The 104,621-nt window shown below is 52.5% G+C and overlaps 3 protein-coding genes and 1 non-coding gene across 11 annotated transcripts; all 4 read right to left on the bottom strand.

Moving 5' to 3' along the window:
* Positions 1–294: 294 nt before the first annotated feature.
* On the bottom strand, positions 295–27,296 carry GLE1 (GLE1 RNA export mediator). Its single transcript, XM_047768569.1, has 16 exons — positions 27,092–27,296; positions 24,129–24,350; positions 20,850–20,960; positions 17,521–17,669; positions 16,935–16,995; positions 16,449–16,703; positions 14,854–15,085; positions 14,169–14,281; positions 13,933–14,002; positions 10,208–10,350; positions 9,913–10,103; positions 8,871–9,000; positions 7,508–7,612; positions 5,942–6,024; positions 2,789–2,852; positions 295–1,778 (listed from the first exon to the last, which is right to left on the bottom strand). Exons 1-16 carry the CDS (start codon positions 27,188–27,190, stop codon positions 1,710–1,712), a joined length of 2,097 nt encoding a protein of 698 aa, XP_047624525.1. The 5' UTR covers positions 27,191–27,296; the 3' UTR covers positions 295–1,709.
* Positions 27,297–29,620: 2,324 nt separating this feature from the next.
* On the bottom strand, positions 29,621–63,644 carry ODF2 (outer dense fiber of sperm tails 2). Of its 7 annotated transcripts, none has more exons than XM_047768561.1 (22): positions 63,466–63,569; positions 62,187–62,421; positions 60,748–60,838; positions 59,809–59,962; positions 59,402–59,527; positions 53,042–53,212; positions 51,676–51,836; positions 50,578–50,707; positions 49,934–50,065; positions 45,780–45,851; positions 44,393–44,464; positions 44,154–44,270; positions 43,109–43,294; positions 42,613–42,722; positions 40,511–40,646; positions 37,369–37,479; positions 37,103–37,207; positions 35,622–35,780; positions 34,172–34,272; positions 32,046–32,208; positions 31,494–31,619; positions 29,621–30,518 (listed from the first exon to the last, which is right to left on the bottom strand). In XM_047768561.1, the coding sequence occupies exons 4-22, from the start codon at positions 59,914–59,916 to the stop codon at positions 30,330–30,332; spliced, it is 2,475 nt and encodes an 824-aa protein (XP_047624517.1). In that variant the 5' UTR covers positions 59,917–59,962; positions 60,748–60,838; positions 62,187–62,421; positions 63,466–63,569; the 3' UTR covers positions 29,621–30,329. The 7 variants fall into 7 exon arrangements, with proteins under 7 accessions (XP_047624517.1, XP_047624519.1, XP_047624520.1 ...); XM_047768563.1 differs by having other exon boundaries at positions 53,063–53,212; XM_047768564.1 differs by having other exon boundaries at positions 59,459–59,527.
* Positions 63,645–73,321: 9,677 nt separating this feature from the next.
* On the bottom strand, positions 73,322–82,666 carry CERCAM (cerebral endothelial cell adhesion molecule). 2 transcript variants are annotated; one of them, XM_047768560.1, is made up of 12 exons: positions 82,462–82,666; positions 80,961–81,071; positions 80,696–80,813; positions 80,032–80,166; positions 79,662–79,866; positions 78,486–78,605; positions 78,114–78,190; positions 77,925–78,031; positions 76,236–76,368; positions 75,113–75,240; positions 74,722–74,925; positions 73,322–74,333 (listed from the first exon to the last, which is right to left on the bottom strand). In XM_047768560.1, exons 1-12 carry the CDS (start codon positions 82,656–82,658, stop codon positions 74,081–74,083), a joined length of 1,788 nt encoding a protein of 595 aa, XP_047624516.1. In that variant the 5' UTR covers positions 82,659–82,666; the 3' UTR covers positions 73,322–74,080. The 2 variants fall into 2 exon arrangements, with proteins under 2 accessions (XP_047624516.1, XP_047624515.1); XM_047768559.1 differs by having other exon boundaries at positions 73,629–74,333; positions 80,672–80,813.
* A 10,466-nt stretch (positions 82,667–93,132) lies between these two features.
* On the bottom strand, positions 93,133–93,358 carry LOC125121805 (small nucleolar RNA U3). The gene has a single exon (XR_007133658.1). It is a non-coding gene; the product is annotated as a small nucleolar RNA U3 (small nucleolar RNA).
* Between the last annotated feature and the right edge of the window lie 11,263 nt (positions 93,359–104,621).

The raw sequence follows: 104,621 nt of genomic DNA, 5'->3' as shown, positions 1-104,621 counted from the left end.
ATGTCACAAACCTCAAAGGGAATTGAGCCCAAGTCTACTGACTCCTTACCTGGTGTTCATTCCATTGTGTCCAAGAGACCAATACTTTCCCATCCGCCAGCTGAAACAGGGTCAGTTACTGGTGCATAATTCCAAAAAGAAATGACAGAAAAAAAGCACCTCCCCCAAGGTGAAGGTCACGAAGACAAAAATGGGAAAATCACACCGTTCTGTATCTAGATGTGTGCACTGCCAGGATTTACACGGATCCAGGTACAGGAACTCGATCATACTGAACCAACTAGATCACAGCAATGAGTTTTTAAAAACCAAACTTTATTACTTATTTTTTGGCACCATGGTCAACAATTCATAGAATGGTTAGCTTCAAACTGCTCAAGATAACCAGGGAATTGCTCCCGCCCCCAAACACATCCCCACATACAGCATTTAGTGTAGAGAAACAGGTTCCATGGCCACTGCCTCTGCAGAGTAAGAGAATGAGTCCTTCCATAAGGCAAACCTCAACTCTTATCTCGACAGCCAGACGCGATTTTTGCAGTGGCTTTAATCAGGCAAATCTGTCATCATTCGTTACTCAGAACAGGTACAGAATTGTAAGGCAGCTCTCAATTCTTCCCCAACACCTTTGTGAAGCCCCTGATTTATTGCTCATGGATGCTCAGCACGCGTATAACGCTGCAGGACCCATCACAGCCCATCTTAATTCAAAATGAAAAACAAAAAAGTTGGTGCATGCATCCTCAGCCACCCAGGAACCAAATTCCAAATTAAAAGGACAACTGGTTCAGTATAACTTGCGTTGACCATCCTGATCCAGACACTAAGCTCTCACCAATGCAATTTGGGACTTAGTCCATGTCTGCATCAGGCATTTCTTCTGAATTTGTTTTGTTTTGTTTAATTTTGTCTTTTGTCCTTTTTAGGGCCGCACCTGAGGCATATGGAGGTTCCCAGGCTAAGGGTCTAATCGGAGCTGTAGCTGCTGGCCTACGCCACAGCCACAGCAAAGCCAGATCCGAGCCGCAGCTATGACCTACACCGCAGCTCACGGCAACGCCGGATCCTTAACCCACTGCGCAAGGCCAGGGATCGAACCCGAAACCTCATGGTTCCTAGTGGGATTCGTTTCCGCTGCGCCGCGATGGTAACTCCTTCTGAATTTCTAATTTCTTCACAAGTGGACTAAGGCCAAACAACCATCAGCCAGTCTTGCATTTAAGGATCTGGGCCTCAACGTCCCAGTGATACTGTACAGGGACTGCATGAGTCTTTACTCTTTCCGGACATCCTTCTGAACAGAGCAGCATGCGGGAGGGGCTGGGGGTGGCGTGAAAGTGGCACGTCACTTCAGCTGAGGGTGAAATGTGAAATGGTCACAGTATCAACCTGCCTTCTAAAAGATGCTGGAGACAAAGGAAACAGGATGAGATCAAGTGCTAAAATCTTCTCATAATTTTCTTTTGTTCTGCAAGTTTTTTGTAAAAATGAGAAAGGCCAATTCCATTTACTCTGTTGCGTGCCCCCCCCCCTTAAGGGGTCATCAATCTACTAAGGGACCGTCTAGATTTGTGACCCACAAAAATCTCTTCCCAAGCCACGACGTACAAACACATAAAAATACAGAGTTACACGACTTCTCCCAAATACAGCTGTCTTCAGTGGCTTTATTATTGCCCCCTTGCAACATGGTGACAAACGGAGTGACATCAGGAACGCCAGAAGGTGGAAGTCAGAAAGCCCTTGGGGACAGGAATATCCTTGTGCTGCAAACATTTCTGGTCAGGGAAAGATAAAGAGAACAGAATGATTTTCTGATAATGCTGCTTCCAGCACTTGCCAGTGGGAGGACACTGAGGGACAGCAAGTGTGAGCTGGTCCAAAGAAATGGTGATCAAATAAACAAACGAAATAAAAGCTTGTGTGTAAGACCTCCCTTTCTGCATGTGCTGCGACAGAGGACACACGCCACTCGCTATGACTCTGTCCTGCTCTGACCTCCCCAGCCTGGCCTCCCCCTTCACTACTGCCACTCCCCCAACTGGGCTGGGGGAAACTGCAAGTCTGCGGGCTCTCTTGGCAGACGTACCACAGTTCTCGACTATTTGCCAAAATTCACCTCTTAAAGATTTTTGGCACTGGGAAGAAGGAGAGGAGTCTGGTTGAAAGTACAGTCTGGTCTCATGGAGAAAAGTGACATGTGCCAGCTCCCCAGACCTGAGACTGAGAAAAGAACCTTGGCCAACATGCAAAAAATGTACCAGTGAGGGAGTTCCCATCGTGGCGCAGTGGTTAACGAATCCGACTAGGAACCATGAGGTTGCAAGTTTGATCCCTACCCTTGCTCAGTGGGTTAAGGATCCCAAGTTACCGTGAGCTGTGGTCTAGGTCACAGACGAGGCTCCGATCCCACGTTGCTGTGGCTCTGGCGAAGGCGGGCGGCTACAGCTCTGATTAGAACCCTAGCCTGGGAACCTCCGTATGCCACGGGTGTGGTCCTAGAAAAGGCAAAAAGACAAAAAAAAAAGTACCGGTGAGATAAGGTTCATTCAACTATTTTATTCCTCTCTTAGGAGAGCTTCCCCACAGGCACCATGGATAATGACACACAGGAAGAAGATGAAATGGCAGCTCTTAAGGTGAAGAGAGAGCAATGGATGAAAAAGCAGGGTTTGGAAAAATCAAGAGGGAGAGACTGAAGTCAGAGTCCAGAGGTTCAGGCCTTGTCAGACAGAGGTGCACTGGAGGCCAGCACAGTTTGGGAGGTGCTGGTCTAAAAGCATCTTACCTCCAAGAACTGCTTGAGGCGTATGAAGGAACCCATCTGTCCTGAGCTTGTGATGGCTTCGATCCTACAGGGAGAGAAAGAAGACACGTGAGTCACAGCTATGTCGGACACCTACCTTGCAGAGAGGACGTAGGTCCCGGCTGATGTGGAGGAAAGGGCAGATCGAATGGCTCAGAGATGTCTCCTAGACCAAGGACCATGTCGCTTTACTAAGTGGTCTCAACAGTTTCTCCAAACAAGGGGATAAAGAAGTTCCCACCGTGACACAACAGGATAAAGATCCAGGGTTGTCTATGCAGTGGTGAGGGTTCAATCCCCGGCCTGGTGCAGTGGATTAAGGATTTGGCTTTGCTGCTGAGGTAGCATAGGTCCCAGCAACAGCTCACATTAGATCCCCTGGCGCTGGGAACTTCCATACGCTGTGGGTGTGGCAAAAAAAAAAAAAAGGAGTTCCTGTCATGGCTCGGTGGTTAACAAACTTAACTAGCAACCAGAGGACATGGGTTGTCCCTGGCCTTGCTCAGTGGGTTAGGGATCCAGTGTTGCCGTGAGCTGTGGTGTAGGTCGAAGATGTGGCTCGGATCCCGTGTTGCTATGACTGTGACGTAGGGCAGTGGCTACAGCCACAGTCTGACCCCTAGCCTGGGAACCTCTGTATGCTGCAGGTGTGGCCCTAAAAACAAAAGACAAGAAAAAATGAACATTAAAAAAAAAAGAAACAGGAGTTCCCGTCGTGGCGCAGTGGTTAACGGGTCCGACTGGGAACCATGAGGTTGCGGGTTCGATCCCTGCCCTTGCTCAGTGGGTTAACGATCCGGCGTTGCCGTGAGCTGTGGTGTAGGTTGCAGACTCGGCTCGGATCCCGCGTTGCTGTGGCCCTGGCGTAGGCCGGTGGCTACAGCTCCGATTCAACCCCTAGCCTGGGAACCTCCATATGCCGCGGGAGTGGCCCAAGAAATGGCAAAAAGACAAAAACAAAACAAAACAAAACAAAAACAAAAAACAAAACACAGACAAGGGGATAAAGGAGAAGGGAGCCCTCTTCCTTCCCAAAGCCTTTGTGATCAGGTGTGCTGGGTGTTGCCAATGCCTTTCCCCCAGTGAAATGCCAGTGAGTTGAGAGGGTAGGATGGGTACTTGAAGGTGAAGCCCACAATAGAGTCAAGCAAACCAGCTGACCAATCAGTTTCACCAATGGATTTACTGAGGGGGTTTGACTCCTTGGTTTCATTCAGGATTGTATGTCATCATTATCGCAGGATATCTGGGGAATTTGGAAGAGGTTAAAATGTCAGGTTTCTGAATCCAAGATCTTTCTATTTAGTTTTGTGTTATTTTGCCAACAACATTTAAAAGAGATTTGGAGTTCCCGTTGTGGCTCAGTGGTAACAAACTCGACTGACTAGTGTCCATGAGGACGCAGGTTCGATCCTTGGCCCCGCTCAGTGGGTTGGGGATCCTGAGTTCCCTTAGCCTGGGAAATTCCACATGCCGTGGGTGTGGCTCTAAAAAGACAAAAACAATTTCCAATTTGGATTCCTTTTATTTCTTTTACTTCTGATTGCTGTGGCTAGGACTTCCAAAACTATGTTGAAGAGTAGTGGCAAGAGCGGACATCCTTGTCTTGTTCCTGATCTCAGCGGGAATTCTTTCAGCTTTTCACCATTGAGAATTATGTTCGCTCTGGGTTTGTCACATATGGCCTTTATTATGTTGAGGTAGGTTCCCTCTATGCCCACTTTCTGAAGGGTTTTTATCAGAAATGGGTGTTGGATCTTGTCAAAGGCTTTTTCTACGTCTGTTTGAAGATCATACGGTTTTCATTCTTCCGTTTGTTAATGTGGTGTATCACACTGATGGATTTGCGGATACTGAAGAACCCTTGCATCCCTGGGATAAATCCCACTTGGTCATGATATACAATCCTTTTAATGTATTGTCAGATGCAGTTTGCTAGGATTTTGTTGAGCATTTTTGGATCTATGTTCATCAGTGAAATTGGCCTGTAATTCTCCAAAGAAGACATACAGATGGCCAAAAAACACATGAAAGGATGTTCAACATCACTCATCATTAGACAAATGCGAATCAAAACCACTCTGAGGTACCACCTTACACCAGCCAGAACGGCCATCATCAAAAAGTCTACAAACAAGAAGTGCTGGAGAGGGTGTGGAGAAAAAGGAACCCTATGACGCTGTTGGTGGAATTGCAAATTGGTGCAACCACTGTGGAAAACAGTATGGAGATTCCTCAGAAAACTAAACATAGAACTACCATTTGACCTAGCAATCCCACTCCTGGGCATCTATCCAGAGAAAACCATGACTCAAATAGACACATGGATTCCAGTGTTCATTGCAGCGCTATATACAATAGCCAAGACATGGAAACAACCTAAATGTCTATTGACAGAGGAGTGGATCAAGAAGATGTGGTACATATACACAGTGGAATATTACTCAGCAATTAAAAGGAATGAAATACTGGCATTTTTAGCAACATGGATGGACCTAGAAATTATCATGCTAAGTGAAGTCAGTCAGACAATGAGACACTAATATCAAATGCTTTCACTGACATGTGGAATCTGAAAAAAGGAGAGACTGAACTTCTTTGCAGAACAGATACTGACTCACAGACTTTGAAAAACTTATGGTTTCCAAAGGAGACAGTTCGGGGGGTGGGAGGATGCGCTGGGGTTGTGGGACGGAAATCCCATAAAATTGGATTGTGATGATCATTGTACAATTATAAATGTAATACATTCATTGAGTAATAAAAAAATTAAATTAAAAAAGACAAAAACAAAACAAAAAACAAAAGTTTGAGATTTAAGATTAGAGTTCAAAAGCGTTAATTCAAAAACAAAGAGGAACGCACCTTAACACAGGTACTTTTAACTGAGAGAAACAGAGTGTAACAGCAGCCAAATGTATCTGATGCCATGAGTTGGCTTTTTTTTTTTTTTTTTTTGGCTGTTCCTGTAGCATGTGGAAATTTCCGGGACAGGGATTGAACCCATGCCACAGCAGTGACCTGCCTGAGACCCTGAAGTGACAATGCAGTGACAATCCTTAACCCCCTGTGCCACAAGGGAACGCCATGAGCTTGTCACCTCCTAGGTCCCCTGGCGCCTACTCAGTCTAATACCTGGGGAAGTAGTCCTCTTTGATGAGAAGTATCATCTTCCAGAACTGGACCTGGTACTGCTTCATGAGGGCGTTCCCACACACCTAGAGGGAAAGGTAGGCATCGTCAGAGCAGAGAATGAATGTTCACACTGACAGGAGACCCGCAAAGCACAATCAGCCCTTTGACCTTCATTCCTATCAAGAATTTCAGGACGTTGCCTTGTGGCGCAGCAGGTTAAGGATCCAGTGTTGGCACAGCTGTGACCCAGGTTGCAACTGTGATGTGGGTTCAATCCCACACGACGAGAATGCAGCCAAAAAAAAAAGAAAAATTTCAGCTACAAGGCCACTTAGCTAGCTAAGCAAGGGAATTCATGTAAAACACAACTTTCTTCCGAAATGTTTCTCAATACCTCCATTTGACCAGACTGCCAGGTAGCCAGGTGTTTCAGAAAACATGAATCGCACTTAATTTACTACTATTTGATTCTAAAGGCCTGGCACACTCCCAACCTTAATAAGCAGATGACACAGAATACCACTTGCGGGAGTTCCCACCGAGGCACCCTGGGTTAAGATCCGGCCTCTGCAGAAGCTCGGGTTCAATCCCTAGCCCAGTGCAATGAGTTGAAGGATCTGGTGTAGATCCGCAGCTCTGGCTTGGATTCAGTCCCTGGCCCGGGAGCTTCCACATGCCATGGGTGGGGCCAGAAAGACAAATAAATAAATTGAAAACAAAAAACCAAAACACCGCTTGTGTTTTCAATGATTCAGGATCAATGTTCACGTACTCTGACCTCAGGAGCTTTAAGGTGACTAGAAACTGTTGGCATTATAGACCAAATGGTCCCAGGTTCATTATGGCACATGCCCCAAGCCTTTATTCCTTAAGAACTATCTCCTTTCCACAGAAACCTTCACCCTAACCTGACAGTGGGGGCCCCTCACAGGCAGACAGGACTGTACAGAGCCTTCTAGACTAGAAAGGTACCTGACCAAGCGGGGTAATCAGGTTTTCTCTCCTGGGAATTAGCAATCACAACTGTGAGACATCAGCCCCACCACACCGGGTGGCCACACTGAGGCACATGCAGCCTAGGAGGGCCACCTGCTCTGCTGTGCACAGAGAACTAGAGAGAGCTGGCCTACAGAGCACGGAGGCAGCCCGCGGGAAGAGCGAATGTGAAAGCACGCGGTCTCCCAGGGAGGCTGTCTTGGTACCTGGTACTATTCTAGGTCCTTGTGCCAGGCCCTGATGAGCTTCAGCTGTACCTCCTACCCTCTATCTGGGAGCGAGTGACCTCTGCATCCCTCCTGATTCAAGTTCCCCTCCTCACTTGTACTGGGAGGTACGGCTGCCTGCTCTTCACAATGAGAAGCCATCCACACAGAGAAGGAAAGTGCACTGGGAAGAAACGTCAAAAGCTAGGCTTGCCTTGGGGCTCGGGAGAAGACGTCTGACCCCGGCCCCTAAGGCTGCTCAGCACTGCGCTCTGTTCCTAGGGTCCTCCCCAGTCGGGTCCCACGCTGGCCCAAGGCTGCTTCAAGCACCGGCTCTCGGCCGTGCGGTAACTGTATTCCGTACCTCTAAGAAGTCAAAGAGGAGGGTAGCCGTCACATCCGACAGGGGCTCCATGTTCAAGATCTGTGCCAACCAGCGCCAGCCATGATTTAAGCCATGAGGGTGAGTCTGGGAGGAGAGAGGCTTGGTCACAATTTTATCTCATTTTATTCAGAACTACATCTGGTCACTTGAGATGGAACATAATGGAGGATAATGTGAGAAAAAGAATGTATATATACACGTATGACTGAGTCACTTTGCTGTACAGCAGAAATTAACAGAACACTGTAAATCAACTATAACAGAAAAAATAAACATCTTAAAAAAATTTTTTTTCGGAGTTCCCGCTGTGGTGGAGCAGAAGCGAATCCAACTAGTAACCAGAGGGTTATGGGTTCAATCCCTGGCTCACTCAGTGGGTTAAGGATCCGACGTTGCCACGAGCTATGGTGTAGGTCGCAGACGTGGCTTAGATCCTATGTTGCTGTAGCTGTGGTGTAGGCTGGTGGCTGTCGCTCCCATTCAACCCCTAGCCTGGGACCCTCCATGTGCCACGGGTGTGGCCCTAAAAAGCAACACAATAAAATAAAATAAAATTTTTTTCAAATACTCATTTTATTCAGAGGGCTAAATCCCTAATATTATCACGCCGCCATCACCAAAGGGGCATGAACTCCCAGATCATCCAACCTAAGCATGGGCCACAGGGCAGGGGCAACACAAGCCAACAAATTCTGTTCTTTAAATGTTCCAACACACGGGTAGCCCACATTCGTCACAGGATCCCTTCAACACACAGCTTTCAGTTTCAGGGATCCCATGGTTACTCTTACAGTTACCCTTCGAGATATTTTAATCACTGTTCTTGGTGCCTTTAGCACAGCACCTGGGACAGAGCAGGTACGCAATAAAAACTTCTTGGATCAATCAACTTCTATTCCTTTCTGTTTAGGTCTCCAAATCCACTGACTTTTCCAACTCTCTAATCTCCATTCTTTGAACTAAAGAACTGGGCTGGCAGGTCAAAGCCCTGGCCCGCAGCCACGGCCTGTCACTGACAAGGGTGCATGAGGCCTGTCACTGACAAGGGTGCATGAGGCGTGACTACCGCTTGCTGAGTCTCCATCTGTCTGTCTGTGCAGTGACGTATGCGACCTAGATGACCTCAAGGCGCCAACAAGTCACTGAGTAAATGAGTCTGAGGATCCAAAGCTCCCTAATTATCAACATCAACGTCTCTGAAGAACCTCGACACGGCAGCAATGACCTTGAACTTATTGTGTGACTAGACTGCCTCTCTGAAAGGTCACTATTTCCTGCAGGTAAGAGACACGACTATGGCCTCTGGGCCGACCTCTCAGTTCGGACGCAGCCTTTCTACTACCTCTTGTCGGTTTACATAGGGCCACCGGAGCTGGATGATGGCCGCGTAGAGACGGATCATCCCAGACATGCGTTTTAGAAAGTTGTCCTGCTGTTCTACTTTGGAATCCTTCACCTGGTAGCCAAGCATCCTACACGGGAAGAAAAAATTCAATGTGATAAGGCCAAAGTGAGAGTGACCACCAATTCCTTTACTCTTTTTTTTTTTATAACGGCTGCACCCGAGGCATATGGAAGTTCCTGGGCCAGGAAGTGAATGGAGCTACAGCTGCCACCTATGCTCCATCCTCATGGCAACTACGTTGGCTTCTTAACCTGCTGCGCCACAATGGGAACTCCACATTTAGCATTATTAATACATTATTACATCGGTAGACTATAGTTTGTTTACAAAGCACTCCCACCCATTATCAAATCTGTGCATCATGAAAACCCTTGAGAGGTAAATTCCTAGGAAGTAATGGGTATGACTACCTCCACTTACAAATGATAAAAAGAATGTTTAAAGAGGTTAAATGAGGAGTTCCCATCGTGGCTCAGCAGTAATGAACCCAACTAGTATCCATGAGGATGTGGGTCTTATTCCTGGCCTTGCTCAGTGGGTTAAGTATCTGGCGTTGCTGTCAGCTGTGGTGTAGGTCGCAGACGCAGCTCAGATCCTGCACGGCTGTGGCGTAGGCCGGCAGCTGCAGCTCCAACTCAACCCCTAGCCTGGGAACGGAGGTATGCCATGGGTGGGGCCCTAAAAGGCAAAAAGAGGTTAAGGGATTTCCCATTTTTGCAAATCTATTAAAAGAGGAAGCCGGGGTAAAATTCTAAGATCCCTGGATTCTAAATCCAGTATTCTCTCTACCATATTATATTGATTATTGATACCTAAATCCACAAATTCCAAAAGCCACTCTGTTTGCATGAAAGACACCGCATTCTCTGACAGAATGTTCAAGGTACTTAAGAGACGCTGCGAGGAGGGAAAAGGAATGCCAGTCCTGTTTCTATTTCATCCACTGCCCTAGGGATGGAGAGTAAGGCGACCACCTCACCTCTGATAATCTTCCAGAGCCATTCCCTCTTTGAAAGCTGGATAGAAAGGAACAGAGTAAGGACACTTCTTGTGCAGATGAGCGAGTATGAGGTCCCCCACTCTGGGGTGGAGCTCCCAGATCCCGGACGCCACGACCGCGATGGGGAACGCTGCTTCGTGGTGGGAGGCCACCTCCTCCTCCCCTTGTTTCTGGGGGCACAGAGAGGGGACACGTTTAAGGTAATGCTCAAGAAGGGCTTAAGTGGCACGCACCAGCCTCGTCTCCCCAAACCCTTGGCAACCACGTTTCTCACCACAAATTTCTCCGCCAGTTTGTACTGGACAAAGTCCAGACCCTGTGGGTTAAGTGTGACCGACACAGAGCGCCCACCGGATTGAACAGGTTTTCCAGAGAGTAAGCTGTGGATCTTGTCAAAGACCTCCTTCAGCTTTGAGCCTGGGGATGACAGAGAAAAAGTCAGTGAAAAGACACACCTGCAGTCAATTTACTTTTCATCATTGCAATAACAAAGCCTCTATGTAAACCCAGCTATACAGCCCTAGAGAAGGTCAGTACCTAAAGCCAAAATACAGATGCAGAAAAATATATGACAATCAAACACACGGTGTGAAGGATGCGGACGTACATAAGGCGTGATGCTATTTAGAAGGAATTCCTTACTTGCGGAATGAACTGACCCTGAAACCAGCACATCAGCGAGATGAATGGTACAGAAATGGGCATTGTGTTGATACAGAAGCCACGGGCGTGGCTGATGTCCCCAGAGCGGCCCTTTGCCTCTCTAGGGAAACCTTCTAAGGGGTCTTCTCCACTCACAATGCCCCCCTCTTCTCCCAGACCTGTCTTCCTCCATCCTCAGCAACACAGAAGCTGCATCTGCCTTACAGAAACCGAGTGCCCCATCTGCCGCACGGGCTAGTTAGATGAGTGGCTGGTCCTGTGACATACACACATGTAGGCGGTGGGGTTGGCCCTGCCATGTGGACCAAGAACGGCAGCCTACAAACGTAGAATGAGGTGTGCAGAGGGAAGCCAAGAGGGGAGAGAAAAGGGTCCAAAAACGTCTGGCTCCTGAGCTCCAGCCCCGACCCTGACACAGGCTCTGTGAATCCGCTTTACGTTTAGGACAAATCCCTGTCGCTGCTTTTTCTACTCTTTCCTTCCTTCTTTTTTTCTTTTTTGCTTAAGCAAACCCAAATTAGTTTCCTTTACTTAAAATCAAAGTTTGAATGAATATAGCCTCTCCAGTTTGAAAATACTGACAAGTTCCTAATCACTTTAAGAAATGCTTAAAAATCGCAGGAATATTCTCCCCAAACCACTGATTCTTCCATTTGAAAGGGGCTGGCGGGGGGTACCCTTCTTAGAAAGTAAAAGCAGGAAGAAACCAAGATTTAAATAATGAGACATCTGAGGAATCTCAAGGCTAATAATCCTAGGAAAAGAGAAACAGAGACTCTACCTTTACTGAGACATTAAAATGCATATATTTCCATAGAAATTTACTCAGCTCACCTTCCTGCTAAGGCGCCTCTCCAGTTAGCCAGGTCCGCTCCCAACCCGGCGGCTGGCGCGGCCCCCACATCCCGGAGGCCGGACCAGCACCACATCCTTAGTTAAATGCTGTCCAAATCTAACTACTCATGGACGTCCACCTTTAAAGAAGCCAGAATTAGGAGTTCCTGTTGTGGCGTAGTGGTTAACGAATCCAACTAGGAACCATGAGGTTGTGGGTTCAATCCCTGCCCTTGCTCAGTGGGTTAAGGATTTAGCGTTGCCGTGAGCTGTGGTGTAGGTCGCAGACGCGGCTCAGATCCTGCGTTGCTGTGGCTCTGGCGTAGGCTGGCAGCAGCTACAGCTCCGATTCGACCCCTAGCCTGGGGACCTCCATATGCTGCGGGAGCGGCCCAAGAAATGGCAAGACAAAAAAAAAAAAAAAGAAGCCAGAATTAGGTCACCTCCTTCGCAGTCGCTCCCCATTCCCTGAGCACTAACTCTGGAGAAGGTCTGGCTGGCTGGGCTGCGAGCTCTCAAAGAGCTTCGCGGTGACGGAGACGAAGGGCCACAGAGGTCAAAGAGGAAGATGAAGACCGGCACCGCCACAGCCTCACAAAGGCAGAGGATGGACTAGAGGGAGCAGCCAGGGGAGGACGCCCAGGCTTCAGCTAAGGTGACGGAGGAGCTGAGGAGCTATGGATTACTCACAGCAAAGAGGAGCAAAGGCGGGCGTGAGGAGGACGAGGGGCTCCCACCTGAACACACCAGACCCGAGGAACCCAAGAGACATCCAGGCGGAGCTGTGCCTCGGGGAGCCAGAGCCAGGGGACCTGAAGCTCAGAGGACAGGAATGATCCAGAGGCAGATTGGGGTGCGACAGAGGTGAAGCCTGAGGCCATGGGGGTCTGTGGAATGAGACCGGCGGGGTGAAAGCACATCCTGAGGGCACACCCATCACTGGGGCGGGGGGTGGCAGGAGACTGAGGAACCCACACAGGAGAAAGAGGGAGGAGGAGAAAGAACCTGGAAGTTAGCGTCGCCAGCGAGGCCAGAGGAGGGACGACAGAGGAGGGAATGACCATCGCAGCCGACGGGAAACATGAAGATTAGGAAATACTTAGAAGAGGAGGTGCCTTGCGGTGCAGTGGGTTAAGGCTCCAGGGCTGCCACTGCTGTGACGTGGGTTTGATCCCTGGCCCGGGAACTTTCACATGCTGTGGATGCAGCCACAAAAGAAAAAAAGAGAAAGAAAATACTGAAAAGACACAGAACCAAGAGAAATGTATTTTAGAATGTGAGTGATGAGCATGTTTCATGAGAAAGAAGCCTATAAAAAGGGAGTGATTGTGCAGAGGGCAGGAGAACTCTCTTGAGGATGGGAAGGGACGAGAACAAGGCTCCTGAGGTTTGTTCAAGGCCAAGGCAGAAGGGTACACCTTCCTTTGAACTAGGACCCTGAGAGGGAAATACAGCTGTGCACGGGTGGAAGGGCAGACTGATGATCTCACGCCTGATGCCTCAGTTTTCCAGACAGAGGAGGAGGCAAGGCTGTGGGGGGACAACTGAGGGGTAAAGACAGAGGACGAGCCCGAGGAGAGCAGTGAAGGTGTGAAACGGCCACCTGGCCAACCTCGCCCCCGGCTGCTGCTGCTACCAAAGGACCTGGCACTTTCAATTCCAGAGAGTGATACGTGCTGACCTATTCCAACCTAGCCCTGCTCCGGAAGGAATTCTAGGCAGCACAGTGATGTGTAAGTTCCGTCAAAGAGCCTCTCAGGGGCAGGAACCGCAATTTCTATGCTTTTTTGGGCAACGACTTAATCAAGGAAACCAGGACGCAGGCTGAGTTAGAGCAGCCTGCCAGCCGCACAGGCTCCCCTGCCACCTGGCGGCACAGACTGTACTCCAGAGGCTTCCACATCTAGCGCTCTGCGAAAATGAACCTCTAGTCCTAAAGAAGAGAAGGAAGACGGGTCTGGCCCCTGCCTGGTTCTTAATCTCTCCCTCTCGGTCTCTGCAGAGAAAAGGCAGGCATCCTCAAGTGTTCCCAGCAGGCTTCCAGTTTGGAAACGCTCGTGCCGGAGGACAAGAGTGAGGACAGGACGTCACATCCTGGCTGCTAAGGGAATCTTATGCAGCAACTTCCAACATCAGGTAAGAGCCGTCCTATTTTTTTGTGACCGCACCCGGGTCAGGGGGACTGAACCTACACCAGAGCAGCCACCCAAGCCCCTGCAGTGACAATGCCAGATCCTTAACCCGCTGCGCCACAAGAGGACTCCCAATACTTAGCTTAGACTTTTTAAAAAACGGAGTCAACAAACACATAATGATGACCTTCTACGTGTTGAGAGGAAACGAAGAGGAAAACAGGAGGCACGTACACGGCTTATGTACCTGATCCCGCTGTCAACATTTGTTCAAACAGATTCTGTTTATAGGAACCTTACAGAGAAGTGGACGTGGAGCCTCAAAAGCACTACGATGAGGTGAGGGCCACACAGAACTCCTCTGACCCACCTGCAATGGTGGAGATTTGGCTCACGGGGATGGTGGCAGCCTTCTGGAGGTCCATCTTTATCTTTTTGGCCTGCCAGAAGAGAATGGTGAGAAGGTGGCGAGTGTTTTCAAGAGCTGAGGAGATGTCAGCAGATTAGGGAATGTGGCATGCCAGCTACATTCCTTTGGGACCGGGCTGGGGGGCGGCGGGGGGGCCCCAGCAGGACCAGAGAGTCCCTAACTCAGAGCCCTCCTACCTGACTGTCTTTGCTGTTGGTCAGTCCTTCGAAGGCCAACACACACTGATTGGAGGCGTCCTGCAGCTGCTGGTACCACTGCATCGTGCTGTCCTGCACCTTCACCTGGAGGTCTAGGGAATGAAAGACTTTCACGATAGCAGAATTGATTGAACACTTAACATGAGCCGGGTACCGTTATCATCACCTTATATATGTATTAACTGCTCCCACTGCTGTAATAATCCTATGAGGCAGATTGCACTGTTATCTTCGTTTTATAGCTAAGGAGTCAGGCATGTAAAGGTTTAGCCATCTGCCAAAGTCACACTGCTAGGAAGTAGAAAAACTAGGTTCCCACTGATCTGGCTCCGAAGGCAGCATTCTCAACCGTCATGACCTATCGAGTCTCTCATGCAGTCGACAGACATACATTTTGTATATACTTATTTAAAATACTCAATAGCAGCAATACTTGCAATAATACGTCTACTAGGACAGGATATGCAGAATTTCAAGTCCTCATGGCAAGTGCTGGAATCTAAAGTCAGGCTGCACATCAATCAAAACTGATTGTCATTCACTGGAAGTACTGAATCTTACATGACGTAAATTCTGGTAAATTGCACGTCACCTAATATAATTTCCAAACATGTTCTGTTTCTTTCATCTTAAGTTAAAGGACCGTTTTCACACCGAGACCCACCTTCAATCTGTTTCCCTCCTGGGCCCTGGCTGGGAGCTGGGGACTCCTTGTGGGCCTCTGGCCCCTGCTGCATCTGCGACTCTTGCCGCTTTATCCGGGCCTCCTCTTCATCCTGCCTCCTCCTGTCCTCCTGGGCCCTGGTGATCTCCTGCTCTAAGTTCGCAAGGAGGTCCCGCATTTCCTGCAGCGCCCTCTCTGCCACAGCCTGGTCCTCTGCAGTGGGAAAGCCGTTCTGTCACAGTGAGAGGTAGAGCTTAGGGGTTATTTCCTAGGTACCTGTGGTGCTGCATCGTACCTCATGCAAGTCCATAAATTTCTAAGCTGGAGTTGTGCCAGTGGAGCACCCCGACTCAGCACGTTGATACTCACTGCTTTCCCGTTCTCTTAAAGGTAATGCCCACTGACCACCAAATCCACAGTATCAAAGTATAGATTTTTCAGAGCTCTCACCAACACTGGCTGGACGCCATTGTTGCTTTTTTTTTTGACTGCACCTGCGGCATATGAAAATTCTTGGGCCGGAGTTCCCATTGTAGCGCAGCGGTTAACGAATCCGACTAGGAACCATGAGGTTGAGGGTTCGATCCCTGCCCCTGCTCAGTGGGTTAAGGATCCGGTGTTGCCGTGAGCTGTGGTGTAGGTTGCAGATGCGGCTCGGATCCCGTGCTGCTGTGGCTCTGGCGTAGGCCGGCGGCTACAGCTCCGATTAGACCCCTAGCCTGGGAACCTCCATATGCCACGGGAGTGGCCCAAAAAAATAGCAAAAAAGACAAAAAAAAAAAAGAAAAGAAAATTCCTGGGCCAAGAATCACACCTGCATCAAACATGTACCACAGCCGTGACCTGAGCCATGGCAATGACAAAACTGGATCCCTAACCCACCGAACTACCAGGAATTCCTGGAATAACTTTTTAAAATCTTGTGGCAATGGTGTCACTGTGGCTGTGGATAGGCCTGCTTCAATTTGATTCCTGGGAGGGAACTTCCATATGCTGCAGGTGCAGCCATAAAAAAAATAAAAAATAAAAGCCTGGAGTTCTCACTGTGGCACAGTGGAAACGAATCCAACTAGGAACCATGAGGTCGCAGGTTCAATCCCTGGCTTTGCTCAGTGGGTTAAGGATCTTGCTTTGCTGTGTGCTGTGGTATAGGCCAGCAACTACAGATCCAATTCGACCCCTAGCCTGGGAACCTCCATATGCCGCAGGTGCGGCCCTAAAAAGACAAAAGACTAAATAAATAATTTAAAAAAAAAATTTTTAAAATGAAAGCCTGTGGCAATGGTCTAGATAAAAATGATACTGTGTTAAGGAGTTCCCATTGTGGCTCAGGGTTAAGAACCCTGATGACGCTGTCTCTGTGAGGATGTGGGTTTGATCCCTGGCCTCGATCAGTGGGTTAAGGATCCGGCGTTGCTGTAAGCTGTGGTGTAAGCTGCGGATGTAGCTCTGATATGGTGTTGCCATGGCTGTGGCATAGACCTCAGCTGCAGCTCCAATATGACCCCTAGCTGGGATATCCAGATGCTGCGAGTGCAGCCCTAAAAAGACCAAAAAAAAAAGACAGAAGACAGAATCTTCTGAAGCCCCCTCACCTCAGAAGTGGTGCGGATGATGCCTGAGATGAGGCCACACAGCTGGTTGCCTCGGGTCTGGAAGGCAGACGGGTCGACCTTCAGCAGGTCTCTGTGCTGGTCCGAGGAGTCGAGCTGCTGGTTGAGGTGCAGCATCTCCTCCTGCAGGGCATAGAGGCTCCGCAGGCGCACCTGGCCTTCCTCTCTCCGGAGCCGCTCCTGCTCCACTTGCTTCAGGCGCTGCTGCTCTGCCTCCCGCAGCTTCAGGTTAAGAATCTACAGAAAGGGCTGTCAAATTAAGGGGCTCCTGGGCCTTCTCCTCCTACATTCAAGTCCTATGTGGGTGACACATTGTCACAGATGGACCCAGAGCAAAAAAAAGGACTGCCCAAAGTCAGCCACCAGGAGCATGACATGAGCCAGGTGCTCTGACTCTGCTAGAACCTGACTCCTCAGGTGGTTACAGCCACACACCGGACACCCACACGGATTCTCCCGGGCTCTGACCTTTGCTCTGTGACGATGTTCTGCTTTTAGCTTCTCCTGCTGCCCCAGGGCTTCTCTGGAGCTGAACAAAAGATGGCAGGGATGAAGAGTCAGGGATGCTTCCTAAACTGTTCTCCCTCTCCTAGAAGCTTCCCTCTCTCTGTGCTGCCTGGTCTTTCCAAACTTGGTCATTTTTTGAAGTTCTAAGCTTCTCTGGCTATTTTATTTTGATATTTAAGGACTCAGAAGAAGTTTAGGAGCTCCCGTTGTGGCTCAGTGGTTAACGAACCCAACTAGCATCCATGAGAATTTGGGTTCGATCCCCAGCCTTGCTCAGTGAGTTAAGGATCCGGCATTGCCATGAGCTGCGGTGTAGGTCACAGACGCGGCTCGGATCCCATGTTGCTGTGGCCCTGGCATAGGCTGGAGGCTACAGCTCCAATTCAACCCCTAGCCTGGGAAGCTCCATATGCTGTGGGTGCTGCCTAAAAAGACAAAAAAAAAAAAAAAAAGAAAGAAATTCAACTCCTTCCCTTTGGGTTTTACATTAGGGAAGAGTTCCAGGTGACCACCCCGACATTCCCAGCCATAACTCAGGGCGACTCACCTCTTCTCCATCACCTCCCGTAAGTCCTGGAATTCCTTATGATGCTTCAGTTCCTTCCGCTCATCAAACCGCTTCAGCTGTTCCGATGCCATCTCAGACAGAGCCCGTACCTTCCTCTCCTGCTCCTCCTGCCACTGCCTCAAGACCTCCTGGAAAGATCAGCACCTGCTCTCTGGAGCGCCATAACCCCTGCTCATCTGCCCTGTGGGATGCCCTCCCCTCAGTCCTTTTTTTAAAAAAATTTACTGGAGTTCCCGTCGTGGCGCAGTGGTTAACGAATCCGACTAGGAACCATGAGGTTGCGGGTTCGGTCCCTGCCCTTGCTCAGTGGGTTAAAGATCCGGTGTTGCCATGAGCTGTGGTGTAGGTTGCAGACGCGGCTCGGATCCCGCATTGCTGTGGCTCTGGCGTAGGCCGGTGGCTACAGCTCCGATTCGACCCCTAGCCTGGGAACCTCCATATGCCGCGGGAGCGGCCCAAGAAATAGCAAAAAGACAAAAAAAAAAATTACTTATGTTAAGTATAGCTGACCTGCAATGCTGTGATAATCTCCGCTGTACAACAAAGTGCCCAGACAGACAGACAGACAGACACACACACACACACACACACACACACACGCGCGCGCGCGCACACACATTCTCTTTCAGATTCTTTTCTCATGCGGATTATCACAAAATACTGGGTAGAGCTCCTTGTGCCACACAGCAGGTCCCTGTGGGCCAGTCACTCCCTCAGCCTTTAATTCCATCAAAGGCACTGCAGGGCATAGAAACATCTGCCTACTTCTCAAAACCTTTGCTGGAGTCACCTCTCTCCACTCTGGGCTGATCTTTAAACTCAGCTGTTTTGGAAAGCTTTTCCAATTTTCTCCAAAAGGTTTATGTTACTCCAGCAAAGCTAAGAATGGATGGGTGTTACCAACAACATATCCACAGCTCAGCACTTTTACGCTTCCATCCTATGTATTCTCACGCGGGTTTCAGGGTCATCTAAAGAAAGTCTTACTCTAACTCCATAAAGATGCCGCACACACTCTTATCTCACTCTTCAAGTTATTACCTCTGCCTGGATTTTCTTCTCCTACTTTCATTTAGGAAAGTCCCTTTCCTTTGTACTTAAGGGTATCAGATATTCCATTTATTATTCAGGAGAGTATTCTCATTTGCTTTTAAGGGTAATTTGACATTTTAACTATCAAAATTTAAAGTGTGAGTGTGTATACATACATACATACATATACATCTCTCTCCTTTCACTAATTCCCTGTTAGATATCTGTCTTGAGAAAATACTTGCATATGTGTGCAAAGATAAATGGTAAGGATGTGCATTACAGCCCAGTTGATAATGGCCATAGATTTAAAACAATTTAAACTAACAGGGACATAATTAAATATATTATAGTAGGTCATACTAGAGCATACTCTGCAGCCTTTAAAGAGGATGACATGCTATATATATTGGCATGGAGATATGTCAAAATACGTTAAGATACTGGGCTACTCTATTTTAAAAGTTATTTTAAAGCTTCCAAAAAAAAAAAAAAAAAGGAGTTTCCCGTCATGGCTCAGTGGTTAGCAAATCCGACTAGGAACCGTGAGGTTGAGGGTTCGATCCCTGGCCTTCTCAGTGGGTCAAGGATCCGGCATTGCCATGAGCTGTGATGTAGGTTGCAGACGTGGCTCAGATCCTGTGCTGCTGTGGCTTTGGCATAGGCTGGCAGCTACAGCTCTGATTGGACCCCTAGCCTGGGAACCTCCATGTGTCGTGGGTGTGGCCCTGGAAAAGACAAAAAGACAAAAAAAAAAATCCAGTATAAAAAGGCAAACTGAATACAAGCATAAATATCCTCTCCTCTGAGACAGTTTAATTAAAAGTTGAGAAAAAAAAAAAAAAGAATCAACAACGGAGAGTGTACGAGGATCACTAGCAAGGAAAAACATTCGACCTACATCTGTACGATGGAAAGTCCATGGAGGACTGGTGATTGGTAGAGCAGAGCTGAGAAACCCAGAGAACATACACACGGACGGACGGACGGACAGACGGACACACACACACACACACACACACACACACACACACACACACACACACACACACACACACACGGACACTAACATTTCTCATCATCCTCATGGCTAACCCCCCGCCCCCGCAGTCTAAGCAAAAATCATCCTTTTTTAATCCAATGTCAAAGTGAATGCTTCACTGATACTGCTTTCTCTCACTCAGATTATGTCTTCTAATTATATTTTACTTATTTATCTTGTTTACTTCTGTCTTTCCCTCCAGCACATAAACTCTATGAAGACATGGACCACGTCGACTTTGTTGACTGTTTTATCTCGACCTAGAACATAAATGCTCAATAAATACTTGGTGACTCGATGAATAAATGAATGAGGGTAGATGCTAAAAGACTTTCACTTTTATAATTCATGTAATCTTCAAAAAACTTTACAAAAGCATGCTTCGTTTTTCAAATAAGCTAACTAAAGTAGTGCTATTCTCCCTCTCTCTCTCTTTTTGTCTTTTATCTTTTTAGGGCCGTACCCTCGGCATATGGAAGCTCCCAGGCGAAGGGTTCAATCGGAGCTGTAGCAGCCGGCCTACACCACAGCCACAGCAAACTCAAGATCCGAGCCGTGTCTGCGACCTACACCACAGCTCACAGCAACGCTGGATCCTTAACCTACTGCGAGGCCAGGGATCAAACCCGCAACCTCATGGTTCCTATTCAGACTTGTTTCCGCTGCGCCACGACGGGAACTCTTCTTTTTTTTAAGGCAGCACCTGTGGCATATGGAAGTTCCCAGGCCAGAGGTCAAATTGGAGCTAGATCTGCCAACCTATGCCTCAGCCACAGCAACATGGACTCTGAGCTGCATCTGAGACCTAAGCCACTGCTTGTGACAGTGCCATCTAAGTGAGGCCAGAGATCGAACCCATATCCTCACAGACACTGTCAGGTTCTTAATCTGCTTAGCCACAACGGGAACTCCGATGGTGCTATTCTTTCTTCAAGAGGTTGTCATGGTCCATCTTCTCTGTGCAACGTTATCTGACAACCCAGATCATCCGAAGATTTTGGAGAAGTAAACGGAAGCCAGGAACACCTAAGTAACTTTCGCAAGGTCACATGTAAAACAGAAGAGCTGGGAGCTGAAACCTGATTTGGCTTCAGAGAACTTACTCTTGATGACTTCATTATACTCTCTCCCCAGCTGGATGGGAGCTACGAGTAGGCGGGACATGGTAACAGGCTCATGGTGGACACTCATAGGCCCCGAGGAAGTGCATTTAGGGCTCCCTAAGGTCACTTACTGCTCCTTTCATTTTGTGCACCAGCTCATACATTCGGATGCAGCCTTCCACTTTGATCCCCCGGGAGGACTGAAGTACCAGAGGTTCTGTATGTGGAGACTCATGTTTGTCCTATACAGATAGAAGATGGAAAAATTAAGCTTTTACTCCACCTAAACAAAAGCTGCATCACTACTTATGAACAACAACAAAACAATTTAGGTTAGAATCAGTGTGCTTTTGGGGATACTGACCTTGTTCTCACTGTTTTCCTTAATAAATTAAGTGGATGTTTTTGCATTGGGCATTTTTTTTTTGGTGTCATTTTATTTCATTTTTTGCTTGTTTGTTTTGATTTGCCCAGCACATTTTCACCCTTTCTTCTAATAAGTGCCCATTTTTGCTGGGGTGGTTTGGATGGAGCAACCCCAAGCCACCTCCCCATTTCTTCCACATCCCCTAGCATCAGGAGTCACTCTGCATGTGAACAGCCTGGCAATCAAATTACTCTGTCTCCTTGTACCCAGTATCTACCTCAAGAATGAGGCTTATGACCCAAGCCAGGTTTCTGTTGTTTTAAACACCAAAACTTCCTATATGATACTTACCTAAACCTTAAGGACTATGAAGTTATTTATTTATGTGTTTATTATTGGCTACAACATGCAGAGGCTTGATGTGGGATCTCAATTCCCAGAGCAGGGTTTGAACCAAATCCTAACCACTAGACCACCAGGGAACTCCTAAGAATTTTGGAATTTTATACCTGAGAGGACCTCAGCAAAAGAAGTGCAGACAGGTACTGAAACTAATACATGTCTATGCGTGCTCAGGGCAGCACTAGTACCAACTGTCACAAGGAGAAGCAATCCAAGTGTCCAGGAATGGATGAATAAGTAAACAAAATGTGGTCCTTACATACAGCAGAACATTATTCAGCCTTAAAGGGAAGGAAATCCTAACACATGCTATAAGGTGGATGAACCCTGATGATGTCACACTAAGTGAAATAAGCCAGTCACAAAAGGACAAATATTACATGATTCCACTTATACGAAGTACCTAGAACAGTCGAATTCATACAGAGAGAAAACGAGAAGGGTGGTTACCAGGCACGAAAGGTATGGGAAATAAGGCGTTATTGATTAATGACTGTAACACTTTTAGTTCAGGATGATGAAAAGTTCTGGAGACGAACAGTGGTAATGGTTACACCACACTATGAACATACTTAATGTTATGGGATTGTACTCTTAAAAATGGTGATAAATTTATTTATTTTTCTATTTTTCTTTTTTGGCCAGCCTGCAGCATATGGAATGCCCAGGCCAAGGATCAGATCCAAGCCACCGTTGTAACCTGCACCACAGCTGCGGCAATGCCAGATCCTTAACCTATCTGCCAGGTCAGGGATCAAGAGTGTGTCCCAACGCTCCAGAGATGACACCAATCCCACTGCGCCACAACGAGAACTCCAAATGGTAAATTTTTATTTTTTTTTATTTTATTTTTTAGTCTTTTTGCCTTTTCTAGGGCCACTCCCATGGCATATGGAGGTTCCTGGGCTAAGGGTCTAACTGGAGTTGTAGCTGTCAGCCTACACCACAGTCACAGCAACACGTCTTCAACCTACACCACAGCTCACGGCACCACTGGATCCTTAACCCACTGAGCAAGGCCAGGGATCAAACCCACAACCTCATGGTTCCTAGTCAGATCTGTTAACCACTGAGCCACGATGGGAACTTCAAATGGTAAGTTTTATGTCATGAATATTTTACTACAATTAAAAAAAAAAAAAGATTTAGGAGTTCCCGTTGTGGCGCAGTGGTTAGTGAATCCGACTAGGAACCATGAGGTTGCGGGTTCGGTCCCTGCCCCTGCTCAGTGGGTTAACGATCCGGCGTTGCTGGGAGCTATGGTGTAGATCGCAGATGCGGCTCGGATCCTGCGTTGCTGTGGCTCTGGCGTAGGCCAGGGGCTACAGCTCCGATTCGACCCCTGGCCTGGGACCCTCCATATGCCACTGGAGCAGCCCAAGAAATGGCAAAAAGACAAAAAAAACCAACAAAACAAAACAAAAAACAGATGGAAACAAGATATCCAACAGTATAGACTATCAAATTTTTTTTTTACATTTTAGCTGTATTTTATAGATATTGTGATAGAACTGACACTGTTTACTGCATTTCATTTTTTTTTTTTTTGATCTTTTGTCCTTCTAGGGCCGTACCCGCATCACATAGAGGTTCCCAGGCTAGGGGTCTAATCAGAGCCATAGCAACACCAGATCCAAGCCGTGCTGCGACCTACACCATAGCTCATGGCAACGCCAGATCCTTAACCCACTAAACGAGGCCAGGGAGTGAACCCACAACCTCACGGTTCCTAGTTGGATTTGTTTCCACTGTGCCACAACGGGAACTCTGGCATCTCATTTTAATTTTATAAAATTTTAACATTTCATCTGAAGTTTTACCAATTCCTTTATCAGTTTCGTTCTTTCTTTCTTTCTTTTTTTTTTTTTATGGCCACAGCCAGGGTATATGAAAGCACCAATAGTAGGGGTCAAATTGGAGCTATAGCTGGTGGCCTACACCACAGCCACACCAATGCAGGATCTGAGCCTCCTCTGTGACTTACACCACAGCTTGGGGCAACGCCTGATTCTTAACCCTTATCGAGGCAAGAGATCGAATCCACCTCCTCACAGATATTAGTCGGATTCCTTACCACTGAGCCACGACAGGAACTCCTATCAGTTTTTAATATTACAATCATGTGGGGTTTTTCCTCAACTTTGTTTAAAAAGGAAAAAGAAGTACATGTGGTCCTGAATACTTGTATTTATACAAACTACCTCTGGAAATACAAAGAAACAGAAGAGCAGGGCACTAGTAACAATTTCACTGCTTTTAAATGAGAGAAACAAAGGCAGGAACAAAATAGAGCCCCCTCAAAAAGGTAAAAACTCATACAGAACCAAGGTACGTAAGTTAAGAACGAGTATAAAATTTACTCTAAGGCTTCCAGTAACCAACAACAAAAAGGGCGATCTTATGAGTTAAACAGATGCAATGCTCGTGAGAACAAACAATCCTATTAATTACTATTCTTGGTACCAAGAATAGGGAGGAATTCCTCTGTCTGGGTCTTCACAGAGAGATCACTGGGTGCTGTGGTAAACGTCGTCCCTACAAATAGCTACAAGGAGAAGCAGCCATTATTTTCGCCAAGAGTAAGGTCATCAGAGTAGGACAATGTTAAATGCTTCAACTTTGCAGCCACCGAAAGCCTTACCTCGGTTCCATTCGCCGTTGCTGAGGAGGCTGATGAGAAGGCACGGTCTCTTATGGGAGATGTGGGAACAAACGAAGGTTGGTCGAGGGCTGAAGTAGATCTAGGGGATGCTGAAGTCTCGGAAGGAGGAGGGTTCTCTTGCATGTGAGGTAGGACATGATCTACCACCCACCCAGAGTAAGAAGACAGCTTGGGAAGAGACATGCATTCTTCTAAAACATCCTAGAGGGAAGAAGAGAGTGAAGCTCAACTTTCATGTCACCTCATCTAAGCAATCAAAAAGAATTTTGGGGAGTTCCCGTTGTGGCGCAGTGGTTAACAAATCCCACTAGGAACCATGAGGTTGCCGGTTCGATCCCTGGCCTTGCTCAGTGGGTTAAGGACCCGGCGTTGCCATGAGCTGTGGTGTTGCAGATGCAGCTCGGATCCCGCGTTGCTGTGGCTCTGGTGTAGGCCTGTGGCTACAGCTCTGATTAGACCCCTAGCCTGGGAACCCCCATATGCCGCGGGAAGCGGCCCAAGAAATGGCAAAAAGACAAAAAAAAAAAAAAAGAATTTTGTCTTTATAACCCACTACATGTTTTGTTGAAAACCCAATACCTAAATAAATAAATACATGCAAACACACGAAGATAAAGACATACTGGAAATAACAGTGAGGCAACAACCCTTTACTTGTTTTTTTTTTTTTAACTGGCCACACCTGCAGCACATGGACGTTTGAGGCCCAGGGACTGAATCTGAGCCCCAGCTGTAGTACCGCTGGATCCTTTAACCGAGTGAGCAGGGTCAGGGATCACATCTATACCTCCTCAGTGACCCGAACCACTGCAGTCAGATTCTTAACTCACTGTGTCACAGTGGAAACTCCTCGTTACTCATTCTTTACACCAAAATAAATTTCAGGACCAGAGCTTCAAATGTAGAAAATAAAAACCATATATACAAAAAACGCCACTGGAGTTCCCGTTGTGGCTCAGTGGGTTAAGAACGCAACATAGTGTCCGTGAAGATTCAGGTTCGATCCCTGGATTGCTCAATAGGTTAAGGATCCAGCATTGCTGCAATCTGTGATGTAAGTTGCAAATGTGGCTCAGATCCTGGGTTGCTGTGGCTATGGCACAGGCCAGCAGCTACGGCTCCGATTCAACCCCTAGTCCAGGAACTTCCATATGCTGTAGGTACAGCCCTAAAAAGAAAAAAAAGAAAAAAAATTTGGGGGGGAAATACAAAACCCCAGTAAAAAAAGGAGCAAAATATATAAACTGGAAATTTGCAAGTAAAGATATAAAATTGGCGCTTGAATGTAGAAAAAATGTTCAATCTCAATCAACATAAAAACATACTGTAAAACCACACTGCACTCTCATTCTTACCTATGAGACAGGCAAAAAAAATAAAACGATACATTCTGCTGACAAGGCCGTGGGCAAACGGGCATGATCATGCACTGCTAACTGGAAGACAAACAATACACCCAGAGAGAACGTGGCAATAAATAATAAAACTACATCTATGCCTACCTTCTGACTCAGCATCTCACTTCTAGCATTTTATCCTGAAGATAATACTTCGCACAAGATGGAAATACAAGAGTTCCCGTCGTGGCTCAGTGGTTAACGAAGCTGACTAGCATCCATGAAGATGCAGGTTCAATCCCTGGCCTCGCTCAGAGGGTTAAGGATCTGGCATTGCCATGAGCTGTGGTGTAGGTTGAAGATACAGCTCACATCTGACGTGGCTGTGGCTGTGGTGTAGGCCGGCAGCTGTAGCTCCGATTGGACCCCTAGCCTGGGAACCTCCATATGCCATGAGTGCGGCCCTAAAAAGACCAAAAAAATAAAAATAAAAATAAAAGACGGAAATACACATACAAGGTTACAAGTAATGGATCATAACTCACTGAATAAAACAGGAACCCATGAGGACACAACTCACTGAATAAAACAGGAACCCGTGAGGATAGTGATATAAATAATTAAACGGGAGAAATGAAAGCATTTCCTTACAATATGTATAAGGAATGGTAGACATAAAGAAATACCATTTGGCTACATCACAGAAGAGACTAATTCATGCAGAAGTCGTCAATAAATGCTAAGGGTGGAGGTTTGATGAGAAAAAAAACATACTGGTCTAATCTTGGAATACCCCCCCCACAAAACAGTAATCAATTACAAAGGGAAAAATGATTTTCAAGTGGATTGGTATCTGGCAGATACCAGTGTGACCATGTGATCAAGGTCAGTGCCATCACCAGTGTTGGGCTGGAATGAAGCACCTGTGTGTTACTGATGTGACCTATTCATGTGACTTACTGAGAACACAGCATCATTTCTGTGGTATTCCTGCCAAGAACGCATAACCTGAGTCTACACCAAATAGACTCGTGCTGGGATTCATGCTATATAAAGTATGTATTCTTTAAAACTGTCAAAGACATAGACAAGGAAATGCTTTAGAACTGACACATTTAAGCCTGAAGAGACAAACGTCACGTCTGTACCTAGATTACCAGCAACTCGGGAAGAAGAGCTGAGCCTTTAACTCCCTACAGACTCCCCACCTGAGCGGTCCAGCACAGGGCTTTGCAAATCATAGGTGCACGGACCACGCCCCCATTACACTTTCCAGGTCTGCCCAATGTCATTTAAAAATCTGGTCTTTTCATTGGGAGCAATAGGTTAGGTCACATTAACCTTTCACCGCTAAATCTGGATCTCCTAACGGAAGAGACGCGCAGTAAATTCGCTGACCCTAAGAGGCAGCGGCGCCTAACTCCGGCCTGGAGGAAAGCACTGAAACCTCCAGAGAAGGGCACCTCTGAATAGGAGCTCCCCGAAAAGCCCAACCAGGCGGGAGAAGGCAGAAACGCCAAGGCAGGGTGAGGCGCACTCAGGAGTCAAAGGCTGGTTGTTACAAAGAAGCAGCGTCCCGTGACGCGCCTCTGGGCCATTGCTCACCTCGCCCCGCAGCAGCCAGTCGCGGTGGTAGCACAGGCGACCTTTGTCCGAACTGCGCAGCGCCTGCAGGGTCTCCCAGCAGCGACCCTCCGAAGGCATGGCCTGCCTCGAAGCAGCTCCTCACAGGTGCCGCCGGAGACAAAACAACTCCTCGAATCAGCCGCCCGGAAACGGGTGCTCGCTTCCGCTTCCGGGGCGCGCACGCAGCTGCGCACCGCAATCCCGCCCCTAACGGCCGCATGGCCCCGCCCCCCGCGCCGAGCCCGCCCACCGACGCGCTTGCGCACGGAGCTCGGCTCTGGACGGTCGCTGCGTTCCAGGGAGCTGGGTGGACCGAAGGCCTTCGAAGGCTGGACCTTTGAGCTTGCAGAAAACTGAATAGGTGTTGATGAGGAATGTAGAGGCATTGGAACCCTCAGACACTGCCGACGGGGGTCTAAGAGGGGGCAACTCCTGTGGAAAACAGTCTAGCACTTGGTCAGAAGGTTAAAGAGTTAACATTGACCCGGCAGTTCTGCTTCGTATATACCCAAAAGCTACGTGTCCACAAAGAACGTGTAGAATATTGGTAGCAGCATGATGTACAATTGCCGAAAGATGGAAGCTCAAGTGCCTATCAACTGATGAGTCAATAAGATATGGTGTATCCACACAATGGAGTATTGGGCCATAAAAATTAAGTACGAATACACGCCTACAACAGGAAACCTTGAAAACACTATAAGTGAAAGGAGACAGTCACCATATTGTGATTTATGTGAAATGTGCAAAGTGACAAAGCCAAAAAGACGTAGGGACTTTATTAGTGGTTGCCGGGGGCTGGGAGGACAGGAATGGGGAGTGGATGCTAACAGGTACGGGATTCACTTATGGGTGATGAAAATGTTCAAGAATTAGATAAAGGCGGTGGTTGCACAACTTCGAATATACGAAAAACCACTGGATCATGCATTTGAAAAGAATGCATTTTATGTTACGTGAATTCTACCTCAACAAATGATTCACCGTTGCTGGAGGCCAGCTTTAACTAGGGACACTTGAACTTTTGACTCTTTTCCCCATTTCATGGGATCTCAGTTGAGGCAGAAAGGAAAACGCTCTGGAGTCTGAAGCAATAGAAACATTTTTCATTTATCAAAAACACTCTGGGCTTTTTGTTATACAGTATTTTACAAAGAAAAATAGAACGTTGTTGGGAGAATTCCAGCAATGGCCCCCAAGGGGGGTATTTCCCACACCAGCATCACCCACAGCAGAGCTCTGTACTGAAAAGGTTTCCATTAGTTTGACAAAAATAAGAGTCATGAGTTATACAGAAATGAATGCACATGGGTGTGAGTTTGCCAACTGTCTTTTTTTTTTTGGCTGCACCCATGGCATATGGAAATTCCCAGGCCAGGGATGGAATCCAAGCCCCACCTATGTCACAGTTGAAGCAACGCCAGTTCCTTAACCCACTGCACCTTAATCCACAGCGACATGAGCTACTGTAGTCAGACTTGTTTAATTATTCATTTTTGGCTCTTTAGGGCTGCACCGCAGCACATGAAAGTTCCCAGGCTAGGGGTTGAAGCAAAGCTGCAGCTACTGGCCCACACCACAGCCACAGCAACTTGGGATCCGAACCTCATCTGTGACTTACACAACAATTCACAGTAATGCCGGATCCTTCACCCACTAAGGGAGGCCAGGGAGCGAACCTGCATCCTCATGGATCCTAGTCAGATTTCTTACCACTGAGCCACGACAGGAATTCTATGTGGTCATTTCTTAACCCACTGTGCTGCAGCAGGAAGCCACAATGGTCTCTTAAGAGCTTTCGTACACGATACGAAGTACAAGTCCATTGACATTAAGTGTGTGACCACAGGCCTGGTTTCGTGGCAATGGTAGCTGGTGGTGGTTATTTCAGGGACCTTCCTCGGTAAAATAAAAAGCTAGAAACTACAAACGTTTCCTAAATTGGGGTGGAGAGGGGTTCTGATGGTGACATCCAGAGGCCCGAGTGGGACCCACTGCTTTTAAGGACACGGGAATTGTCTGGAGTTCTGGACTTGGGTCAGAGTGGCCAAGAGGGGATCACCCAGAAGGCCAATGCCAGCTGGAATGGAAAGTTCAAGGTGCAGCACAGTACCAGATTTGTTCTCTTCTCCCTGAAGGATTTGTTGCTCTTTCTTATAAATACAGGAAAATGTGAAGAGAACAAAAATAGCCCCTCATCTTATCATTCCGAAAGCAATTGATGTTTAAAGAATAGCAATATGTACACATGTCCTCTTCCTCCTAACAGCTATGCCGTCTGCCCCCAAACCCTGAGCACTGCCTTCTGGTGTGTCCCTTTCAGTCCTTTCATGGGATTACAGATGACAGTGCACAAGGGAGAAAGAGCCAAAATGAAATGAAGAGTCTAATGCTCCACGCGCCAAATCCTTTAACGACATTTACTGGCTCTCCTGCGGCATTTTACTGAAACATTTTTTCGAAGAGGGATGGAGGTGGGTAAAGGAAATCATTCAATGGAGCCTTAAATATTGATTATAAAAGCTTTTTGTAAAACGACACACATTTCTTTCAAGAATAAATGCCTCCTATAGGAACAAACCTGGCAAAGAGGCTCAAAAGCCCATGAGATTGGTATTCTGCTTTTACAAAGCCAACGGGATATAAGCCCTCGCGTGACTGTTGGGAAGTATGTGAGGGCCAGTGGCCTCAAGGAAACTTGGCCATGAGAGGTTTCCACTGGGCCTGGGAGGGAGCCCCTTGGGGGAAACACCGTACCCAGGAAATAAGGAAAACAGCAAGCGATCTGTGAAGAGGGGTGAGGACCTCTGGCAAACAGCACCTGCTGGTTCAGGTCAGAGAAAACCCAAGAGAAGGAGCCCTAAAAAGAGGACCCCTGTAAGGGGACTGGAAAGTCCAGCCCAAACGCTCTCTTGGGAAAGGAACAATCAAAGTCCGGGTGGGTTACAACCTGACCCTAGGAGTAAAAGATGTTAAGGCCTGCCATGGAAATTAAAAACTTCCGTCGGGCGATGCTATCAGAGAGGAGAGAACCAAGGGGTCCTGCTGCATCTCCGGCTGCCTCAGGCACTTTTCGGGAGCTAGTAGCTAGGACAAGATCCCGAACGTACTTCACCACGAAATGAGAGAGGAAAACCAGCAGGCTTTCCAGGTATGGCTTAGCAAGGCCTCGGTTCCCACGGCATCCACCTGGGCTCCCCGCCCAAGGGTGGCGGCCCTAGGCAGGAGGAGATCGGGAGCGAATGGGAGAGCTGGTCAGGAAGGTGGTGTAGGGACCATCCCCAAATACGTTGGCATAGGACGACTTGAGGAACTGGACGTAGTTCTGCATGCTGCGGTTGGTGCTCTCTGACTGCTCCAGGCGATCTTTCAGGTCCTGCAGCCGGCTCTGGTAGCGGCGGTCAGCCTGGGAGGGGGAGCAGAGCAGGGTGGGGTGGGCAAGGGTGTGTGTCATCCAGGAGAGACGCGCCCTTAGCGACAGAGACTTTATTCGTGGGTGTCTAAACCTAGGTTGTGGTGATAATTACACAACTTGGAACCCACGAAAAACCACTTAATTGTACCATTTCTTTTTTTTTTAGTGCCGCACCCGAGGCATAGGGAGGTTCCCAGGCTAGGGGTCTAGTCGGAGCTACAGCTGCTGGCCTACACCACAGCTCGAGGCAACAAGGGATCCTTAACCCACTGAGCACAGCCAGGGATCAAACCCGAAACCTCATGGTTCCTAGTGGATTCATTTCCGCTGCACCGCAATGGGAACTCCCCTAATTGTACTTTTTTTTTTTTTTTAAGCCGCTTGCGTGGCGTATGGAAGTTCCCTGGTCAGGGATCAAATCCAAGCAGCAGCTGCGACCTACACCACAGCTGTTGCAATGCCGGATCCTTAACCCCAGTGCACGACAGCGGGAACTCTTGTACAATTTCAGTGAGGGAATTTTATAATCACTGTCTTAACAAAGATGTTAATAAAAAAAAGGGGGCTCAGGTAGATGCAAGCTATTACTGTGAGAATGGATAAGCAATAAGATCCTACGGTACACGCCAGGGAACGCTATCCAAATCTCTTGGACTAGACTATGATGGAAGGCAGCATGAGAAAAAGAATGTATATCTAGGTATGACTGGGTCACTCTGCTGTACTGCAGAAATTGGCGTAACATTATAAATCAACTATACTTAAAAACAGAACAGAACAAAACAGGGCCACAAGAAAAGGGGGAAGGGGGGGCTCAGCCTGGGATATCCTGAAGGGATGGGAAGACCTTGGGAGAAAATGAAAACCATGTCATATTCATAAAAACACAAAAAACTCCTTGCCCTGCAGGCCCCAGGAAGCTCAAGTCTCAACGTACCCCCTCTCGTCTGCCCCGCCCCCACTCACATCATCCCGGCTCCGCCGCAGCTGGCTGAGTTCCGTTTTGGTCCTGCTCAGCTGGGTCTCAAGGTCCAGGATTTTGTTCTGCGCAGCCCGCTCCTTGGAGATTGCGTGCTCCTTGGTTTGTTCCACCTGCTCAAAAGGCACAGAGGTGGGGCTGGCTTATGTAACCTGGGGAACACCTGGTGAAGAGACGGCTGGGCCGATCCCACTAACCGGTCTCGTTGTGGAGCGTTCTCAGCAGCCTCAGGGTGAGAGCTAACTATGGGCACAACTTCTGCCTTCAGCTTTACCTGCCCACTGCCAACTCTCCCATGAGTCATCACCTAAGATGTGGTTCCCCTGTCTGCGGCCCACGTGGGCAGCCACTAAAGGAGCAGCTGTGAATCAAGTGCCAAGTCCTTTACAGTTAATGGCTCATTTGATCCCTACGATGAATTCATGAGGCAGGTACTACTACTACTATACGCCCATGTCTCAGATGGGGAGATAGGCTCAGAGAGGTCAGGCAATTTGCCCAAAGACACACAGCTAGTTAGTAACAGAATTGAGACTGACCTGCCTCCTAGCATCTTCAATGGCGCTCTCCAACTGCCTCGCCAGGGACCCACATTCTCGTGTCTTCTCCTCCAGCCGCAGCTGGGACTGGTGGATCGCCTCCTCCCTCTTGGCGATCACCTGTAGGAACTCGATATTCTGGGCACTGGTCGCCTCCAGTTTCCTAGGTGGAAGCACTCAATCAGATTTTGGCACCCTCCTACCTGTCCTGTTCCACATGGTCAGGGGGCCACCAGCCGCCCCGGACCGGGGTTCTCATCACACCAAGAACCTCCAAGAAACAGCAGGAATAAACCAGAGATCTGCTGATGAGCAAGGCGGCAAGGAGCTGTGTGAAGAGGGGGAGAAGCGAGCATAGCCTGACCGACTGACCGTGGGCTGTGCTAAGTGTACTTGACGTCACGTGTAATACGGCAACTTGCAGTTCAGGGACTTGGGTTCCATCATTATCCCCACTTTAGAGAGGAAGACACCGAGCCACAGAGAGGTGAAGTCCTTGGCTCGAGGTCAGCACAGCTGGCAGGACTGTCGCCAAAACCCATACCCTCAACTTTTTCTGTTCGCTGCTGCCTTCCTTGGCAATGGGACTTCAGCTGGACCGCTCAACACCACACATGACCAGCCATGGGTCAGCCGTGGCCATCCCGTGTACACAGACGGTCCCTGCCGCACTTCCAGAGACCTTCCAATTTAAGGAGCTCTGCAAGTTCTGCTGAATCCAGATGCACCTCTGAAGCCAATAGGTAGAGGTGGAGCCCAGGGGAGACCCCCTGTGTCAAGTCCCTGCTCGCAGGCTGCGTGAGCCACCTAGGCCAGTTGCAGACTCCTAGAACCTCAGGCCCATTGGCTCTAAGGCTCCAGGCCTCATTTTACGACGCTAAAAGCTTTGGAGGAAGATAAGTCTACCTCGCAGCTTGGCCAAGGACCCGCTATGGGACCTTGGGCAAGTCACTAAACCTCTCCCAGGATTCCGTTTCCTCATATCTAAAGTGGAGGAAGTACCAGCTCGTATATACTAACCTATATGGTGCATTTTTTGGATGCCAGGTAACTTGCTAATAAGCCCCACGAGGATTTATCTCACTGAAGACTCACCATAGCCCCATGAGCTTGACCCCTTTCTCTAGATGAGTAAAGAGGTTCAAAAGGGTGACCTGATTGGCTCAAGGTCACAAGGTAGGTTAAGTGGCCAGTCGGGACCACTTGGGCTCCTGATTCCAAAAGGTGTACTCTCCACCTGCCTCCCTCCAACATCCACAAGTAACAGAGAAGAAGAGAGCACAAAGGCCCTGGGAAGGCTGGTGAGGAACAAAGAGCCAAAGTGCAGAGTGAGGGGGCTGCCCACTGCGGCATCCTGGCCCTGCTGGTTTGTGTAGATGAAGCATGCTTTTTTTTTTTTTTTCTTTTTGGGGCCTCATCTGCAGCATATGGAAGTCCCCAGGCTAGGGGTCCGATCAGAGCTTCAGCTGCTGGCCTACACCACAGCCACAGCAACGTGGGATCTGAGCCACGTCTGTGACCTTCGCTGTAGCTCGTGGTAACACTGGATCCTTAACCCACTGAGCGAGGCCACGGAGCGAACCCACAGCCTCATGGACACTATGTCGGGTTCTTAACCTGCTGAGCCACAATGAGACCTACAAAGCATGCCTTTCTGAGAGGTGGTGCCTATGGGTGGCCTGATCTTGTTTCCCTTTTATTTCTTTTTTGGCCTCCCCAAGGCACACAGAATTCCTGGGCCAGGGTCAGATCTGAGCTATAGTTGTGACCTGCGCCGCAGCTGTGGCAAAGTCTGATCCTTTAACCCACTGGGCTGGGCCAGGGATCGAACCTGCTTCCTGGAGCCACCGAGACATGTCAGTTCCACTGCACCACAGCGGGAATTCGTGGATGGTCTGATCTCGATCGCACTGCTACGGAGCATGGCTCCCGGCCGGAGACCACTTTCCTCTCTCCCACAATGCTTACCACTGCAATGGAAGCAGCTCTTCCTCTGAGGTCTGCCTAGTACCTTCCAGGGCCTCGAGTCCCTTCCAACACTTCCGCGCACTAAGCCCAAAGCAGCTAAGTGGCTGAAAGTCTCAGGTCCTAGGAAGAGGACAGAGATGGGACCAAGTGCCTCTAACCTCTCCAGTTCATCCACCTTCAGACTCAGCTGTTTATTTTCCTTCTGGGAAGCCTGATGTTTCTCTCTCGCCATCTCCAGCTTGTCCCCCTGATGCTCGATCTAAAATGACAGGAACACAGACTGGTTTACGGAAGAACTACCCAGTACAGGCCCCCCTTCTCCCTGGGACCCATCATCCACACCCAGAAGAGAAACATGCCGCCCTCAGCAGGCATCCGATTCTCAGCACACAGCCTGGAGGAGAGAGGGGAGCAGGGACAGGTTAGGGTCCCACGCCTGCCCCCCATCCCCTGAGACTGAAGGCATTCCCACGCCGAGAGAAGCCAGCTTCGATCCAGAAGAGCCACGACGACACTTTCTTGATCAGGAGAGGCCAGTCAGTGGGATCCGGGCAGATATGAGAAGGCTGAAGCAGGTGCACACCACAGAGCTTTACCAAGGATGCTGCTGAGAACCGCTGATTTCATTCTCTTTAACTGGGGACAAGGGTGCAGGCCGGGCCACAGGAAAGCTATTGAGTCCTTCAGGCTGGCAAGTTTGAGAAGTTATCCAGCAGCCTGCTTTCTGCAGAAGCCTCAGAGATCCTGGCTTGCAGGCCCTGAGAAGACTCAGGTTCAGGAGAAGGCAGGTGGTTTAAGAGTCCTGAGAACGTGGACTTAGGAACCAGACAGAGCCGGCTGGGTTCCAATCCCTGTGGACAAGTCTGGGCTCTGTGACCTCAGGAAACTACCTCTCCCCTCCAGGCCCTGGGCTGCTTTCTGTCAAATGGGGGAACAAGATCCCACACAAGGTTCCTGGGAGGATTAAATGAGAGAACGCTCGAGCACAGAGCACGGTGCTCAAAACCCGGTGGCCACGTCTACTGTCACTACAAGGTAGCAGTCAGGAGGGGGAAAAGTCTTGCCCAGGGTCACGGTGCAAAGGGGAGGCATGTCATTTCCTGGACACTGCAGGTTTGGTTCCCGTGACCCAGAGGCAGATGGCTTCTGGGAGAAAGGAAGCCCTCTATGAGGACAGAGGCTCAGGCAGTGGTTCTGTTAAGAGTAGGGAAAGGCAGCTGAAGCAAGAGAAAGATGGAAAAACGGAAAAGAAAACCTGCGGCTTGGTGTCTGCTGGTGGCGGCACGGCTGAGGACGGCAGCAGAGCGTGGAGGGCAGCAGAGGCCGCGGCCGGCGGAGGCAGGAGCCGGGGGCGGGGGTGAGAGCGGGAGGCCCCAGCCGCTCCGGTCGAGCGGCAGCTCCTATGACTACAATCACTCTGTGCAAACACAAGGCATTTGGCACACCAGACTTTTATTTCACAGCACTGATGACAGCTCACTCCTTTCAGAAAGCGGCAGCCAAGAAAAAGGAAGTGGTCCTCCCTTGGGGGGGGGCGCATGCGGCTCATCTTGGTAAGCGGGCCCCTGCTCGGGCCAGTTCGTGGGACCCTTTCTGCCAGTCCCTTACCCGGCTGCGCAGGTCTGATATGATGGCCGTGAGGTCGATGTTCTTCCTCTCGTAGCCCTGCAGCTGGTCCTGGCACTCTGCCAGCTTAGCCTCCGTGATCTTGAGGATGTCGGGCAGCTGCTGCAGGTCAGCCAGCTGGGACTGGAACTGCCTCCGTGCCTGGAGCGGGAGAGAAGAGCCCACTGTTGGGAAGGGCCTGGCTGCTCAAGGGGCCGGACGAGAGCCCTTTTGCGCTTAGGGTAGGGCTGCCCTCGGTCCCCGCAGGCGGATCCCACAAGATCCCCAGCCCCGGAGGGTGTCCAGCTGTTCTCTGGGGGGACGCACGTGGCCCTGACTTGCCACTTGAGCCTGCCCTTCCTTTAGTCACTGAATAACAATGCAGCGAACACCGGGACCCACGCGTGGTGCTAGGGGTCTCTGAATTACTCACTGAATTCTTACAGCAACCTACAAAGTAGGTGCTATTGTCCCCATATCAGGACACCAAGGATCAAAGGAGCATGTGCCCCAGGTCACTCAGCCAGAAACGGGTAGAGCCAGGATTCAAGTCCAGTCTAACTCCAAAGCCCCTAGGAAGGCCATCACAGTGCTCTAGGACAGAGGGAAAGCTATGGACGACCTGGCCTTGGTCCATCCTTGTATTAATGAGGAGACAGTGACTTGCCCAAGGTTGTGCAACAAGTTAATGGCTGAGCCTGGGCTCAGTCTGTCTCCAAGCTTCCTAGGAAGATGATCCCTTTGCTTCTAGAAGGCCAAGCCATCTCTAAGAAGAATAATGGTCTTTGGAGAAGGGGACAAGAGGCACATTTTTTTGGTTGGTACAAAATAAAGGCACTACGCAGAGTGAAACAGGCACACCTAAGACCTGGCAGATCTGTGGATCTGAACCCACTTGGATGTTCTAAGAAGGGGAGTTTTTTGGTTTTTGTTTTTTTAAGGAAAATGGAGAGAAGAGAAAACCAGGAGGAGAAAGAGAGATGAAGAAGCACAATATTAAAAGGAATGAAACAACAGCAATTGCAGCAACATGGATGGACCCAGAAGTTACCAGGCTACGTGAGACACAAACATCACATGCTATTGCTTACATGTGGAATCTAAAAAAAGGACAGTGAACTTCTTTGCAGAACAGATGCTGACTCACAGACTTTGAAAAACATATGGTTTCCAAACGAGACAGGTTGGGGAGTGGGGGATGGGCTGGGGGTTTGGGATGGAAATGCTACCAAACTGGGTTGTGATGACTGTTGTACAACCATGAATGTAATAAAATTCATTGAGTAATTGAAAAAAGAAGAAGAAACACAAGGGAGAAGAGATGTGGGGGTGGGGTATGCCCTCTCTAGAGCCTCCCGCCCAGCGGTGGGAAGATTCCTGAATCCCTGCTGTCCACATCACAGAGGCTCAAGGACGAAACATCAGGCACAGATCAAAGGACAGGGCACTGGGCGGGGGAAGCAGGCGAGGAAGCCGGGCAGTACCGCTTCAATCTCTTTGTTCATCTCGTCTTTAAGGATCTTGTTCTCTTTGTCACAGCGTTCCAGCTGGGCAGCCACCTCATCAGCCTCCAGTCTGGTCTTCATCACCTAGGGACCAACACAGCATCGGGCCATCCCAGGCAGGGCCAAGTTCTGGTGAAAAGCACCTTCCGAACCCAACCCTTCCCGGGAGGGGCCTTGTGGTTAATCTCCCTCCCGGCCGCTGGGGGGCGCTGCCCTGGCAGAGCCAGGGCACCCGAGAGGCCCACCTGACTCTTATAGTTGTCAATCATTCCCTCGTAGTTCTTCACCGATGCCTTCAGCTGCTGAACCTCGATGTGCGCCTGATTGAGTTTGTCCTCCATCGGGGCGAAGCTAGCCTAGAAGGGGCGGCTTGTGGGTAACCAGCAGGAAGGTTCCAGAGCAGGTGGCCATCCTGACCCCAGCGCCTACTCCAAGGGGCTGGCAAAGGGAAGCCCCTCTATTCAAACCCAAGCCAGGCTCAGGGCACGTCTCCTGACATGACCACCTCAAGTGAACATAGACGCAAGAGACTTCTATGGGTATTTCAGTTCTTACTACAAAGAGCAATATATATTCATTAAAGCAAATGGAGATAAAACCAAGAAAAACGAATCATGATGCATGATGCCTTAGTATATGGCTCTATCTATCTACCTCTTTATTTATTTTTGTCTTTTTGCCTTTTCTGGTGCCACACCCATGGCATATGGAGGTTCCCAGGCTAGGGGTCTAATCAGAGCTGCAGCTGCCGGCCTACACCACAGCCACAGCAATGCAGATCCGAGCCGTGTCTGCAACCTACACCACAGCTCCCGGCAACGCCGGATCCTTAACCCACTGAGCAAGGCCAGGGATCGAACCCGCAAGCTCATGGTTCCTAGTCGGATTCGTTAACCACTGAGCCACGACGGGAACTCCTATTTTTTTAATTTTTATTTTTTCTATTATAGTTGATTTAAAATGTTCTGTCAGGAGTTCCCGTCGTGGTGCAGTGGTTAACGAGTCCGACTAGGAACCATGAGCTTGCGGGTTCGATCCCTGGCCTTGCTCAGTGGGTTAAGGATCCGGCGTTGCTGTGGCTCTGGTGTAGGCTGGCGGCTACAGCTCCGATTGGACCCCTAGCCTGGGAACCTCCATATGCCGCGGGAGCGGCCCAAGAAATGGCAAAAAGACAAAAAAAAATGTTCTGTCAATTTCTGCTGTACGGCAAAGTGATTCAGTCACACACACACACACACACACACACACACACACACACCCCTTGAGAACTGTGTACATATTTTATTTTTTTCCAACAAGAATGGGATTATACTGTACTTACCATTTTGCCATGTACTTCTTCTCTCTTTTTTTGCCTTTTCAATTAACAAGTGTGTTGGGAATTACTTCTCTAATCGATACTAATCAATAAATGCTTTCCTACAACCCAAATGCTCACCTTAGCAGATGGGGCAAAATAAAGCATATCTCAAGAAAATAATTAAGCAGTCATTTAAAAGAGATCAAGCAGAAAAAAATAGATCTGAAAAGATATCCATGAACTGTGTTTGAATGAGAAAAGCAAGCTGCCGAATAGTGGATGGATGACTGGATGTGCATGTGTTTGAATACAGACCTTAATATCAGGGGGAAAAACTGGAAAAATACACATCTACAGTTGACAGAGACCTTCACTTCCGTATCACGTTTCTGTAATGGTGTCGACTTTCATTATGAGCCTATGTTACTTTTGTAATGATAACATCCAGAAAGATACACTTCCGCAAACATCACTTGGACAGCCGCCCTGTATGTCACCGCTCAGCTCTGTTATAACTGCAAGCAATCCCCCAGCTAACTGTTAGACACGGGGGGTGTCTTTCATTTACCCAACAGCTGCACTGCCACAAACGAGATACACTCCACTCCCGCATGAGTGGCTAAAGTGAGAAAGACACACAACACCAAGGGTTGGTGAGGAGACGCGGAGCAGGTCACTTCCCACCCCTTACGGGCGTGGCCATTTGCCGGACAACTTTAATGTCTGGTGACATCTACTGAAGCTGAGTTTATGTATACCACCCGATGACCTGGCATTTCTACTTCAAGGTCTAGAAACTGTAAAAATACACCAAATATGTGCACCCAAAGCTGTTCCACAATGCCAGTGTCCACGGACAGCAGAATGGATAAACACACCGTGGTGTAGTCATACAACTGCTCACTGTACAGCACTGAGAATGAATAAACCGCCATTCACACACACACACACACACACAGACTCACACACACAGAGGGATGACTTTCACAAACAGAACGCTGAGTCAAAGCCATAAAAGCCAGGCACAAAGTTCAAAGCCAGACCAACTATAATCTGTGGTGACAGAACCAGGATAACGGTCCCCTTGGCAGGGGGTGTTTGTAACTAGGGAAGGTCACCAGGGTGCCACGTTTAAGATTCAGTCAGGGTGACTGATGGCCAAAGTATGTTCATTTTGTGCACCTTTCTATATTACACGTCCTTAAAATCAATCTTACTTAACAAAATCAGTTAAAAAGCAATCAATCAGGAGTTCCCGTTGTGGCGCAGTGGTTAACGAATCCGACTAGGAACCATGAGGTTGCGGGTTCGGTCCCTGCCCTTGCTCAGTGGGTTAATGATCCGGCGTTGCCGTGGGCTGTGGTGTAGGTTGCAGACGCGGCTCGGATCCCATGTTGCTGTGGCTCTGGTGTAGGCCTGTGGCTACAGCTCCGATTCTACTCCTAGCCTGGGAACCTCCATATGCCGCGGGAGCGGCCCAAGAAATAGCAAAAAGACAAAAAAAAAAAAGCAATCAATCAATCTAGATGTTACTGCCCAGATCAATTAAAAGCCACGATCAAACCTGCAGTGCTCTGCAAAGTCAATCCCTGCGCAGGTGGCCCTCGGCCCGGGTGTGCTGGGAGGGTGCAGAGCGAGTGGTGAAAAGCTAACGATTAGAGGCCCAGAGTCAGACTCAAGGTCAAATCCCAACACCCATGCTTCCAAGGGCAAAACCTTGGCAAGAAACCTGACCTCTTCTTTAAGCCTCAGTCTCTTTACTCCATGGAGATAAGAATCACACTACGGGGAGGATAAAGTGAGGATTGATGCTCACGAAGGGCCCAGCGGTGGCCCAGGAGAGGCGGTATTAGCCACACAGTCAGGCCCACCACGTATGTGGCATGCATTTCCACCCCCCAACAGCAACAAAGGAAGGACATCCGGTTCAGGTCCTGCAGCTCTAGGAGGCAGAGTCAAGACTTGAATCCAGGTCGTTCCGACTCCAGAGCAAGCCCTCTTACCAGGCCGCTGCCTCCCCGCCCTCTGAGGACCCCTATGGGGCTGCCCCTCCACCCCACCGGCCGGGCCCGGCTCCCAGCACAGACCTTCAGCCTCTCGTTCTCTAGCTTGAATGCGGAATACTCGGCGGTCTGCCGGTGTAGTCTCTCCACCAGGCTGTCCCGGTCTTCCCGCATCTTCTCCTCCAAGGTTTGTTGTTGGTTTACGAGATCTGTCACCCGGCTGGAAGGTCACAAAGCCAAAGCAGGTGGAACCCATTACACAGGTCGCAAGCAGCCGGGGTCTTCGCGTAGAGCGGGGCCAAGGGTTCCCACCCGGGTCATGCCCCTTCTCGTGGCACCCTGCCTGCTCCCCAGTGTCCACCCCGAGAAGCGGCTGCATTCGGGTCCATCCCTCTTTGCAGCCTTTAAGATTTGTCTCGGAGTTCCCGTCATAGCTCCACGGAAATGAAGCTGACTAGTATCCATGATGACACAGGCTCGATCCCTGGCCTCGCTCAGTGGGTTAAGGATCCAGCGGAGCCATGAGCCGTGGTGTAGCTCGCAGATGTGGTTCCAATCCGGAGCTGCTGTGGCTGTGGTGTAGGCTGGCAGCTGCAGCTCCAATTGGACCCCTAGCCTGGGAACCTCCATATGCCGCAGGTACGGCCCTGAAAAGACCAAAAAAAACCAAGTCTCCCATGCCACCCCCTCCAAGAAACCTTCTCTGCTCTGATCCCCCCGTGAGGCTGAGGCACTCCCTGGCGACCAGGACCAGAGACACAGTCCCTTCCCAGCTCCCCCCGGTACCCTCTGGATCTCTGAGCCCTCCGGAACTGAAGTCAGGACCGAACTCCCAGGCATCTGTCTCCCTCTCCCCAGGCGCCACCCCTGCTGCCCAAGCCCTGTTCCCCACCCTCAGGCTCTCCACAGGGCTATGATCCAAGGACAGAGGCTGCGGCCTCAGAAAGCACGGCGGCTCATGACTGCAGACCCACCACAGAATCTTTGCAGGGCAGGTGCTCTCAGGACTGATAAGTTTCAGGTCACCATTCAGCAGGTATTTTTAGTGAGTACTGACGAGGCCCAAGCAAGCATATCAAAGTGTTTAATCTGCAAGCTGCAATTTTTCTTTCTTTTTTTCTTTTTTTGGCTGCTCCGAGGCAAATGGAGTTCCTGGGCCTGGGCTCAGATCTGAGTTGTGGCTTCAACCTACACCACAGCTGTGATCCTTTAACTCACTGTGCCAGGCTGGGGATGGAACCTGCGTCCTGGCACTCCAGAAACACCACTGATGTCACTGCACCACAGTGGATCCCTCTCATCCCTACCATCCATCCATCTGCCTTAATTACCCGTTTTCTCCCAGGAGACGGAGAAGGCCCTGAGGGTATGCCTGGCACAGGGCCTGGCATATGGTAGGTTCCTAGGCTCTGTTAGCCTAGTTGAGTTGACGACAGCCAAAGACATTCCTCAGGCAAGACTTTCCTGACCTGGAGACCACGCTGGCTCCCCATGACCTCTTAGCCAGAGGAGTCTGGGTCTCCTAGCCGGGTCTCCTCTCCCAGAGCGCACGGTTAACTGCAGGGGCAGGGAATGCAGCTGTCTTTTCAGTGCTGTAACCCTAAAGGCCAACGCATGGCTGGTCTAGAGTAGAGGCTTAATAAATATCTTTAAACAAACCAAACGCATGACTCAGGAACGACTTAAATGGTCACTGTTGACAGCCTGCAAGTGGCAAGAGAAGTGTGAGTTGAGTCACCTACAACTGAGGCCGCTTTTGCCCCCTAGCCCCATGCCAGACCTTCTGACCCTGGGCGGGGGGCGGGGGGGAACAACCGAGAGAAGACACAGGGATTACTAGCTGCCCTGTGGGAATACCAGCGCGCCTGTGCCCACACGCCATGCAGATCAGGGCCCAGCTCAGGCCCAGATGCCAGAGTCAGGCGCGGTGTGAGCAGAGAAGGCCCATCCTCAGGGCCTGCCAGGGGGCCAGGACCCTGGGTGGGGGCTGGAGCCACAACTCCGGGTCCGACCAAAAAGCCCACATCAAGGGAGGCCCACATCTCGGTCCAGTGCAGCCCTGACCAGAGGAGACCCAAGGGCAGCCGTGTGAGGGATGTGGGCTGCTCGGGTGGCCAGGTACCTTCTTCCTGCACCCCGACCCCGCCTGCCGTCAGCCCCCACGCCCTCTCCCAACACAGACGCACTCGTTCAGGACGATAATTTCCAGCTCGAGGTCTCCCTTGTCTTTCACAACTTGGTTGTAGCGGCTCCTCCATGATTCCAGAGTGGATAGAGCTTCAGCGACATAAAGATCCTGGGAACACGGGATAACAGGGCCCGCCAGCCTGGTGTCAGCGCTGTGGCCCAGGGAGCCTCCCCTCGCCCTGATGACTTAAACCCCCTCCTCCTGCAATGGCTTTCTAGAAGCACTGACAGTGAAGCGGGCGCCCGGCCGTTGTTTTGATGTTCAGCTATCACACGCACCCTGACTGCAAATCCTCCCTCAGCCATCGCCCCACCCACAGTACTGCCGCGGTGAAACGGCCCCACAAGCCTCCACTTGTCCCCAGCCGCCGGCCCACCCCCGTCATCATCCTTCTACCCATCCAATCCCCCTCCTGCCTCCCCTCCCCTCCACCCACCCAAGCCACCCATCCGCTCCCCGCCGCCAAGCAGCCCTCTCCTCGGGGAGGCCGCTACCTTGTCAGCAAGTTGCACGTGCAGCTGCTCAGCGTACTCCTCGCTCTTCTCGGCGCGCTCCTTCTGGGCCCGGATGGCCTTCTTCAGGGACTCCTTGTCCCGATCTCCCTTCTGCTTCAGCTCCTTCAGCTGCTCCATGATGGCCTCCACTTCCGCCTTGTGCTGGTTTCCGCTGCGCTCCAGGTTCTGGGAGAGGAAGGCCCGGGAGCGGGTCAGGGAGAGGGACGAGGGGGAGGCAGAGAGAGAGGAGAGAGACGAGGCAGGCCGGGGGTAAGGCAAGGCAGAGAGGAGAGTGGGGAGAGAGGGGAGTGGCCGAGGAAGCAATGAGGAGCGAGGAATCAGGGCAGCGTGTGCAAGCCTCTCGCAGACCAGAGACGAGGGCTCGTCCCAGGTCCCCCCAGCACCTCGCCCATTACTGAGCCCACTGGGTCTTAGTTAAAACCAAACTTTTCTTGGAGTTCCCGTCGTGGCTCCGTGGTTAACGAATCCGACTAGGAACCATGAGGTTGTGGGTTCGATCCCTGGCCTTGCTCAGTGGGTTAAGGATCCGGCGTTGCCGTGAGCTGTGGTGTAGGCTGGCGGCTACGGCTCCAGTTAGACCCCTAGCCTGGGAACCTCCGTATGCCTCGGGATCGGCCCTAGAAAAGGCAAAAAGACAAAAAAAAAAAAAAAAAGATCAAACTTTTCTGGACTCCCTCCTGAACTCCCAGCAGAGTGGGCAGAGATAGTCCTCGGCCACGCAGCAGAGCAGTGACCTCAGAGGGTCCCTGGCTCATAGACACGAGCTGCGTGGGAGCCCATCCCTCCCCCTGGGGAGTTAGGAAAACTGAAGGCCTAAGGGATTAAGGGATTGGCTCAGGGATACAGCACTCAACCGGTCCCCACTGGGAAGGGCACCCAAGACCCCCAGGGGCCAGGGCTCTCCGAGGCACCAGTGCTTTGACGGCAGCAGCCCCATCAACCTTCAGGGCAAAGCTTTCCTGAGTGTGGAAGCCCTTGACAGCCAGGCCCGCCCCAGCCAGGCCACTGTGGCGCTGGCAGGTACCTTGATCTGCATGCACAGGCGACTGTTCTCTGCCTCTTTGCACCGAAGCTGTGCCTGCAAATGCCCACGCATGGACTCCATGGACTTCGAAAGCTCAGAGGCTGTCTTTGCTTGAGCCTTTGGAGAGATGGAGAACGTGACAGAGCCGGGATCGGAGTCCAGCTCTCCAATTCCAGCGCGCACGCTGCCCGCCAAGCTCTACTCGGCCCAAGAGGAGGAGCAACTGTCGGGGAAGGTACCTTCTCACATTGTATTTCCTGGAGGAGCTCTTCCACCTCCTTGTCCTTGTCTTGCAGCAGTAACAGCAGGCGCTGAAGAGAATACACACTGTCGTGAGTTTCTCAGGAAGGGCAAGGAGGCCTGGACCAGGGCGGACAAACACTCCCACTTGGGCTCAAGTCCCAAATATATCAGCCCATGTCACAGAGGCCCTGGCAGGAAGAGCCTAGCATCCATATCAAAATTTTTTTAGGAGTTCCCGTCGTGGCGCAGTGGTTAACGAATCCGACTAGGAACCATGAGGTTGCGGGTTCCGTCCCTGCCCTTGCTCAGTGGGTTAAGGATCCAGCGTTGCCGTGAGCTGTGGTGTAGGTCGCAGACGCGGCTCGGATCCCGCGTTGCTGTGGCTCTGGTGTAGGCCGGTGGCTACAGCTCCGATTTGACCCCTAGCCTGGGAACCTCCATATGCTGCGGGAGCGGCCCAAAGAAATAGCAAAAAGACCAAAAAAAAAAAAAAATGTTAATTGTGGAAAACACTGAAAAACACACAAAAAGCTAAGGAATCTCCATAATCCCCCACCCAGAGACCCAGAGATAATCACTGTTAATACACACAAAAAAGTCCTATTTTGTTCGATAACTGACAATCTCACCCTTGCTATAGGGTGGTTAGGTCTCCTGCATCTTTGGAGACAGCACCTTAATGTTTCAATTCACTGACGGATTATAATTTGACAAGACTCGCAAGCTGGGAAAGCAGGTCTTGTCATTACGGCCACGACTGCTGAGTCCCCCACAGCGATGTCCGGCCAGGCACCGAGCGTCCAGGGCCAAACCTTGGGAACCGTGGCCTCTATCGTCTTCCTCGCTCTTGCAGACGCAAATGGCATTAATGCCGCAAAGCCTCCAAAAGGTCTCGTACGTAAGCAGCGGGCAGGACTCTTCATTCCGGCTAGGCAGTGCTTTCCCAAACTTATGTGGCCATGGACCAATCTCCCCTTGTTTCTTGCCCCCACTAACACCTGCAGGGACTTGGAGTTCCAAAGAACAGACTCTGGAACATGCTGCCTTGGGGGAGATTTCTTGGTAGAACCGGAATTGTTGAGTCAACAAGTCTGCACCCCAATACCAACAGGGAAGTTCAGGTAACAGACTCTAATGATTTATAAATCCATCGTCACTGTCACCATCCCTCATGCTGGTGTCCAGCTTGTGCTCTCAAGTGATCAACTTAGACAAGCCCGGTGGAGCCGGAGGGACAGGGGTTCTCTGTCTAAAGATTTTACAGATCCTGTATCTAAGACCCAAAGAAAAGTCAGAGCAGGGCTCCAGCTCCGCTGCCTCCACAAAGCGCCCCTGCGCTGTCGCCTATACCCCCTGGAGCAGGCAGGGGGCGCTGTGGGTTACCGCTTTCTCCGAGTCCGCCTCCGCCAGCCGTTTCAGTAGGGCTCCTTGTTGCTCCATCAGCCTTTCGGAATCCTTCAAGGGAAGGCAGGAAAAGCCAACTCTAAGCAATAAATTGAGATGTCTACATCCTACTGATCCTGTTCCTTTTCTAAAAATTGTATTTCTAACTATAGAATAAAGTATATTCTCACTAAAAATATGAACTGAACATTGATAAAGCTCAAGTTCTCCTCATGTCCACTCCCAAAGCCCACCCCACTGTTATGAGCTTGGGGACTGTCCTGCCTACCCTTTCTCTACGCATTTACACACAGCTACACCTAGAGAATGATCTCCTGCAGTGATAATGCGTGATTTTACCAAAATGATATCATATCCTATGTTTGTGCTACGACTGGAAATTTTTTTGGCTGCATCTACAGAATAGCAAAGTTCCCAGGCCAGGGACTGAACCCAAGGAGGAGTGACAGTGCCAGACCTTTAACCTGCTGTGCCACAGGGGAACTCCTGCCGTCGCATTTTTAACCTCTCCTCCTAACTTCTGGGCAATAAGGTGGTTCTAAGGCTTTGCAACTGCCCATACTGCAACAATGGATGTCGCTGGGAATGAACTCAACGTCCCTCTAGGATTGTTACAGGAGCAAGAATGGCTGGGCCAGAAAGTTTGTGATGTGTGGCAGCTGAAGCGCCCTGCCAAATGCCTGCATGGACTCCCGTCGCCATAAGCAGGATGTGAGAACGCCAAGCTCTGCTTGCGGCCAGTCTTGCCCGCATGACCCCTGCCGTTTCACTTCGCATTTCTCTAATTGCTCATGTTTATTTGCCATCTGAGTTTCCTCTTCCCTGGACTGCCTGCTCACAACCTTGCTCCCTTTCACACTGGGCTGTGTCTCTCTAAGCCGCCTCTCTTCTTCTTCCCAAGTACCTAACACAGCTCCCTAGAAAGCGGCTCCGTCCCCTTCCCGAGCCAAGAAAAAAGTTTCCTGGGGACCAAGGGACTGAAAGAAGACAGCGTTGTGGTTTCTCCGGCAACAAGAGGAGGCAAACAACACAGGATGAAAGCCCAGGCCAGCGACCCAGAGCCTGAGAGGCCATGCCTCTGAGCCTCCGGGAGACTCTCCACAAATGAACACACCGTCTCATCAACGCCCCGCTCCAAGGAGCCAGGCACAGAAATGGCAGAGCTGGGCCTTAGGCCAATGGATTCCAGAGCCAGAGCAGCAAGCCCCACCACAGTGAGCGCTCCCCACTAGGCACTGGTGGGGAGGCAAGGCCCCGAAGGCCGCTTGGGCAGGAGGAGGTGAGAGCCTGGGCAGAAGACAGAACACCTGCTGTGGGGGGGGGGGGGTTTAAATTAGCTGACCCGGGACAACTAAGTGTTTCTCTAGGACTGACTATGGAAAACAGTGTGGACAACAGTATGGAGGCACCTCAGAAAAATCTAGAACTACCATATGACCCAGCAATCCCACTCTTGGACCTGTATTCATACAAAACGTTCATTGAAAAAGATCCATGCACCCGTTTAACCACTGCAGCACTATTGACAATAGCCAAGACATGGAAACAACCTAAATGTCCATTGACAGATGAATGGATTAAGATGTGGTACAGGAGTTCCCATCATGGCTCAGTGGAAACAAATCCAACTAGGAACCATGAGGTTGCGGGTGCAATCCCTGGCCTTGGTCAGTAGGTTAAGGATCTGGCATTACCGTGAGCTGTAGCGTAGGTCGCAGACACGGCCCAGATCCCATGTTGCTGTGGCTGTGTCTGTGGCTAGCAGCTGTAGCTCCCATTAGACCCCCTAGCCTGAGAACTTCCATATGCCATGAGTGTGGCCCTAAAATGCAAAAAAAAAAAAAAAAGTGGTACAAATACACAATGGAATACTACTCACCCGTGAAAAAGAAAAACCTAATGCCATTTGCAGCAACATGAATGGAACTAGAGATTCTCATACTAAGTGAAGTAAGCCAGACAGAGAAAGACAAACACCATATGATATCACATATCTTGAATCTAATATATGGCACAAATGAACCTATTTACAGAAAAGAAACAAACTCATGGACTTGGAGAACAGACCTGTGATTGTCAAGGGGGAGGAGAAGGGAGTGGGATGGACTGGGAGTTTGGGGTTAATAGATGCAAACTTCGCATTTGGAGAGGAAAAGCAGTGAGATCCTGTGTGTAGCACAGGGAACTGTATCTCGTCACTGTGATAGAACATGATGGAGGATAATGTGAGAAAAAGAATGCATATATATATGTGTGTGTATGACTGGATCACTGCTGTACTGCAGAAATTGACAGAACAATGTCAGTCAACCATAGCAGAAAAAATAAAAACCTTAAGACGAATACATAGATAAATTAGCTGACCCTTCACCCCCAACTGGAGATCCTGGGATTCCAGGATGGTAGAGGCGAAAAAGGCAAAAAGGGAAAAAAACTGATAGGAAGAGGCTTACTGAAGCCCCTCCCCCAGTCCCAGGACCAACAGCAGCACCACACCCATCACGTGTCAGGCCGTATGCACAGCCCTCATCCACGCATCACCTCTTATTCTCTCACAATCCCATGTGAAAAACACCACTTCCATTTTAAAGGTGGGAAAACCGAGGCCCACAGAGATAAAAGTCACCAGCCCGAGACCACTGAGCTAGAAAGGACACAGATACAACTCTTTTAAGAGAATAACTTAGCTATACCTAATAAAATTCACGGAAATCTACTCTAGAAGCTCTTAAGCGCCTCAGAATAGTGCACATGAATGCGCAACATAACACTGTTTTAAGAGCAAACAACTGAAAATTATCTCCATTAACAGACGAATGGGTGACTAAGTTGTGGTGTTGTCATCAAGCAGAATAAAGCAGTCAGAGTGAACTACTTTAGGCCTCCAGGATAAAAATGGATGGCTCTCACGAAAGCACTGAGTGAAAAAGCCAACTCAGAAGAAAAAAACGCGTATATGTACCTGGGCCTGTATCACTTATGTCAAGTCTGAAAACCCACTACGCACAGTGCCGTCAATTGCTCAGAGATGCTTAGGTAAGTGAAGAATGATCGGTTTCCAGATGAAGTTCTCTTCTGACGGGAGGGACATGAGGTTATTGCCAAAGGGGTCATAAGAGGGGTTTAACTGTGCAGACAAGGTTTTGTTTGCAAAACTGGGGGGTACATATACTAGTATTTTATTTTATTTTATTTTTTATTTGTTGGACTTTTTGTCTTTTACAGCCACACCTGCGGCATATGGAGGTTCCCAGGCTAGGGGCTCAATTAGAACTGTAGCCACCAGCCTATGCCACAGCCACAGCAACAGGGGGTTTGAGCTGTGTCTGTGACCTATGCCCAGCTCATGGCAAGACCAGATCCTTAACCCACTGAGCGAGGCCAGGGATCGAACCCATGTCCTCATAGATGCGAGTTGGGTTTGCAGACCACTGAGCCACAACGGAACTCCTGTACACTATGTATTTTAAATACTAAGTAAAAAACGAGGAAGTCCCTGATGGCCTAGCGGTCAAGGATCCAGTGTTGTCACTGCTGTGGCTTGGATTCGATCCCTAGCCTGGGAACTTCCCCAATGCCGCAGGCACGGCCCAAAAAAACAAATTAAAAAAATAAAATTTTTATTAAAAACAAAAACACGAGAAGTTGACACTGCTGCTTTTTTTAAAAAAAAAGATACTAAACTAGAAAAAACATCATCATTTCATTATTATTTTGAGACTTTTGGTAACCCCATGGTTGGAACCAAACGGGAGGGGAATTATTTATCCTGCCAGTCTTTTCAGAATCCTTTGCTAACCTAAGAGACGTTTCAGAGACCATCTGTTAAGGAAACAGAGTGATACCACACCACGTGTCATCAGCGCCCCCTACGTCCCCACAGGGATGTCTCGTCCTTTCCTCGCTGTGCCGCCTGACCCCTGGCATGGGTTAAGCCCACCCTTCCTCCCCCCTGCTTCCCTCCTCCTGACTGCCAAGGTCCTTGCTGGGCCACCAGGTCCAACTTCAACTACGAAGCCCGCCCCCACCCACCAGCATTTTACGTGAATGACTCTGGCAGATCTTTCCACGGCCCCTCAGGTCAGGCAGCAAGAGGAGCCTGGGCGCAGAGAGGACGGGGGCCCGCCGCGCACCTCTTTGCAGTGCTGTTCCCGCAGCAGGTCTCGGAGGGTGCGGTTGGTCTCCTCAAACGTGCTCAGCTTCTGCAGGAGAAGTTCCTTCTGCCTCGTCAGGGTGTTGATATCCGTGCAGGTCATCTGTTTCTCCTGGAAGACAGCAGGCAGCCTTGCCGGGCACAGGGGCAGGAGGGAAGAGCTGGTGCAGGGAGTTCCCATGGGGGAGCTTAAGAGGGAAGAAGGCAGGAAGAGGTGGGCAGAGGGAGGCTTCCCGGAGGAGGCAGACTGGAAGGCTGGGCAGGAGCCGCGCCTGCTGGGTGCGCCCCGAGGAGAAAAGGGCCGGAGGGCTCGGCGTGGCTGAGGGCAACAAGGGCGGGCTTCCTGGAGGAGGCGCGCTTCCTGGCCGACGACCCTTGGTGGCTGATGCTTGCAGGAGTCAGTCGCATGCCGCGACTCACTGTGATCCCAGGGGACCCATGATGACGGCTCCTCAGAGGCCCTCGCTACCAGAGGTCATCCTCCAGGGTCAGGCCCCAGAAGTGAGAGTAGGGAGCGGGGGCCGAGGAGTTAAGTGGGCCCTGCCCTGGCCTGAAGATGTCACAAAGCGAGCATGATGACTGCGTCAAGACCCTCGCGGGGCCCAGCCGGGCCCAGCCACCTACCGTCTTGAGCTTCCCGATAGTGTCCTTCAGGGCCATGACTTGTTTGGCAGCGGCAGCCCCATCCATTTCCGCCTCCACCAGCTTGGACATGAGGCACTCCTTCTCCTGCTGGAGGTGTTTCTTCTGAAGCCTGGGGCCAGAGAGAATAGGATGGTGTGGGGCCCTCCCAGGCCCCTGCCTGCCCGGAGCTCCGAGGCTCGCCTCACAATGCCCTGCGAGGCTCACCTCCTGGCCGGGGGACAGTGGGGGAGGGGGCAAGGATGACCCTTTTGGCCCCCGGCGGCCCATGGAAGGACGCTTAGGCACCAGAGCAGGGCTCCACATCAGGCGACACCATGCCACCAACTTGCCTCTCAGACAGAAACTACTGTCGCCTCTGCCCCCCCAGCCACTGCCATGGCCCCCAAATCACCACCCTCTCTCCCCACCAGAGCCAAGTCTGGTCACATGACTTCCTGCTTTGAAAACCCTTCCGTGGCTCCCAAGCGTCCTCCTCAATGGGGCCACTAAGGAGTTCCTGTCGTGGCTCAGCAGAAAGGAGTCTGACTAGTATCCCTGAGGACACACGTTCAATCCCTGGCCTTGCTCAGTGGGTTAAGGATTCAGTGTTGCCGTGAGCTGTGGTGTAGGTCACAGACGCAGCTCGGATCTGGCGGTGCTGTGGCTGCGGTGTAGGCTGGCCTATTTGACCCCCAGCCTGGGAACCTCCATATGCTGCTGGTACGGCCCTAAAACAAAAACAAAACAAAAAACCAGACAAAAAAAGTGGCCGCTAAGAGCCCCCTTCTGTCCCCTGCCGCCCCCTCGCCCGCAGCCCACCCTCTCTCCCGGCTCTGGCCTGCTTGCCATTTCTCAGTGGCACACTCCTCCCAGCTTGGGGCCTTGGCAGCAGAGGGTCCCACTGCCTGGCAGGTTCTCATCCCTCACATCCACGTGCCCAGCCCCAAAGCCTCCTGCAGGACTCCCTTTCCTCCAGAAAGGCTCTCTCCCACGGCACCCCGCGAGGGCAGAGGACCCCGCGGGGAATCACCAGTGCGTCAGCGACTTTGCTGAGCAGCATGCGCACCAACCCCAGGGCCCGGGCAGCCTCCATCTTACACGGTGAAGTCCTTCTCCTCCTTGATGCGCTCGATGTTGTGTCTCAGCACCGTGTTCTCGTGCTCGGTCTCGGCCAGCTCGTGGGCCACCTCCTCCAGCTCCTCCTTGCGCTCCTCCAGGAACCTCTTGGCCATCTGGCGCTCTCCCTTCTGCATCTTGACCTGTGCGGGGGGCACGCGGGCAGGGGCCGCTGAGGGGAGGCGGCTTCTCTCCACCACATCCCAAGGCCCGTGGCTTTGGACCAAGCGCGGGGCACCTGTGACTGAGCCCTCCGTGGTCCTGACTGAGGCCGTTGGGGGCACAATCTCAGGCAATCGTCACAGAGACCCCGAGCAGACACGAGGCCTCTCATTTCTGCATCACCGAGGAAATGGCGTGCAGGGAGCCTACGTGACTTTCTTTCTTTCTTTTTTTTTTTTGTCTTTTCTAGGGCCGCACCCATGGCATATGGAAGTTTCCAGGCTAGGGGTCTAATAGGCGCTGCAGCCACCAGCCTACGCCAGAGCCATAGCAACACCAGATCCAAGCTGCGTCTGCAACCTACACCGCAGCTCACGGCAATGCCAGATCCTTAACCCACTGAGCGAGGCCAGGGATCAAACCCACACCTCATGGTTCCTAGTCGGATTCGTTAACCACGGAGCCACGACGGGAACTCCCTGAGTAACTTTCTGGTTGGGGACAGGGCCGGGGTAGAAACCATGGTTCAGCTGGCACCCCACGGGAGGAGAGATGTCACAAAATGGCCCCTGCCCCACGGGCTATAGCGAAAGGGGGCCTGTTGCCAGGCAGCCAGTCCCAGGTTCTCCAGGAGGTCTGTGGACCCCGGGAACGGGACAGGATTAATGACACAGACCATGACCTGAATTTCACGGCAGCTCCACCAAACTCCTAGCTGGGGACCTTGGACTTGGGACTTCTAGGTGATTTCCAATGCCACCGCCACCACCCACCCAAAGACACAGCCCAGCAGCTGAGGACGAACTTCTGTCACCTCGCTGGGGCCTTTGCTTTGTTTCCTTTTTAAAAACTTTCACATGAAATGGGAAATAGCGGCCCCAGGGTCCCAATCACTTCATCTCCAAAAGAGGGACAATAATACCAACAGTTTCATCTCCTCTTACAAAAATCAAGCCAGGCCATCCATCCAGAGCACAAGTCAAGGTCAGGGCCGGGCCCGGGCTGAGTGCCAGATGGGGAGGGATCCCAGGTTGCCCCTCCCCAGCCCCCCCCCCCCACCGACCACCTCCCCAGGGGGCGTCCGAAGCACAGAGGCAGCTGGAACGAGTGGCCACCAGCAAGCCACCTGGGCAGTCCCACCCACCCCTGGGACGCTAGCTGCCCCAGCCCCCCCCACCTCCCTCACCTCAGACTTGAGACAACCAACCGCGTTCATTAGACTGTCAATCTTCTTATCATAACGGTTCATTTTACAGTGACCCGAGTCCTCATCTTCTGTGGAGAGGTCACTTAACCGCATCACGGAGACCAGCTTCTCTGAAGACGGTGGCGTGATCTCCAGGCAGTGAGGTGGATTCTGCCGTAGAGGAGGGAGAGACACAGGAACTCAGACGGCAGGACTGCACCACACCTGGCTGTCCACTGGAGGGAGCAAGAGCTCCAACCACAAAGGGGCAATGGCAGGGACCCCAGGAGAGGAACACACTGACCTTCCGGATGGAACAGGCCCTCATGACCTACCCTTGCTTAAATGACGTTTTTGAAGATCTGCTAACACGGAAATAAAAAGCCTGTGTTACAATGTCAAGTTCAAAATGAAGGCTATAACCAACTGGCAAAAACTCTAACTCCCAACGTTGGCAACACCTGGGGGCAGGAGATATTTTCAGATTCCCAGGGTAGACATGAAGAAGGTCAAAAGTCCTTTCAATGAATACGAACATAGGATAAGGGATAGTTGCAAAGGTACACAAATCTTCCATAGAAGCTATTTTAAGGACAAGTGGGCAAGTCTGAATACCCACCAGATATCATATGATATTAAGAAATGAAGTTTATGGAGTTCCCATCGTGCCTCAGGGCTTAACGAACCCAACTAGCATCCACGAGGATGAGGGTTCAATCCCTGGCCTTGCTCAGTGGGTTAAGGATCGGTGTTGCTGTGAGCTGTGGTGTAGGTCATAGACACGGCTTGGATCTTAGCGTGGCTGTGGCTGTGGCTGTCATGTAGGCCGGCAGCTATAGCTCTAATTCAACCCCTAGCCTGGGAACCTCCATGTGCCAAGAGTGAGGCCCTAAAAAAAGACAAAAAACAAAAAACAAAAGAAAAAAAACAAAAAAAAAGAAATGATGTTTTCAGGAATAACTTATTTTGGTTATGGAAAAAAATGTTATTAGAAATGTATACAGGAGTTCCCATCATGGCACAGCAGAGACAAATCCGACCAGGAACATGAGGTTGCAGGTTTGATCCCTGGCCATGATCGGTGGATTAAGGATCTGGCATTGCCAAGAGCTGCGGTATAGGTGGCAGACAGGGCTCGGATCCTGGAAATCTCCATATGCCGAGGGTGTGGCCCTAAAAAAAAAAAAATGTATAGCGTTCTCACTCTGGTGCAGTGGGTTGGGAATCTGACTGCAGAGGCTCAGGTTGCTGCAAAGGCATGGTTTTGACCCTTAGCCCAGGAACTTCCATAAGCCATGGGTACAGTCATAAAAAATTTAAACTAAGAAATGCATACTAAATAATTTAGGGTTAGAATAATATGTCTAGAAAATATTTACTGAAATGCATCAGCATAAAAAATATTTTTAAGATGCAGGTGCCCCTCAGAAGTTTATGTGAAGCTGTATAATACTTTACGTGTAAGACTTCAAAAAGAGATTCTAGGGGCAGTGTTCCCATGGGTTTTGATGTATTAAACTTGACTCTCTCATTCTATAAGCATATTTCGGTGCATTAAGTAACAGCTATTTCTCATTATTTACACCGTGCTTTGCCCCTTTTAAGCCGAGGTGCCAATTTCCAGGGAGAGACGATGATTATCAGAAACAAAAAGGAAGGGTTCAAGAAAGGGGTGACAGTTATGTCACATAAATAGGGGGTTTTTTTGTTTTTTTTTTTGGCTTTTGTCCTTTTAGGGCCGCACCTGCGGCATATGGAGGTTCCCAGGCTAGGAGTCACATCAGAGCTACAGCTGCCAGCCTACGCCACAGCCACAGCAACTCGGGATTGGAGCTGCATCTGCGAGCCACACCACAGCTCACGGCAACGCCGGATCCTTAACCCACTGAGCGAGGCCAGGGATCGAACCCGCAACCTCACGGTTCCTAGTCAGATTCGTTAACCACTGGGCCACGATGGGAACTCTCGACCAAGAAAAACTAAGAATGTGAAAAAAAAAAGAATAAGGATATGAATCTATATTTAAATTCAAGGCTAGGATATAGATAAACGTACACAAAATGGGATGCTTTGAAAAATAATGTGCAGGAGTTCCCACTGTGATTCAGCAGTTCATGAACCCAACTAGTATCCATGAGGATGCAGGTTCAATCCCTGGCCTCACTCAGTGGGTTAAGGATCTGGCGTTGATATGGCTGTGGTGTAGGTCGAGGATGTGGCTCAGATCTGGTGTTGCTGTGGCTGTGGCTGTGGCTGTGGCTGTGGCCGGCAGCTACAGCTGTGATTCGACTCCTAGCCTGGGAACCTCCATGTGCCTCGAGTGTGGTCCTGAAACAAACAAAAAAGAACCTCTGCATATAAAAAGTGATAATATACCAAAAATTAGTTTCAGGAGAGTAGTTATCCTCAGGGGTGGTAGGAACAGAACAGGACCAGAGAAGGGCTTCTGGGGAAGCTGGTGATGCTGTTTCTTGAGCTGGGTAATAACACGGGTATATTCAGTTTGTAAAAAGAACACACTTTTTTTTTTTTTTTTTTTTGCTGCACCCTCGGCGTATGGAGTTTCCTGGGCCAGGGATCGAATCTGCGCCACAGCAGCAACCTGAGCCACTGCAGTGACCACGCCAGCTCCTTAACCTGCTGTGCCACAAGTAGCACACTTCTGATTTGTGTGCTATCCTGCACTGTCCAACAAAAAGGTTTGAAAACTCAATAGCAGCCAGATTAGCATGGTAGAATTACTCTTTTTCTGTATTTTCAACTCTCTGTCATCAAAAGAGATGACTTATTTAACAATAGGGTAGAGGAAAAACCCAAACCTGCTTTCTCCCAAAGATAACTTATGTATCGAAGGGGTTTGAGAAATCAAACAAGAATGCCTGCAAGCACATAGCAGCTTCTGGGGTCTGTTTCCAGCTTCCTCCTCCTATGACGCTTTCTCTCTCGTCTCTAACAAAAAAGGTCAGGCTGGGACCTCCTGGGAACATGAAGGACCGCTGAAAAGTGAACAGGGGCTGGCCCAGGCGGACAGCCCGAAAGACAGCTACTGCCTGGGAGATGGCAAGTCACATCCCTGGGACCGGAAGGGGCACTGAACTTTCCAGAAGGGACCACAGGCCCTAGCACAGCGGCATGACTTCGATGTACACTTCGAAAACTATTAAGTCCTTTCATTAAAAAAAAAAAAAAAAACTCATTTTCAATTATAAAATACAGTATATTTGCTATGGAGAAATTCAGGCAGACCATGGAAAGATAAAGCATTAAAGCCTCCCACACCCAGAGGTAATCACTGCTTACCATGTCTTGTATTTCCACCCAGAAAATGCTTGCACATACAAACATACCCACATGCACATGGGCACCCAAATGCCCTTTTTTTGGGGGGGGGAGGCCGCACCCTCAGCATATGGAGGTTCCCAGGCTAGGGGTCTAACCGGAGCTGTAGCTGCTGGCCTACGCCACAGCCACAGCAACGCCAGATCCGAGCCGTGTCTGCAACCTACACCACAGCTCACAGCAACGCCAGATCCTTAACCCGCTGAGCGAGGCCAGGGATTGAACCCGAAACCTCCTGGTTCCTAGTTGGATTCGTTTCCGCTGCACCACAACGGGAACTCCCCAAATGCCCTTTTCTGCACGAATAGGGCCAAACTCTCCATGCTGGGCCACGCCATGCTTCATTATCATGGAGAAAGAGCTACCAGAACCTTGTAGGGGTTGCACAGGATTCCATTGCATCAGTGCATCATAATTTAACCCACGCTCTCCTGACAGACTTTTTCGGTGCTTCTTGTTTTTCGCTATTGCAAATGGTGCTTTCTTTAGCAAACATCCTTTTGCACAGATGCCTATACTCTTCTGTGAGTTTTTAGGATCAATTCCCAAGTGTAAAACTATAGACTCCATGTTTAGAGACACATGCTGCCAAACTGCCTCCAGAATGGTTGAACTGGCTTCACGATCCACTCGAAACTGTCTAAAAAGAGAGTTCCCTTCGTGGCTCAGTGGAACAAACCTAAGAGCCATGAGGAGACAGGTTCGATCCCTGACCTCACTCAGTGGGTCAGCAATCCAGTGTTGCCGTGAGCTATGGCGTACGTTGCAGACGTGGCTTGGATTCTGCTTTGTTGTGGCTGGGGTGTAGGCTGGCAGCTGTAGCTCTGATTAGACTCCTAGCCTCGGAAACTCCATATGCCGCAGGTGCGGCCCTAAAACGGCAAAAATAAAAAATAAAACTGTCTAAAAAGATTCATTGATAACCCCCCCCACATGCTTGTCAACACAAGGTATTTGTAATCCTTTCAGCTTTTTTCCATTCAATAAAAATAATAGCTTGTTGTTTTTTCTAAAATACAGTTGTTTCTAATTTACATTTTACTGGTTATTAGTGAGGAACACAGAGCAAAAAAACTGAGAAGCACCTTTTTTCTATTTTTTTTTTTCTTTGTAGTATGTGGAAGTTCCCAGGCCAGGGATCAAACCCACACCAACAGCTGGAACCAGAGCCACAGCAGTGACAACGCCATACCCTTCACTCACTGAGCTCTCAGGAAACTTTTTTTTTTTTTAAAGAAACCATTTTTGTTTGTTTGTTTAGGGTTTTTTTGTTTTGCTTTTTAGAGCTGTACCCTCGGCATATGGAAGTTCCCAGGCTAGGGGTCTAATGGGCGCTGTAGCCGCCGGCCTACACCACAACCACAGCAACGCCAAATATGAGCTGTGTCTGCGACCTACACCACAGCTCATGGCAACGCCGGATCCTTAACCCACTGGGCAAGGCCAGGGATCGAACTCGAAACCTCATGGTTCCTAGTCGGATTTGTTCCTGCTGCACCAAGAGGGGAACTCCAAGAGAGCATTTTAATTCCAATCTTCCCTATACTTTATATGGAGAGATATGTCAAAACCCTTCTCCTTTGTCCCCTAGAACATGTATATACTCCTGTTTCTCTCGGGGGGTCAAGAGCATGAAGAGTAATTACTTCAGAGGAATTCCTATTATTTCCAATTTTTAAAGCAATAAGTTATCAGAGAAAGATGAATCTTTTCAGCCAGATTAAGCATCGTCATCTGAAGGTACAGTTGTCCCTCAGTATCCAGGACCCTCAAAGACACCAAATCCAAGGATGCTAAAGTCCCTTGTATAGAATGGTACAGTATTTGTATAACCTACACACAGCCTCTCCTATACTTAAAATCATCTCTAGATTACTTGTAATACCTAATATGATGTAAATGGGTTTAGCAAGGCGCTCATTGCCTGCATGCAGTAAATGCAAGTTTTGCTCTTTGGAACTTTCTGGAAATTTGGGGGGGGGGGTTCAATCTGGTTGAATCCACAGATGCAGAGCCTGAGGATGTGGGGGCCAACTGTAGTCTCAAGCCCTTTACTTGCCACGATAATGAGATAAGGCCTTCTCTCTTTTTTTAATTACTATTTTTTTTTCTTTTTTTTTTTCGGTCTTTTTAGGGCCACACTGGTGGCCTATGGAAGTTCCCAGGTTGGGGATTGAGTCCGAGCTGCAGCTGCTGGCCTACACCACAGCCACAGCAACGCCAGATCCTTAACCCACTGAGGGAGGCCAGGGATCAAACCTACATCCTCATGGATCCCAGTCGGGTTCGTTTCCGCTGAACCACAATGGGAACTCCCAAGATAAGGCCTTGTCTTATCATTGAGTTTTTCATGGCAAGCGGCTAAAATGGAGGCACAAAGGGGGCACGGCAGCCAGTCTGCAGCTATAACCCCAGGGCACAGCAGTATCTCAAGAAATGTGTGAATTACTGCGTGATGGACGGATGGGCAAGCAAAAAGTGCTGAGATACAGTTTAATCAAAAGACAACAGTTCTCTCAACACCTTGACAACTAACACTAGAGGCAGCCATTCCAGAGGTTTTAAGGTACATCGTCTCTTATGGGGGCAACTGCAAAAGAGGCGATGCCTTCCCGGATGTATCCGTTCTGGTGTGTATTTTACAGTTAGGCTTCGGACACTATCACAGGCTCACGGGAGAAGATGTGTAGCTCCTCGCACATAAATCAGAGAGGCTACGAGCACAGCTTCTAGAAGGAGACGCTCCCGAGTCCTAACTCTAGCTCTGCTCCTTTCTCTGTGAGACTCCACCTCTCTGAGCCTTGGCTTCCCTCTCTGCCCACTGGAGAGCGGGAGCTGCTGCATCGTGGTGCCCTAAGGACTCGAGAAGACTCTTGCCCCTTCAGGGTTTAGCAAGGCGCTCAGTCTGCGGGACCTACTGGGATGCCTGAGAGCTACAGCCGACCCTGAACCACACTGAGTGCAAGGCCTGCTAGAGCCTGACCAGTCCGAGAAGAAAAGCCTGAACAAGAATGAGCCTACCTCCCACTTGCATCCCACATGCCGGGCGGATGATTTTCCAGGGGGCATCCAAGGTACCTTGGTTTTCACCCGGACACTCCGCCGCACATTCACGGTGTCCCCTTTCATTCCGCGCTTATGAGATTTCTGTGGAAAGGGACAAACCCAGGGTCACGTCCCCACACAGCTGCCCGTGGTGTCCCTCTGGTGGCATCCGCTTGCAGCTCCGCAGGGGAGCCTCTTCTGACTAAGACTACTGCGCCCGTTTCGGGGTGCCAGTCCTGCCTACCTTCCAACCAGGCCACTGCCCTCTGAAAGCCAGTGCGTTTGTCTGTCGAGTCTCTGGAGTGAGAGGCGCGAGGCGGCGGGGCTGGGAGGGGGTCACCCTGCTCCAGAGCCTTCGCCTGGCCCCGCGGGCGTGCTCCTACCTGGCTGCTGGTCGCGGATGCTTTCGGGAGTTTTTTTATGTGGACGTGGACAGGGGTGTTCTCATCCACGTGAACATGTAAGGGGGGTGTTGAAGAGCGGTCCTTCATGGTTCGCTTCTGGCAGGCGGGGGAGGACAACTCAAAAAAGGTTGATCTGTGGACGAGTAAACTGGGCATAAAAAACAGAGCTCACGGCCTCTCGGGGCCACGGAAAGCCTAGCCACCAAGCGAGCGGGACAGCGACCAGTACAAGCGGCATGCAGGCAGGAAGCAAGGCGGGAGTGCCCTTCAGCGAGCTCCTGCAGAGATGCCAGCCAAAGACCACCGGGGAGATGCCGAGCTGCTCAAGAGAAGGGTCTGCAAGACCCGCAGGTTCTACAGAAGAGCCCAGACGCTGGCCCCGGGTCCTTGGAGATGAATCTCTTGGCAAACCTGCTGGCACGCACACCCCCTCCTGCGACTCAGCACAGCGCAGCTGCAGGGCCGGGGGCCCTTTACGCCCACATCTGAACTGGGCATGCACGCGAGCACGGGACACACACCAATCGGTTAGGGTGCAAAGCCAGCAGGCAGCAGGCAGGTTAAAAGACAAGGAGGACAGAAAGCCGGAGGAAAGGCCGAGATGAGAAGGTTGTGCGGATTCTGAAGACAATATATCAGCAGGGCAGAACACGCGCCCCACCCCCCCAGCCCTATCAATCCCCATTCTTTCCTTGACTTTTTTTTTTTTTGAAAATCTGTTTTAAGATGTTTTGAAATCTGTCTGGAAGAATTAGGTTCAGACAACCTCCTTACACCCGGCAGCCTTACCACAGGCAAAACCCAAACCCAGTTCATCAGCAGGATATGCGTGGAGGCATGGAGCCCAGCGTCCAGCCCCTGTGGGGCCGGCAGAAGAGGTTGCTGGCAGAGCCGCGGGCGGGAGGGTGCTGCACCTACCGTCACGGTCACACTGGGTGCGCCACAAGGTGTCCTCAAGACCTTTTTCTGCGTGAGACTCGTTACTCCGTTCTTACCACACGATGGAAACCTGTACCCAGGCACAAGAACCAGATTATAAGCAGAAAACTAGGGCTCTTCTATGTCTTAGATCTCCTGAAGTTATATATCACATATGGTGGCTAAACGAGTTCACGGCTAGGAGAACCAGTCTGCAATCACCTGGCTCCCTTTACGCGAGCACCAAACGCTCATGGTGTGCCCGGCAGGGGGATGGAAAATGGGGGTGGGAGGCATTTGCAGGGCTAGCCTTTTAACCTGCCCTCGCATCACACGTATTGTGACCTTTAGCTGAAAAGCCCAGCTGTCATCCTGTCTCTCAGGACACAAAAAAGCAGGCAGCACGTGGCTGAGAGTCAACACATGAGCCTGGCCAAGGGTGAGAGTGCCCAGGACAAGTGCCTGGAGCAATGCTCTGTGAATCACTGACATGTAAAGGCAGAACCATAGGCTCAGGAACAAAGTCTCTGTGACTCAGAATTCATAAAACGAAGTCAAATATTCAACAAAGACGATGAAAAATGGCTATTTCCCAAAGTATTCTACTAGCTACCCTTTAAGCACCTAAGAAGCAGGGTTATTTCTGGTCTTTCTGGAATTTTGTAATACCACGTGTAATTCATCTTGCTTACATGTAAACAGCCCCATCACCAAATTTGCAAATAGAGCAAAAGTCTAATCTCCAAAATTTGGCAGCAGTGTACCCAGGAATTCCAGAATGGGAAGGGACCTGGAAAGCAGATTTGATCCATCCCACTCACTGCCTGATGACAGCCCCAAAATATGACTTTACCCTCACTCTCTGTTATTTTGGAACAAATAATGCAACGTAAGAATTCTTAAGAACTTCAGCATACATTGGGCTATACGTATATAGCACCTTGATTAAAAAATTTTTTTTGAGCCCTACTAATCATTTAGCCAAGGAATACCAAATCTGAGCAGACAGGGGTTTTTTTCCCCTCCTGGTTTAGAATGTTCACTTCAAGCCAACAGATTTGGGCAAGCTCTCACTCTCAGCAGGCTTTCCATCAACCTACATGGATCCCATCAACTATTGGCTAACTGCTGCATCCAACTCCTACATCACTGTTACTTATTCACACTGAGCCTAGTATTCCAAAGACAACCATGGCAATCCTATTTGCTACCAGGAACTGGGGCACGTGGGGAGGGAGGGCCAGGGGAGGCAGAGCTGGGATTATGTGCCTGCGTTTTCCTCCTTCCTCTTACAAATTATTTTTAAATGTTTTGATCCAGGCTTTCAGTACACAGAACAGGGAAGCTGAAAAGAAAAGCCTCCAGTGAGCCCAGCCTCGGCGCCCCTGTCCACTTTTCCCTGCCCTATGGCAGACGCGCCCCCCCTCCACTGGCAGTACCTGGGGGAGCCGCCTGAGGATGAGGCAGACATGGCTAGGCATCAAAGCCGCAAAGGTGGGCAATTGGGTCAGCAGGCTCTGCTCAGGGGGACCCAGAGGGGCTTGTCAATGAGAATCTCAGGGGCCCAGCATCAAACGTCCTCTCTGAGGGGAGAAGGGTGGAAGCTTTGGGGGTGGCAGGTGGATGAAAACTTGGGAGGCGCTCCTCTACTGTCCAAGTCGCACAGCAACTGTCCTGCCAAAGTGGGGGAGATAGGAGAGGCTGAGCGACCTGTGGGGTGGCGGGTGTGCGGGGCGGTCGGAGGTCCCCTCCCCAGGGAGTGAGGGGGGGACGGAACTTGGAGAGAAAGGACCACACCAAGGTCCCAGACGGGAGGAAAGGTGAGTGGCCACCAGGAGGAAAACCTGAAATGCTGGCTGGCGTGAGAGGTGGACAGGAGAGAACCACTAGGCCCCAAGTGGTTCCCAAAGGGCCAGAACCCGCACGGAGAGCCGGAGGGATATTCGGGGTGGGGCCTGGGCAACAGTTTCCTAGGAGAAGGGGCGTTCCCAGCAAAATAGATACCCCAGAGGACCAATACTATTTAAAGGAGGGAAGAGGAGAGGCTGCTTGGGGACTGGGAGGCTAGGCAGCGAGTGGGTAACCCGTCGGCGGAGGGAAAATCCTCCCGGCCGCAGCAGTGGCCGCTGGGCTTAGATCCAAGTTAGAGCAGGTTAGACGCTCGATCGTGCAAAGACCCGGAGTGAGACCCCCGCTTCCCCAGGAGGCCCGCCGGACCGGTGAACCCACCCAGCCGGGTCGGGCGGCCCAGAGGCGGTCCCGGGGGACAGAGCTGCCTACAAGGAGCTGGCATATAACCGCCCGGCCGAGGCCCTCGGGGGGGGGGGGGGGCGAAGCGGACGGGGCGACGCCCACTGCCGGGCAGGAGGGCGCGGGGCCAGTCTCCGTCGGCGGAGAGAAGGGACGATCACCCACCAGCGGGCAGAAGGGGACCAGTTTCTGCCCATAGAGAGAGGGGCGAAGCACTGCCGCAGGGCAGCAGAGGAGGGAGCAGAGCTCTGCCAGTGGCCAGGTGAGGAGAGAGGCGGCCGGCCCGCCCGTTAGCGGGAGGAGGAGAAGGCCCGCGCCGGTGGGCGGGGCAGGGAGGCCAGATTCTGACGGGAGCGGGACGAGCGCGCCGGTGGGTGCAGGCGGGGGCGACCCGGGGGAAGCAGCGGGACCCGGCGACCTCGGCGGGGGCTATCCCTCCCTGGCTCCCGCCTGCCGGCGACCTCTCACCAGGAGCGACACGGCTGCGCCCAGAAACGCCTCCTTATGAAGTCGTTGAAGTCGGAGGCCAGGGTCGTGCCATGGAGACGCCGCGGCGGATGCAGACCAGCTCCCGCGGCGACTCCTCCCCGCTTCCGCCTCCTTTTCCGACACCCGGTCGGCAGCTCGCCCATTGGCCAGTTCAAACCCCCCCGGGAGCCTCTCGGGTTTCGCCATTTAGGCCCAACCCCCGGCGTCACAGAGATACCCCGCCCCGCCAGAAACTCCGCCCACTTCCGGGCCACGCGTGGCGTCGCCTTGGAGACGCGCGACGCCGCCGACGGGCCTGGCCCGGGCTTGCCCCGCCGTTCAAAGCCTGGCTTCCCTGCTCCGCCATCTTTACCCTGCGTTAGGCCCTCCTCGGTTCCCTTAACTCAAGGGAGCGCCCAAACTCTAGTCCGCTCCCTCCGATTCGTTAGGCCCTGGGCCCAGAGACCGGTCACAGGACAAGCTATTGTCCGGAGCTTGCTCACTGCTTCTGGAAATGCAACCCTGTCTCTCCTCCCCTGTTGTTGCTGAGGGGAGCCGGCTTCCGCACACCACCCAGAGTATCCCCATCCCACATCGCCTGTCTTTGTGCAGGCGGGAGGAAGGGGCCTCATTCCCCTTGCTCCTCACTGCCCTCCTGCACACTGTATGCCACTGTGTGTACAGACCTACTCGGATGAGGTTCTCGCTGAGTCGCCATCTTCTCAACTATGCTTCACTGTCAGCCAATCGTGGGAGGGCTGTCACGTGGCTCACGGAGCCGCCCTGGATTCTGGGAGACTTTAGCATCCTCAGGGCCCACCTGGCCTAGTTCCTTGACTTTCTCATCTCTGCAAGCTTCCCGCACCTTCCCCATGCATCCCCAGGGTCACATACCTGGTCCACCACCTGGAATCTTAAGTACCAGCTCTTTCCAACAGAACTCACTCTTCTGCCTTCCCATTCACCATCTAATGCTTACGGTTTTCATTCCCCGGTGCTAGGGAGCCCTCTACTCTGGTGACCCCGTTCATTTTCTCCCTTGAATAAACCATGGGTCCCCAGTCCCTACTGTAACCCAACCACCTGAGTCTCTGCAAAGATAAAACCCACAAATCATTTCCTCTGCCCACAGCTGAGCCCTCACCACTGCCCAGCAATTATTTAATTTATCCCTGGACCCCTCCATCTCCCTACAGTGGCTTTTCCAAATCTTTGCCTCTTCCCCACCCCATACACCTTTTTCATAGAGAAAATGAAAGCCATCTAGTGGTATTCCCTATGCCTTCTCCCCCGCTCCCTTACCTTTGACTGCCCGCATCCTATGTCCCCCTCTTCAAAGGATAGGATGTTATTTTTTGCTGCCCAAGATAACCTTCTCCTTTTTTTTTTTTTTTTTTTGTCAGGCATTACCTGCAGCATATGGAAGTTCCTGGGCTTGAGGATGAATTGGAACTGCAGCTGCTGGCCTTTGGCACAGCAATGCTGGATCTGAGCTGCATCTGTGACTTATGCTGCAGCTTGTGGCAATGCTAGATCCTTAACCCAGTGAGCAAGGCCCTGGATCAAACCCGCATCCTCATGGACACTATATAGGGTTCTTAACCTACGAGCCATAACAGGAACTCCAAAATAACCTTCTTGTTTCTGGGCCTATGATATACGTCTTTGTAAAACGTCTCTTGCCACCCCAGCACAGAAGAGTCGATCATTTCCCAATTTCAGTGAACCAACATTTACTACGTCTCTACTATGTGCTAAGCCCAGTGCCAAGGACACCAGACCAACACATCCCATTCAGTTTCCAAGGATCCCATAACCAAACACTCATAGTGTGACCAGATGAAGTGATTAAATCTTTCCCCTGTTTTGCCCCCTACCTACCACCTCGGGAGGGTCTTCTCTACCAGTGCAGGTCTTTGGGTTTCCATGATGGAGAATTTGAGAGTGGGCAGGTTTGAGAGGCCATCCCCCTCAACACACACACACACACACACACACACACCACACACACACACACACACACTAGAGGCTAAAGGTCAGTTATAAGAAAGAGGAGGAGGAAAACCATCTCAGAAAAAGGGGAAGAGGGAGTTCTCTTCGTGGCTCAGCGGTTAAAGAACCTGACTAGGATCCATGAGGTTGCGGGTTCGATCCCTGGCCTCACTCAGCAGGTTAAGGATTCGGCATTGCCTGAGCTGTGGTGTTGGTCACAGACATGGCTTGGATCTGGTGTGGCTGTGGCTGTGGCGTAGGCCGGCAGCTGTAGCTCTGATTCAGCCCCTAGCCTGGGAACTTCCATATGCCTTGGGTGTGCCCCTAAAAAGACAAAAGACAAAAAATAAATAAATAAGAATAAAATAAAAGAATAAACAGAATAAGCAAGGAGGTAGGGAAAGAGAGAGACCTTAAAGAGAAATCCTCTTTCACGCCCTTGTTTTCGTCAGCATGATTTTCCTTGGACTGACGTTTCTTTACCTGCCCAAGGGGTGAAAGGCTCAGGGAAAAGGGAGAAAGGAGTCCCCTCAAGCTTGCCTTTGAGCCAGGCAAAAAGGGGGCTCCATGTGGTCCAGACTTTGGGAAAAGGAACTTTTGTAGGATTTGAAGCAAAGCCTGATAGTAATAGATGTGTATTCACACAGTGCACACCTGTGCCTATTACTTCTCCCTGAAATCTGGTGCAAGGATGAGTGGTCAGTGCAGTTAAGAACAGAGGGTAGGGGAGTTTCCGTTGTGGCTCAGTGGATTAAGAACCTGACTCGTGGTGGTCCCGTTGTGGCTCAGCGGTAACGAACCTGACCAGTATCCATGAGGATGCACGTTTGTTATTGCATGAGGATCCCTGGCCTCAAACAGTGGGTTAAGGATCTGGCCCTACTGCAAGCTGTGGTGTAGGTTGCAGATGCAGCTCAGATCCCATGTTGTCATGGTTGTGGTGTAGGCTGGGAGCTGCAGCTCCGATTTGACCCCTAGCCTGGGAACTTCCATATGCTGTGAGTTTGATCCCAGAAAGAGGAAAGAAAGAGAGAGAGAAAGAGAGAAAGAAAGAGAGAGAGAGAGAAAAGAGAATAGAAGAGCAGAGGACGTAGGCATAAGAAAGAAAAAAGCCGCGCCCGACCCCCAACGGAGACAGAGAAGTCGCAGCGCATCGCCCGCGTCTCTCGACCGCCTGCCGCGTCCGTCCGACCGCTCCTCCGCACTCCGCGCTCCCGCGCCCGCCGCCCGAGCGACCAGGAGGGATGCAGGGGGAGGAACGGACGTGAATAAAGCGACAAAGAATAGACGGACAGATAGGTGAAGGAGTAGTCATCTCCCAGGCTGGGCCCCTGCCCTCTCTGCAGCTCACAGCAGGGGCTGGAGCCCTTAGCTCTGGAGCAGCCTCTCCAGTTGCCCAAGTGCCTGGTTGCCAGCTGTTTCCATCCTGGAGCATTGCCTCCAGGGCTCTGATGCAACACCACAGCCGTGCCCTGGGGAGAAGGAATCGGCGCTTCACACAGGGCCGGGCTCTTTTTTTCAGGTAACTGTAGAGATTTCAAGTCCTGGATGGCGCAAGGAGAGAAAAGTCTCCCAGGCCCTATTGAGGCTTGTCTTCTCTTGGCCCCTTGACCCGCCCCTCACTGGCCCTGGCCTTCAAGGTTGGGTATACGCTGGGCTCAGCGCGGCATATGGAGGTTCCCAGGCTAGGGGTGGAATCGGAGCTATTGCTGCCGGCCTACACCACAGCCACAGCAACGCCAGATCTGTGACCTACCCTACAGCTCACGGCAATGCTGGATCCTTAATTCACTGAGCAAGGGCAAGGATCAAACCCTCATCCTCATGGATACTAGTGGGGTTCATTAACCACTGAGCCATGATGGGAACTCCAAAATGCACATTCTTCAGGGCCCACCCTAGACTTACCTGAACCAGAAGCTGGGGTGGGTGGATGGGACAGCAGTGTTTTAATAAGTTCTCCAGGGTTCTCTTGTGGCCCAGCAGGTTAAGGATGCGGTGCTGTCACTGCAGTGGATGGGTTCTTGCTGCGGTGCGGGTTCAGTCCTTGGCCTGGGAACCTCCACAAGCCGTGGCGTGAGCAAAAAACCCCAAACAAGTTCTCTGAGTGATTCAGGTGCATTCTGAAGTTTGGGAACCACTTCCCAGAGGATCAGGGAGGGTCATGGAGGGCAGATCCTGTCCTGTCCCTTCATTTTAGTGAGAGGGAAACAGAGGCATTTTACAGAGAGCAGGACCTGGCTCAGGTGGCACAGATAATCAAGCGGCAGAAGGGACACTGGAAGTTAGACTACCTGTTTCCAGAGACACCCCCTCTTGCCTCGCCCCGCTCTTTCCTCTGACTCAGGCAGATCACCCAAGTCCCTCCCGATTCACTGTCATTGTCTGGAGGGTCACCGTGATGCCCGGACCATCAGGGCCGCCCACTCCCTGTGCCAGGCACCATGCTCACCCGCATTGGCTTGATGAACCCTCACGACATCCAGGCGGGCTGGCTCAAGTATAACCCCATTTTGCGGAGCAGAAACCTGAGCCTAGAGAAAGGTCAGGACACTTGGTCACAGAGCAAGAAAGGGCTGAGACGACTCACACCAGTTTCTCTGCCCCCAGAGCCTAGGCTGTAGCCAGCAGGACCACACCCAGGCTTGCAGGAAGGGCTCTTCTCTAGCATCTTCTGCTGAGACACCTGAAGGGACAAAAAGCTCCTTAAGCAGGTAAAACAGCTGGCAAACAGCCAAGGCCTCGAAACTCCTGCGTTTACTCAGAGCAGAGCGCCTGTCGCTTGGTGTGGCCACAATTGTGCCGACCTTGGAGGGCAGGAGCGGGGTGGATTAGAAGCAGTCCACCAGGGAATTCCTGTCATGGCTCAGCGGAAATGCATCCGACTAGAATCATGAAGTTGCGGGTTCGATCCCTGACCTTGTTCAGTGGGTTAAGGATCTGGCGTTGCCGTGAGCTGTGGTGTAGATTGCAGACGCGGCTCGGATCTCGCGTTGCTGTGGCTGTGGCGTAGGCCAGCAGCTACAGCTCTGATTAGACCCCCTAGTCTGGGAACCTCCATTTGCCTCAAGTGCAGCCCTAAAAATAAAAAAGAAAAATTATACAAGCGTCTTAGCAGTCTGGCATATTTTGGAGGACATTTGCAAGTCTCAATTAAAATTTCATAACTCAATCTTCATAATGTATATTACGATTAGAAACTATAGTATAAAATATTAAGAAAGATTTCAGTCTTTTTGTCTTTTTTTTGGCGGGGGGGCTGCACCCACAGCACATGGAGGTTCCCAGGCTAGGGGTCAAATTGGAGCTGTAGCTGCCGGCCTACACCACAGCCACAGCAACGGGGGATCCAAGCTGCGTCTGTGACCTACACCACAGCTCACGGCAATGCTGGATCCTTAATTCACTGAGCAAGGCCAGGGATCAAACCCTTGTCCTCATGGATACTAGTCGGGCTCGCTAACCACTGAGCCATGACGGGAACTCCCTTAAGGAAGATTTTAAAACTCAATTTTTTTTTTTCTGTACCCAGTTGCATTCGGAAGTTCCCAGGCCAGAGATTGAACCCAACCCACAGCAGTATCAATGCTGGATCCTTAACTGCTAGGCCACCAAGGAACTCCTGAAACTCAGTTTTGTATCAAACTTCCAAATAAGTCATTATGCTGGATAAAAGACAGACACAAGAGTTCCCTAGTAGCTCAGTGGGTTAAGGATCTGGCATTGTCACTGCTGTGGAACAAGTTCGATCTCTGGCCCTGGAACTTCCTCATGCCATGTGTGCAGCCAAAAAAAATTCCACAAAAAAAATAACAAATAAATAAAAAATATATATAGTCACAAAAGGTCACATGCTCTCTGACACAAAGTGTGCAAATCTTTTCTTAGGTCAGTATCCTGAGGCAATAGGAATAAAAACAAAAATAAACAAATGGGACCTAATCAAACTTACAAGTTTTAGCACAGCAAAGAAAACCATTAAAAAAAAAGAAAAAGAAAAAGAAAAGACAATCTACGGAATGGGAGAAATTAGGGGTTTTTTTGTTTTTGTTTTATTAGGAGAAATTAGGATTTTTTTTTGTTGCTCTTTTTTTGGTCTTTTCTAGGGCTGCACCCACGGCGTATGGAGGTTCCCAGGCTAGGGGTCGAATCGGAGCTGTAGCTGCCGGTCTACACCACAGCCGCAGCAACACCAGATCCGAGCCGCGACTGTGACCTACACCACAGCTCACAGCAACACCGGATCCTTAACCCGCTGAGCAAGGCCAGGGATTGAACCCGCAACCTCATGGTTCCTAGTCAGATTTGTTAACCACTGAGCTACGACGGGAACTCCAGGAGAAATTAGTTTTAAACAATGCAACAGTCAAGGGCTTAATGTCCAAAATATACAACCAACTCATACAACTCAACAACAAAAAAACAAACAATCCAGTCGAAAAATGGGCAGAGGACTTCAATAGACATTTCTCCAAAAAAGACATATGGATGGCCAGCAGGCACATGAAAAAATGTTCAACATCACTAATCATTAGAGAAATGCAAATCAAAATTACCAAGAGGTGCCAGCTCACATTAGTCAGAATGGCCATCACTAATATGTCTACAAATAGGATTTCCCATTGGGATGCAGTGAAACAAATCCATAGTAACCATGAGGTTGTGGGTTCGATCCCTAGCCTCACTCAGCGGGTTAAGGATCCGGCCTTGCCGTGAGCTGTGGTATAGGTCGCAGATGCGGCTCGGATCCTGCATTGCTGTGGCTGGCAGCAGTGTAGCTCCAGTTCAGCCCTTGGCCTGGAAACCCCCACATACTGCAGGTGCAGCCCTAAAAGGAAAAAAAAAAGGGGAAAAAAAAGTCTACAAATAACAAATGCTGTAGAGGTTGTGGAGAAAAGGAACCCTCCTATCGTATTAGTGGGAATGTAAATTGGTACAACCTCTATGGAAAACAGTATGGATGTTCCTCAGAAAACTAAACATAGAACTACCATATGCGGAATTCCCGTCGTGGCGCAGTGGTTAGCGAATCCGACTGGGAACCAAGAGGCTGCGGGTTCGATCCCTGGCCTTACTCAGCGGGTTAAGGATCCAGCGTTGCCGTGGGCTGTGGTGTAGGTCGCAGATGCAGCTTGGACCCCGTGTTGCTGTGGTGTAGGCTGTGGCTCTGATTCGACCCCTAGCCTGGGAACCTCCATATGCCGCTGGAAGCGGCCCTAGAAAAGATAAAAAGACAAACAAAACAAAACAAAACAAAACACCCCAAGAATTACCGTATGCTCCAGCAATCCCATTCCTAGTCATATAACTGGACAAAACTACAATTCAAGATACATGAACCTGTACGTTCATAGCAGCACTATTCACAGTAGCCAAGACATGGAAACAACCTAAATGTCCATCAACAGAGGACTGGATTAAGAAGATGCGGAGGAGTTCCCATTGTGGCTCAGTGGTAACGAACCCACCTGGCATCAACAGGTTCCATCCTGGCCTTAACCCTCAGGGGGTTAAGGATCCGTCATTGCCATGAGCTGCGATGTAGGTCGCAGATGAGGCTTGGATCCCATGTTGCTGTGGCTGTGGTGCAGGACAGCAGCTACAGCTCTGATTCGACCCCTAGCCTGGGAACTTCTACATGCCGCAGGTATGGCCCCAAAAAGCAAAAACAGAAACAAAAACAAGATGTGGTACATATACACAATGGAATACTACTCACCCATAAAAAGAATGAAATAATGCCACTTGGAGTAACATGGATGGAACTAGAGACTCTTATACTAAGTGAATCTAAAATATGGCACAAATGAACATTTCTATAGAACAGGAACAGACTCACGGACCTGGGGAACAGACTTGTGGTTGCCAAAGGGGAAGGGGGCAGGGAGTGGGATGGACTGGGAGTCTGGGGTTGGTAGATACACAGTATTACATTTAGAATGGATAAGCAAGGAGGTCCTGCTCCACAGCACAGGGAACTATATCCAGTCTCTTGGGACAGAATAAGACAGGGAATGATATGAGAAAAAGAATGTAGGAGTTCCCATTATGGCTTAGGGGGTTATGAACTCAACTAGTATCTATGAGGATATGATAAGGATCCGGCATTGCTGTGGCTGTGGCGCAGGCCAGCAGCTGTGGCTCCAATTCCACCCTAGCCTGGGAACTTCCGTGTGCTATAGGTGCTGCCCTAAAAAGCAAAAAAAAAAAAAAAAAAAAAAATAAACAAACAAAAAAACCCAAAATGATCTCCAGGGAGTTCTCTGGTGGTCTAGTGGTTAGGATTCATAGCTTTTACCACTGCAGCCTGGGTTCAATCCCCAGGCTGGGAGCTAAGATCCCACATCAAGTCACTGCTCATTGCGGCCACTAAATATACAAAAGAATAAACAATAAAACGATCTCTAGACCTGTCCCCAAACCAGACCCCCTACCTCATAGTTTTCTCCATTTCAGTTACTGGAAGTTTGATTCTTCCAGTAATTTGGGCCCAGACTTTTTTTTTTTTTTTTTTATGGTCATACCTGAGGCATATGGAGGTTCCCAGGCTAGGGGTCAAATAGGAACTACGCCACAACTGCAGCAATGTCAGATCCAAGCCACATCTTCGACCTACACCACAGCTCACGGCACCACCAGATACTTAACCCACAGGGATCGAACCTGCGTCCTCATGGTTCCTAGTTGGATTCATTTCTGCTGTGCCACAGCGGGAACTCCTACTTCTTGTTTTGTCTGTCTCCCTCAGTAGAATATCAGCTCCATGAGGGCTGGGATTTTTTTGGACAATTTTACTCACCACTGTAGCCCCTGTGCCTAAACGTGGCCCATAGTGCTCAATAAGAGTTCATTTTAATGAATGAAAGGAAAGCCCGAAGCCTGGAAAGGAGAAGTGATTTAGTCAAGGTCATCTCTCTCCAGAATCAATGACTTTCGTTCTTGGAACAAAGCACCAATCCCACAGCTCTGGTCCAAAGTCCTTCTCAGAGCCGTGCCTGGCTCTGGAACCAAAGCCGGGCCAGCCGGACCTCATCCCCAGGATGGATGGAGGGAAAGCCTAGTCTGGGGGCGCCTGACCGACTCTGCCAGGACCCAAGTACTTACACGCCCCAGTCAAGGGGCTGCACGGAGGAGGGGCTCCTCTGAAGAGGGAAGGGTGGAGACGGCTGTGCTGTACCGGAGGCCGCGGAAGCCACGGTCAAGGCAAGGGAGCCACCTCCCGACCCCCTTCCAGCTGCCTGAGTGCAGGCACTGGAGACAGTTGCTGGACCCAGAAACCTGACCCTACAGGGGTGGAGAGGGAGGAGGGCCAGCAGTTCACCCACAGAAGAGCAGAAGGTGGAGCCGCCGCAGGTAACCCGGAGCACAGGGGGCCCTGGCGCCCTGCCCGTTGTCAGCCCCACACCAGCAGAGGGCGCTCTGGCCCACGAGGTCGGGGTCGGCCCGCTTGCCCTCTCTGGGGGCCACACTGGTTAGGGTGCGAGAGGAGAGGAGCCCGGGATCTCCGCAACCGCTTCCAGGGGAGGCTTCCACCTGCCCGGGCGAGGATCCAAAGGCAAGGAGCCCTCAGGAGTTCTGGGTCTGGCCTAGGCCCACCGGGGAAGCAAGGTGAGGCCGGTGATGACCGTGACAGCCCCGGTGGGTGAGCACCCAGTGTGGGCTGGGCTCCAGGCCCGGCCACTTTATACCCACCGGTCCCCGAGATCCTTCTCTTCCCGCCTCCACTTTACCAATGAGGAGCCTGAGCCCGGTGGCCCCGCCCCTCCTCCGGGCTGCCCGCCCCCCGCCGTGTCTCCACCTGCTCACCCGCAGCCTGGGCTCTCCCTCCCGGATGTTAGGACACACAAAGAGGCTCAGCCAGGAGTTACAAAGTATAAAGTGCAATACCAGCCAGCTTTTATTGAGGGCCTACTGTGTGCTGAGTCCTCCTCCCCCCTCCCTGCCCCACCCACTGGCCGGGCGTGGAGCTGGGTCGGGAGCTGAGGCGGAGGTAGAAGGGGCCCAGAGGGCAGAGGTGCCCCCTCCCCACCGCTGTTGGGGCCTGAGTGGGGGGCAGGGCTCGTGTCTGCCCAGAGTGAAGATGAAGGCTGGGGAGCCTCCCTTCCTCCCTCCACTCCTGGCCCTGAATCAGGCCAGGCAAAGTAAAAGGGCTTGTGAGCCCTGCCCTTGTGCTATATGACCTTTGACCTTTGGGGAAGGGGACCCATCTCTGAGTGGCTTCTCCTGCTGGAAGACAGGCCCAGAGGGCAGAGTGGCCCTGCCCAAGGTGGCAGCCAGGTCTCTACTGGGTCTGTGGTTCCTGATGGCAGTTTCTGCTCTGCTCCCTGGACAGCTATGACCTGGGCGCTCCTCTGGGGCGACAGGAGAGGGGAGATGTGAGACGAAGAACTAGAGCTGGACAGTGAGAGACAGGGAGAGAAGCAGACACAGAGATAGAGACACAGAGCAATGGAGAAGGGGCTCAGAGAGAGAGATGGGGAGCTAGGAATGGACAGAGAAAGGCAGACACAGCCGAAGATACAGAGACAGAGTCAGAGAGGGAGAGAGAGGAGGCCGCTGAGAAGGGGAGACAGAGATCCAGACACAGAGAGAAGGCGCTGAAGGGGAGAGAAGACAGGCCCCCCTAGAGCTCGTCCCGGGGGCGGGGATGGAGGCTGTGCCCACTGCTGCCGGCCAGGTCCAGGCGGGGGTCACGCAGGGTCTTGTAAGAGCCGCTCCAGCTGATGAGGCGGCCGCTGTCGTCGTCCCAGGGCGAGGACGTCTCTGTGTCGCTGAGCCACTCGGCGTCCCCGGCGTAGTGGGTGGGAGCAGCGAGCAGGGGCCGGGCTGAGAAGGCCCGCAGATCCCGAGGCCAGAAGTGTGCCTTGTACTGCTCACTGGGAGGTGGGAGGCTGGCTCAGGGGGGCTGGGGCGGGCCGCTCCCCCCAGACCCATGCCAGCACGGAGCCAAACCCCTCACTACCCTCCCCATCTAGTCCTCCCAACAAACATGAGGCGGGATTTCTCTTATCCCCATTTTCCAGATGGAGAAACTGAGGCTCAGAACGGGAAAATCGCTGGACAGAAAACCACAGGGCATCACAGAATTCACACACAGACTGGTCTGCCTCCAAGGTTAAGCTGGGCTCTTCCTTGGTGACCTGAAAGACGTGACTCAGCCCTGCCAGCTGCAGCCTCCCCACCCACCCAGTGAGGGGACCTCCTCCTTGCTGAGGTGGGCTCTCGGGATGGGGGCACCCTGCCCTGCCCCCCTCCGAGGCTCACTTGGGGTGCTGGTCAAACATGATGGGCAGGAACTCGTCCACGGGCAGCATTCGGCGCAGGGGCTGGGAGGCCAGCAGCTTGCGGGCTCCGGCCAGGCTCAGGACATAGGCCAGCGTCCAGTAGGAGTACCCGGCCACCACAAGCTGTGGCAGCCCCTCCACGGCTGCCTCCTCCTCGGGGTTCACCTGCTTCCGGCCGAGGTAGCTGCAGCGACACCCGGGGTCCCAGGAGTCACTGTGGATGTCACAGGGCTCCTCCCACAACCCCATCTAGAGGGCCAGGCTCAGGGGAAGGGAGGGTGGTCAGGGCTCCAGGCAGGAACCCCCTGACCCCAGGGACCTGCCCCTCTCCCTTGCCCCCGGGGGGGGGCGGGACACAGGCTTCTTCTTACATTAGATCCCAAGGAAGCTTCTCCGCCTCCACCTCCTCCATCAGCCGCTCCAGCCGCCCCCTGAAGTTGCTCTCAAAGCGCACGTCATCCTCAAACACCACGACCTGGGCCAGGCCCTGGGCAACCACCTGTGGCACATGGGGGGTAGGTGGCTCTGTAGACTCAGGCTGTCCCCTTCCACCTGGCTGATACAGACACTCTTGGAACGCCTGGCTCTGGCATTCCAGGCCCTCCGAGCCCCAGTCCAGCTCTCAGAACAGATTCACAATGGCCATCAGAACGTTTGCTGCAGTCCCTGAGCGCTACTCTATGCCAGGGCCCGCGGTGCTCATCTCCAGGGACCCTCAGGAGGCACGATGTCCCTGAACGGCAGGAAGGAGATGGAGACACAGCGAGGTCAACCCCCTTGGCCGAGGACACACAGCCAGGAAGTGGCGGAACTGGGATCCGAACCTCCCTCTGCTGGACTCCAGGGCCCGGCTCCTCGCTTCCGCCTCCTGAGCTCTCCTAAAGGAAGCAGGGCTGGGTGGGAGTGGGGAGACCCTTGCCCCCAACAGCCAGGAAAAAAAAAATACTTTGTGTAGCCTTTGGAAATGTGAAAAGAACATGAAATCAGCTCAGTAAATGGTGAAATGTACATCAATCCGCAATCTGTTCAGAGGCCGCAGAAAAACAGAAACACAAGCCCACAGCCCATATCTTGGCTACCGTAGAAAATAAGAACAAGGAGTTCCCATTGTGGCTCAGCAGTAATAAACCTGACTAGTATCCATGAGGATGCGGGTTCCAACCCTGGCCCTGCTCAGTGGGTTAAGGATCCGGCGTTGCCATGCACTGTGTTGTGGGTCGCAGATGGGGCTCGGATCCTGCGTTGCTGTGGCTGTGGTCTAGGCCGGCAGCTGCAGCTCCGATTCGACGCCTAGCCTGGGAACTTCCATATGCCCAGAGTACGGCCCTAAAAAGACAAAAAAATAAATAAAGATTTCTGATGAATGAGGTATCGGGTTGGACACAAGGGAGACTTAAAGCTGCTGGCGGGTCTTTGTCAGTCTGTTTAGTCACCCACTGGTCACACAAGTACTGGCACGAGCAGTAGACGGGGCAGTGGGGGGAGAGGTCTCACCTCCTCCCAGATGGAGTAGTGGCTGAGGAAGCAGCCCACCTCGCCCTTGGTCAGCGTGCGGCCCGAGTAGGGGTCCTGGTAGCCGGGGAGCAGGTCCACGCCGAGCCTCCTCATGACACTGCTGTTGAGCGTCCTGAGGGAGTTGGTGTCATGGGGTTAGTGGTGCCCCCCCAACCCCCAGGATCCATCCAGGGGCACCTGGCCTCTGCAAGGTGGGGCCAGTCATACTGGAGTTTGGTTTGCAGGAGGCTTCAGCCTTTGTTCCTGCTTCATGTGGCCCGGAGCCATCAGTGACTGGACCTTGGATGTCGTAGCTGCTGAGAGAGAGAGAGAGGCCCCCAGGGGAGGGGGTGGCAGTCTGAGCAGGAGACACCCTAGAAAGAATGCGGGCAACGTGGCAGATACTTAGGCAGAGGCCTGAGCAAATGATGGCCATCTCGCAGTTAAAAGGGCTGGGACAGGAGTTCCCTGGTGGCCTAGTGGTTAAGGATGAGGCATTGTCACTGCTGTGGTGTGGGTTCCATCTCTGGCCCAGGAACTTCTTTTTTTTTTTTCTCTTTTTAGGACCACACCTGCAGCATATGGAAGTTCCCAGGCTAGGGGTCGAATCAAAGCTGCCAGCTGCCGGCCTACGCCACAGGCACAGCAACGCAGGATCCGAGCCACGTCTGCAACCCACACCACAGTGCACGGCAACGCCAGATCCTTAACCCATTAAGCAAGGCCAGGGATCAAACCTGCGTCCTCATGGTTACTAGGTGGGTTCTTTACCACCAAGCCACAATGAGAACTCCCTGGCCCAGGAACTGCATGCCATGGGCATAGCCGAAAACATTAAAAAGTAATAACAATAATATAGAGAGGAGTTCCCGTCGTGGCGCAGTGGTTAACGAATCCGACTAGGAACCATGAGGTTGCGGGTTCGGTCCCTGCCCTTGCTCAGTGGGTTAAGGATCCGGCGTTGCCGTGAGCTGTGGTGTAGGTCGCAGACGCGGCTCGGATCCCGCGTTGCTGTGGCTCTGGTGTAGGCCGGTGGCTACAGCTCTGATTCGACCCCTAGCCTGGGAACCTCCATATGCCGCGGGAGCGGCCCAAGAAATAGCAACAACAACAACAAAAAGACAAAAAAAATAATAATAATATAGAGAGTGGGATATATGCAGCAAATAGCAGTGTCCCTATGGGGCTGGGTGACCTCTGGCCTGCTCCCACCCCCACCCATCAGGGATCTAAGTTCAGAATGGAAAAGAATAACCCTGACGATAATGATGAAGGTATTATTAACCTCTGGAATACTTCCTATGTGTCAGGCCTTCGCTGGACCCTTACAAACCCTTAAGAGAAAAGCACAGCTTCTTGCCCTCATGCAGCAGGTGGAGGGACAGGACGACATGCTGGAGGCGGCACAGCTGGTAAGCAACAGAGCTGGAACCCCAGCCCAGGAGCTCCAGACCCTGGGCCTGAAGCACTGTCCCCTCTCCCTCGGGTGGGCTGAGGGAGGGCATCCTGTCCCATCTGGTCTCCCCTGGACCCTGAGACAGAGGTACCCAGGCCCTGTTTGAATACCTCCTGGAACAGGAAACTCACTCAACGCATCGTCCGCTTTTCCCACCCCCAGGGAGCTCTGAGGGACCACGCTGGCCCCCCAGCTGCCCAGGGCCCTGTCCCCACCCAGGAAGCCTCACCCACCGGCCGTCCACGGCGTCCACCACCCGCCCGGCAATCTCCATCTCCCAGAGTGAGCTCAGCATGCGCTCTCGGCGGTCGGGCCGGCGGGCCAGGCTGATGACAAACACCTGGAGGAGGCAGGGTCGTGGGTGCGAGGGGGGAGGGGAGAGGCGGGAGCCCCCCCACCTCCTGGCCCCAATCCCGACGTACCTCATCAAACCCCATCTTGCTGGGCCTCTTCGGGGGCCGGGACACATGAGCCGAGGCCCACATGGGGGGCCCATCCACTGCAGAGGAAAGCATTCCCCACTCCTGAGTCTGCACCCTGGAGTTCTAGGCACCCCCTCCAACCCTAGCCTCATTCCTGCCCCCTCGGCAGAATGCCCAGCAGATCACAGAATCCACCTGCCTCCATGATATGGATGGGCAGGCTGAGGCCCAGCGGGAAAAAAGGACTCGCCTAGAGTCAGGAAATGAGTTGGGGGGAGGCTGAGCCCCCAGCCCCCTGCCCAGCCAGGTCCAGGCCTAGGACAAGGGGCAGGTAGGGGAGGGCAGGGGGCAGCAGCAGCAGGCAGCCCTTACCCAGTGCTTCCAAGATCAGGTGGATGAAGTTGACTCTCTCATCCTCCAGCCCCTGGTGGGATTTCACAGGCACGTTCATGTACCCATAACGGTGCTCGTTGCACACGTGCACTGAGACCCCTGTGGAGAGAGGCCGAGTGGGGCTCTCAGGACCCAGCTGAGAGGTCTCAGGCCCAGTCCTGCCCAGGACCCAACACGTGAGTCCTCTCTGGAACTCGCAACCTCACCTGTGGGGCTGGAGGGAGAAAGGGCTTAGATCAAATAATATCTAAGGACCTTTCTGCTGAGATGTTTATTCATTCGACAGGCGTCTAGAGTACCAGCTGGTCAGGTCCACATAAGCTGGCCCCTGCCTACCTTTCCTGCCTCAGCCTGCACCAGGCCCTTCTCGCTTACTATGCTCCAGCCACACCTGCCTTTTGTGTGCCCTGCCACCACAGGACCTTTGCACCTGCTGTTGTTTGAAACGCTCTGTCCTGCTCTCTTTGCCTTCTTAATGCCCACCCATACCTTATTTTTTATTTTTTATTTATCAGATCCCAGCTGCAGCTGCCACCTATGCTGCAGCTCTGGCAATGCCTGATCCTTTAACCCACTGAACCAGGCCAGGGATTGAACCAGCATCCTTGGCGCTGCATAGATGCCACCAACGCCATTGCACCACAGCAGGAACGCCTGCCTGCACATGCTTTAGATCTCAGTCCTGAAGTTAACATCCTATGCTTCAAGAAAACTTTTAAAAAGTGAAAAATGGAGTTCCCTTCGTGGCGCAGTGGTTAACAAATCCGACTAGGAACCGTGAGGTTGCGGGTTCGATCCCTGCCCTTGCTCAGTGAGTGAACGATCCTGCGTTGCTGTGGCTCTGGTGTAGGCTGGCAGCCACAGCTCCGCTTAGACCACTAGCCTGGAAACCTCCATGTGCCGTGGGAGCGGCCCAAGAAATGGCAAAAAGACAAACATTAAAAAAATAAATAAGTAAAAAATTAAAAAATGAAAAAGAAAAGAGAAAAATTTTCGAAAGGAAGAAAGAAAGGAAGGAAGGAAGGGAGGCTATAGACCTGAAGGACAAACAGAAGTTACAAGACGAGCTGCGGAGTGGGGAAGGCCATGCAAAGCAGCAGGAACAGCATGTGCAAAGGCCCAGAGGCCTGGAAGGAAGGCTCGAGCTGTCCTCACCGGCAGCCTGACAGGCGTAGGCGAAGACGATGATGTCGTCGAAGGGCCAGGTATAGTTGGGGTGAGGAGGGTAGAAGGAGAGCTGGCCTGTCCCCTGAGCCCGCAGGGATATCAGGAAGGTGGAGTGGACCATGGGGACGCGGAAGCAGCCCCGGCGCTGGCGGTTCTTGGTGGGGAAGTACTCAGCCGTGCGGCGGTAGTAGCCCTGGGGAAGGGGGTGCTCCCGGGTGTGAGAGGGCACCCCTCTGTCCCAGCACACAGCTCCCCTGCCGGGGCCCACAGACCCCACCCCAAGGCCTTCAGGCTCTCTGCCCTCCGCGTTCCTCCTTCCCGACCTCAAACCGCCTGACACCTCCGTCTCTGGCCTTACCTGGGGGGTGATCCCACACCAGAAATTGGAGTAGTAGGTCTGGGAGTCCAGCATCGGGGCCACCACAGGCAGCTGCTGCTCTATCAGAAGCCGCAGTGTCTGGTTGTTGGTCAGAATATTGTCTGTGTCTGCAAACTTTGGGGAGGGGGGTTGTCACAGGCCCCAGCCTTGTCTGGGCTGCAGCCGCCCCAAGGATTCACTGAGTGGGATCCCTCTGGATTTCCAGAGACCCAGAATGTCTCCCAGGATCCAATGGGGTTCCCTCAGAGAGGTCTACCCTGCAAACCAGTAGCTATGTTTCTGGACCAAGGATCTAGTCTGGCTCAAGAGATTGGATCCAGAGGACACACCTGAGTTGCTGATCTAAAAACCTTATCTGAAGTGTTAGGAAATAAATTCAAAGACCGACTCTGAACTCTAGTCTAGGGAACTGGGCTCAGTTTATACCCTGGGCATTAGCCCAGGGATCAAGGCTCAGCATATACCCTGGGCTCTGTTTCAGGTATCTAGTCTGAGCTCAAGCATAGGGATCCAAGCTCCATATCTGATCTGGGTTCTGACCTGGGTTGCTGGCTGAAGGATCCAGCTTCCAGGTGGTTAAGTCATGCCAAGATTTCTGACAAGGACAGGTGACACCCACCTGTGGGAAGCCAGGCTTTCTTACCAGGATGTAGTCAGCCCCCCAGTCCCTAGCAAAGGTCAGGGCTTCTTGCTTCAGCTCCATCAGAAACTGGTGCCTTTCTTTGGTCCAGTGCTTAGGTCCCTCTTCATCTGGGTAGGACCTGAGGGGGTGAGGAAATGAGATGGTGCCGTGGGGCAGGTGCACGTGGTCTCCCTCTCTGCGGGGCAGGGCTCAGGGCTGTCCCTTTCCCTCTCTGGGGTGCAGCTGTGGCCCACCTTCCCCAGAACCCTCCCCCTCGGGCCACCACCTGGGCTCCCCCTCAGGCCTCCAGACCACAGCTGCATAGTCCTTGCCCACAGCAGCCAGCCACTCCTGCAGCATCTCTGTGGTGCTGTCCTCATTGTGGTCCGTGGCACACCTGGGGACAAGGAGGAAGAAGGCTGAGGGACAGACCTACAGAAGGACCAAACCCTGAGGCAGCTTGGACCCCTGGAGCACCAGCGCTTGCACTCCAGGGAGCAGTAGAGGCAGGTGTGCTGCAGGGGAAGGTAGGCAGCCAGGTTCCAATCGATAGATCTGTGACCCACTGTGTGACCTCTGGCAAGTCCTGACCCTCTCTGGGCTTCACTTTCTCCCTCCGTAACTATAAGCTGTCCTGGCCCACTCAGGGGTGGAGATGACAGAACTTGGAAGCATTTTGAAAGATGAAAAGGAACTCAGCTTTAAGGAACACACCTGCCTCATTCCTGGGTCACCTTCCTTCCCTGCTGTGTGACCACAGGTCAGCCACCTCCCCTCTCTGAGTCAGGACTGGACAGAAGAGCTGCTGCTTGCCGCCGCCCCAAAGCGGTCAAGGGACCAAACTACACTCTGAGTGGCCCTGAGAAATATTGCTGGAACCAAGTTCCGTTGCCACCATGCATAGCCTCTCCAAAGGGGCTCTCGTGACAGAGGTGGGTGCGGATGGCTTAGCCAAGAGTCCGGGTTTTAGGTGAGGCTGCCCCTTTAAGCCAATTCCCCAGAAGTGAGGACTAACTACGTGTCAAGTCTTACAGGGGTGGGAACTAACTAACTCCCAAACTGGTAATTGTGGGCGGCCATCCCAGGCCACGGCTCCACCCCCCCCCAGCCTGACTTTGGTGAGTTGCGGAGGGTAGTTTTGTCATTTCTCTCAGCTTATCCCCAACCTCAGCCTGGGCCTCCTCCCTGTTCTGGCTTCTGTAAACTGTGGCTTCTAATTCAAGCACCCTGTGGGGACACCTATTCCCTAGGGGACTGCAGAAGGGGGCTTTGCCCTTGGCTGGCAGGACCCAGACCTCTCCTGAGGGAGCATGGAACCAGCCCAGCGGAAAGGAGAGCAGCACGGAGCCCCAGGCTGAGGCCACCTCCACGGGCCCCCAGGAACCCCCAGGAACCCCCAGACCTGCTGATCTCTGCCACATCAGACCCCAGGGGACGCCAGCTGCTCCAGTCTGCTCCACTCTGAGTCAGTCCGCGCATCCGCGGGTCTAAGAGCTGAGTTTCAGCTCTGAGGTCAGAGCGCGAGGGCCTGGGCCCAACTCACACCCAGAGGAGGTCCCAAGAGGAGAAGGGATGGGCGCCCCTATGTCAACCTAAGGTCGCAGAGGTGCGTCTGCCTGCCGCGCCAGGGAGATAAGGGGTCCTGCCAGAGGAGGGCCTGTCTGCGAGGGGAGGGGCCTGTCTGGGTGGTGTCTGGGCAGGGAGCAGATGGGGCCATCTGGAGCCCCGACTGTCGGTGGAGTTGGGGCTAGATGCCCAGTGGGTGCCAGTGCCCGGGTCTCTCTCACCAGAGGGCCAGCCTGGCCCGGGGATAGTCCAGCCGCTCCAGCGCGCCCAGGTAATGGGGCAGTGAGTGCTCGGCATTGCGGGCCAGGATGACAAGGACCACGGTGGGCAGCGGCGGTTCTGCGACGCCCGCAGCCTGGAGCCGCGGCCCCAGCAGAAGCAGCAGCTGGAGCAGCGGGGCAGCGGGGGCAGCGCGCATGGCGGGCGCTCGGGGCGGCGGCGGCGGCGGCCCCCGGGGCTCCCGGCCGGGCCGAGGGGAGTGGGCGGTGCAGCAGGGCTGGGGCGGAGCCTGGGGCCTGGGCGGGGCCGGGGCGGGCCCGGAGCGGGGTCCGGGGAGCGTACCCCAAAGTGAGCGCCCAATCCCACCCCTATCCGTGGATTCTCCAGTGTCCTCTCCTCGGCTAGGGGTACCCCAGGACCAGAGGCTGGATACCCGCCCCAGACGCGAGCCAGGAGCAGCCCCCTCCCGGCTAGAGGGGCGCCGGGAACGGCATCCGAGCCACCCTGGCGTCTGAGAATGCTCGACTACGAATCCCTGGACGTGCAACTCCCAGGATCCGGCTTCACTGAGCGCCTGATGCCCCTGAATCCGTATTCCCTGACCATGCTTCCGACCCTTGGACTTGAGCCGCAGACCCTGCGGGGGGGCACCCACTGGGCCGCGGCCTTTCCCGGGTTTCCCGGTTCCCGCCCCCTCCTCCGCCCCGGGCGCCCTCTGGTGGGCCCAGACGGAACTTCGCAGCCCGGCGAGCCGCCGCGTGGGCGGAGAGCAAGCCCTGCCTGGGGGGCAGGGAAGGGGTCGCCCTGACCTGCGCTCGCCATCCCGCCGCCGTCCGAGTCTAGCGTCCTCTGCGCGTCATCGTCCTCACCTCCGTCGCCAACACCGGCACTGCTCCGGCCCTTTAGGAGAGCAAAGCCGACTCAGACTAATTGTAGGACGAGGGGGCACCACACAGCCCCCCACGGTGACCCAGCCCCCTTCCAAAGCAGGGTGACTCCGTGTCTGGTCAGAGTCGGGGTCCTGAGGCCACTGCTGAGATGGAAAAGGATCCTCATTCAGCCTCTCTCCTCATTCAGCAGGGGAGGGGCCTGGAGGCCCCAGTGGTGGGTTCCAGCTCTTATCTGCCAGCGACCCCTCAAGCAGGCCACTTTCCCTGAGCCTCAGGGCCTCCTGGGTAAAATCGGGCTGATACAGCCCCCATCTACAGGGTTTGCAAGCTTCCTCGAGAGCGAGAGCGTGAAGTCACTTGAATCTCTGAGTGGAGCCTGGCAGGCAGGAAGGGCTCCTGGGGCTGGAAGACAGAACTGGAGAAGTCAGACTCTCTCTCTCTCTCTTTTTTTTTTTTCTGTCTTTTTGCCTTTTCTTGAGCCACTCCCTCGGCATATGGAGATTCCCAGGCTAGGGGCCTAACCAGAGCTATAGCCACCGGCCTACGCCAGAGCCACAGCAACTTGGGATCCGAGCTGCATCTGCGACCCACACCACAGCTCATGGCAACGCCACAGCTCATGGCAATGCCAGATCCTTAACCCGCTGAGCAAGGCCAGGGATCGAACCCGCAACCTCATGGCTCCTAGTCGGATTCGTTAACCACTGTGCCACGATGGGAACTCCGCAGGCTCTCTGTCCATTCAGCCCATCACCCACGGGAATCTACTTTCCTGTGTCCCCTTCGGGTCGCCCTACAATCTCTTCCCAGGGTCAGGGAGGGGGGCTAAGCCAGTGCACACTATTTCCTCTGGGAGGAGGGGGGTGGGGGACCAGCAAGGAACAGACTTGCCTAGCAATGGGGCAGCTTGTAGGGGCTTCCTACCCCTGGAGTCCTGGTCCCCAGCCCAGCTCCAAAGCCTCCACCAGGTGGAGCTGCTTTGCAGCCAGTGGTCCTGCAATGGAAGACCTGAGGCCCCCCTGAAGCATCCTGCGGAAATACAGGCATCCCTTCCTTTGCATGGTCAGCCTCTGCTGGAAGTCACTCCCAGCCCCAGCAAAGCAGTGTCCCCCACCCCGCCCATCCTAGAGTCTCTGCCCATCCTGTTAGTCCTTCAGGCTTCCAGATTCTTCCCTCACCTCAAGTCCTCCTCCTCCTCCCAATGCACTGACCCCTCCCATCCTCACCTCTCTCCCTCCCCAGTCCATCCAGCAATCCAGCCTGCCACTGACTCCCTGACCGCCCCAGGGTTCTCCCATCAGTCCCGCCTGTAAAAACCCTGTAACTATCTTGCGTTGGGGCAGCTTAGGGCTACTGCCAAATCCTGATCTCCACTCTCAAGTGGACTTTCACTGAGCCCAGCAATCCAGTGTCCCTGAGCTCCTTAGCGGCATTTCAGATGCCCGGTCTTCTGTCGCCCTCACTCCACTCCCCCTCCCCCAGTGAAAGTCTCTCTGCCCTTTTTGGAGAAAAGAGAAGTCATCACCCGAAAATTCTCATTTCCAGCTTCCAACACGCCCCCCTGCTGCCCAGAAGGCATCCCCAGCTCTCACCACCATGGAAGAGGCACCCCTTCGTCATAACAGAACTGCCCTTGGGCTCCGAAAGCCACCCCTTGCCTTTCCTGAATCACCAGCCTCAACCCTCCCTCTCTTCCGGATCCTTCCTTCAGCATTCCAAAGGACTTAAATCTCCCCCAACTTAATGCTTTTTTTTGGCCGCACTGACAGCATATGGAAGTTCCTGAGCCGGGGGGTCGAACCCGCGCCACAGCAAGCGCTGCAGTAACATCGCCAGATCCTTAACCCGCTGCGCCATAAGCGAAATCCTTCCCCAACTTAAAACAGGAAAACAGCCAGTTGCCTCCCTCCCTCCAAACCGCTGGAAAGGCTGATCTGATGTGTGCTTTGCTCCTCGTCTCACTTCCTCACCTTCATTCGCTGCTTGACACACACCAAGGCTGCTCCATCCAAAGTGCTCCTGCCAAAACAGGCACCCTCCTGGCCACTCCCCCAAGGGCCATCCCTCTGCATCCAAGCAGGCTGCCTGCAGCAGCTGACCTGGTGGGCCACTCCTTCTTCCCACAAAACTGACACGTGTCTCAGCTTGCCACCGGAGCCACAGTCCATCTGTCCGAAACAGAAACCCAATTTTTTTCCCCCAAAAACTGGTGGCCTCTCGCAGGCTGGGGACCTGATTTTTGCTGATAACAAGTGCCTCTTTCTCAGCCCAGTCTGTCATCCTGACCAGACCCCCTCAGCAACTCTGGCACATGGGCACCTCTCCCCTTCTGCTCAGGGCATCAGCATGGCTCACCTGGAGTTCCCGTTGTGGCGCAGTGGTTAACGAATCCGACTAGGAACCATGAGGTTGCAGGTTCGGTCCCTGCCCTTGCTCAGTGGGTTAACGATCCGGAGTTGCCGTGAGCTGTGGTGTAGGTTGCAGACGCGGCTCGGATCCCGCGTTGCTGTGGCTCTGGCGTAGGCCAGTGGCTACAGCTCCGATTCAACCCCTAGCCTGGGAACCTCCATATGCCTCGGGAGCGGCCCAAGAAATAGCAACAACAACAACAACAACAAAAAAAAGCATGGCTCACCTGAGCCACTGCACCTCCAGTACCCCCCACCCCCTCAGGCTTTCTCCCCGGAAACCTCTGCACTCAGAGGTGATGTTACACCCTTCAGGGGCTGCCATGGCCATCAGCATAGGGCTCAAACCCCTTAAGGGACAACAAAGCCCCTCATGGCCGGCCTGTGGCTTCTCTAACTCCTCTGACCTCCCCTCCCCCATATCCTGCTCCAGTCAAATTGGATTATGTACAGTTTCCAGAACACTCCATACTTTAGGACTTTCCCACATCCTTTCTTTGTTGCTGATGTTTCTCGCTTGAACTGGTCTTTCTCTTCCTGGCCAGCTCCTACAAGCCCTCTGGAAAGCCTTCCTCAGTGTCACGTCTGGGGGACATACTCCTCCGTGACACACCATATAATCCCATTTGTTCACCAGATGTATTGAGCTCATGCCGTGTGCAAAAAAATTGGGGTGCTGAGAATACAGAGGTGCACACGACAGACAGTCTCTGCTCCTAAGGTACTCACATTCTGGCGAGGAAAGAGACAGGGAACAAGCCAACTGATAAACTAATAGATAATTTCAAGGAACGGGAAACGCTATGAACAAAATAAAACAAGGCAATGAGAACAGAGAGTGACTGGGGATGGGAGGCAGCATGGGACACAGGGGTCGGGAAAGACATTTCAGAGCATGAGGGGAGCCAGCCAAGGGCAGATGCGGTTGAAGAGGGTTCCAGATGGGGGTAACAGGTGGGGCCAAGGCCCTGCAGGGGAACGGGCAAGGAGGCCAGGGCAGTTGGCAAAAAGTGAGCAAGGGAGGGGCTGTGGTAGGAGGTGAGGACCACTCAGGGCCTTAAAGCTATGGCAGGATTTCTTTTTTTTTTTTTTTTGTCTTTTTGCCTTTGCTAGGGCCGCTCCCGTGGCATATGGAGGTTCCCAGGCTAGGGGTCGAATCAGAGCTGTAGCCACCAGCCTACACCAGAGCCACAGCAACTCGGGATCCAAGCCACGTCTGCGACCTACACCACAGCTCACGGCAACGCCGGATCCTTAACCCACTGATCAAGGCCAGGGATCAAACCCGCAACCTCATGGTTCCTAGTCAGATTCATTAACCACTGAGCCACGATGGGAACTCCAGGATTTCTTTTTTTTCAAGGCTGCCCCTGAGGCATATGGAAGTTCCCCAGCTAGGGGTTGACTCAGAGCTGCAGCTGCCAGCCTCCACTACAGCCACAGCAATACTGGATCCGAGCTGCATCTGTGACCTATGCCACAGCTTGCAGCAACACCAGATCCTTAACCCACTGAGCAAGGCCAGGGATCGAACCCACATCCTCATGGAGACCCTGTTGGGCTCTTAACCCGCTGAGCCGGAGTGGGAACTCTGATCCTTTTTGTAAGTGCAATAGGAAGACATTGGAAGGAAGAAGCAGAAGTGTGGCGTGATTTGTCTATAAAAGATTGCTCTTCTTCCAGCTCAGAGGGTGGACCACGGAGGCAAGGATGGAAGCCGGGAGAGCCTTGGAGAGGGAGAGATGATGGTGGGCAGAGGAGGGCTGTATAATGGAGGCAGAGCCCACAGCCTTATGGGATTAGAGGTGAGAGGTGGAGGGAGGAATCAGGATGGCTCATAAGGTGGGCTGGACACACCTGAGGAGGAGCAGGTAGAAAGTGAAGTCAGCTTCTGGGTTGGACTTTATTTGGGGCTGCCATTTAGACCTGCAAATGGAAAGATCACATGCCAGACCTGCCTGGCCGTGAGTTCTGGGGCAGGGACCTGTCTACCTCCTTCACCATTTTATTCCCAGCCCTAGCTCAAGGCCAGCTGGGCATAGGGTGGGCTCTCAATAGAAATATGATGAGGTCCCAACCTCTATGGAAAACACTATGGAGGGACCTCAGAAAACTAAATCTAGAACTACCAAATGATCCAGCAGTCCCGCTCTTGGGCATATATCTGGACAAAACTTTCTTTGAAAAAGAGCCATGCGAATTCCCGCCGTGGCGCAGTGGAAACAAGTATAACTAGGAACCATGAGGTTGTGGGTGCCATCCCCGGCCCCACTCAGTGGGTTAAGGATCCAGTGTTGCCGTGAGCTGTGGTGTAGATCAAAGGTGTGGCTCGGATCCTGTGTTGCTATGGCTGTGGTTTAGGCCAGCAAATGTAGCTCCAATTGGACCCCTAGTCTGGGAACCTCCATGTGCCTCAGGTGTGGCCCTAAAACAAAAAAAGAAAGAAAGAAAAAGAGCCATACACCCCTATGTTCATTGCCGCACTGTTCACAAGTAGCCAAGACATGGAAACAATCTAAATGTCCATTGACAGATGAATGGATTAAGAAGATGTGGTATATATACAATGGACTCCCTCCTCCTACTCAGCCGTAAAAGAGAACAAAATTCCGCCACTCGCAACAACTTGGACGGAACTAGAGATTCTCAGACTAAGTGAAGTAAGTCAGACAGAGAAAGGCAAAAACCATATGATATCACGTATATCTTGAATCTAATATATGGCGCAAAGGAAACTATCTACACAAAATAAGCCAAACCAATTCGTGGCCTCGGAGAACAGACTTACACTCGCCGAGGGGAGGGGGAGGGGAGGGAGTGGGATGGACTGGGAGTTTGGGGTTAGTAGATGCAAAGTCTTGCGTTTGTAGAGAATCAGCAGTGAGATCCTGCTGTGTAGCACAGGGAACTATATCTAGTCACTTGTGACGGAACATGACGAAGGATAATGTGAGAAAGAGAATTTGTATGTATGTACGACTAGGTCACTTTGCTGTGTAGCATAAATTGATGGAACATTGTAAATCACCTATAATAAAAATTTTAAACATAAAAAATAATAATAATAAAAAAGAAAGCAATATGGTGAGGTCACTGACTGGGGTGGGTTGATCAAGCACCTATAATCTTGCTTATACTTGATGTTTGGCCCCAAAATATAACAGGAAGACATAGTCTGCAAAGGTAATTTTGGACCAAATTCACAGAAACTCTGAAGTGGTGGATCTCAAAGCATGTTCCCTGGACTAGCCAGTATCAGCCACACCTGGAAATTGTTAAAAATGCAAGTTCTGGAGTTTCCTGGTGGCCTAGCAGTTAAGGACCTGGTGTTTTCAGTGCTGTGGCTGGGGCCACAGCTGTGGCCCTGGTATGATCCTTGGCCTAGGAAGCAGGTGCAGCCAAAGAATAAAATAAAAGCAAATTCCTAGGCCCTTCCTCATACCTACTGAATCAGAAACTCTGGGAGTGCTGGGATGGGAGTGGAAGTTAGATCCACAAGACATTTTTTGAGGGGAGGGGTCTTTTTAGGGCCATACCCAAGGCATTTGGAAGTTCCCAGGCTAGAGGTGGAATCAGAGCTGTAGCTGCTGGCCTACATCACAGCCACAGAAATGCCAGATCCAAGCCTCGTCTGCAACCTACACCACAGCTCATGGAAATGTTGTATCCTTAACCCACTGAGTGAGGCCAGGGATCGAACCTATGTCCTTATGGATACTATTTGGGTTCATTACCACTGAGCCAGGACGGGAACTCCCTTGCAGGTGATTTTGATGCCAACTAAAGTTTGAAGTTGCCATTCTATGAGGACTAAGGCCTCATTCTCAGGGCCATGTAGCACACATGCCTAGGGAAAAAAGGATTGTTTGAGTCCATCTGGCTGAAAAAGACCCAGACCACCCTGGACCAACACCTAATTAGTTGGGCTCTTGAGTTTCCCCCTACGCAGCAGTTTCCTCCCATCCTTCAGCCATTGTAGTTCTGGCCAGAGCCAGGTGGTGGCGCCAGTGCCCCAGGCTCCGCTCTATCTTCCGGAAATAGAGACCCCAGGAAAACTGTCCCCCTCCCCAGCAACTTCTTCCCTCTGGAAGCCTTATCTGCGAGCTCTGCCCACTGGCAAAGGCTCTGCTGAGCGGTCTTCATCAGGGAGAGAGGCACTAAGCTTGGCCCACCCAAGGTGTGGGCAACCCCCTCTTCCCGGAGGTTGGGAAGGTAGGCCAGAGGAGCCCTCTAGGTCAGAGAGAAGTCCGGGGTGTCTAGCCTGTGGGACTTGCGGTTAGGAGCCCAGGTAGGTGGCTGTGGTCCAGTGGACTCTGGCCACTCTTGCATTAACCCTCTGCCTTCCCTGCCCAGCCTGATGTGGGGGCTCAGGTGCCACTTCCCTGCCAATGGGGGGAGGGAGCAGCTTAGAGGTATCCCAGGGCCCAGGCAGAGCCCCAGGGTTGGGGGTCCTCACAGCCTGGCAGCCAAGCAGGATAGGAACAAGGAACCCACAGCGGAGAGGATGCATGGAAGGAGCTCTTACCAGCTGCTAGCTTCACGTCTCCCGGGTTGGGGGCTCTCTGGGCCCCTGTCCTGCTTTGTGGCCGAGGGGACCCTGATCCTGGCCAGAGGTGGAGCACACACCCTGGTCCTGGTCCTGGTGCCGCTCGGTAGATGGGGGTCCCGGAGCCCCACGGGGCTCCCTCCCATGTCGGATTCCAAGCCCGGTTCCAAGAGGACCCAGGGCTGGGCACAGTCCTGCCCCGCCATCTGCTCCCCTGCCCTTCATCTTTCCTATTGGGGCGGGGTGGGGGGAGACTGAGACCCTCAAACCCCAGCCCGGTCACCACCCCACTCAGACCTAGCATACCTTGGCTTCTGCTCCAGGAATCTGCCCACGGCCCCTCATCTCCAAGGGTCCCACCCAACGCCCACCCCACCCCAAAGGGCCACCCTCTCCCTCTGGGCCATGCCCCCCACTCTAGGAGTCCAGATGTGGAGCTGTCCTCCTCAGACGCTCTGCCTGTGTCCTCAGGAGGCTGGGGCCAGGCCAGCTGTTTTCCCCAGGCAGCCAGCTGTTTTGCCCATCAGGAAGCGGCTCTGGCTCCTCTACTAAAAATCCTAGCTCGCTGTGTTGCTGCGGCTGGACTGCAGCGTGGCAGCCCCGCTGGGCCAGGGCCTGGGAGCTGTTAACTCCTCTGGACCCAGGCAGCCCCTTCCTCTCCCGACCTGATCCCATCGGCCTTCCTGTGATCTGCAGGAGTAGCGAGTCTCGAGAATTCTAGAGACCCCGAGAAGACCCAGCATTGCCCTCCCCACCCCCACTTGGCAACTGCTCCCCCTCCCCCCTCCCCCAATGGAGCCTTGTCCTTAGGTGACCCCAGGTGAGACAAGCCTCCAAGGGCTAAGTGTTACCCCATCCAGACTAATAATAATATAACTATAGTAATAGCTGTCATTAACAGTCTGCTATGTGCCAGGTCTTGTGCTAAATGCCTTCAGTGTATCCTGTAACTTCATTTTCACAACATCTCTGGGAAGCAGGGGACATCTTCATTTTATAGATGAGAAATCCAGGCCCTGTGAAGCCCAAACCCACACAGAACTGGGGTTTGAAACCCAAACCCGACAACCTGCCTCTCCCTGGCCGGCCCTGGAATCCCTGTTGGTGTTGCTATTTAAGGTTCCCCAAGCCTCTCCCCCGAGACTTTCTTTCTCAGGGCAGGGCCTCAGTGGTGCGGTCTGGGAAATGGGAGGCTGAGGAGTAGAATTCACACCCCGCCGCCTGCCCCATAGGCTGAGTCTGGAGTCTGGCTCTGCGCTCAGCCGCTTCCAAGTATTCATTAGCAGTTCATTCCTCTTGGTGGCGGTGGTCAGCCTGGGCTAGAAGCCCAGCTTTGCGGCTTCCTGGCAGCCTGGCTTTGGGCAAGGGACTTTGCCTCTCTGATTCCCAGCATCCAAAGCTGGAGAGTGATTATAAGAACAGTCTCTCCTGTGTGCTGGATTTTGTTGTGAAAGGAAGGCCGGGCTAACGCAGGTGAAGCGGTGAGCCGGGTACCCCCTTCCTCTTCCTAAGTTACTTCTCGCTATGACGACCTGTACCCACAATCTGGAAGGACCTGAGTGGCCCACCCACCACTGTGGGCCCCCACACCCAGCGCGGAGCTGGCCCCCGAGAGGGCTCTGTCACTGCTTGCGAATGAAGGCCCCCTGGTCCAGTGATACCCACAGGGGGATAGCAGGTGGCAAGAGGGGGCAGAGCTTGCCCAGCTCACACAGTGAGGGAGCTAAAGCAGTGGGGACCCCCAGGTGCCCTGGTCTTCACTCTTCTGAGGCCAGAACCTGGTCTGTCTGGAAGAGGAGGACAGCCACAGGAAAGGAGGCAATCCCGGGGCTGAGACGGCCCCGAAGGTGACGGGGCCGTGGCTGGGTGGGATCTCAGGGTCTGGGAACGACCCCTCAGGATGCAGTGACCCGTGCTCTCCCCCTTTGTCCCCTCCCCCCTGCCCACCATGGGTCAGCTCCCTAGTCCCAGCCTAGACATCTGGAACTGGGGCAGACAAAGGGCCGCGAGAAGGGACAATAACCTTCTGTCCATTTTCAGATGCCGGGCCGGGCCTGGCCAGGGCTGGGGGCCGGAGCCCCGGCAAGGCGGTGCCAGGCCCCCCGCGGGCAGCGGACAATGTTGGCAGTGATGGAGAGGAGGCATTTCAAAGCGTTTTGTTCCCACTGACCCCCTCCCCCCAACATCTCGCCCCAGCTCGGGGCGAGGCCCCAGCCCCACCCCCAGCCACCCAAGCCCCTGCTCCGGGGCGGCTTGGGGACTGGCCACATTCTTGACCTCAGGGGAAAAGTTTAGACTCTCTGCGCCCTGGGCAACAATAACAGTGTCACAGAACTGATTTAGGAGCTGCACTTACCATCACAAAGCAGCAGACAAAGAGCCAGGGCTGAGAACGCTGGGCCTCTGTGCCTTCTCCTCCAACCCGCTGCTCACTTCTCTCCTGGGCTCTGCCCAGACAGGACTGGGTGCCAGGGGCTCCACCCTGGGCACGGCACGCCAGGATAGGTGGGAAGGAGCGAAGAAGAGACGGGGAGCCAAGTGCACATGAGGGGACCTGAGAGCATCCCTGCTGTGTGACTCTGAGAAAGCCCTTCCCCACCCTGGGCCTCAGTTTCTCTGTGACCCGGAGGCTAAGCGAGAAGGCTGACAGCAGGCAGGAGGGCTGCCAGGATGATAATGATGGTGGTGGGGCCAACAAGAAGGGTTTATCTCTTCTTTCTGGACACTTCACATGCGCCACACCAGTGACCAGAGCCACATCAATGATAACACTTGATCCTTAACCCGCTGAGCCACCAGGGAACTCCTTTCTTTTTTTTAATGGTGGAAACCACTCAGGCAGCATCCTCTCCCTCTCCCTCTCCCTCTCCCAATGGAAGAGAAGAATGGTTATCAAGGGCCAATGGCAGTTGCAGAAGCCACACCAAGAGCAGGTTTCACCCTCCAAAGAGAATGTGGCTTTGCCTCCTCCTCTCAGTTTCTGGGGCTCTGCAGGCTTGAAGAAACGTCTCTAGAAACAAGCTACAGAAATGACTCCTGAAAGAAGAAGGGTTTTCCTCCCCTTTTACCATTTAATCCTCATCAACCTCACAAAGCAGGTGTACTCTTCACCTTAGTCGAGTTGATAACTGAGGCTCAGAGAAGTGGAGTCACTTGTCCTGGGGCACACAGCCTGAAGGCTGTGGAGAGAGCCACGAGGCGAGGCCGGTTCTCTTCTGAGTATAGTGCAGTGGGGAGGAGAGAGGGACGGTGAGGCAGCTGGACCCTGCTGAGTCCTGGGTGGGAGGGCCTCTCCTCCCAGCCAGAAGGCTATGAATAAATAAATGTCTGATTATTCCCAGGGGGAATTCCACCCTTGGAGCAGGTGCCTTTAAAAACTAGATTGATTCTTGTCTGTGAGCAGAGGCCGGTCTGGGCAGACCCCCAGATGCCGGGGATTGGACGCAATGACCTCTAGTGGAGACCTCCTAGGAATCAGAGGCAGGAGAGGAGAACTCAAACAGACTCGGGATGCTGGAGACAGGCTGTGAGTTCGAATCCCAGCTCTGACTTTTCTCGGCAGTATGTCCGTGGACAAGTTACTTCAACCGTCTGTGCCTCAGTTTCCCAACCTGTAAAACTGAACCCACCCTGCCACGAGTGTGGAGATCATTCAGCGAAGTACATGGAAGGCCTTAGAACGGCACCTGACTCATTCAGTGGGGGCTGCCTGTTTCTGCTCTGCTAGGTCTTCCGAGCCAGGTCCCTCGGCCAGGACACCTCGAGGAGGGCACTGACTGGGGCCCTGCGGCGTGCAGTCAGCGGTTGGCCTTGCTTTCCCAGGAGTGGCTGGGCTTTGATTATGGCGTGAGGGACCACGGTTAGACACAGATCTGAGGGGGCCCCGTTCTCCGGATCTGCAAGGTCAAGGCCAACATGGCTTCCCAGGAACTGTCAGAGGTGGCTTCTCTGATGCTTGGCCCCGGGCACAGAGCCTGGAGAGAGGACAGACAGGGAAGGACGCCCTGGGGGCTGCTCTCCAGAGTCCATCCTCCCCTTGCTGCCCCTTAAATCCAGAGGGAACAAACTGCCTGTGAGGAAGGGAAGGAGAGGAGGCCGAGCACGGGGTCCACGGCACAGAGAGCGCTGCCCTCACTGTTGTAAGGGGGCCTGGGGGGTTGGGTTCCTGCTCGGCCAACTTGCTGTGTCACCCCAGATGAGTGGCTACCCTTCTCTGAGCTCATTCCAAAAGGCTTTCAGGATCCAAAGTGTTCCGAGGAGACCATCACCGGAGCCTCTGTGATTCCTCAGTTCTACCCAAAAAGTTGGCTTGGAACTCAGGAGTCTTGCTTCCCAGTCTCTAGCCCCTTCTGTCTCCTTCATCCCCAGGCTTGACCTCCAGCTTCTCTGATGAGCCTTTGGCTCTGCTCTCCTCGCCAAACTACCAGTGACACAAGCACCGCAGATGGAGGGCGAGACAGCCAACAGAAAATGTCACAGATTTCTGGCGATGCGTAGGGCGTGTGGGGTTCTCAGGAGCCCCAACAGGACAGCCTCTTGCTCCCTCACTGCCTGGCTAGGGGGCCAGAGGAGCACTCACCTGGGCAGAGCGAGTCGGGGTCCCCTTGGCCTGGGAGGTGGATGGTACCGCTGGGGCTGCCGCTGGTACAAGGTGACTTCCCCACCCCGTTCCTGCTGCGGCTCAGGGCTGGTCAGTCAGACCCTCAGGTGCCAGCCCGCCCTTCCTGGGCACAGACTTTCCTGGCATCTGCCAGGCAGGAAGGGCACTGGCTGGGGGTTGGGCAGTGGGGCAGGGGAAGACTCGGAGGGTGAAGAGGTCTCCTAAGGACTTGTCCCCAGTCCCTAAACCCACTCCCTTTCTGGACACTGTGGGCCAAGGGTCCAGGAAGCCACAGGCCCTCGGGAACCGGGAGAGGGCTGGTGGGGGGAGTTGCAGCTCAGGCCCCTGCCCCATCCTGCTTCCCCCCCTTCCTCTGCCAGCAGGCCACACGGCCCCCGCTGAGGTGTTTGCTTTTCCTGTCTCCACACTGACTCCATTCAGAGCAGGCTTCCTCCACCCCCGGCCAGCGGCCAGCGGGCCAGGGCACCAGGGAGCGAGATCACGGCCCCCACCCTCCCTCCTGCCTTTGCAACCCCTTCCTGCCATCTTCCTGCCCCTAGGGCTCCCTGGTTTAGGGGGAACCAAGGCAGAAAGGGCCCACCCCAGAGCAGAGGGCAGCAGGGAGCCAAATGGTGGTGGGGGGGAGCATGAAGTGAGGTCAGGAGAGGAGAGGGACAGGGCTCTAGGAGGAACTGGCCTGAGGGCAGAGGTGGCCGGGGAAGGGGCCGAGGATAGGCGCCCGCTGACCCAGTGCCTCGCACCAGGCTCGGTGCCCTCCTGAGCCCACCTGAAGAGCAGCCTTGGCTTCATCCCCAGGCTAGGGGCCCAGGCGGGGGCTGTGACCTGGTCTGAGGCCCGGGAAGTAGGAGGGTGAAAAGTTTCCCCAAGTCAGAAGGCCACGGGGGAGGCATCTCAGGGGGTCCTGCTCTTTGCTCTCTCTGACTGTCACGTTGGTACATAAAGGGGGTAGAAAGGTCAGATGTGGCCTTTCAGGCCCGTGGGAAAAACTCTGCCCATTTCCCTAATCCATATTTATTGGTGTGAGACACTAGGGTGGGAGGAAGCCCCCCGCCCCCACTCGTCGCCCCAGCCAGGCCAGGTTAGCACTAAGAACAGGCTCCATGTCACCCAAATCCTACTCTTTGTCTCCAGATTGGCTCCAGAATCCTCCCCTTTCCCTCCTCCCCTTTGCTCCCCCCACCCCTCTTTGGGGTTGCCAAGCAACCGTGGAAGGGTAGCTGAGATATTTTCTTTATTACAAGCAAAGGCAAGACGGCATCATGGCCCCAGGAGGGGAGCAGGGTGGGGGCGGGGGGGAGAGGGCGTCCTGTGCTCTGGGGAGACCTTGATACCTCAGTCGGCTCGTGGGCATGGCCAGTGGGGAGACAGGGCCTTGGTGCCCAAGAGAAGAGGGAAGATGGAAGAGAGTGGGGGTGATGGTGGGCTGGGTGGGCACAGAGACGTTGACCGCATCTACTCAATGCTAAAAGCGAAGCAGTGCCAAGGGACCCAGGCTGGAGCCCCTCACCTGTCACCCAGCAGCTGTGCAGTCTGGGCCAGGTCACTTTCCTTCTCTGGGCCTAAGTCTTCTTGCTAAGATGGGGATAACAACATGTATTATCTCATTTAAAGCTCTTGGTAAGACCAGGAGACATTTATTCTTCTCATTTTAAGGGTTACGAACCTGAGACTCAGTCAGAGGCAAGTGAGTGGCAAAGGTGAAATTCTTGAGCCCCAAGCATTGTTTTTTCTTTTTCTCTTTTTTTTTTTGAGGGGTGGGGTTGGATTTTTTTTCCTTTCCTCCTCTCTAACCATTTACTTTTTTTTTTTTTTGTCTTTTTAGGGCCACACCTGCAGCATATGGAGGTTCCCAGGCTAGGGGTCAAATCAGAGGTGTAGCCACCAGCCTACACCAGAGCCACAGCAATGCCAGATCCAAGCCACGTCTGCGACCTACACTGCAGCTCACAGCAACCCTGGATCCTTAACCCACTGAGCGAGGCCAGGGATGGAACCTGCGTCCTCAAGGATACTAGTCAGGTTCGTTTCGGCTGAGCCACGGTGGGAACACCTCTGAGCATTCTCTTAACAGCTTTATTGAGATAGGGAGTTGACATGGCACACAATCTGCCACGTTAAAAGGTCCAATGTCAAGGTTTTCTGTGTATTCAGAGCTGTGCAGGGCAGCCATCACCACAACTGCCAAACCTGCACATCACCTCAAAAAGCCCGGGACCCATTAGTTTTCCCTCCCTACACCCCCCAAACTCCACCTCCCACAGGCTTAGGCAACCACTAATCTGCTTTCTGTCTCTATAGATTTGCTCTAAATATCTCCGTGGAGTTCCCGTCATGGCTCAGTGGTTAACGAATCTGACTAGGAACCATGAGGTTGCGGGTTCGATCCCTGGCCTTGCTCAGTGGGTTAAGGATCCAGCATTGCCGTGTGCTGTGGTGTAGGTCGCAGGCGAGGCTCGGATCCCGCGTTGCTGTGGCTGTGGTGTAGGCTGGTGGCTGTAGCTCCGATTAGACTCCTAGCCTGACAACCTCCACATGCCGCGGGAGCGGCCCCAGAAAAGGTAAAAAGACAAAAAAAATTAAAAATAAATAAATAAATAAATATCTCCATAACTCAGATCAGACAATATGTTGGAAGTCCCAGCTCAACCCCCAGTGGCTCCAACATCACCAGGTGCTGGGGAAGCAGTCAGAGGTGTCAGATGGTGCCCAGGGTAAGGACATGGCTTTGCTGTTAGGCAGACTTGGATCTAACACCTGGGCTCTGGGAGTTCCCACTGTGGCTCAGCAGGTTAAGAACCTGACATGGTGTCTGTGAGGATGTGAGTTCAATCCCTGGCCTCACTCAGTGGGTTAAGGATCTGGTATTGCCACAAGCTATGGCATAGGTCACAGACGCAGCTTGGACTCATCATTGCCATGGCTGTGGCTGGCACGTACAGCTCTGATTCGACCCCTAGCCCGGGAATTTCCATATGCCATAGGTGTGGCTATAAAAAGAAAAACATAATAAATTTTTTAAAAATTAAAAACAAAAAAGAAATAAAAAATAAAAATTAAAAATTAAAAACAAAACAAAACAAGATGGAGTTCCCGTTGTGGCTCAGCAATAACAAACCCGACTAGTATCCATGAGGACGTGGGTTCAATCCCTGGCCTCGATCGGTGGGTTAAGGATCCTGCGTTGCCCTGAGCTGTGGTGTAGGTCACAGACACGGCTCGGATCTGGCATTGCTGTGGCTGTGGTGTAGGCTGGCAGCTGTAGCTCCAATTTGACCCCTAGGCTGGGAACTTCCATATGCTGCGGGTGCCGCCCTATAAAGACACACAAAAAACCCCACCTGGGTTCTGCACCTGGGGGATGTCACTTCCTCTCTCTGGTCCTCAGGTTCCTGGCGTGTAACTGCGTTCCTCACAAAGCTGTTCCATGAGAGGTGTTTAGCCCAGCACCCAGAACTTAGCATAGGGTCCATTTTTTTTTTTTTTGGCTGCACCCACGGCATATGGAAGTTCCCTAGCCAGGGATAGAACCCGCACCACAGGGGTTCCCGTTGTGGTAAGAACCCAACTAGTATCCATGAGGATGCAGGTTCAATCCCTGGCCCCACTCCGTGGCTGTGGCTGTGGCTGTGGTGTAGGTTGGCAGCTACAGCTCCAATTTGATCCCCAGCCTGGGAACTTCCATATGCCACAGGTGTGGCCTTGAAAAAAAAAAACCTGCACCAGGGGAGTTCCCGTCGTGGCGCAGTGGTTAACGAATCCGACTAGGAACCATGAGGTTGCGGGTTCGGTCCCTGCCCTTGCTCAGTGGGTTAAGGATCCGGTGTTGCCGTGAGCTATGGTGTAGGTTGCAGACGCGGCTCGGATCTAGTGTTGCTGTGGCTCTGGCGTAGGCCAGAGGCTACAGCTCCGATTCAACCCCTAGCCTGGGAACCTCCATATGCCGTGGGAGAGGCCCAAGAAATAGCAACAACAACAAAAGACAAACGACAAAAAAAAAAAAAAAACCTGCACCACAATAGCGATCCGAGCTGCTGCAGGGACAAGGCCAGATCCTTAGTCCCCTGTGCCACAAGAGATCTCCTATGGTCATGTTTGGCTGGATTACAATGATCCGTGCATCCACCTCGCTATTTATCCCTTTACCCAGGCATTTAATAAGTTAGCACCTTCTAAGGATTCTAGGTGCTGGGGTATAGCAACAAACAGGATATGACCCCTGCCCACATAAGGCTTAGATTGCAGTGGAGTGGAGTTCCCGCTGTGGCGCAACGGGATGGGTGGTGTCTCTAAGCTCTGGGACTTAGGTTCAATCCCTGGCTCAGCACAGTGGGGTTAAGGGAATCCAGCGTTACCTGCAGCTGTGGCTTAGGTAGCAAAGGAGGCTCGAATATGATCCCTGGCCAGGGAACTCCATATGCCCCAGGGCAGCCAAAAAACAAAACAAAAATAAACACTCAGTGGAGAGATAAACAACAGGCTTTCAGAGAGGGATATGAGTAATAAAGGCAAAGGCAGCGTGTGAGGGGGCGAAGCATCCCAGGTGAGGGGAGGTGGCTCCTTTAGTTTGGAAGGTCCGAGGAACAGCCTTTTTTTTTTTTTTTTTTTTTAGTTTTTTGTCTTTTCTAGGGCCGATCCCACGGCATATGGAGGTTCCCAGGCTAGGGGTCAAATCAGAGCCGCAGCCACTGGCCTACACCACAGTCACAGCCACGCGGGATCAGAGCCGCATCTTCGACCTACACCAAAGCTCACGGCAACACCTGATTCTTAACCCACTGAGCAAGGCCAGGGATCGAACCTGCAACCTCATGGTTCCTAGTTGGATTTGTTAACCACTGCACCATGACGGGAACTCACAGGAACAGCCTTCTTCTTTTTTTAATTTGCTTTTTAGGGCCAAACCTACGGCATATGGAAGTTCCCAGGCTAGGGGTCGAATTGGAGCTACAGCTGCCGGCCTAGACCATAGCCACAGCAAGTCAGGAACTGAGCCATATCTGTGACCTACACCACAGCTCATTGCAACACTGGATCCTTAACCCACTGAGCGATGCCAAGGATCGAACCCACATCCTCATGGATACTAGTTGGGTTCATTCCCACTGAGGCCCAATGGGAACTGGAGGAATACCTTTTGTAAACTGAAACCTGCTGTGCAGGGTGGAGAGGCTCTTGGGATCCCCTCTGAGTGGGAACAGTGGCCTGGCTTTGCCATCTTCTAAGAATGGGGATGTGTCAGGCTGGCAGTTCATTTCCAAGGCAGGCCCTTCAGCCCATATAAGCGCACTGGCTACTCTCAGAACCTCTGCACGAATAGGGTGGAGTAGGGCAGTGGGAGCACGAGCAGTAAGGGCCTGGCCTGGGGAGGAGTGCTGAGTTGCAGCAGGACTCTTTGCTCTCTCCCAGGCAAAGGGGAAACCTGGAGTGACCAGAGCACTTGGGGACAGGACTTCAGGGTTGGATATGTTTGGAACAGAGATGCGGCCTGCCTGACCTGTCACTACAGCTGTTTCCTGTGCACCTGCCTGCCAAGCTCCAGTCTTCAGCTGGCCCCTGAAGCAGAGAACTGAGGCTGCAGCACAAAGGAAGCCCCCTCCGCGAGCCACCCACAGCGATGCCTCCAGCTCCGCACTCAGAACCTTAGCTGAGTGGCTATACTATGCACCCACAGTCAATTCTTTATTCCTTTTCTCTCTCATTCAGCTGTCCCAGTGCCTGTTTTTTCATCCATCTATCCGTCTGTCCACCTACCCATTCACTGAATTATGACGCCCATAAAACATTTGTGCATTCATTCACTCATGCAACTGAGCATATCATTTGTGCTGGGTATAGTGTTTGGTCTAGTCCTTGCAGGAAGGGCAGGCCTAACGGGGCGACTCTGCCACCTTCTTCCTGAGAGCTGGGCTTACGTAATAAGGGAAAAGGGAGAAGGTAGAGGCTAGGAAGAGTTGAGTGTGTGTGTGTGAGAGAGAAGATAACGATAAAGCTGACTGCAAGCAAATGCAAGGGGTGAAAGGGTTCGGACCTTCCCTGCAGCACAGCCGCGTAACTGTCTCTAGGGAAGCAGGACGGACATAGTGGCCCCATTTCACAGAGGCAAGAACTAAGGCTCGGTCTACTGGGAGTTGCGTGTCTGGAGGCCCAAGGCAATGCTGCCTTTTCCAGCCGACTCCCCACATCTTCCCTGTTGGACTGAATCCCGCAATCTTCTATAATCCCGGAGAATTTTGTTAATGCTTCCGTTAAAGGGTTTTCCCATGGCTCTGCTCCTTTCACTGGGGCGGGCTCCTTTCACCGTGTGTCCGTCTGTCCACTTGTCCACTGCATGGACACTTCTGGACAGGCAACCTCAGACTCTGCCCATCTTTCCCTCCCCACAAGCTCTGGCCTACACACAGTACCTCACAGGTGCTCACTAAATGTTAACTCACTGCTGAGTGACCCGCCTGAGGTCACCCGGACTGTCAAGAAAGCAGGTGGGGACTCTGTCCTGCTGTCACGTAAGCCCAGGCACCCCCCTTCCCCCCAGCTCTCACCTGCAAACCAGCATAGCTTAACTGTCATTGACCAGCCTGCCCCCCACCCCCTCCAGGGCTGGCAAACCTTTAAAAATATAAACCTGAACTTGTCAGACCTGTCAGGATCCTGGCTGCTTTTAGCTTGTTCGCTTTGGAGGTGCTGTGCCCTCCTCCTCGGAATAGCGCCCACCTAGGCGCTGCTCTCCTTCCCTGGGGCTCTGCCTCTGCGCTACATACCCTCTGAGCACACCTGCTCACAGCCCGCTAGCACACAGTAGGCATGCTATAAATGTCTGTTTGATGACTAGATGGGAAGACGCTTCTAGGCGCCTCAGCATCCCTGAGGGTGAGGTGAATTGACTCTTCTCTGCCCAGGACTGGTGGCTTTAAGTAGTAGTTCTGACACACACAGAAAAGCCCTCCTTCCGACCCATCTGTGCAGAAACCACTCTTGTCCTCTCTGCCACGTCTAAGACCTACACCACAGCTCACGGCAACACCAGATCCTTAAGCCACTGAGCGAGGCCAGGGATTGAACCTGCAACCTCATGGTTCCTAGTCTGATTTGTTTCTGCTGCGCCAGGATGGGAACTCCCAGATTATAATTTATAAACAGATACTGGGGACCTCCTGGATTTCACCATTTGGGGTGTGCATTTACACCGTCTGCTCCGTATCTGCTACATAAAGGCCTGTCCAAGTGAGGAAAATAGACCTGTAATCACAGTTCAGTGGGGGCATGAGCCACAGGCTGTAAGGAGAGGGTTTTAGGGGTGGAGGCAGGGATGCTCTGGGCACCTGAGGAGCCCTGGGTAAAGGGAGAGCAGAACACATGCCAAGAATGGCCGCACAGTCCCCTCCAGGGGGTGAGATGCTGTTGGGAAAGACAGGCTGAGGGAGCACTGTGGGTGAGAAATTGGGTACCTATCCCATAGGCCCAGAACTGTCTCTGCTCCAGGCCTGGCTGTGGTGGGGTGGGGGCAGAGCAGACCTAGACAGAGCCCTGCCCTCCTGCACCAGTGGGCTTCCAGGGGAAGAGACAATGACAAGACAAGAATTAATAGATTGCACGCCCCTCTCACACCCTCCTGCTCCCCCCACTCCCACCCCCCTGCTCGGGCTGAGATATCCAGGAGCCTGCAGGGGGTATCCTGGGAATAACCCCTTGTCCTTGGTTGGAGAGAGGGCAGTCTCCAGGGCCCTCGTGGGGGTGTGGTCTCTGGAGGTGGCATCTTCAGGCTGCATCTCCTCCTCCCTTATCCTGCAGCACAGCCTTTTAAGGGGGTGACCCTCTGACCTCTAGACTGTTCCCCCTCACCCTCTAGCTAGAAGCCCCTGAGTCAGGAGCTTAAGGCAGGAGAGTGCCAGAGGCCTCAGGTTTGGATGCAGATGGGAGGCCAGAGCTGAGCCTTAAAAGATTCTGGGGACCCCCGGGCACTCTTGGGGAGCTCAGCCAAGGCCAGGGGCCTAAGTCAGGTCCATGGGAGTGCAGGGCCGCGATGCGGGTGCCTGGCCCAGGAGGGGGGAGGGGGGTGACGGGCAAAGGGTTCAGGCGAGGGAGCAGGCGGGGCACTGGAGTCTAGGCTGCAGGGTGGGGGTGGGAGGGCGAGGGGTCCGGCCGGTGCAGGGGGGGGGCGGCCCCCGGGGAGGGGCACGCTATGTCTTTAAGAGCTGCCTGAGCGCAGGTTGCAGCTGCCTGGCCAGCCCGAGAGACAGCGGAGATTCATTACCCGCCGACACAATGACCATTGATGGCCCCGTGGCGTTATTCAAATCCAGTACCAATTGCAGCCGAGCCCCTTTCTCCGCGCCAGGCCCGTATTGTTGGAGCGGCCCACTAAAAGCCCGCCCCGGCCCCGAGCCGCCAGAGGCGCCCGCTCGGGCTCAGCCCTGCACCTCGCCAGCCCGCCGGCTCCCGGCCGGGCTCCCCGGGCGCTGCAGGTGACCCGGCGGCGCATTCCAGCGCTCCCCGCCGTCCCAGCCACCGCCGCCACTGCTACCGCCGGCGCCCCGGCCGCGACTCAGCCACAGGGAAGCGGAGAGCGCCCGAGCCGGTGCGTGCGCGGGGCTGGGCGGGGGCGGGAGACCCACGAGTCCAGCAGCCCGGACCTTGGGTTCGGAAACGCGACCCCGCCTCGGGCCCGTTTTCCGGATTCCGGGCGAACCCGGGGAACCCAGGCTGGGGGCGGGGAGAGGGGAGCCGGGGTTCCCCAGGCCTGACAGAGGAGATTCCCCCCACCTGGGGCGGCGCAGAGACCCAACGCGGGCTACTCTAGGGACCCCGGGCCGCAATCGAAGGAGACACATGCCGGGGGCGATGGGGATCCCCACGCAGGGTCGGGATCCGCGTGCTTGCTGGTCCACCTTACCGCGGGATGGGCCGCCACTGCCGAGCGTCTGCGAGGTACGCGCAGCTCCGGAGATGTGATCCGGCGCTTTTAAGGAGCGAAGCGGAACCCCGCAGGAGACTGGGGCCCTTAACTCAGGGGCTTCGCCACTGATTGTCCAAACGCAATTCTTGTACGAGTCTGCGGCCAACCGAGAATTGTGGCTGGACATCTGTGGCTGAGCTCCGGGCGCAACGGGGGCGGGAGTCGCAGGGACCGAGCTCAGCGCGGGAGAGACCCCTTGGGGTGGCGGCTGGCTTGTCCCAGAGCAAGGATCCGGGGCCCGGCCGAGCGCGCAAAGGAGGGACGCTGGTCCCTGCCACCAGCGCCGCCATCCTCGTCGTCGTCGTCGTTCTCCTCCTCCTCTGCGGGTGACCAGTCCAGTCGATCGCGTCGCTTTTCCCTTTTTCAAATTTCGGCCGGGAACGAAGCTGGCGCACCGCGGCGGGGCCCAAACGTGGTCTGGGGAGCTCGCCCTCCGCCGGAGCCGCAGGAGGTCGGGGGCGAGAGAAGATGCCGGCGGACTGCGCTTGCTAACTCGTTTTGAATCGATTCTAACCTATCTTCCCCTACCGATTCCCTCCAAAACAAAAAAGCCTAAACCGACTCCTAAATCCCAAATAAACCGTCCCCTCCCGCCAGCCCCTCCAGATCTACCGAGGGGCTGAGCCTCCTCCACCAGCCGCTGCTGAGTCGGAGAAGCAGGGGAATGATGCGCTCCAGCCGGGCAATCGCCTCGGCTTCGGAAACAGAACTTGGACAAACGAATCCTTTTCATTAAAGACAAAT

Source organism: Phacochoerus africanus, chromosome 2 (assembly GCF_016906955.1).
Source record: "Phacochoerus africanus isolate WHEZ1 chromosome 2, ROS_Pafr_v1, whole genome shotgun sequence".
In the NCBI taxonomy this organism is placed as follows: domain Eukaryota; kingdom Metazoa; phylum Chordata; class Mammalia; order Artiodactyla; family Suidae; genus Phacochoerus; species Phacochoerus africanus.
The sequence above is the reverse complement of the archived record's forward strand: the minus strand, read 5'-3'. Positions and strand labels throughout refer to the sequence as shown.

Excerpts from the sequence above, each read along its gene's own strand:
- GLE1 (XM_047768569.1), bottom strand. The coding sequence starts at position 27,190 with ATGCCTTCGGAGGGTCGCTGCTGGGAGACCCTGCAGGCGCTGCGCAGT. Across the intron at positions 17,670-20,849 it reads TGCACAAAATGAAAGGAGCA|GAGGTCTTGAGGCAGTGGCA; the intron begins GTAAGTGACCTT and ends TGATCTTTCCAG. Across the intron at positions 1,779-2,788 it reads GCCTCAAGCAGTTCTTGGAG|AAATGTTTGCAGCACAAGGA; the intron begins GTAAGATGCTTT and ends TTCCCTGACCAG.
- ODF2 (XM_047768565.1), bottom strand. The coding sequence starts at position 63,629 with ATGGGCGAGCTGCCGACCGGGTGTCGGAAAAGGAGGCGGAAGCGGGGA. Across the intron at positions 44,465-45,779 it reads AGGCGGACTCGGAGAAAGCG|CGCCTGCTGTTACTGCTGCA; the intron begins GTAACCCACAGC and ends TATTCTCTTCAG. Across the intron at positions 43,295-44,153 it reads GCCTGTGCATGCAGATCAAG|AACCTGGAGCGCAGCGGAAA; the intron begins GTACCTGCCAGC and ends TTCCTCTCCCAG.
- CERCAM (XM_047768559.1), bottom strand. The coding sequence starts at position 82,658 with ATGCGCGCTGCCCCCGCTGCCCCGCTGCTCCAGCTGCTGCTTCTGCTG. Across the intron at positions 80,814-80,960 it reads AGGCCTGAGGGGGAGCCCAG|GTCCTACCCAGATGAAGAGG; the intron begins GTGGTGGCCCGA and ends TCACCCCCTCAG. Across the intron at positions 79,867-80,031 it reads GGTGTGGGATCACCCCCCAG|GGCTACTACCGCCGCACGGC; the intron begins GTAAGGCCAGAG and ends CCCCTTCCCCAG.